Here is a 144179-nt window from a genome sequence, read left to right on the forward strand (position 1 = left end):
GCTTTCCCTTCTTTGCTTAGAACTAGGTTTCCATCTGAGCTCTTGATAGTCATACGAGTGGTTCACTTTTCTCCAAAGGTCTCTTTAATTTTCCTGTAGGCATTATCTATCTTACCCCTAGTGAGATATGTGTCTACATCCTTACATTTGTCCTCTAGCCATCCCTGCTTAGCCATTTTGCACTTCCTGTCGATCTCATTTTTGAGAAATTTGTATTCCTTTTTGCCTGTTACATTTACTGCATTTTTATATTTTCTCCTTTCATCAATTAAATTCAGTATTTGTTCTGTTACCCAAGGATTTCTACTAGCCCTCATCTTTTTACCTACTTGAACCTCTGCTGCCTTCACTATTTCATCCCTCAAAGCTACCCATTCTTCTTCTACTGTATTTCTTTCCCTCATTCCTGTCAATCATTCCCTTATGCTTTCCCTGTAACTCTCTACAACATCTGGTTCTGTCACTAGGGCCAGGTTCCATCTACTTAAATACCCACTTTTTGCAGTTTCTTCAGTTTTAATCTACAGTTCATAACCAATAGAGATTGTGGTCAGAGTCCACATCTGCCCCTGGAAATGTCTTATAATTTAAAACCTGGTTCCTAAATCTCTGTCTTACCATTATATAATCTATCTGAAACCTGTCAGTATCTCCAGGCTTCTTCCATGTATACAACCTTCTTTCATGATTCTTGAACCAAGTATTAGCTATGATTAAGTTATGCTCTGTGCAAAATTCTACCAGGTGGCTTCCTCTTTCATTTCTTACCCCCATTCCATATTCACCTACTACGTTTCCTTCTCTTTCTTTTCCTACTATCGAATTCCAATCACCCACAACTATTAAATTTTTGTCTCCCTTCACTATCTCAATAATTTATTTTATCTCATCATACATTTCATCAATCTCTTCATCATCTGCAGAGCTACTTGGCATATAAACTTGTACTACTGTGGTAGGCATGGGCTTCTTATCTATCTTGGCCACAATAATGTGTTTACTATGCTGTTTGTAGTAGATTACCTGCACTCTTTTTTTTTTTTTTTTTTTTTTTTTAAAAAAAACCTACTCCATCATTACCCCGTTTGGTTTTGTATTTATAACGCTGTATTCACCTGACCAGAAATGTTGTTCCTCCTGCCACCGGACTTCACTAATTCCCACTATATCTAAGTTTAACCTATCCATTTCCCTTTTTTAAATTTTCTAACCTACCTGCCCGATTAAGGGATCTGACATTCCACACTCCGATCCATAGAACGCCAGTTTTCTTTCTCCTGATAACCACATCCTCATGAGTAGTCCCCACCTGCAGATCTGAATGGGGGATTATTTTACCTCCAGAATATTTTACCCACGAGGATGCCATCATCATTTAACCATACCGTAAAGCTGCATGTCCTCGGGAAAAATTATGGCTGTAGTTTCCCCTTGCTTTTGCCGTTCACAGTAGCAGCACAGCAAGGCCATTTTGGTTAGTGCTACAAGGCCAGCTCAGTCCATCATCCAGACTGTTGCCCCTTCAACTACTGAAAAGGCTGTTGCCCCTCTTCAGGAACCACACATTTGTCTGGCCTCTCAACAGATACCCCTCCATTGTGGTTGCACCTATGGTATGGCTATCTGTATTGCTGAGGCACACAAGCCACCCCACCAACGGCAAGGTCCGTGGTTCATGGGGGGAAAATAAAAAATAAGTACAATAAATAGAAGAAGAGGCGTTAACACTGAACAGTGGGTGATAAAGAGTGGAACTTCCTAAGTCATTTACAGCACAGTAAGTGCTGTCATTGTGTGACTGTGAGGAACTGTTCGTCCTTTGCAAATCAACTGCTCTGATCAATATAAAAAGTGCCAAAAAACAAATTTACAACATAAAAAGAATTGCGGTATGGTATAAAGGAGCTAGTTTGTATGCAACATGAGGCTCCGTGTATGACTCGAGAATAGCCCGTGCATCAATCTTGTACATGGTGTGAGGACTACATTCAAGGGAATAAAATCAAGAATTCACTATTGAATACAATAAATTCTTAGAATAAGAATTCTAGTTTTAATAAATACATGACAGAACTTCTGTGCAGTACTTACCTCCCCCTTTATCTTTGTCTAACCATGTTATCACTAAAGGTGGGTTCCTCTCATCCCAAGATTTGAGTAATTTGTCTGTCTTCTAATCTTCACCACTCTATCTTCCTCTCCTCCTTGAGGAAGGAACTAACAGTTCCAAAAGACAGGCTAATGTCATCACTTTTACACTTATTTGTGTCTAACAGCAGTATCATACATTTCACCTTCTGAAAGTAATTTATGGTCAGTAATTATGTCAGATATTTATTAGTCTTCTCATTTGGAAAATTTAATTTTAGGATGATGACTTAAAACATAGATGTCAAATCCTGCTTAAAGATGTTTTGGTAAAACAAATGCCCAATTCAGTAAAATGTATGGCATATCCAGTTCTGAAACCCAAAATTACCCAAACTATTAATACAACATATAATTTAGTCAATACATTATGAAATTATCTTTCTCTTACAATTTTTCCAGGTCTGTAAATTTAGTTCAAAATATTAACAATTTTGATTTATTATGCCCACAGCACCACTTCACTCAACATACAGGGTGACAATTATTGAACTACATGAAAAAAACACAAATTAGTTACAAACTATAGCATGCTCACACTTTATTCAACATGTAAACATTACTACAGATATTTGGATTTTGATTATAACATGTTCAGTATGCCTGCCATCACTGGTGATGATGTGGTGCAGACAAATAGCCAAATTCTGCGTAACCCACTGAAGTTTCAGAACAACAATGCTGTCGATGACCTCCTGAATGGCTGTTTTCAGCCCAGCAATGGCTTTGGGGTTATTGCTGTACACCTTGTCTTTAATACAGCTCTACAAAAAGGAGTTGCATGTGTTCAGATCTGCAGAATATGGCGGCCACTTGAGGCCCATGCCAGTGGCCTCTGGATACCCCAGAGTCAGAATGAAGTCCCCAGAATGCTCCTCTAGGATATCAGACACTCTTGCTTCGATGGGGTCAAGCTGCATCTTGCATGAACCACATCCTGTTGAAATCAGGGTTACTTTGGATAATGGGGATGAAATCATCTTCCAAAACTTCACATCCCGTTTGGTAATCACAGTGCCATCAAAGAATATCACACTGATTATTCTGTGATTGGAACTGCACACCACACAGTCACCCATTGTGGGTGAAGAGACTCAGTCCCCCAAATGTGCCAATTTTGCTTATTGATGAACCCATCCAAATGTAAGTGGGCTTCATTGCTAAACCAAACAATACAGCACATACTAATTCTCATAATGTCCCGTGACCAACTATGCAGTTTGAAAGTCCTAACGCAAACTGTTCAGAAGCTGGCCACTGTGGCCAAGCAGTTCTAGGCACCTTCAGTCCGGAATCGCACTGCTGCTACAGTCGCAAGTTCGAATCCTGCCTCGGGTATGGCTGTGTGTGATGTCCTTGGGTTAATTAGGTTTAAGTAGTTCTAAGTCTAGGGGACTGATGACCTCAGATGTTAAGTCCCATATTGCTTAGCGCCATTTGAACCATTTTGAACTGTTCAGAAGTTATGAAGAGTTTATTTCATATACTACAATAACTGTCACCCTGTATCTTCAAGAGTTACAAAATTGTTGCCATGATGATTTCAGCTTACATTCCCAATACAATTTCTTCAGGCATGGAGATATAAAATCAAATGATAAACTGGGGTCTTCAGTGATAATCAGCATCAAATACATGAAAATAAACAAAAAGTCTGCAGCTTTTTGTATCTAATTCACTTTTTAGAGCCTCTGTGTTTGATCACAATAGAAAAAAATTGTCTGTCTGTGTGTTTCAGTAACTACCCATCAGCACAAATGCTAATGCATTATAAATAAATGATATTTCATTTACTTTACATTTATTAATTAATTAGTTGCATTATTTTGCTTTGATTGCCCTATCAGAGCATACAATGAAAGTACCAAGCTCAAAGATACAATGTTGAAGGGTAAAATTTTTTGGGATTATAAAATGTTTCTTTTTATTTGGAATATTATAGATTGCAACAACGATGTGGGACTATGCAATAATCACATAATTTATCAGACCAAGGTCCTAACAGAGTTACATTTGATCTACATTGAATATATGTGGATTCCTCATTTAACAATGGAAAATCCAGGATGAAATAATGGCAAGGATAGACCATTGCTCACCATATGGAATAGATGTTGAGTCACAAACAGGCACAACAAAAAGACTGCTAAGCATATGAGCTTTGTGGCTGAAAGCTCATGTGCTTAGCAGTCTTTCTGTTATGTCTGTCTGCAACTTGACAAGTACTCTATACGGTGACTAGCAATCTCTTCTTTTCATAATATTGTCAGGGATTCCTGATTTCCTGCATTATTCATTCATCCGACCATGATGTTCCACAGATCCCATCAACAAGCGTAAACTTAAGGAATGTGAGCAAGTCAAGGAAACATTAACAAAAATAGAAATAACTTTTAGAAAAATCAACATTGCACAATAAAATAATAATCTGTCACTACACTGCTTAATACTAATCATTCTTATGCCAACTAAATGAAATATAATAAATTAGCAGGATAGCTGTTCCTTCTCCAGTTACATTAAACAGTTGCTGCTTATATAGCTATTGGTAGCCTAATACTTATAGACATACTTTGCTTATTTCCAAAGAAAATAATTCTGTACAAATGTAACAGCAGAAACCTGTTTACAAAATACTATAAGTTGGCCTGAAGCTCTACAATGAACACTGCTACCTGCCATGCTCTTAGTAGAAATTTTCAGTCCTTAAATCTAGAAAAACAGACAATTTTTAGGAGTATGCTTCCACTTTCTCTTGTATTAGTTAGGATTCCTTATTTCTTACTTTACGCTTTATGTGAGCTCATCAAAGACCTGCTCACCAGAGTTTATAGCTGCGCAAAGAGAGAAAATATACAAGAAAATTATTTGTGTGGCATATTGTTACTGTGGAAATAATAGCTCAGCTGGAATTGATTTTTGTTATCATTACGGAGTAATCATGAAATGAGTGTAAGAATTTCAAAATCCTTAAAGAAACCTCTATCCTTTACATAACATTCTTACAGTTTGCTTCTCCTGGGTAAATATTTTACTTACATTAGGTGCAATGCTCCAGAATACGCGGTGTACATAAAGTCCGGGAACACTTTCAATTATTTATTGCATGAGAACCAAACATTGTACAGATATCATACATATGTCATTTTGAAGAGAAACCCTGAAAGTTTTTTTTCATGTCTACCACCACAGCATAGTTTGGTAATATGCCAATAGTCAGCGCTAGTCGCAAACGTGGTGAGTTCAGGTGCGGAGCTAGCTTTCTTGTGTGTTAGAGTTTGACAAAAACAAGTGGGCTACAGCTGCTCAATGGATGTTTAGAACCAAGTACAGTAAGAAGCCACCAACAAGGAAGGCCATTTACCACTGGCACAACAAATTCGTTACAACAGGTTGCTTGTGCCCAGCAAAGAGAAGCGGACATCCCAGTGTGAGAGAAGTGAATGTAGAGCGCGTATGAGAGACAATGATAAGGAGTCCAAAGATATCTGTGTGTCATGCATCCTGTGAACTTGAAATGGCTCCAATGACAGTGTGGAAAGTCCTGCGACAGAAGCCGTCTATGAAACCATTCAAATCGGAGTAGCTGCTTGGTTGGTTTATGTGTTGACTCCATTTCAGCTTTATATCCAGCATATGCCAAAGAGTTTTACACATTTAGTTAGTTAGTTACATGTTCTATAAATAATTTCAACAATTCTTTTATCAAAATGATCTGGAACAAGTCAGTTTACAGGATACATATACATGGTTACTGTTAACATTAATGAACCCATTATCATTTTATTCCTTCTCATGTCTACACTTAAAAACAAGGTGTTTTTCCTTTATATGTGTGGTCATTACCATTAAGTGTAGGTACTTTACTGTCAGCTCTGATGCTATCAAATAATTTTTTCCATATTTGGAATTGCATAATATGAGCATCTGTGAGATTAAGACAAACTGTTTGCAATGAACCAGCTGTAGTTTCATTCAACTGTTATCTGCGCAATATCTCATAAGGCAACAAAACATTAAAGACTTTTGCATGAGAATATACAGGGTGTCCCAAAAAGAATGACCCAATTTTAGCTTCTAATAATATTGAGACAAATGTCACTAGGTAACTGAAACAGTGCTAGATGTAAGCAGTATGGTCTAGAGTTTCTGAAAAAATCCTCTAGATGTCACTACGAGCGTTGACCTGGAGCGTGCAGCCAGTCTCGTGCAATATGGCATCCATGCAAAAAAAAGGCATATTGTGTTATTGAATTTAGTCATACTCAATCAGTGATTGCAGTTCAGTGGGTGTTTCATATTCAATTTTGTGCTAAACCACCATCACCAAAGAACTTTCAATAATGGTATAAATAGTTTGAAAAAACAGCGTGCCTCTATAAAGGCAAAAGTCATGGCCAGCCACACGTTCCTGAACAAACAGTGGAACAAATCTGATGAGTGTTTGAGCGGAGCCCCCACAAGTCTACGTGTCGCGCTAGCCGAGAACTTTCGTTACCGCACATGACAGTGTGGTGAGTGTTACAGTGCCGTTTAGTCCTTAAACCATACCGATTACAACTGGTACAAGCTCTTCGAGATACTGACAAACTGAAGTGAGTGGACTTTAGTGATGCTATTCTAGAGGACATGCAAGATAACACTTTTATGTCACGTTTTATATCCAGCGATGAGGCAACTTTCCATATTAGCGGTAAGGTTCACTGTTATAATATACATATATGGGGACTCGAAAATCCTCATGAAACAATTGAACATGAACGTGATTCACCAAAAGTGAATGTTTTTTGTGCTGCTTCGCAAAGCAAGGTTTATAGACCCTACTTTTTTGAGGAAGAAATCGTAACAGGACAATCATATCTTGCAATGCTACGTAACTGGTTAGTCCCACAACTTGACTCTGACAATTTCATCTATCAGCAAGATGGAGCACTACAGCACTGTCACAACAACATGCGCAATTTCATCAATGCCAACGTGCCTCGGCATTGGATAAGGTGTACAGGACCGTGAGATCAACCTTTACACTCTTGGCCTCCTAGGTCCCCTGACTTAACACCATGTGATTTCTTCCTGTGGGGATATGAGTATATGTTAAACAATGTGCTTATGTTCCTTCCTTACCACATGACATTGATGAACTAAAAACCAGAATATCAGCTGCTGTAGCTTCAGTGACAGAAGACACCTTACGCTCAGTTCGGGATGAATTCGGCTATTGGCTATATGTCATCTGTGTAGCCAATGGCGAACATATTGAACATTTATGATGGATTTTTATAAACTTCTGTCTTTTCTGAGCAATTTAGTATGCAATTTATTGTTGTTAAGCCCTTCTTCCTAAAAAATAATTCTTTTGGGACACCCTGTACATCATGTAACTACGAATTCTGGATAGCACCACACAATCAGTGTCAAAACATTTTATGTCATCTTTGTACTCCTGGGCATTAATTGCCATCGGACTGAATCAGCATATGCAATTAATGAACCCATATGTGGACACATCATTGTAAAAATTATCATTACATTTTTACATCTACTACTGCATACATGATAGACACTAAATAATGTTGGCAATCCTAGATAAAAATGAGGCAGCACAGAGTAACAAAATTATGTTTTGTACTTTGGACTCATGTCAAAATGAGTAGCCAAGAAATTGGTGAGACAGCTTTTTGTGAATGTTCACACATACAATGTGGGCCTACAGATACAGATAAACCTGGTTCACCATAAGATGTCAGAAGTATTCACACATGCTGCAATCTCAAAATTGATGATGGTGTGCTTTAGAGCTGTATAGTTATCAGCATCTCAGTTATTAAAGGAGAGTAGTGCTATAAATCAATGAACATTTTTAAAAAAGTGCATAAGTTTTGTTGCCATTCACTTTCCTAAAAGAGTGGGTTCCTCACAAAAAGAAGTCTAAACATAGGCCTCAATTTTAGGAAGAAATTTATGAGAATGCATATTTTGAGCACAGCACCATATGGAAGTTGATCACGGACTGGGAAAACTGGAAGAGAAGAAAACCAAAGCATCAGAGATGTGGTGTTATAGAAGTATGACAAAAATGAGTCGGACTGATGAGATAATAAATGAGGAAATTTACACAAAATGCCAGAAGGCCATTATGCTTTCAAAAGCATTACATCAGAACATTTATCTGTGCTTCTGTCTCAGCCAGTGACAAAAATAACACACAATTTTACACTGGAGGAGGTGTTGTTTTGAAAGAATAAAAGAAGAAAACAACTAATGTCAGGCAGTCATGAAGTTCAGCTGCCTCTCTTTCATAAACACACATGGATGTGGGATAGACAATTGTTTTGCTGTAAGCAAGTGAATGGCACAATCTGAAGCAAAAAAGCCTTTAGGTATGCCTTTCGGCCAGATAAAAGACATCTCACCCATGATAAGACTTGGCATGAATGTGGTACCCTTATTGGCAGTCTACTGCATGGAAATCTAAAATTTTCATGCACACTGCACTGGATATATTTGGGCAATGAACATCTTGGTAATGGTCATATCAGAAAATTTAAGAGAGGAGGAATTTTTAAAAAAGTAACAGAATCCCCCTCCTGTGGAAATGAGCATGCATACAAGTTACTAAGATATTAAATAAAATAAGCACATATATCTGGTAGCATGTCAAATTTGAATAGGGAAAGATACAAAAAAGGTTTAGGAACTGTTTGAAGAATGCTAAAGCTTATCCAGGACTGGACATAAATTCAGACCTCAACCTAGTAATGGGAGAAATACAAGTGAAGTTGAAAAAAGTCTGGAGAGGTAAAGCAAAGGAAAGACTAAACATAGAAAGACTCAAGGAGGTAGGAAAGGCATCAGATTTGGAGAACAGGTTTAGGGAAAATGGCAAAGAGGCAGTGTTGATGAAAGTGTTAATGACAAATGGATAAAAATGAGGGAAGGACTCATGGACTCTGCCAAAGAAGTACTACGAATTAGAGTATCCCAAAGCACCAGGAAAGAATGGACAACAGAAAACATTTTGAAAAAGATGGAAGAGCGGAGAAAGTGGAAAAATGTAGACACTGGAGAAGGCAAAAAGAGGTACAGAAAACTGAATAATAAGTTACGAAGAGAAACTGAAGTAGCAAGGGAAAAATTGATGAAACAGAAATGCGACGAAATAGAGAAAATGAAGAAATGGGAAAGTATGAAATGATGTATAGACTGGCTAGTGAGATAGTTTTTGAACATAAAAGAAAGAGGAATAATGTGGAAATAGAAAGAGTGGATGGTACTCTAGCAGAAGAACCACAGGAGGTTTTGAACAGATGGCAAGAATATATTGAATTGTAAGGTATTTGACTGGTCAGGATGATGGTGGGTGGGCGTGAGGGTCTTAGGGCGAGCCCGTGATCAGCATTTGAACATGGCCGAATAATTTACTTTAACTTTTGTTAAAAACTCATTACATACATACTCAGAAGCGGTCAGTGTCCTCGCAGCCTACCGACCCAAACACGATGCGGAAGCCCGGTGTCTGATGAGGCAGCAGGGTGTCTGATGACAACAGCCGCCCAGCCGACAGGAAGACCCACTTTTATTCTGCGTTGCTAGCTGACTCACGGTAATGGGTAAACAGTGGTGATGGAAATATGTGTACCACACTGGAGGGTGAACGATCGCTTGCCTACTTCACCTGTTCCCTTACACCAACCTCCCGATTAAAATTGAGCTACGTGGTGGCTCATTAACAATCCTCTACCAAATAACTTCTAATAACCTTAGGCTTCATTTACAGTAGGTGCCAAGGTGACTGCAATGTCACCGGCAGTAACGTGTTTGAGCTCAGCAGGTGCAGAGGGCCTTGACTGCTTTAATACATAAAAACCAAAGGTGATCAAACATAACAAAATTATTGCAAAAGTTGTAGTTAGTCCAATGGAAAGCTTTAAAGTAATGGTACTCTGAGTAGCTTGTTGATACTGGTTAATACTGTTAAAAGCATGAATCAAATTCAAATCATTGCCACTAGTACTTATGGATTGAACTAATTGGTTGTACAGTTCGACTGCCCCACTTAAATTAAAGTTGAATGGATTCATTGACTCAAATAAGTAAGTATTATTGCGAAATACGGTAGAAATGGGAGTTACAGATAACTTGCCTTTTACATACAAGGTGCCTTGGGATATTTGGGGTACATGGAAAAAGTCACTTGACAACTCACACTTTTCTGTGTCTACCACAAAACCACTATCTTGTAACTTTTGGGTAAAGGGGGAGAAGGACTTGTTACACATGAAGGTCAGATCAATTGTTGAGTTGAAAGAGTACATGATGCCTTCTGCAAACCGTTGTAGGAAGGGTTGAGTGAGTGTTTTCAGGTTCCTGGGACAGTAGTTCCAGGGTTGAACCTTCATGAAAAGATCTCTCTCACAGCTGCATATATGACTGTCAAAAAATATGATATTCAAAGGACAAACAAGTTTTTTTGTTTGCTCACATTCACACAAAGTGCCCTGAGATAAAGCTAAGAAATATCTTGGGTCCAGACTAATTAAAAAGTACTCCCGCAGATGTTACTGAACATAGGTATGGAGGGGCGCCAAAATACTGGATAGGTATACATGCGGTAAACTTCAAAGTGATGTCTGGAGTCTGCTAAGGGAATGGTTACAATTAGAGCCAATTCATTGTCCATCATGATTGCATCTACATCACTCAATTGGTAGTAGAAATACAAATTTTGCATATTGACAAGTAGGGTCACAGTCGCAGAATTAGTTAGTTTCCTTTCCATAGCTATTAGCAATGTTAAAAAGTCTTTAGGATGCAGAAAAACACTGCTCAAATGATTATCTGAGCTAGTTTCAATGGCCTGCATCTAGTTAAGCATCTAGTCGTGCATCTGACAAACTATCGGTAATGCTAAACAACGAAGTATTTAATTCTACATGGGCATTCAAGATATTGACTTTGTTCCATAATTCCCTTTGGACTCTTGTAGTCTCATTGTACAGATCACTAAAATGAGCTATGAACTGCTTAGCAACCTTACCAATGAACACGGTATTATTAGTAATTGTCTGCTGCATATCGTGTCGTATCACTAAATGTTCAGAGAGTTCTTTAGCATTGGAATGTACTTCTTCGCCTAGCTGCTCTAACTTGTTACTCACGTCAACCAAGTCCCTGTTAGTTAATGTTCTGAAGACAGTTCTGAGTATACTGCCACCAAACTCAAACCAAGCCCGCTTACATCTAACAAGACTATTGTGGGGTAAAAGATTTAAAAAGCAATCAATTTCCCTTCTATACGCGGTAAAGGCTGCCTTGACTTGGTTTTTAGCCATAACCCAACTATGATACCATGACAGTGCTGGATCCCATATTGTATGGTTGACTGGAATTGCCTCAATAAGGTTCATGAGTTCACTTATGTTCTGAAACTGCTCTTCTACCTCACTTAGGTTATACTTCAAAATAATCTTAAAATTATCACTAGCTACTACCATACTAGTTTGTGGTTCGAAAAGAACACCAGATTGATGCAAAAGGATTCTAAAAGACAAACAAAACCTAAAATAAAAGCAAGTGATCAAAGCAAAAACAATCATTATCCTTAAATTTAACATAATGAAGGCAAAAAGTTAGTCTTCTGCAATAAGAACAATGTTAACACTGACTCAGTTGGTTGTTACCGGAATAACACACTTCCACTTCTGCACATACACAATTAGACACTGCACAATGCTGTAAACGATGTATACGCACTTAGCACACGCTTAGCGTTGTCTCGGCCGTAGCAGATACCTTGACGAGGGGGAGCTCGGGGCCACACCGGGGCACGTTCAGCGGTGACCTGGCTCCTCAGCATCGAACTGTGGATCTCGACATCAACGGCACACCAGCTGGTTACCGTCGGGAGTGCTCTGCGGATGTCTCAGCTGCTTCCGGGGTCTGCCTCGGGGTCGTTCTTCCGGTTCATTAGCTGGTTCCAGTGCTGGATTGCTCAAATATGGCTTTACACAGTTCACGTGCACTATGATAGAGCGAAACGGCAATTGGACTTCTAATGTGATCAGGGAGATAATTTCAAGGAACTTATATGGCCCTTTCCAATGCAATTTAAATTTCTTATGTGACCCTTCTTCAACTTGTGCTTACTCAAATAGACTAAGTCTCCAACGCAATACTTAGGCACGACTGCTCTGCAATCGTGTTGCGCGGCCTGCTGCACGAAACCAAGATAATCCAACGAGTGTACAAGATCCAGTAATGGATGAATATCCAGTAACGTCACAGCATTCGGCTTCCAGTAATCAATACAGAATCGGTACTTCTGTTCTCCTGTAGGCGATTTCCTTTTTACGATCGTGATGGGGGAGGCCCAGGCTGGATCAGACGGCTCTCTATGTTCAATAAACCCGGCTTCCAGTTGTTCTTTAATCATCTTGTCGACTAAAGCTTGTTGGCTATAAGGAATTCTGTATGGTCGTTGAGCGATGGGTGCTGCTCCGCCAGCATGCATTCTATGTTGAACTAATGGAGTTGCTGGCAGATTATCCTGCTCACAGAAGAGAGGCGCTCACTTTCAGTCAAATGTACATTGACTCAGAATGGTATACTTGTGCCGCTACTCAGTTTGCACATTACCTCAGCGTCACTAACATTCTTTTGAGTCTGACTCTCAGAGTTCCCATTGCAGCCATAATCATTATCACCGAATCGGATTTCTCTCTTTGCTACATCGATCTGAGCGTGGTTAGCTGACAGGAAATCCAACCCTAGTATACCTTTGTAGTGTTTCTCTCTACTTCTTATCACTTGCATTCTGGCTTCATATTCATCTTGGCCTATCACGAAGTTAATCACAACTTCTCCGTAATTGTGCACCTGCTTGCCATTTAACCCTTTAATGGTACAGCTTGGCTGCCTCCAGCTTCTCTCTTTAACTACATGGCACCACATTAGAGAAATTTGAGCCCCTGTATCAACTATAAAATGGACATTCTTTCCACAGTAAATTGCGTTAACAAGCAGGCCTTCAGAACTGTCATTCATGGAGCTCGCAGTAACTATTGCTTCTTGGGGGCCGAAGTAGTGGTGGCCCTCCCATCCCCTCTGTCGTTTAACGTACTCCTTGCATTCCTTCCTCTACAGTTCTGCGCTATATGGCCTTCCCTTCCACAAACGAAACACCAAATCTTCTTCCCATGAGTATTGGCTGCATGTTTCCCATTCCCACGATAACTGTTTCTTGAATAAGCTTCGAACACACACAGATCCGGTTTGCGGTCCATTTGAGGTCTCCGCAGCTCTTCCACAAATCAAACTGCCATCTGTATAGCTTCTTCAAATGTCTCACAACGTGCTAATCTGACTGCAAGACTGACTTCACCCTGTAACCCATTCAAAAACGTATCTAATGTCCTTTGTCCTGCTTCAAACAATTTTTCCTCATTGTGCAAATCATTCTTGCTGAGCTCATACGTATTAGCATTAACTTTTCTAATGCGATCAGCAAAATTCTCAATAGATTCTTCGTCCAATATATGCATGTTGTGTAGTTGTTCCCTGTAAAATCTTGCTGTTTCTTCCCTTTGTACCGTTGCATCAGTGTCTGCTTAAAAATGTCATAGGTAGCTGCTCGAGTGCACATGGTATCACACGTAACAAAATCAAGTGCATCATCTCGAATTCGCAATTTCGCCACGGTTACTTTATCTGAATCGCTCCAGGATCCTAAACTTTCTGCATTTTCCAGTTTACTAAAAAACACCTGAATATCCTCATCAGACTTCTCATAAAAGAATAGAACTGTGGGGATCAAAGAAAAATTTTTAACTACTGCTGAATCTGTTGTGCTTTCATCGGCTACATTCCAAAGGCTACTATTCACTTGTCCCACATCCCTTCTACTTTCTGCATCTGTTTTCAATTGCTGAATTTCTTCTCGTAACTGTGCTATAACAGTCTGCAAATCTTGTTGTGCCTCTGCCATACTGAATAGCCCGGTCACTCTATTTATTTAAAAATTTGCCATCATTGCCGTTCACATGCACGCCAAGCAAAGCCAGTATCTGCTGCAGTCCTACCTTCAGTGCTGGGTCTCATTCCATTGCATCGTCTGCAGACATGTGCTCTGATGGAGGATGGTACCTGCCTTGTGCTGCTTCCATGTATGGATATGAAACACAAACTTCACAAACAATGCCAATCACCACTATACCCTATTGGAAGACTGTAGGTTTTCTTCTCTCCCCAGGAAAGGATTTCCAGAGGATCCCACTCCTGACACCATTTTATAAGGTATTTGACTGGTCAGGATGGGTGTGAGGGTCTTAGTGTGAGCTGGTGATCAGCATTTGAACACGGTCAAATAATTTACTTTAACTTTTATTAAAAACTCGTTACATACATACTCAGAAGCGGTCAGTGTCCTCTCAGCCTACCGACCCGAACGCGACACCGAAGCCTGTTGTCTGACGATGCAGTAGGGTGTCTGATGACAACAGCCACCCAGCCAACAGGAAGACCCACTTTTATTCTGCGTTGCTAGCTGACTCGTGCGGGCAGCAACCCGGCAATGCGGAATCAGTGGTGACGGAAATATGTGTACCGCGCTGGAGGGTGAACGATTGCTTGCCTACTTCACCCGTTCCCTTACAGAATGTCTGTATAAGGGGGATGAAATACAAAGCAAAATTAATGTTGAAGAGGAGCAATATGTGCCGGAAGATGGAAAGGCATTCACAATCTTGGAAGCAGAAGTAGAAAAGGTGCTGAAGGAGATGAAGAATAGGAAGACATGTGGAATTGATAATTTGCCAGCAGAACTGTTGAAGAGTCTGGGAAACAAAGCAAGAAAGGAAATAGTCTACCTCTGTAATGAGATATATGACAAAGGGGAATGGCCTGAAGACTTCCTTGCGACAGTTATGATAGCAATAGAGAAAAAGAGAAACACTAAAAAATGTGAAGAGCATAGGACCGTCAGTCTGATTTCTCATGCAGCTAAAGTCTTGCTGAGAGTGTTCAATAGAAAGCTATATAACAAGCTGGATAGAGGAATTGCAGAGGAGCAGTTCAGATTTAGACGAGGAAAAGGAACAAGAGATGCTATTGGCCTGTTAAGGACTATAGGGGAAAGATATATATAAATGGTACAGAAATCTTTGCTGTTTTTATAGATTTAGAAAAGGCTTTTGACAGAGTTCAGTGGAACAAGCTCATGGATATTTTGAAGGGGAAAGGAGTAGATTGGAAAGAGACGACAGATACAGAATCTATATTTACACCAGGAAGTAAGGATAAGGATTGGAAATGAAATGTCAGTATATTTACTAAGATGGTATCTGTTCTTTCGGACATGTCTGAAAGAACAGATACCATAGGTGACCTAGCAGCTCATTGGAATGAAATTACAATGAAAGGAACACCCTTAGCTGCTTACAGGCGTTGACATACATCAACAGGGACAGATGAAAATGTGTGCCCCGACCGAGACTCGAACTCAGGATCTCCTGCTTACATGGCAGATGCTCTATCCATCTGAGCCACTGAGGACACAGAGGATAGCGCGACTGCAGGGATTTATCTCTGGCACACCTCCTGCGAAACCCACATTCTCAACATATTGTCCCACACTACATTCGTAGTGCCCCCACCCATTATACTCATTACTCGCGGCGCATTGCCAATTCCTGTAAGAGTTCGGGCACTGTTTGTGCATTCGCACAGAAGAAGAAGATGGTCAAGTGGCCGGTGAGCCTTAACTATATATTTACTAACATGGTATCTGTTCTTTCACACATGTCTGAAAGAACAGATACCATCGGTGACCAAGCAGCTCATTAGAATGAAATTACAATGAAATGAACACCCTTAGCTGCTTACAGGCATTGACATACATCAACGGGGACAATACGTTGAGAATGTGGGTTTCGTGGGAGGCATGCCAGAGATAAATCCCTGCAGTCACGCTATCCTCTGTGTCCTCAGTGGCTCAGATGGATAGAGCATCTGCCATATAAGCACGAGATCCTAGGTTCGAGTCCCGGTCGGGGCACACATTTTCATTTGTCCCTGTTGACGTATGTCAATGTCTGTAAGCAGCTAAGGGTGTTTATTTCATTGTAATGAAATGTCAGAATGAAGCAGCATTGGACGAGGTGTTAGACAAGGTTATTGCCTTTCCCCACTGTTGTTTAATGCATACCTTGAAGAGATTATTGCAAAAGGCTTAGATGGGAAAAGAGGAGTATGTACTGGTGGGAAGAGAGTCGAATGTATAAGATTTGCTGATGACATGGTATTAGTGGCAGAAAGTGAGCGGACAATGAATAACATGCTAAAAGATCTGAATGAAGCTTGTGTGGAATATGGCATGCAACTGAACACAGCAAAAACAAAGAGTATGATCATCAGTACAAGGTACAGACTGTCCAATATTAAAATAGGACAATCTACCATTAGCCAAGTAAGTGCATTTAAATATCTTGGAAACACAGTAACTGAAGACTTGAGATGTCACCAGGAGGTGAAAACTCGAATTGCCATAGCAAAGGAGGCATTCAACAGAAAGAGGAGACTCTTATGTGGCAAATTAGATAAATGTCTAAGGAAAAGGCTTGGCAAATGTTTTATCTGGAGTGTGGCACTATATGGGGCAGAAACATGTACGCTGAGATGAGAGGATGAAAAAAGGTTAGAAGCATTTGAGATGTGTATGTGGAGGGGAATGGAGAGAATAAGCTGGATGGAAAGAGTGAGTAATGAAAGAGTATTTATTGGAAATGGTTGGTGAGAGAAGATGTCTGCTGAAGGTTGTAAGAGAAAGGAAAAAGAACTGGTTGGGACATTCATTGAGAAGGGAGTGCTTGCTAGCAGATGCTTTGTAAGGACTGGTTTGTGGGAGAAGACTGAGAGGAAGAAGGAGATACAAGATGATAGACAACATAAAGGGCAGATGAAATTATGCATACCTGAAGAGGATGGCAGAATACCGGACAGCCTAGAGAACTACCATGTGAAAACCTGCCTTTTGGCAGAACACTGATGATGATGATGATATAATTCTGTGTCTGTTTTTTACATGCTCTACCTTGTCAAAGGACTTCTTCCGAATGCTAACAAAGTTTCCATTCTCTTTTGTGTGTACCTCTCAACTACTCCAGGATTCTGCTATTCAGTGAGTGGTCTCCTTTACTCCTAAATGAGGTACAGATATTGACAGAGAAGAGAGTAAAATACTAAGTAAGATGTTTTTCGCTGTTTGATTACAAAACTAAAAATGAATGAACCAACCCCTAAAATCTCCAATATAAACAGTTAGTCTGGAATCTGCAATTTCACAAAATATAAGGCAGGTTCACACTCAAATTTAGTGCTGTCTTCTTGTTCATGCAAAACATACACTGTTAAATTTTGACATACTGCTACATGCAGCATAAACAGGAGAGTCTCTCATTGGAATGTATACCTTTAACTCAGAAAACAATGTCCTGCAAACAGACAGTTTACTGTCACTTCATCCAATCTTTATAACTGTAAAGAGGAACATCATAGACTGAGTGTTGGTTTTACCAATTGCAACTGATTTTCCACCACTTCCTGCCACTCCTTCTCCCTAATAATTATGATCTTCTGACTCCACAGTGAACAAACACATTCCAGTGTGACAGTATACATTTTTTGCAACCAGATTCCACATTTTCCTGGATTCCAACATGCCCTAGCACTCATGCTAGTTTGTTTCCGTCATTTTGTCACAGAACAGTAGGCATCTCCACCCCCACCCCCATAGAATCTGGACTATAGAGTAGGTATTCATTACAGAATTATCATACACTTCTAGAAGGATTTTACATGATTCTGATAAACCTCTCATTTAGCCAATTGTAGCATTATGTGGCTTGTGACATGACACTTCTTGAAACTGACCAACTCATTGCTGTCAAAAATATCAATTGTAGAGTCTTCTCCCTCCCCACCAGATAAACTTCTGTGAACATATATGAGCATAACAAGTATGTGTACAATTTTCTACATCACAGTCGGGTGCATTTGTGAAAATGCTAGGAGAGAACTGAGAAATTGAATCAGATGAGTAAACTCATCTGACATACCTCACATACTCAGCAACTACAGTTCTGTGCTGAAAGTGGTGAATGTGTTGGAAGGTAAATACCTGAGGGTGTATGTGGAAGGGAGTGGGTTTCATTTGCTTGTTGCACAATGAGGAATTTGCTAAACTGATGAAAAAGTGATGATATTCCAGTTTCAAGACAGAGGCTGTGCATGGGACTAAACATAAATTCCCCTGCAGCCAGCCCGATTCGCTCGCGGTGAACGGCATCAAGGATCTTCTACTACAATGCCTGAGCAGGTTGGTACATTGTGCAGCCACACGCTACATTTACACAATGTAGTTGGACAAAGGCACTTGAGCCATGCGTGGCTTGTGTTCATGCCATATCTCATTTGACATCCTGGTTTTACTGTACTACCACCTCGTTATGTTAATTTCAATTTCTGGTGTCGATGAGTTGCCACCTCGCCAGCCCGTCAGTGGCAGCAGCGGCATTTATCGATATAAGCCCTGCTGTATTATCTTTGCTGACTGCTATTACTTCCCGGTTGTCTTGTGTTGTGGGTTAGTTTGGCTCTACCAGTCAGTTGGAATGTGCTAGCAGTGGAGTTCGGACCTGGCAGTGTTTGAGTTAGGACATGGCAGAAGTTCAAGCAGGGCATGGCTGCCGTGAGGTCCAGACAGCCATGACTCGCCCGATGGTTGCTGATACATATCACATGAGTGCGAACCATGTTGGTTGGTGGTCGGTTGGTCATCTAGTCGGACGAGGTGTGTGTTGGCTGGTGATCACTTATGGGACGGCTACATGTGCTGACTCATGATTCATCCTTGTTATTACACTATCAAAAAAATGGTTCAAATGGTTCTGAGCACTATGGAACTTAACTGCTGAGGTCATTAGTCCCCAGAACTTAGAACTACTTAAACCTAACTAACCTAAGGACATCAGACACATCCATGCCCGAGGCAGGATTCGAACCTGGGACCGTAGCGGTCGCGCGGTTCCAGACTATAGCGCCTAGAACCGCTCGGCCACTCCGGCCAGCTATTGCACTATCACTGCCATTAGTATTGTCTAGTTCTTCATGCAAGTGTTCATGAAACTGTGTGTAGTTTGTGTAGTTTTGACTGACAAGTTATTTCAAATGCTGTCGGCATGCTGTTGTGTACCGAGACAGTCGGTTGGTGTGTATCAGTCAGGAAATCTCTGTGCGGTGCAGTGGGCCGGGCCCACTGGCGGTCTCTACGCAGTGTCAGAGTGTGTTGGAGCTGTTCTGATTGCTATGAGGTTCATGGCTCACCGACCCAGGACATCAAAGTTGAGTGGTGATTTAATTACCAAAGCCAGTCTGTTCACATTGTGTCACTGGGGGTGTGCCCGTGAGCAACAGCGAGTGTTCGAGTTGGCAAAAGTTTGGCCACCATCTGGTGGAGTTTAACTGTATTTTGGTTATTTGAAGTCCAAGTGCACCAGTGGAATTTTCTGCCTTGTGGCCATTAGTGTTCGGGTTACCTGCCCTAGCTGCTGACGTAAAATTCAAGCAGTGTCCTTTCCTCACCGTGTTGTCACTGTCCAACATGTCTCTGTAGTTTTGACAGCTTATGCCTACTTGGTTGTGGGTGGTTATGCCTTTTACATTTTGGCTTCAGAGTTCCTTGTGTACTGGTCGGGTGGAAAGCAAGTCGTCTTGCCGGTGGGTCCATTGACCCTCTCTTGGTTGGGTTGCCAGCAGATCGGGTATAGTTGGGATGACTACCTGTCTCCCCTAAGCAAACGTTAATATTTCAAATGTAGACCTTCCCCCTGGAAACTTCTGAGCCTGTACTGCCTTTTCTTACTGGTGTTTGATTGAGTATTGTAATGGCTCATAGCCAATGATTTGAATTTGTATGCTTTTAGTTCGGTTTTAAATAAAGGGCCTTCAACCATTTTAAAATTGAAAGTTTCTTATTTGTCAAGTCTTGCATTTTTTGGGCCTTCAGCCTCATTTAAACTTACTTTTTTTTTTTTTTTTTTTTTTTGTTAAAGCTTTGGTAGCTGTCTTAAAATTAAAATTCCTTACTTGCTAAGTCTTAGATTGTTTGGACCTTCGGCCTCATTTTAAATATTATTTAAGGATAAAACATTGCACTTTCTGCCTTTTGAAAATTTATTGTAGGTGTGTTTTAAATCATGGGCCTTCAGCCGTTTTAAAAATTAAAGAGGTTGTGCCCTTAAGCCATAAGATTGTGTGACATATTCAGTCGATAGTTAAGCTCGGAAATTTGCACTGTAATGCTTGGGCAACTAAATAAAATTAACTGTGTTCAAGTGCAACTGACAGCCGCTCATTTTTGGCCCCTTTCCACAATTCCAACTACCTGTTCTGTCCTGCAGATCTAACCAGGCATTTCAGCACTCTTAAATTGTAGCAGGTGGATTTTGTCTGCTCTCCAGTCTTGTGGCTCACACACTTTAAAATAGTGAGTGATTTGAGAGACCACGTTTTCAGATTATGTCAATCAACTAATTTTGTCATCAAATATGAGACCCAGCTCTATCAGTTTACATTCATAATGAAACTATTCAAGCCTTCCCAGTGATCTAATGACATTTTGGGTTTAGGGTGTTCCACCAGATATCTGTGTCATACTTGGACAATATTTCTGTAACTTAGCTTGTAACCTCCATCAGGTGCAACCTAAGACTGCTCCTTGAGTGGACCTGGTCCAGTATTTATGTCTGTGGTCTTCCCCCTCCACCAGCGGTTACAGGTGTTCCCTCCATAGTCAGCGCATGCTTGCTGCAATCTTCTGGATCATTGACATTCTGTTTCCCATCTGCTGCAGTTCTGGGTGTTCCCTCTCTGGTCCAAACCAACCAGACCCACTCCTGGGTGTTCTGCTGCAATCTTCTGGGACATTGACATTCCGTTTCCCATCTGCTGCAGTTCTCGGTGTTCCCTCTCTGGTCCGCACCCACCAGACCCGCTCCTGGGTATTCCATCTTTGTTCTGGTGCATTTGGAATTCTGTCTGAGGTACCAGGTGTTCCCCCTACAGTCTGCTCTGCCCACAGCAATCTGCTGTAGCGTTGCTGTTCCGTTTGCAGTTCACTGCGGTTCTGGATGTTTCCTTTGTGGTCCACACCCACCGGACCCATTCCTGAACATTCCATCTTCAGTCTGCTGTGCCTGGCACTCTGTCTGGTGATCATTTGCCATATAAGTGCCTTCCATCCTTCTATTCGTGGAGTGCTGCAGCTGCCCTGTTGCTCCTTTAACAATTCCACAGCAGGATCCCAGGTTCTACCTAGCTGGTACCCCATGTCACAGCTCATGAGATTGTCAGTCACTTTTATCTTAATCTATTCCATTATAACACTGTCCCAAAATCTCTGTGTCTGTGCTAGAATCTTGGTTTCATCATAATTCATGGCATGATCTACTTCTAGACAGTGTTCATCAATGGCTGATTTCATCATCTGTCTTAATCGGGTGTGCCTCTGATGTTCTTTGCACTTGATATCCACTGTTGTCATCTGGCCAATGAAGGACATGCCACATTGACAAGGTATATTATAAATCCCTAGTTTCCATAACCCCATGTTGTCCTCTGTAAACATAATATCAAGTGTGTTTTCTGTCCATCCAGCAAGATCGGGGGAATGGTGGGGAGCATTAAAGGTGACCTGGGGTCAGCCGCAGCAGACCGAAAATGGAATGGCATCATTCCAGAAGATTGCAACGAGTGGACGTGGACCACAGAGGGAATGCCTACAACTGCCGGCAGAGGGGGAATGCCACAGACAAATATACTGGACCAGTTCCCATTTTATAGTGGAACATACAAGGATTTGGGGCACTTGTAGACAGTGTCAGACATCTTAACATAGGTCGGGCAATTGTGTTAGAGTTTACTAGACACATTAAATTTTTTGACACACATATGTTATGAGATTATAGGGACTACGGAAAGGAAGTCATGGGGGAGGGAGGGGGAGGGGGGAGGGAGAGAGAGAGAGAGAGAGAGAGAGAGAGAGCTGGAGGGTTAAACCCATCTTTGTAAATTATGCATACCACTCCCTACCAACACCATCCTCTTAGCAGTTGCTCCTGTATCATAGGGTTACTATATGTTCCCTGAATCTGTCCCTCCTCTCCAAGCACCTATTGTTGCTGACAGAAAATCTACATCTTCTGAATGTGTGACAATGCATGTACTGCTCACACCACAAGCACATGTATATGTGGAGATGTTCGTGGTACCTCCAGTTGGTAAAGTTTGCAGTTAGCAATTTGTTTTGGTCACTGAAAGAAATGATTTGTTTGAGCCATACATATGGCTCAAAAAGCACTTAATTTTTGTAATGTCATTTCCTTTTGCAGCCAAATCACTTATAAAGAGTTCAATAAGCAATGCAATACATTTTTTCCTCGTCCAGTTTTGGTTCCCTGAAATTGTAATTTTGTTTGTGACATTCTTAATTATACTCATGTCATCTCATATGTTTTCCAGTAACTCCCAGTAGACAGCAGAGCTATAACCGGTCTTCTGAATGATGTCTGCAACTGAAAGGCATTCCAACAAAAGAAGAGAAACTGGTATTTTTTATTTATTTTTTTGGCAGAAAACGAGACCATCACAAATATTCACAGGCATTTACAGAATATTTATGGACACCTGGCAGTGGATTAATTCATTGTAAGTTGCTGGGTGAAGCATCTGTCATCAGCACAACAAGAGAAGAAAATCTGTCTGATCTCTCATGAGCACGCCAGCCACTCATAACCATGACCTCTGCAATGTAGCAATATGCAGACATACTTGTTTGAGGAGACTGATGAATAACAATCGAGCAACTCAGCACTTAACTTGACTTCTCTGTTGGTAGTGCTGGCTCACTTGTCCATTTGTTAGTGCATTCAAAGGCTTGTGCCTGCTTGGTTCTTTAAGCACAACTGAAGAGCATAATAAGTGAAGCAGGAACATTTGTGATGTGCTGCTTGGTCATTATGAGGCTGACAGAGGTAGTTTCTTGGGAAACACTGTCACAGGTGATGGAACATAGAGCCACCACTTTGAGCCGGAAACAAAACAGTAATCCATTGAGTGGCACCACACATCTCCTTCGAAGAAAAAGTTCGAAATAGTATCCTCAACTGGTAAAGTTGTGGCTACGGTGTTCCAAGACTCAATCAAACAACTACACAGTCTCCCGTAGACTCTCAGGAGATTGAAGAAATGATTAGAGCCTGTTTGTGACCACAAAAAAAATGAATGCACTTCTCCACAATAATGGAAGGTCACACACAAATCTGTGCACCCAAGAGATCACAAAACTTCGATGGACTGTTCTTCCTCAACCATCTTACAGCCCAGATCTCACTTCCACCTTGTTAAGGCCATTGAAGGAATGACTCTGCAGGCAGCACTGCAGCAATGATGGGGAAGTTACTGATGCAGCAAGAACTTGTCCAAGATGCAGACCAGTAGAGCTTCCAGATTATGGTGGTGTAAGGCCATAGAACTGAATGGAGATTATGCTGAAAAACAGGATTTCACAGCTAAAGAATTGAGAAACAATATGGTGTCTTTAAATCATGAATAAAACCATCCTTCACTGGGAAAAAAGTGTTGCATTACTTACTGAATGACCCTCATAGCTCAGTGCAGAATTTACCAACTGAAGGTGCAATGAACACCTGCACATTCCTGCGCACTTGCAATATGGTAAACCCCATATTCAGAAGACCTCTACATCTTCTAGCAGTGTGAAGCCCCATACTAATGGTGTTTGTGAAAGGGAAAGGGAGGGGGGGGGGGGGAGGGGATGCTTTTGAATACTGTATTCTCCTTCTAAATTTTATCTCCTGATTTTTTTTGTTTTTTCATTAATAAGTGGTTGATAGTAATGACTCCAGACAGTATGACTGCCTCAGCAATTAACATGAACTAGTGAAGATATGAGCAACATTTCACCCTTCATGTGCTTGGTGAAATTTTCTACATTCTGATGGTGTCTCCATAGTGCAGACAGTTACTGCAACAGTGCACTGAGTTAGGGATGGATCTAATCAATTTTTATCAGATGAACCCAGTTGTTACACACTCAGGAAACTTTAGAGTACTGAAGGTCAGTGTAAGTAGCAACTATCTTTTCTTTTGCTGTTCATTCATTTCACAACGTTTTGGACTTCCGTCATATCAACTCTGCCCCACTTTCTGGCATCTATATGCATTAGACTCTTGCATGACAACAGCTTTGCTACTGGTAGAATTAAAGATATGGTATCTCCATGGAAAATATAATATTCATCTGTGTAACTGCTACAATGTCAGTTGTAACACTTGTATGGCTCCTATCTAAAGGACAATGTACTCCTAATTAGGTGTAGCATAACACTGAAAAAAAAAAAACAAGATTTCTGCAGGCAGCATAAATAGGCTAACATCTGATGGTTGCTAAAGAATGAAACTTTCAAATGCTTGGAGAATTAACAATGAAATACAACTGCTCTTCTCATTTTGAATACTAAACAAGTAACATAAACACAGGGACAAAGGGTAGATATTTTACAACTGCATCCCTGGTTTCCTGTGGCTGTCTTCTTGCTTCTCTCACTGCCTACTAGAAGTGGAATCCTGTACTGTGTATCGTTTAACAATTTGGGGAGACACAATGAGATCAAAGTTTATCAGACAAGATCCAAATATATTCTGCTAATCAAACTCTAGGTTTAGGGCTGCACTGTGCACAGCTAATATCACAAAATGGCAGATGTGTGAGCAAGTTGCGTTTGCATATGTGTGTGTGTGTGTGTGTGTGTGTGTGTGTGTGTGTGTGTGTGTGTGGCGAAAGCTATAATTGTGTGAATCTTTTTGCTGTGCCTATCACAACTCAGCATCTCCACTATATGGTAAGTAGCAACTTTCCTTCTCTAATATTGTACATAATCAATGTAATCATTCATACACTTCTGCCACTTAATCCATTGGAATGTCTACAGTTAAAATGTACATCACTTGGTTCAAATGAAATCATGTGTGTGGAACAAACACACACACACTTTTAACGTTCACACAGATAATTGTTCAGTACTTGATATTTGTCCTGCAACCGTCCTGACGCAGTTGGATTGTTGTTCTCCCAACATGACAAATGCTCTCAGAATTATCATTCTCATATAAATAACAAATACTGAATGATCAACACTGATATGCAATACGCAACTTCTGTGGATAGAATTTTAACCACTTACTGAGAATACTCAGGATTTTAATTTTATAAAAACTTAAAAGCCCAAGAATACTCATGTATCTTGACAATCTTTCTCCCCTCATTTTTTCGTTATGGAGATTGGTGAGTTTGATACGGAATTTAGTGGTTCAGAAAGTAGCACTTACAACACTGGCAGTGTTAGCGAAGTGATAACAGAACAAAAAAATGATTCAAGTGATGTTAGTTTTTCCAGGCTCACAAAATGTATTAAATAGACATGACCACAGAATTGCATCCCACACTTTTGGCAATTCCCTTTACTGGAATTCAGATTTCACACAAAATGATTTTTTCAAATGTGATGGAAAATATAAATAAAATAATCGATGATGAGTTCGTGAATGTTGTAGTCACTGAGACTAATAGATATTCGTGACACAAGAACATTGCTGGTTGGAAGGACACAAACAGTGATGACATATGAATCTTCTTTAGCATAATATTGTTACAAAATATTATAAAGAAGGAAAGCTACCAAATGTATTGGTATAACATCCACTACTTGCAACTCCAATATTATGCCAGTTACTTAACTACAAATGATTTTTTATGCTAAAGAAATGCCTTTATTTTACGGACAACTCAGGATATGAGCCTGCTATCCATCCACAGCCAAAGCTGAACAAAATCTGGTCCATTTCAGAACATCTCAATAATAAATTAAAATTACTTTGTACTCCAGAGAGGGATGTTACCATAAATGAGAGTCTTACGTTGTATGAAGGGACATTAGGTCGGGTGCAGCATCTAATGCAAAAGGGAGCAAGAGCTGAAATGAAGACCAACATGTTGTGGAGTCCAAGTATAATTAGATATACAAGTAAGGTCCCAAAATTAGATAATGAATATAAAGATATGCCCCAGTCACTATTGAACCTAATGAAACCCCTTTTCTCAACACATTTTGTTGCCTCACAGTTGATAATTTCTACTCCTCTCCGCAAGTGACAGGTCTCCTCATTGCTAAGAAAACTGACATGTATGGCACTGTCCTTTTTTAAAAACTTTCACAGTAAGAACTTCAAGGGAGATATTGTTGCTTTTCAGGGGGTGAGGTTACAGCAATTAGATGCAAAGACGAGTGTGATGTGTCCATTTTGAGCAATATCCACAATGCAGATATGAAAAATGTAAATAAAAGGGGTAAACAAATAACAAAACCAACACAGCCATATCATATAACAACAAAAAGGGAGAAGTGGGTAATGTTGACCAGCAAATAGCAAACAATCCATTAACATGGAAAAAGAGAGGAAAAAATACTACAAAAAAAATTTCCATCCACTTAAACTGGCTCTCTGGAATTCATTCAGCTTGTACAAGAAACTGGGAGGAACAAAGAATGCTCTCAATTTTCCTGTGGCAGTGATTGAGAAGATGACAGCCAAATGTCACAGGAAGGAATTTTCTTTGAAAGTAGCATGTCATCTATCCATGAGCACCAATCGTATTTGTCTAACTGAGCGTCACTTCCCATCATTCGTCCCAGCTACTGCAAAGCAGAATCCTACCAAAATATGTGGGATGTGCAGCCAAGTTTGGGATGTAAATGGGAAGAAAAATAGGAGGGAGCTATGATATTTGTGTGAAGACTGTGATGTAGCTTTGTGGGCTACTGTACCACGCTTCAGAGCCTTTCACACAATCACAAACATATGAAGATGAATATTGTCCAAAAGTGTATTATTTAATGCTTACTGTTTATCAAAAACACTACAATCAGATTTGAAAGAGATTCAACTAAAATATTCAGTCCTAAGACATTTTGTTCTATGTGGAATTATTTTTTAGAAACAGTAACTATACTTAGGGTTTTAACATAACCTTTCTCAGTGTTCTCTAATTATCCTTGAAGTGAATAATATGTCAAACTACTGTTTGCAATAACCTATAATCATAATAAAGTTTAAAATTCAGCAATAAAAAATTGGAAATTTTTGGAAAAACATTTACAGAAAAATTGTTAGGTTAAGGGGTTAATTACTTTGACAAGTTCAGTGTAATTTGTGTTCTGCATCCGCAGCATCAGCGCTACATGATACACACACCATGTAAGCCATGATTCTGTACAATCCCACTCCATTTCACTGGAGATTTTCCAAAAACCTCTGCACCAATGATGGAAATAAAATGTCCCAAACATTGAATTTCATTGCTCATGACAGAAATGTAATGTGTAAACAATGGAGCATCATTGATTCTTGGTATATCTTGGGCAACATCATCACAGTGAGAAAAACTGGCCATGGCTGCATTGTCGGAGATTCTAGCCGGTAGGACAGCATCAGGCATGACTGGGGAAGGGTGGCAGCAGCAGTGCAGGAACAAAGCAGCTGACAAGTTCAGATGTCAAGGGAATGTACATTTTATCCCAGTCACCATTCTGGGGTGGTTCACGTTTGGAAGGCCGGCCATGGCCACATCATCCCACAGATGTTGCAGAGTGAACGGTACAGTGCTGAGCATAGCCAGAGGACGGCGGCAGCTGGGTTGAGGAAAGACTGGATGCTGCAAGGAAATAATTTGATTATCATAGTCATTCTGTTGTGATTGGTGTACAGTGCACGTAGAAAATGCTGGCTCCCAAGTAAACAAAGACTAATGTACTCTTTATTAGGTGTAGGGTAACGCAGAAAGCCATAAGACTTCTGCAGACAGCCTAATTGATCTACTGTCTGATGATTACCAAATGACAACACTTCACAGTTTATTATGAGCTAACCCTTGGCAAGTAATTGTCTGTTGAATCCACAATTCCTGGCTGGCATCAAGGTCAGTGCTATCAGATGGGCACTACAATGAGCCACTAGGAGCAGCTGGCATACAGCCCAGAGCGCAAGTGTAGCTTAGAAGGTGAGCACGTGCTCCAACTGATGAGCCACCAGGAATGGTCAGCATGAGCCGGGAGCAAACATTTGTGTACTGAAGGAGAGACTGCTGGGTGCGGCCACTGCAAAGCCCAGTGTGTAAGTGAAAGCTACCTGCTAGTCACTGAATGGTGTTTAAATAGTAAGGCAGACAAATACCTGTATGGCGCAAATGACTACATGACCTGCTTACAACACCATGGTCACTGGGATATGCTCTGCCAGCTACAAAGCCTCATGTGACAGCTGCTGAAGATGTTGTGGAGAAAAAGCCAGCATATTTCGATTGTTGTGCAGAACATTTACATACATGGAGCACATTTGCCAGCTGGAACTACCGATGCATGTGCTGATCCAGCATATAATTGGAGTATGGCAACCCACCGGTCACAGTTGTTATGTCTGGTAATGAAAGTAGTTGGCAAATGGCCATGGATATGGCATCCCATCTTCCTTAGGGAAAGGCTGGTAGAGCCATCTTGGTGATAGCTAAAGGTCTTGCAGCAATTATCAGAGAAACTGCAAACCACCTGGTACAAGGTCTGCAGCTGCCTATCACTTGAAGTGGGTGGTTGCCAGGGTCGATAAAAGGCCAATCTAGCCTCAGCCTGCCACTTCAGTCTTGCCTATGCGAATGTTCTGCATTGATCTCCTTATACCTTAAGTGGTGAACTGTGCAATTCCTTTATCTACAACAGGTTCTTTCACCTATTTCCAGGCTTATGATGCCACAGTTAATTCATGTTTTGTACTGACTTTTGTTGAAATAAATGTTGCGTACTATTTACAAAAGATTGTGATGAGAGATTTGTGAGAGCGGACTTCACACAGTATGCTACGATGTGTCGTGATGTACTCCTAGAATTGATTCAAATGAACTTTTCTTTGGTGAACACTGAAGCCATTCAACATTTACTTTAACAACAATAACATAATCATCATCATCATCACCATTATCAGTGTTCTGCCAAAAGGCAGGCTTTCACATGGTAGTTCTCTAGGCTGTCCAGTCTTCCGTCATCCTCTTCAGGTCTGCATAATTTCTCCTTCCCTTTATGTCGCCTGTCATCTTGTATCTCCTTCTTCCTCTCAGTCTTCTCCCACAAACTGATCCTTCCAAAGCATCTGCTAGCAAGCACTCCCTTCTCAATGAATGTCCCAACCAGTTCTTTTTCTTTTCTCTTACAACCTTCAGCAGACATCTCTCACCATCACTTTCTAATACACTTTCATTACTCACTCTTTCCATCCAGCTTATTCTCTCCATTCCCCTCCACATCCAAATCTCAAATGCTTCTAACCTTTTTCATCCTCTCGTCTCAGCGTCCATGTTTCTGCCCCATATAGTGCCACACTCCACACAAAAAATTTGCCAAGTTTTTTCCTTAGACCAGTAGTCGTCAAACTTTTTTGTATTAAGTGATACATAGTGAGTGACCTTAATGGACAAGAGTGTGACTGAGAAAAAAGCTGTAGAGGTTAAGATTTTAAGTGAACAGAAAGACCTAAGTGGGAATGGTTCTGTAGATGATTGCAGTTCTAAATCAGACATGAATGTAAGATTGAATGATGAAGACGAAAGTCCTATTATAGAGAGAAAAATGGATGAAAACAGTACTGAAGTGGATGAGGTCGTTAAGGTTAAAGAGGAGGAATCTAGTAGCAAAAGTCAGCAAGGGCAAAAGTTTATGGCAGACGGAAGTTTGGAAACGTTGTTAAGCTAAATTATGAGTAATAAATAAATAAATGTCGTGTGGCTAGGGCCACCGTCAGGTAGACCGTTTGCCGAGTGCAAGTCTTTTGATTTGACGCCACTTCGGCAACTTGAGTGTTGATGGGGATGAAATGGTGATGATTTGGACAACACAATACCCAGTCCCGGAGTGGAAAAAATCTCTGACCCAGCCGGGAATAGAACCTGGGCCTTTAGGATTGACATTCTGTCACACTGACCATTCAGCTACCAGGGACGAACATTATGAGTAGTATGTGTACAAAAGAAGACATTAGTAATATTAAAACTGGCATGACTAGCTTAAAAGATGAACTGATGAAAGAAATTAAAAAGGAAATTAAGGTAGTTAGCTCTAGTCTTTCAGAATTAAATAAGAAGTTTGATGCGGTAGTTAAAGATTGTGATAATACTAATGAGAAATTAACATTGAGCCATAAATGTGTGGAAGAGCGAAAGAAGCTTTGTGATGACAATAGTATGAAGGTGGGGGTTTCCGAGAAACAAAGTGCTGAAAATAGGGTTAAACTTGAGAACCAAATCGATCACATTAAAATTTATTTATAAACTGAGGTAGAAACCAAGTGTGTGGTAATGGAAGAAAAATAACTGGAAAAATTAAATGAAAAATGTAGATTCAAAACTGGCTGAAATTGAGAAAAAGGTGGAATAAGTACAAAATCTAAAGCATGGAGAAAGTGACAGTGGGTGGTCTGATACTCATTTTCATACGCAGGATGATAGTTTTTCTAGTGAAAAGATTAATGAGGATTTGTTGTATGAACAAGATCACGCGGTAAGTAAAAAGGGAATGGGGCACCCTGTAGTAACAGCAAGTGTACAAGATATACATGTTAAGTGCTCACTGGACAGTAGTAGTGATTTAAATGGCATTTTTTGAATCTATTAAGAACACAGGGGATATAGTAGTGATGCATGTTTCTGGAATAAAAATTATTGGTGCTACTGGTAATCATCACTGAGTGTGACACGAGAGGTACTATTAACAGTGGAATTCGTAGGATAGCTGTTGGAGTGCAATTTCCTGGTGATTCAAAATCTCAGGATTGATGTAATATTTGGAACTAATTTCTTGTGAAAATAGCAAGTAGGGGGTTTAACATTCTGTGCTGGATTTATTATGTGGCAATAATGCTTACCCCAGCTGTCTGTCTCATTTTTCATGTTTCCTGAGGCAATCAAACTCTTCTCCTATCCTATATGTAGTTTGTAAGTCAATCAGAGACATTCTATCTTCGACTTTCATGTGATTTTGAACAGTAGGATACTTACATATAGAAATATTTTAGAAAAGTTATATCCAGAGTTTTCTATGTATACAGTGTGTTACAAAAAGTTACGACCAAACTTTCAGGAAACATTCCTCACACAAAAAGAAAGAAAATATGTTATGTGGACATGTGTCCGGAAACGCTTACTTTCCATGTTACAGCTCATTTTATTACTTCAAATCACATTAATCATGGAATGGAAACACACAGCAACAGAACATACCTGCGTGACTTCAAACACTTTGTTACAGGAAATGTTCAATATGTCCTCCGTTAGCGAGGATACATGCATCCACCCTCCGTCGCATGGAATCCCTGATGCAGCCCTGGAGAATGGCGTATTGTATCACAGCCGTCCAAAATACGAGCACGAAGAGTCTCTACATTTGGTACTGGGGTTGCGTAGACAAGAGCTTTCAAATGCCCCCATAAATGAAAGTCAAGAGGGTTGAGGTCATGAGAGCATGGAGGCCACGGAATTGGTCCGCCTCTACCAATCCATTGGTCACCGAATCTGTCGTTGAGAAGCGTACGAACACTTCGACTGAAATGTGCAGGAACTCCATCGTGCATGAACCACATGTTGTGTCGTACTTGTAAAGGCACATGTTCTAGCAGCACAGGTAGAGTATCCCGTATGAAATCATGATGACATGCTCCATTGAGCGTAGGTGGAAGAACGTGGGCCCAATCAAGACATCAACAACAATGCCTGCCCAAACGCTCATAGAAAATCTGTGTTGATGACGTTATTACACAATTGCGTGCGGATTCTCGTCAGCCCACACGTTGATTGTGAAAATTTACAATTTGATGACGTTGGAATGAAGCCTCATCCGTAAAGAGAACATTTGCACTGAAATGAGGATTGACACATTGTTGGATGAACCATTCGCAGAAGTGTACCCGTGGAGGCCAATCAGCTGCTGATAGTGCCTGCACACGCTGTACATGGTACGGAAACAACTGGTTCCCCCGTAGCACTCTCCATACAGTGACGTGGTCAACGTTACCTTGTACAGAAGCAACTTCTCTGACTCAGGCATTAGGGTTATCGTCAACTGCACAAAGAATTGCCTCGTCCATTGCAGGTGTCCTCGTCGTTCTAGGTCTTCCCCAGTCGCAAGTCATATGCTGGAATGTTCCGTGCTCCCTAAGACGCCGATCAATTGCTTCAAACGTCTCGATACAAACGTACCGTGCCACGGCTCTTGCCCCGTGCTAATCCATACATCGAATGGGCATCTGCCAACTCCGCATTTGTAAACATTTCACTGACTGCAAAACCACGTTCGTGATGAACACTAACCTGTTGATGCTACGTACTGATGTGCTTTATGCTAGTACTGTAGAGCAATGAGTCGCATGTCAACACAAGCACCGAAGTCAACATTACCTTCCTTCAATTGGACCAACTGGCGGTGAATCGAGGAAGTACAGTACATACTGACGAAACTAAAATGAGCTCTAACATGGAAATTAAGCGTTTCCGAACACATGTCCACATAACATCTTTTCTTTATTTGTATGTGAGGAATGTTTCCTGAAAGTTTGGCCGTACCTTTTAGTAATACCCTGTATATTATGTTGTGTTAGTTATAAGTAATGGAGTCATAATCGGATGGAAGTAAGTAAATTGGTACCATGATTCCTAAGGAATTCCTGTCAAACAAAGAAGTATGGTAAACTGAAAATGAAAGGTGTCAGCATATGCAGTATAAACCATCTTAAATAGTAGATCTTAATATTAATTGTGGCATAATAGAAGTTTTTGTGTTCAGTGCAATCAGAAAAGGCTGCACAGTGACACAGAGAGATAGTTATCTCCATACACTAATATTAAGGAATTACAACATTAAACATAGTTACCTAGAGTAATGTGTGTGGAAAGAGTAAGCAAGATTTGCATGTATATCACCCTTCAGGCTAGGATCTTAAGCACTTTGATGGAATACAGGGAAATAATAGATTTTCTGAGTGATAATTTTGTGTGGTCAGTAAGGAGAGTTAAGTTTGCCTTAGCATAAGGATCAGTTACTGTGGAGTGTTTTTTTAGTAGAATAAATTTTGCATTAGATAAGCAGAGCAGGTGTTCAGTTATTAGACAGTGAAACAATCATGAAATAATAAAACAATGAATAATGTTAGGGTCTTAATGGTTAGGGAGCCTGCCTCTGCAGTAAGGATATTTTTTGAGAATGCACTCCAGTAACTAACAAGGTAAGATATGTGAGTGAAATAATGGCACTGACAGACATGATTAATGCAAATGATAACTGTATACAAACAAATGTGGTGTGACTATCTTAATAATCTATTTTTGAACTAAGCAACCTTGGGTATTGTGTATATTCTGTAGTTCATGACACTGCAGCTGGGAATGAGAGCTTAACTGAAAGAGCAATATTTTAGTGAGGTACAAGTCGTATAATGCTGCATCACTGGATCTATAGGTTATCTGAAAACTTCTATTTGTTTTCTGAGGAATTATGAGCTTAAAGTGGTATTACTGGAATGAAGAACAATAAGTTTGCTGATTAACAGATAACAGTGGTGCAAGAGTGGTGTGAATATTCGGACAGGTCAACCATTTGGTAACATTTTGTAATGATTTAATTTTTCTGGTTGAATGACAGTAGTGCTCAGAATGGAGTAGAGAAGTGGAGCAATAATTTGTTACAACTTCCATCCCCTTAATTTTGATTTGAATAGTAATTAAGTTATATGATGATGACTTCCTTTTTTTTTTTTTGTAATGATTAGTAAATCTATGCTACTGCACATCTTGAGTTTTTACGAGAGGTAATGTACACACTTTACACACTAACGTGATATTTTGCAAATAGCAAAGAAACAAATGTCTTTCAAGTTTAACCAGTTTCAGACAGTTATCACTTAAAAGGAATGTTTTGTAGTGTAATGTGCACTTCATTTTAAAAATTTTTCCTAGTCCACACCTTTGGCACTAGTCAAATTTAGTGTTAATTATTGTAATGGTATGAGCACTAAGTAATGTATTTATTTATGAAGCAATGACTATCAATTTTAGTGTGAAACATTTTTTCTTAGACTAAGTTAGAAGTAAAAGTAAGTGGTGTAAAGTAGGATATTTTGTCTGATATTTTCATGTAGTGTGGCAGAGGAGAACCACCTCCGAGGGAATTGATAGCAGTGCATTTCCTTACTAACTGACACTTGGACCTTTTGAAGGCGTGGAAAACTTGGTGAGGTGGTGTGTAAAAGCTTATTAAAAGTATGAAAGTGCTTGGAAAAATACTAAACATTGAGCAAGCGAAATTTTCTTTGTATTCCAACCCATGAGGATTTATTATTTGAAGCAAGACAGGACTTGTATCAAATGATATATATCTTTAAATGTAATCTTCGCTTATCCAGAAAGAACATCACTTATTATGAAGATGCCTAATTTTTTTTGTTGAAAATACAACTTGTTGATATTTTGTGCAAATATACAATACACTGTATGTAAATTTTTTGCATGGGGATTTTCATATGTCCATTTCATATAAATTTGTACTGTAGTTTTGATAAGATTTCTTATGTAATATTTCTTGTGTGTAGATTTTAAACCCAACTTCTGGGGTCACTTGTGGTCACTGAATTGCCCAAATAGCTATTTGCAATATCTATCTGGTCAATCCAATGAGGGGGTGATGTGGCGAAGCAAGCTGGGATATTTTTACTTCCCCTCTCATTTTGCCATCGCCTCCTTAAACTTCATTTTTGAACTAATTATCATTAACATACGTGAGTATAATCACCGTTTCATATAAGAGAAAGGTTGGCCATAAGGTTTAAAGAACATAACACCAGATCTAATTTCGTGCTTAATGTTACGTATGTAATTGATTTTCTAATTTATTTTGACTATTCCTAGTTAGTATCTTTCATTAAAGGGCTAAATCAGTAATTGTTTCATAACTTAAATTCTATTGTTGATGCGTAAACAAATATAAATTCTGTACTAATTATAAACATTTAGATGAACACCTAATTGTATTCTTAAAGGATCTATTTGGCTCTATTCAAAAATGTGTTAGCAAAGCCAGCCCTTAATCAATTCCAAAGTAATTAACAATTTTGTCAAAATTATTGTTTATGCAACAATACATGTTAATTTCATGATTTAAACAAATAATTCAGCTTAACCCTTGTAGTAGGAGAAACTGTCAAAAAGAAGGAAGTTTTCGATGTATACAGTTAATTTAGGTTTTAATTTTAATTTCTGTAAATTAAACTTCGAACATTGTGTAGTGTCAGCACCTATTATTGTGAGGATACATAAGGGCCCCGATTTTTTGTCCCGAGATAGTCAGTCCACAGCCGAGCTTCAGATGAGAAACCCGTGTTGGTTAGAACAACAACAATGCATCATCTTAACTGTGAAATAAGTGTAACACAATTAGGCCATATGTTAAAACAATGACTAGCTGTTTCCATACGTATCTTTTTTATTCTTCAAGAAATGTGAACTATGTGGTTAGGTTTTTACTGCTCGGTGCAGATGTTTGCCTGAAAACTATTAATGAGGCTTATTGAAACTTAAACAATAGTGTACCAGCCACATTAAATGTGTATATGGGGGTTTGTGAAAAGTGAAAGTAAACAACTGTGAAATGCAAATGTGCACCTGTCAGCTACATCATTTACAGTAGACAGTACTGCACTTCCACCCCCTATTTTTTCAGCCAGTATGTCGACATCAATGACAACAAACAAAGAAGGTGAACATCACCGAGTGAGAAAAAATCTGAAGTACTATCATCATCATCATCATCATCATCATCATCATCATCATCATCATCTGTAATTAACTGTATTTAGATGGAGAAAGCAAGCAAAATGGCATGTGTGTTTCATTAAAATCAGTCAGTATTTTATTTCAATTAAATGAAACACATTTGGCAATAAAAATACATATTCCCTTTGAATCGCAAGACAGATTTAACATACCTTCACTGATTTCAGATATAACCTCAGAGAAAAGTAAGCCTCTTGAAAGAAGTGTATAAAGCGGGCAAGAGTTGTGTAAACCAACACTATAACACCAATAAAATGTTCATTCCACTATGTTTGTTATTGCCAATTATTACCCACAGTGTAATATCTATTATTTTAGTGGTATTGTGTGTCTGCCTGCTTAGCTGGGTGGTAACGTGTTTGCCTACCATGCAGCAGGCCTGGGTTCTATTCCCAGGCCAAGTTGCAGATTTTCTCCACTCATGGACTGGATGTTGTGTTGCCCTCATCATCATTTCATGATCACAGACAAGCAAGTTAGCCAATGTGGTGTCACCAATATGAAGAGTTGCAATCTAGTGGCCAAATGCCCCCAGATGGGGCCTCCTGGCCATCAAAGCCACACGATCATTTCATTTCACAGGTATTGTGTGATTTTTATTTCAAGAGATATACGAGTATACAGCATACAAACTGCCAGCGACAGCCACAATTTTCTTCTTCTTATTGTTCATACTTTCAAAGTGGCAAAATGTGTTAGAATAAATAAAATGTCTATAAAATGGTGCACTGAGCGATGAATTTGTGATGAGACAGTTTTAATTACTGCCAAGGAGCACCTTAGTCTTGGGACCATGATGAAAATCCACCGCATTACACCACACACAAACAGGTCTGGCCTGCAGGCATATCGGTGAGACTAGATCCAACAGGCAGGGCCTGCACATTAGTGGGAAACAATGGGCTTCAGATCAGCAGGCCCAATCCATTAGAGATACCTGCAGAAATGGCCTGCTGTTTCGACCTGTTGTGGAAATCCACTTGTGTGGCCAGTCATTCATGAACCACAGACAACACGTTGATCAACTCATGCAACAGATACCGTATTTACTCGAATTAAGCCACACCTGGAAAATGAAACTCGAAATCAAGGGAAAAAAATTTTCCCGAATCTAAGCCGCACCTGAAATTTGAGACTCGAAATTCAAGGGGAGAGAAAAGTTTTAGGCCGCACCTCCAAATAGAAACAAAGTTGGTCCATGGTAATATGAGACACAATTTAGATTGAATAAATGACGATACAGCTACAGTAGTTTGGTTCGAGTCGTAAGCTTAGCAGTTAAGCTTTACCAGGTAGCCATTGCTATGCGTCAGGCGCTTTGTCCGTATTTCTACGGGTGCCCTGCCTTTTTCACATGCTTCGTCAGGTTTGAATCGATTGCTTATTTTTCTTTGATCTGATAAATGCCATTCTCTTTGTTATAGGTATTTACGTCACTATAAGCTGAAACTGCATTACTGTACTGTGTCATGAATTGTTTGTCACATTCTGATAATGAGTGTTTACTGCCTGTCACTGCTTGTGGCATGGCTTGCTTACAATAAAAAAAAAGAGGAATTGCCTAATTAGCGAAACAATGGCAAGAGACTGCTATTTGTTGTTACTTTCATTGATAATGATCAACAAGAACCAAATAATAGACTGCGTATGATAGAAGATGTTCTGAATGAGAGTTTAGCTAAAATTTTTCTCAGTTTGAAAATCTTTGCAGATGCCTCTTTAGTACGTTACATTTTGCACAGAAATTAGAGTCATCTTAGATTTAAAAAATCTAGTCAATTGCCGTGCTTCATTTCTGACTGCATCACTGTTAGGCATAAGAATAATACGAATATAAACATGACATGATGTGTATATTCTTCCGCATTTGCTGTTGTCTCACTCTAGTTTCGTAGTGTATTAGGCAGACAGAATTTAAATGAGATAGCAGTAAACACGAAAGAATATGTGGCAAAATGTGTATACTCGTATTATTCTTATGGTGAAGAGAATACTACATGTGATTCACAATTCATAAAATTTCCTATTAGCAACGATCTCTTCTCACAGGTAGGAAAAAATTCAGAACGTAGAGCTGGCCATATTGACAAACATCCCTAACAGTCTTGCCAGTCAGATTTTTGTAGTACATTGAAATGCTGCAACATTCGAAGATGAACAATACGGAATTTGTATTTACTTTGATGGATAATGTATGAAAATGCATTGGTCGAAACTCGGGGCGGAGGAAAAAATTTCGTCTTCCACCTTTTTTTTAAAAAAATTTATTTACCGACGCGGAGGTTTTGGCGCCAGTATTTATCTTTGTGCCTGCAAAGCCTGCCTGTGTAGCGCTACATATATTCGACGGCAGAAGTTAGTTGTGGCGGCACCTACCAACATTTTTCAGAATTTCTGCTACTTTGCACTCTATTCTAAGCTTCAGGTGGTTTTTTGGATTACAAAAACTGGAAAAAAAGTGCGGCTTAGATTCTAGTAAATACGGTAACTTGTATGAATACTCTGAGAATCAATAATGATGAAAACGTGTAGGAACTCACCATGAAGATTACTGTTGACTGCAGACAAGCATGTAGGAAAGACAATCACACTCTCACAACTAATTTTCAGCCACAGCCTTTGTCAGAAAATGAGAGCACTCACACTTCCTCACAATCACTTGGACACAACTCATGCAGGCAGGACCGCCATCTCCGGCCGCTGCATCTACAGTCTCGGAGAATCAGATCCAAACAAACCACTTCTCACAGCTCCCCGTCTCTCGTCAGCAGCTGCTAGGCTAGCAGCAAGAAGTGGTGGCAGCACAGACTGCAAGCTGAGGGGAATGGTAGGAAGAGCAGAAGCAGTAAGAATGAGGGGGTAGGGAAGCAGTGCACATACTCAGCTGTGCCCAGCCAGTGACGATGGATGACATCTCAGTATCAAAACCACTTCAACTATTGAGATGAAAAAAGATTTTTTTTCCAGTGTTTTTTTTCTTTTTTTCAAATTTCCCTGATTTTCCTGGCAGGTTTTAAACTCTCTGATTTACAGAATGCACCCTCGTATGAATCCATATGCTGAACTTGCTTCAAGGAAGGCCATATAGTATAAGTTGGCTGCAGCCAGCCTTATAGGCCTTCTGCCTGGAGCTGCAACATGATAGCACAAATGAAGATGCCTACATATTTACTGAATGACCGACTATGGACTCATGGCTGCATCACAGGAACATCTGCACACCGATTTTCCTGGACCTTTTTTAAGACCCATGTGCTCATTGTGATACATCAATTATCTCATTTTCTGTATGTGGTCAAGCTACAATATGCAACAAAAGCAGTCACCACTATGGTTCTATTGACTATGGTTCCTTGTGACTAATAAAGGACCACTATTTATGGCATCCTCCATTAAGTGCATTTACACTAATTATGGCATCAAATATCTAACTATGTCCATGTTTCATCCTGCGACCAAAGGCACCATGACGAGATCTGGCCATACTTTTAAAACTAAAGGTATATGGTATTGTGTGTTATCCCTTCTGAAAAAAAAAAAACTATTTTCTAGCAACATAAAGTTTAATACCCATCAAAGGCCAAGGTACAGCAAAGCAGCCTCGAAATCAACTTCATCGGGTGCTCCTCAACCTATGGTTCTCACTACTGTAGCAAGAGGACATCACCACATTTATATAAGTCATCAATCCAGGAGCACAAAAAGTCAAACTAAAGAAAGGGAACATGTCTGTAAGACTTCACTTTCTCAAAGTCAATCACACTGAAACTGTTGAGTAGCCTGATTTGTTGAGATACACAATCTGTCACCAGCCCATCACAAACACCACCAGGCTAGTGTTACTTCTGAGCCCTAGAAAAATCATACTGAGGACTTCAATAACTTTTGACTGGTTCTCCTGATGCTGATGCCTCATACCGAGAACATCTACTCTAGTTAAAGCAGATCAGCCAACACCTCCAATTTTTTCTCCAGCGACAGGGGATGATCTGGAGCAGAAGAGAGTCAGCCAGCAACTACCGGCAACCAGACTACATCAAACCGCAACATTAGGAGTGCTGATCACACACCATGTGTCGTCCTTAGTACTGGCCAAAGGCACTTTCTTGGCAAAGGGGAGGGGGAGGGGGGGGGGCCAATAGCCTCACAGGTCATTGACACAAAAGCAGCATATTGTACACGCCAGCTGCCTTGGCTGATAATAGGTTGGTCGCAGTCAGCCATTATGGCCTTCAGTGTTTGCCTGTGCTAGCATTCTACAGTGTTCTCCTCGTTTCTTATGTGACAATTGCTTAGGCTGTGTTTGGTTACTAGTTAGGACTTTCCCTGCATCTGCTTCCACTGGACTTTTGTTTCGGCTTTCAATGTAACAGGTTTTCTTCTCATGACTTGCCTGCATTAGTTGAACCTGTTTCCAGGTTTATGATTTCATATTTTTTCAAATGTTTTTATCTATTGAGTTTTATGTGGATATAAAGTTTAAGTAGTGTAAAAAATAGGGTGTTGTGTAACTCTGTCACAACTGGGTTTTCACAAAGTACTTTTGTTTTTATACCTGTTTACCATTGTATCACACAGTTGTTTCCACCACAAGTGTATTATACCTCTAGTACTTTTCCAAGTTTGTGAGTGTAAAAAGATGACACCTTTTCAATACTTTGCTCCTGCCCCGAAACAATAACTACCACATTCTTGGACACTTAAGTCTCCTCTTACCTATCATAATTGCATAAAAAATGTGTAACTACTCCATATTTAGCAGATGATCAGAACTTGTTACAACCATTTCACAGATGTTCTTATCATTTATGTTCAAAATTATTTTTTTTTACTACTGGACATTGGCAATCTGTGTGGCTTGTTTTGGAAAATAGTAATTACTATTTCATTACGTGGAATGACAAGTCGCAAGTAGTTCACACTTAACTGTTCAAAACATAAGAAATTTTTTAGCACACATTCTCAAATCTATTAAGTATGTGTCAGATCACATTAACAGGGATCAGATTTTCCAAAATACACTGTTCTCCTCATATCTTTGTGTATTTTGCAATATCTTTATGATATTCTATCATTGCAGTTAGTCTCAGCCCCTCCCCAAACATATGAAGTTAAATTAGATAATTTAAAGCATAAGAAATGAAAAAAATGAATTAATACATTAATTTATAAAACTTGGGATTGATATTTTATGCCAACAAATGAGAAATGTATTAAGATGTTTCAAAATGACAGAAGAGGGTACGTGGCAAGAAAGAAAAAATAAGAGAGATGAAAGTGCAAATATATATGGAGTGAGAGGAAGGCATAGGGCACAAAAATTTAACCAAGGGAAGTGAAAATTTTCAAGATATGTATATCTTTCCTTTAAGATCTCAATTTCTTGAAGTCATTCATATTGGTATTACTGAAATACACAATTTCTCACCAATCTTACATTTCCCACTAATCTTACATTCACTGTTCACATGGTTCTTCTAAGTGTTAAATGAAGCTTAAAATAGCTATTCTCAACATGCAGATGGAAATTACAATGTATTTTCTCATTAGTTTCCTATTGTTGTGAAAATTTATCTACTACATTTGGTGAAAGTTGGAAATAGAAGGATCAGAAGGACAAAGACAAAGTTGATGGCACAGCATTCTTACGTGCCACACGAACCTTTTTCAGTGAATAATTTACTTACATGGTGGAACTGGATGGGTGTACACATTTATCGTATCTACATTTTCTGTACATAGAATTACACAGAGATATAAATTACACAATAATTTACTTCAACTCATCAACATATGGAACACAATGCAGCTGACCAACAGCACCCATAGACAACTTGCCATTTGCAATTTTCTTCGCAACCTGGAAAGAAAAAAAATGTTGTGTAATTGTAGGAATAGAATACGGCTAACTACTTACCAACTACTTTCCAGTTGAAGCATGGACAGTGAGATATGTGATTAATAAACAGATTATTTTAGAACTAGAACATTGTGTGTCACTAAGCAGTTTGCGTACGAGCAGTTTCACTCAACACCACAAATCACAGCACTATCAGATACATGCATGTGCCATGAAACTGTAATAACACCACATACCTAACAATGTAAGTACAGTAAAACTGTACTTTCAAACTACAACAAATAAACAGAATAAAATTCTTTCAGGAATATAAAATAGAGAATAAGAAGTATACACAACAACTAACATACAATAGAAGACAACAGTTCCTCTAGTACTTTCTTATGGCATTACCCTCTAAAATTTAAAAGATAAAAAGTGATGAGACAGATGGTTCAGAAGTAACGATACCATGCAGTACACAGAAAATGGAGGATTCAATCATATTATTCACCTGCAGAACTGGTTGCTTCAAAAACTTTGTGTTCTGAAACACAGTAAAATAACTATTCAAACAGCCAAGCAAATACATGAAGGGAACATGTTGAAGCACAGTTTTTCTTTATTTTCTGAGTTGAAAGAGTGTCATATTCTATTGAATCAAGTAAAAGTCACTGTTACTATTTCATTTCTGTGCAGCTTTATCTTCAGTGTTTGTGGGAATGAGATGGGAGTCAACAATGTGAGAGACACTGCATAGTTAAACTGGACTTCTAGTTTCTGCATGGCAACTACAGTGATGTAATCGAAGAAATTACCCCGTGAGCATGCACTTCTGCTACTACGGCATGCAGGTGAGCATGCTCAATGCCAACGTTAAGTACTGTAAACATCTTGGAGGCATTCAAATTCTAGACACATTCATACTGAATATAACTAGAGGTGGGGAGGGAGGGGGAGGAGGGGGGGGGGGTGTGAGAGAGAGAGAGAGAGAGAGAGAGAGAGAGAGAGAGAGAGAGAGAGTTGGCACTCTAACACTGCTCAGTTACAGCCACACCACATGCTTTGACTGGCAATGCTGGAGGCAATCCTCTTGTGTGTTAAATTTCTGGTTCTGCCGCTTTCTTGAAAAATTTACTCAGAAACAAAGTACAGTGTTGATGTTCTATGTGTAACTCCAGGAGTGGTTCTATAATGTCACCCTTAATTACACTAACTAGAGATCTGCAATCATATGGGCACTGACACAAAACACACAACAAACTGATCAGCTACATCAGGAAATGCATGTAATAAGTGGAATCCTCAGAGCAGTTCTCCAGGCTGCCATTTCATTCCAGGCTGTTTATCTGCATCTCCCTTTGCATATGAACATTTCTATATTAGGTTGGTATTACACCATCATATTTCTTTGTCAAAGTTGATATGTCAAATATTTTCGTCAAAGAAATTTGATAGTGCAATACAGAACTTTGTCAAATCTCACCTTTTGCCACAGAAATATGATCAAATCTAGGATCTCACTTTAGATTTGATCACGAAAGTCATTCGTCTTCTGCTCAGTGTGAAATGTGATCGCTTGGAGTACTGGCATCGCTACAGCTATCTGATGCCTGTAGTGGGTTTGTAAACATGGCTGCAAAGTTTAGTTGATGTGATCCTTCGACTCTTTATAGTAACCCTGCTTCGACAAGGTGGAGGAGTGAGCAAGGGACACAATGTGTGCTATTAATCATGCGCTGGTGGGTTATGCTGCAGTTGACTTCAAAGCCACCACACAACTGCAGCCATCAACCTCTAAATTGGGAAACACCAAGGCAGCTTTTCAGCGAGCCGGAATAGAGAATGACACATATTAAAATAAAATAAAAAAAATTCTTAGTTCTCCATTCTAGTTAGTCTATGTTTGAACTCTGGATGCCACAAGTTAAAAAGTACTTCATCTCTTTCATACTTCTCATTAATTTTGAAGTAGTTCAAACACTAATTCTGTTAATTAAATTATTCAAAAATAAAAATTGTTCTTAATATCCACCTAGTGCACTAAACATTTATCTTCAGATATTCCTTCTTCAGTGCTTTATAAATCACTTCGCACATTTGTGAAATTATTTTGGTTAATGTGCACTGTGGTATTCAAGTTCCGCGTAGTAAATTAGAGTAGCTCTCTCCCATAGCAAGAAATCAGTGTTATAGTGAACCTGTCTTTTGCACACACAGCATTAATCAGGTGAGTATTCTGCTTTGTAATATTTTACTGAGAAAATACTGAAATGCACATTCTTCCATTTGTGAGTAATTTATACAAGACTTGACGTCCCACACTTGCAGCACTTGTAGCAAATCTTCATGACTGCGTTTATTATCTTGACGTTCACCCAAGTAAGTTCCCTTTCTTTCCGCCATTGCTCTTTCACATGCATACACAATGCAATCATGGTACACGCAACTGCGGCACATAATAACCAGTTATTGTTGTCCACCATCCTGAACTTTGACAAAAAATATGACGACAGTGTAATACCCCTTTTTAGTGTCACGTCAAATATCTTCATCAAAGAAATTTGATAAATATTTGATCATATTTCTTTGTCAAAGATAGTGTAATACTGCCTTTACTATGGTACAAAAATACACATTCCAGATGCCTGGCATACAACAATATGCACACTCTAAGAAGAATAGCAATGAGGTCACTGATGGGAACAAATGAAATAGAAGAAGAAGAAGAAATAATAATAATAACCATCATTATCATCATATGCATTACAACAAGAGAATGATTTTATGTATTTAACCAAAAAATACATAAGTTCTACTATTTACAGTATCTAAACATCGAATAGCCCACACAACACACGAATGTTGGGGAGCCAGACAAATGGAGTGCCTCGTCTGATTCTTCATGTAGGCTCTTCATACTGCCAGGGAAATGTCTGTTAGAACACTCATTTACAATGTGGCTCATTTTCTGAATATTACCACAGTTAAACATAGTGAATGTTGTATTTGCATATAACTTCTCCAGTCCATCATTTACCAAGTTGTACTCACACCTCCCTAGGATGACGTAAGCCTGGAACTGTAACAGTTGAGTTGTCAATAAATTCATGGTTCTGTGTTCTCACTGTTTGTCACTCATTCCATTCAGTGGCCAAGCTGAACCCAGCAGTAAGTATTTGGAATCATTCACACGCTGGTCTTCTGTATTTGAGGTGTTTCTCAGGAAGCGACAGTAAATCTTCAAGAAAAGGCACTGATTCATTTTTAGAAACTTACTGACAAAGATTTCAATCAAAGTGAGCTGGACAGATGTTCGATAGTACCGATGGCCAGCACATGATAATACTGATGGCCAGCACATAAATATCGATCTGATTGTGCCACTAATGGTCTCATCACTGCATTCAAGTGAATGTCAACTTTCTTCATGCGTGATGTGAAGCAAATTGGTGCACAATAGTTTGTTGTGAAGTACATCAACACAGCAGATGCTCTGCGGAGGGCATGGGAAGAGGGAGGGGGCGAGGGGGAACTAGAAGCTACTCATAAGTGGTGGGATAGACAAAATATCAGGCAAAATGGACCTCACTTCAGGTCATGGTTTTAGGAAGTCATAATCCTGTCTAAGTAGTTGATTAATACAAGGTGGTTATAATTGAACTTTCACCACCTGAGCCAGTGTAGACAGAAAACTATTTACCTTATGGGTTCCCAACTTCAGAGGAATAATGTTCTGACTGCGTGCAGCAGGATTTGAATTGTTGGTAGTGTTAGTTACATTACCTGCTGTCAGGTGCTGGTACTGAAAGGCAACTTACTCTTGAAACGCAAGAATCAGTGTGCATTACAGCTGCAGACAGTCAACATGGGTCTGGATAACATGAGGAGGGCTTTACTCGTAAAGTTGTTTTTATCACAACAACAGCAATAGTGCTCCTGCTCTTCAAGAGCAACGCCACATTAAAGGAAAAAGAAGAGACCCCCTTTCCTCACCAGGGTTGAGTAACATGATTTGGAAATTCAAATTAGCTGGAGATTTTGGAACTGCTCCTGCGAGAAGCCAATAGTCAATTGCGCCACAAACTGTTGGAGTTATTGTTTCCATAGCTAAGAATGCTGGATGCAATGTGCTATCTTTGAGCAGAGAAAGAGCTGTCACAACAGCTTAACATTACATGACCCACCATTCAAAAATTGCTGCGAACAATCTAGTACAGTTCCAGGCTGTCATGGATGCAGACAGCCATCACACTGAGCAACATTTGTGGCCTGGAATGTACACATGGTATGCAATTAGCACACGTTAACCTTTCATGTGGAAATTAAAATACATTTATTTCAATGGTTTATTCATTATTTCTCATCTACTTGTCCTTACAAATGTTTCCACCAAGTTTCCCTGTCCTACAATCCCTCTCAAGTAGTGCAAGTTTAGTTATAACCACGCTGTACATTCAAGACCATGACAGTATTGAGTGAAAACTCGACAATAGACTACTACTCTCCATACTACTAAACAGGAGAATTTTCCTCTTTCATAAACAACATACATTCTTTTTCTTAAAAAAATAAAGACTGATCACAGAGGAGTTACTTATGCAAATTCGTCACAAATTGGTATTCACACAGGGATCAACATAAATTGCAAAATTGTAAACTTTGGCAGCCTATGTATGAATGTGTGATGCTGCAACACAATTTCACCATGCAGATGGCAAGGCTAGTCAACAGTGGGCATGTTGATACCAGAGCATAAAGCCTTTGGGAATTTCATTCCATGTACTCAGTTGTATAGTAACTGTGTCTCACAGGCAGGCACGTGAATAACATATGCAAATATCAGCATTTGAGAGAGGACATGAAGTGGGGCTCCATGATGCTGGTTGGAGTAATTGGCGAATCATTTAACATTTGAATTGGAGCAATGCCACTATTTGACTATGTTGGCAGGAATGTGTGAACCATAGCCAAACAGAGCATCAAGATGGTGACAGCCGACCTAGAGATAGATGACAGAACATGAGGACCAAGCAATCTTCAGAGAGGCACTCAGAGCCCTGAATTATTCATCACCACCACCCCGACATGCAACTGGTTTTTCAGCGATCACACTTTAATAGGCAACTCACAGAAAGGGGTGTAACCTCACTGCGTCCCTTTTGCAAATTACCACTGACTGTACACCAACAAGCCCATTTTGTACAGGTGTCTGGCGCATTTGGCATAGAATCTCACTGACTGGAGAATCGTCTTCAGTGATGAGTCCTGCTGGGAACTGAGCCCCGCTGACCAGCAAATATGTATCTGGAGACACTATGGACAGTGGTGAGATACCAACCTGTCTGTCACTACCTTATGGCCCGACAATCAGGAGTGATTGTCTGAGGCTCCATTTCATTTCATAGCAGGACCCCTTTGGTTGTCATTTGCAAAACCCCTACATCACAGCAGTATGTCGATGACCTCATTTTGTTGACATGGCAAGCTATCCTGCTCTTACATTTCAGCAACATAATGCCCCACCCACACATGAGAGTTTCTACTGTTTGTCTTCATGCTTGCCAACCCCTACCTTCGTCAGCAAGGTTGCCAGATCTCTCAAAAATTCAACTAAGAATGTTTGGGGCATTATGAACAGTGGCCTCCAGCCAGCTCATGATTTTGATGAACCAGCATGTCAATTGGACAGAATTTGGCACAATATCCCTCAGAAGGGCATCCAACAACTCTTGTCAAACAATGTCAAGCTGAATAATTGCTTGCATTAGGGCCAGAGGTGGACCAACACATTACTGACTTGCTCAATTTGTGAAGCTTTTTCTCTTGAAAAAATCATCCAGTTTTTCTAAAGCTGTACTCATTTGTTTGCCTGTGCATTACATCACATCAACCAAATTCTGTCCCATTCAGGTAAGTTCTTCATGGTGTATTGCTTTTATCTCACAGTGTATATTAAAAAAACTTCAACACGCGGTAAACAACTTCAAACAATACACTGTCTACTTGACAAGTGTACCTCAAATACATTTGCAACAATCAGAGTCACATTTCACAGCAGATCCTACTAATTTCATTTGTTCTGCAACATTTTTATGCACTGTCACTGCAGTCTTCTTCCATGGAGGCTGGCCCAACTCCGAGGCAAGGGTCCACAGCTTTGATGGATCATTAAGAACAGCAAGTGTGGCCAAACAAGTTGCCACCACATCATCCTGTCTATTAGCAATTCTGTTTCCATTGCCTTTCAGTTGACATGCACATACGTGAAAACCTCACACTCAACAGACGTGTTCCACCTTCCGATCTAAGTTAAATGAATTTTCTTCATTTGTTGGTCCTAAATACATTGTGCAACTTTAACAAAGTGATTGTTATACTACACTGTCAAAATCTGAGTACTGCTGTTAGTAGATTTAATGTGAGCACAAGTGTGTGGCTGACCCTTAGCAAGGATGAGTTCAACATCGAGGAAAGTGGCATGAGATATGCACCATGTGAAATTTTATTATGACAATGCATTTAGAGATTCCAAAAATTTCAACCGGACCGTCTCACTTTGAGTCCACATGGAAAAGATATCATCACTGTATCTAAACCAAATCAGGAGCTGAAAGCTTATAGATCCCATGAAAGCCTCATGCCAGCAATCCATGAAGATGTTCACACAAGAAGGAGCCATCCTGGTATCCGGGCCACCCTATCCGTTTGTTTGTCTGACCCTCAAAGGTCTACTATTTATAACAAACTTAGCTTTCTGCTCGTACTATTTCATGACGTCTTTTCTGGCATCTCTGTGTTGCTTGTTATCATATCTTCCACATTTAAGTTCTCAGGTTTTCAAATCACATCCAGTGCACACATTAACAATCAGCCTTTCCTTCTCAGCCCGTCCAGTACATCTTCCCTGACCTGTGGTCCACAATTCTTCCCATTTCCTAAACTTCATCAGTCCTCTTCCTTCATGTCTCTCTCTCCCTTTCCCTTCAACCCTTCTGCCAGAAGGAGCTTGGGCATTTCCAGATGTTGTGTATGTTTTCCCCTGCCGCTAATTTGTGAGTAGATTTTTTTATCAATCCATATTATATTTTCGAACACACTCTCTTTGTTGATTTATTGAAATGTTAGACACACAAATGGTTTTATATGCTAGCTGAAGCTGGTAAAAACTGGGAATCAGTCAATGAAATACAACTACCAATTCAGTAGCTCCCATCAGCCACTTAACAGAGAGTCTCATTAAAGTGCATGCACAGTAATGAAATGTGTTATATTTGCAACTTGACTGTCGGTAAAAACTGTATCACAAGTTGGAGCATGAAGACAGGAAATGCTATGGGGGAAAGGGGGGGGGGGGGGGGTGCTGGGTGAAATGCAACTTCCAGATCAATTGCTGAAAATGTTTTTAGTGAAATCAACATGTCTTTTCCTTACATCCACTAACAAATCTCAGGATTGATCTCAAAATTGTACGATGGCAGATAGTACACTGCAGAAGAGTTTTCTTTCTTATCAACTAGCCTACTTACAGCTGTAACATCGGCAGGCGAGATGCTGTCTATGGTGGCAGCCAGCTGCTGGCCAGTGTGCACATCCCCCCTGAGTAGAGCCTGATAGCCAATGCTCTCCAGCAAGTTATCTCCGCTCTCTTCACTCATCAGGACAGCAGCTTTCAACTGCTTCTTCGCACGGTTCACGTCATCTGCAGAAACGTTTCCTCCTCGGAGTGTCTGCACAGCTGCTTTTACAACCTGGTCAGAAGAAAGATTTTGCAGAAAAATTGGAAAATCTTGATCTTAGATCAATTACTGTAACATAGTAAAACCATTAATAAAGACTGCTACGGTCGCAGGTTCGAATCCAGCCTCGGCCATGGATGTGTGTGATGTCCTTAGGTTAGTTAGGTTTAAGTAGTTCTAAGTTCTAGGGGACTAATGACCACAGATGTTGAGTCCCATAGTGCTCAGAGGCATTTGAACCATTAATAAAACTCTAAAAATATAACTAGTAACATTAACAAAGAAGAAATATAGCAAAACTTGTTCACTAAACTACCTAATGTGTATAGGAGCTGCATAATTTATCTGCAACTCATTCTGACATTTCAGTGATATTTCATTTATCTTACTTTGTTTAAATTCTACTGGACCTCTTTGACAGGGGCACAATAGTTTATGACATTCTAGAAGTTTTTAAGATGAAAAGAACCATAAAAATAAAATTCTGAAATACAAAATTTTAGAACCAAAGTAACTACAAAATCATTATGATAATGATTAATTAAAATAAGTTTTTCCATGAGATGCATTTACTCAATTGGTAAGGTATCAACAGTGCTAAATGAACTGTGCCTTTTAACCTTTTGATGACGGAAGCAATACACACCAATTATCAATAAAGCAAAACAGCATAATACATTATACAACAGTGGCTGTGAAAGACAGGCAACTAAATCAAACATGATGATGATGATTATTATTATTACTACTATTATTTCTATTTTTCTCAGACCTTAGGTCTGGTTAAAAATGGAAAGTGACGCGGACCTTCATCAAGCGTGACTTCCTTTTAACTGTACGGCATATGTTACATTGTATTTAGGAACTTTCGGGTTATTGAACATGTATCAATAATTACGGATTTCTGTAGTTGTATATATACGTTTGGATGTAGCTGTATTGCGTTGATGTACTGGTGGATATTGTGTGGTATGACACCTGTAGTTGATAGTATAATTGGTATAATGTCAACTTTATCCTGATGCACAATTCCTTGACTTCCTCAGCCAGTTGGATGTATTTTTCAATTTTTTCTCCTGTTTTCTTCTGTATATTTGTTGTATTGGGTATGGATATTTCGATTAGTTGTGTTAATTTCTTCTTTTTATTGGTGAGTAAGATGTCAGGTTTGTTATGTGGTGTTGTTTCATCTGTTATAATGGTTCTGTTCCAGTATAATTTGTATTCATCATTCTCCAGTATATTTTGTGGTGCATACTTGTATGTGGGAACGTGTTGTTTTATTAGTTTATGTTTTATGGCAAGTTGTTGATGTATTATTTTTGCTACATTGTCATGTCTTCTGGGGTATTCTGTATTTGCTAGTATCGTACATCCACTTGTGATGTGGTCTACAGTTTCTATTTGTTGTTTGCAAAGTCTGCATTTATCTGTTGTGGTATTGGGATCTTTAATAATATGCTTGCTGTAATATCTGGTGTTTATTGTTTGATCCTGTATTGCAATCATGAATCCTTCCGTCTCACTATATATATTGCCTTTTCTTAGCCATGTGTTGGATGCGTCTTGATCGATGTGTGGCTGTGTTAGATGATACGGGTGCTTGCCATGTACTGTTTTCTTTTTCCAATTTACTTTCTTCGTATCTGTTGATGTTATGTGATCTAAAGGGTCGTAGAAGCGGTTATGAAATTGCAGTGGTGTAGCCGATGTATTTATACACTCCTGGAAATTGAAATAAGAACACCGTGAATTCATTGTCCCAGGAAGGGGAAACTTTATTGACACATTCCTGGGGTCAGATACATCACATGATCACACTGACAGAACCACAGGCACATAGACACAGGCAACAGAGCATGCACAATGTCGGCACTAGTACAGTGTATATCCACCTTTCGCAGCAATGCAGGCTGCTATTCTCCCATGGAGACGATCGTAGAGATGCTGGATGTAGTCCTGTGGAACAGCTTGCCATGCCATTTCCACCTGGCGCCTCAGTTGGACCAGCGTTCGTGCTGGACGTGCAGACCGCGTGAGACGACGCTTCATCCAGTCCCAAACATGCTCAATGGGGGACAGATCCGGAGATCTTGCTGGCCAGGGTAGTTGACTTACACCTTCTAGAGCAACGTTGGGTGGCACGGGATACATGCGGACGTGCATTGTCCTGTTGGAACAGCAAGTTCCCTTGCCGGTCTAGGAATGGTAGAACGATGGGTTCGATGACAGTTTGGATGTACCGTGCACTATTCAGTGTCCCCTCGACGATCACCAGTGGTGTACGGCCAGTGTAGGAGATCGCTCCCCACACCATGATGCCGGGTGTTGGCCCTGTGTGCCTCGGTCGTATGCAGTCCTGATTGTGGCGCTCACCTGCACGGCGCCAAACACGCATACAACCATCATTGGCACCAAGGCAGAAGCGACTCTCATCGCTGAAGACGACACGTCTCCATTCGTCCCTCCATTAACGCCTGTCGCGACACCACTGGAGGCGGGCTGCACGATGTTGGGGCGTGAGCGGAAGACGGCCTAACGGTGTGCGGGACCGTAGCCCAGCTTCATGGAGACGGTTGAGAATGGTCCTCGCCGATACCCCAGGAGCAACAGTGTCCCTAATTTGCTGGGAAGTGGCGGTGCGGTCCCCTACGGCACTGCGTAGGATCCTACGGTCTTGGCGTACATCCGTGCGTCGCTGCGGTCCGGTCCCAGGTCGACGGGCACGTGCACCTTCCGCCGACCACTGGCGACAACATCGATGTACTGTGGACACCTCACGCCCCATGTGTTGAGCAATTCGGCGGTACGTCCACCCGGCCTCCCGCATGCCCACTATACGCCCTCGCTCAAAGTCCGTCAACTGCACATACGGTTCACGTCCACGCTGTCGCGGCATGTTACCAGTGTTAAAGACTGCGATGGAGCTCCGTATGCCACGGCAAACTGACTGATACTGACAGCGGCGGTGCACAAATGCTGCACAGCTAGCGCCATTCGACGGGCAACACCGCGGTTCCTGGTGTGTCCGCTGTGCCGTGCGTGTGATCATTGCTAGTACAGCCCTCTCGCAGTGTCCGGAGCAAGTATGGTGGGTCTGACACACTGGTGTCAATGTGTTCTTTTTTCTATTTCCAGGAGTGTATGAGTGATTGCTTTGTGTATTTTGCTATTTTCTGCTCGTTCTAGAAAGAATTTTCTTAAATTGTCTACCTGTCCATTATGTAGGTTTTTGATGTCTATGAATCCCCCCCCTCCTCCTTCCTTTCTGCTTAATGTGAATCTTTCTGTTGCTGAATGTATGTGATGTATTCTATATTTGTGGCATTGTGAACGTGTAAGTGTATTGAGTGCTTCTAGGTCTGTGTTACTCCATTTCACTACTCCAAATGAGTAGGTCAATATTGGTATAGCATAAGTATTTATAGCTTTTGTCTTGTTTCTTGCTGTCAATTCTGTTTTCAGTATTTTTGTTAGTCTTTGTCTATATTTTTCTTTTAGTTCTTCTTTAATATTTGTATTATCTATTCCTATTTTTTGTCTGTATCCTAGATATTTATAGGCATCTGTTTTTTCCATCGCTTCTATGGAGTCACTGTGGTTATTCAATATGTAATCTTGTTTAGTGTGTTTTCCCTTGACTATGCTATTTTTCTTACATTTGTCTGTTCCAAAAGCCATATTTATATCATTGCTGAATACTTCTGTTATCTTTAGTAATTGGTTGAGTTGTTGATTTGTTGCCGCCAGTAGTTTTAGATCATCCATGTATAGCAAATGTGTGATTTTGCATTGGTATGTTCCAGTAATATTGTATCCATAATTTGTATTATTTAGCATGTTGGATAGTGGGTTCAGAGCAAGGCAGAACCAGAAAGGACTTAATGAGTCTCCTTGGTATATTCCACGCTTAATCTGTATTGGCTGTGATGTGATATTATTTGAATTTGTTTGGATATTAAGTGTGGTTTTCCAGTTTTTCATTACTATGTTTAGGAACTGTACCAATTTAGGATCTACTTTGTATATTTCCAATATCTGTAGTAACCATGATTGGTGTACACTATCAAAAGCTTTTTGGTAATCAATGTAAGCGTAGTGTAGTGACCTTTGTTTAGTTTTAGCTTGATATGTCACCTCTGCATCTATTAGCAGTTGCTCTTTACATCCTCGTGCTCCTTTGCAACAGCCTTTTTGTTCTTCATTTATAATTTTGTTCTGTGTTGTATGTGTCATTAATTTCTGTGTGATGACTGAAGTTAATATTTTGTATATTGTTGGTAGGCACGTTATGGGGCAATATTTAGCTGGGTTTGCTGTGTCTGCTTGATTTTTAGGTCGCAGATAAGTTATTCCATGTGTAAGTGTATCAGGGAATGTGTATGGGTCTGCAATGTAACTGTTAAATAATTTAGTTTGATGTGAATGTGTTGAGGTGAACTTCTTTAGCCAGAAATTTGCTATTTTATCTTTTCCAGGGGCTTTCCAATTGTGAGTAGAATAAATTGTTTGGGTGACTTCATGTTGCAAAATTATCACTTCAGGCATCCACGGTATCATCTTGTATGTGTGTGTTTCTGCTTGTATCCACCGTGCATGCCTGTTATGTTGTACCGGGTTTGACCATATGTTGCTCCAGAAGTGTTCCATGTCTTTTATGCTTGGTGGATTGTCTAATGTGTGTGTTATCTATTGTCTGGTAAAATTTCTTTTGGTTTGTGTTGAATGTTTGGTTTTGTTTTCTTCTATTTTCATTTTTTTTTTGTATCTTCTAAGTCGTTTGGCCAATGTTTGTAATTTCTGCTTCTTTTCATGTAACCTGCTCTATCTCTTCTTGTTGTGAGATTTTACCCAAACGTTTTTTTTTTCTTTTTCTTTTTTTTTTTTTTTTTTTTTTTTTTTTCCCCCCCCCCCCCCTTCCTTCTGACATTTCATTTCTTATAAATTGTGTTAGCTGTCCGATGTCTTTTCTCAGTTTTTCTATTCTGATCTGTAGCCTGTGTTGCCATGCTGGTTTTCTGGGTTTCTTCTGTGTGTTGGTTGGTTCTGATCTCTGCCTAGTATGTATATTTAGTGTAGTGAATGCTCCTATATAAACCAGTAGTTGTAACTCTTCCACAGTTGTGTTTTCATTTATTTTGTTGTGTATGATTGTGTTGATAGTTTTTATTGTTGTTTCGACTTGTGGGTTATTTGGCAGTCTATGCAAGAATGGTCTAATGTCTGTATTTGTGTCTTTGTATTCTATATATGTCAGCTGAAATTTCTCTTCTATATCTAACATGTGTGTCACTTCGTGTTCTATTTGTGCTTGTTCTGGTGGCTGTCTTAAGATTTCGTTTTCCTCTGAGTGTTTAATTGATGCATGTTGGTCTTTGTTTGTTTGCTCTGGGATGTTTGAGTCCATTACTGTATTTTCTTCTTCTTCTGATTGCACATTATTCTGTTCCAGTATTTGTTGTACCTGTTGTTTGATGTCTTCTAATTCTGACTGGGGTATCCTGTTATTTTTGACTATTACACGGATCTGATCAGCTATTCGTTGTTCTGTTAAAAATTTTAATTCTGAGTATTTGGTAATAAATGTTGTGTATACTTGTGATCTGTATCCAGTTGTGTTGGTTCCTAGGTTTGTTGCTTGGTAATAACAGAACATGAGGTTTCGATTAACTTCATCTGACCCTCTCATCCTCTGTCTTTGTTTTCCTTCTAGGGTGGTTGCGGGAAACATATCCTGGAAAACACCTCTATTTGGATTTAAATCATTTTCCAGTTGACTAGCAGTGTCGTTACCATTGTGGGCGGGCATAGGGTTCAAGCGTCGTCCCCGACCATGACGGCGCTTGTCCGAGGCTTCTTTAGTTCTGTCCTGAACCATGTAATCACACTAAAAGGGGGGTTAGCCCTATTAGTGGTTTGTTCTTTTCGTCGCCTTTTACAACTGGCAGAACATACCGGAGGCCTATTCTTTTCCCGGGCCTCCACGGGGTTTATTATTATGATAATGATGGCAATAAAAATTGTATCCCTCAATTACATAATGGAGATTGGGCAAAAAGAAACTCTTCCTAAAATTGAAATTGGAAGAAAATCTTCATTAAGAACAAAATGCCTGGGGTTTGTGGGTAATTTAGCTCTTAACTTAGCAGAACTTTGTGCCCTCATCACCACCCTCCAAAAAATTACCTTAAAAATTGAATTACAAGGATTCTTCAAGTAAACTGAGATCATGCCCATGGAACCACGAGTACAAGTCTTCATAAACAATCAAAAAATTACCTTTGTTCCACAGTTTAAACATCTTTGAGAAATCATCACGTACAATTTAATTGAGAAAGGAACATGTATAAATAGAGCCAACAAAATGATAAATGCTCAATTTCTAACTTGGTCAAGTATAATAAGAAATACTTGTCAACAGACACTAAGGTCCAACATTACAGAAGTGTGACTCTCCCAGAAGCCACTTATGCTTGCAAAGTCCAGTCCCAATTCACTAATTAAAGAACTGATCAATTCCTCAAACCTGAACAACCCTCAGAGCTTGCATAAATCAAAAAATACCACATTGAAGGCACCTGGAAAAGCCCCCCCTCCCCAGAGAAACTATTGAGATATTGTGTCAACTACCCTCACAACGAAGAAGAATGTAACTCTTATTTCCCCCAAAACTGGATCAATTTAAACCAAATTTGGTACACGCAACACTTACTGCCTGGAAAGAAGTACTGTGGGGTAAGTTAACATCTAGCTCTCATAGGAGTGTGGGTGGTACAGGGCTGGTAGCACCTGAAATCTACACTGCCCTGCACAACTGGCATGTTGTGTGGGTAGTATTGGAATGTGTTTCAGGGCTTATATGTGCAGATGGGCACAGCTGGGCAGAAAGAGAGGGAAGCACGAGGGAGGAGATGGACAGTAAGAGTGGGGGGGGGGGGGGAGGAGGAGAATGAGATGGATAGTGTAAGGTGAGGAGAGATGGAGGGAGGGCAGATGCAGAGGTGGGGGGGGGGGAGAGGGAGAGGGAGAGGGAGAGAAAGAAAGAAAGAAAGAAAGAGAGAGAGAGAAGGAGGAGGGGGGGGGGGGCAGGAGGTGATGGACAGAGAGAGAGTGGGAGGAGGATATGGAAAACAGAAGGTATGGAGGAGACATGGTCAGATGCCTATGGAACTTCTTACATGTACACATTGGCATGTATGTAAATGTTAGAGAGTTTCAATTTTCTGTAACAGGTAAAAGGGTCACAGAGACATCTAGCATTGTTCCAGCCCCAATAGAGTATGGAAGGGGTGTGCTCAGTGTCAGATTTTGAGTGATCACTGAAGGACATGGAGCTGTCATGTACTCTTGAGAGGCAGCGTTATCAGCATCTGACAGCATTATCAGCCTCTGTCAGGGTTGAAAATGGGTCTCATGGTGCATTGCCACTTGGCCAGGTTGTCAAATTCTGCAGTACCTGGATCTATGAGGCTGTGCTCCAATGTTCAAATGCATGGGAATATGGAGGCAGGTACACTCATCAAGGTCTGACTGACCACATCCGAGCTCTGTGACTGCCATATGAGACAAGTAATGGACTACCCACATTATTCTGCATCAAACCGCACCACTAGTCAGAGACTAGCAGCAACCAGACTAAGGAATTACCGACACATAGTTATGCTGCTTTTAACCTCATAAAAGAAACAACAGCATTTCGAGTAGTGCTGTGATTGGGAAGCATGGACTGCTGATGAATGGTGTTACATTGTGTTTTGCATGTGTGCATTACGATGGATGAACGTCATCGGCAAGTATGAGGTGAGCAGAAGAAAGGCCCCATTCCTACATTATTTTGGACAGGCACAGTGGTGTTACAACAAGGAGCATGGTGTGGGGAACAATTGGCTACATTTTCAGATCGCAGCTGATACTGATTCAGAGAACTCTCATGGCACAACAGTGCATCACATACATCCTCATGGGTTACCCCTCATGTGACTGTATTGGGGTGGCATTCTTCAACCGGACAATGTTCCCCCACATGACATGTTCCTCTCTGAACAGTCTATGTGATGTTGAAGTACTCCCACAGTCAATAAGACCCAAGATCTGTCCGTGATAGAATGTGTGGGACCAGGTCACATGGCAACTCTGTCCCAGGGACGTATTGAAGATATCAAAGACCAATTACAACAATTGTGGGCAACATTGCTTCAGGAGAGTGTACAACAGCTTTATGGCAAGCTTAGTTCATCCACTGTCTATGGGTAGCACCGTTAACTAGTAATAAAATCCTGGCCCACCAGGTTGGCTGTGCGGTCTAACGCACGGCTTTCCGGGTGGGAAGGAGCGCCTGGTCCCCGGCACAAATCCGCCCGGCAGTGAACCGGCCAGTCTGTGGATGGTTTTTAGGCGGTTTTCCATCTGTCTCGGCAAATGCGGGCTAGTTCCCCTTATTCCGCCTCAGTTACACTATGTCGGCAATTGCTGTGCAAACAAGTTCCCCATGTACGCGTACACCACCATTACTCTACCACGCAAACATAGCGGGTTACACTCGTCTGGTGTGAGACGTTCCCTGGGGGGTCCACCGGGGGCCGAACCACACAATAACCCTGGGTTCGGTGTGGGGCGGTGGAGGGGTGAATTGGACTGCAGTAGTCGTCGTGGGGTTGTGGACCACTGCGGCTGTGGCGGAGACGGAGCCTCTCCATCGTTTCTAGGTCCACGGTTAAAATACAATACAATAAAATCCTGTGTCCCGTGTTAGTACCTACCCACTGCTTAAATTTTCAATTAACAAATCATCAGCACTGGTGGCCAAGGACTTGTGAATAAGAAGTCACCCCGCTCTGCCAATGGCCTTGTCACAGAGGGTAGAGGAGTTGATGCAGGTCCAGGGCACTCTCTCGCCCTTGGCATGAGAAACTGCCCCTAAAAGGTGTAATCATCTACAATGATCAACAGCATGAGGATGCAGAAGGCAATGGAAACCACTGCATTAAAGAAACAGTTCATCCACAGGACATGTCGTCTGTAATTGAAAAAGTATCATGTTGATATCTCCATTGGCAAAAGGTTCCAGATAAGTCCCCCATTCAGATCTCTGGGAGGGAACTGCCAAAGGGGCAATGACGATGAGTAAAAGACTGAATAGCCCACAACGGGATAACATTCTACAAGTTGGAACTTGGACTGCCAGATGTTTGAAAGAAATAGGAAAGGTAGGAAATCTGAAGAAATGCAAGACTCAATCTAGATCAGAAAATTGTATACCGTATTTACTTGAATCTAAGCCGCACTTTTTTTCCGGTTTTTGTAATCCAAAAAACTGCCTGTGGCTTAGAATCGAGTGCAAAGTAAGTGGAAGTTCTGAAAAATGTTGGTAGGTGCCACCACAACTAACTTCTGCTGTGTAATATATGTAGCGCTACACAGGCATGCTTTGCAGGCACAAAGATAAATACTGGCGCCAAAACCTCTGCGTCAGTAAATAAATTTAAAAAAAGGTGGAAGACGAGCTTTTATTTCTCCACCCCGAGTTTCGACCACTGCATTTTCATACATTGTCCAACGAAGTAAATACAAATTCCGTACTGTTCACCTTCGAATGTAGCAGCATTTCAATTTACTACTAAAATTCGACTGGCAGGACTGTTAGGGACGTTTGTCAATATGGCCAACTCTACGTTCTGAATTTTTTCCTACATGTCAGAAGAAATGATTGCTATTAGGAACTTTTATGAATTGTGAATCACATGCAGTATTCTCTTCACCATAAGAATAATACGAATATAAACATTTTGCCACGTATTCTTTCATGTTTGCTGCTATCTCACTTATATCTTGTCTGCTTAATAAACTATGAAACTAGTGTGAGACAACAGCAAATGCGGAAGAATATACATATCATGTCATGTTTATACTCGGATTATTCTTATGCGTAACAGTGATGCAGTCAGAAATGAAGCGAGGCAATTTACTAGATTTTTAAATCTGAGATGACTAATTTCTGTGCAGACTGTAACGTACTAAAGAGGCATCTGCAAAGATTTTCAAACGGAGAAAAATTTTAGCTAAATTCTCATTCAGAACATCATCTATCATATGCAGTCTATTATTTGGTTCTTGTTGATCATTATCAAAGAAAGCAGCAGTGTAAGTAACAACAAATGGCAGTCTCTTGCCATTGTTTCGCTAATGAGGGAATTCCTCTTTTTTTTTATTGTAAGCGGCGGTAGTGCGCACAAAAGCAAGCCATGCCGCAAGTGGCGACAGGCAGTAAACACTCATTATCAGAATGCGACAAATAATGCATGACACAGTACAATAATGCAGTTTCAGCTTATAGTGATGTAAACACCTATAACAAAGAGAATGGCACTTATCAGATCAAAGAAAAATAAGCAATCGATTCAAACCTGATGAAGCATGTGAAAAAGGAAGGGTACCCGTATAAATACGGATGAAGCGCCTGACGCATAGCAATGGCTACCTGGTAAAGCTTAACTGCTAAGCTTACAACTCGAGCCAAACTACTGTAGCTGTATCGTCATTTATTCGACCTAAATTGTGTCTCATATTACAATGGACCAACTTTGTTTCTATTTGGAGGTGTGGGCTAAAACTTTTCTCTCCCCTTGAATTTCGAGTCTCAAATTTCAGGTGCAGCTTAGATTCGGGAAATTTATTTTTTTTTCCCCCTTGATTTCGAGTATCATTTTTCAGGTGCGGCTTAGATTCGAGTAAATACAGTAACCAGAACAGGAAAGTATGGCAGAGTGTGTGCTTCTGTGAACAGTTCACTGATATGGTTGTCATCAGATTCAACTGCCAACCAAACCAGTACCAACAACGGAAGTTCAGGTATAAATGCCAACATTGAAAGCAGAAGATGAAGAGGTGGAGATAGATAGAACATTTGAGGATACTGAACAGGTAATTCAGCATGTAAAGGAAGATGAAAATCTAGTCATTGTGGGCACTGGGATGCGGTTGTTATTAGAAAAAAAGAGTACAGGTTAATATGGGATTGACTGTAGGAATGGGAGAGGAGAAAGTCTAACTGAGTTCTGAACTAAATTTTAGATGGTAATAGTGAATACTATGCTCAAGAATCAGAAGAGGATGAAGTATACTTGGAAAAGACCAGGCAACATGGGGGCAATCCAACTGTATTACATCATGTCAGACAGAGATTCTGGAATCAGGTATTAGATTGTAAGGGTAGACAAGATTCCGTCAAAATTTCAAAAATCGTTGGGGAAGTGGCAACCACATGACTATTCAAGTTTGTGTGTAGAATCTGAGACTGCCAACGTGCCATCAGACTTCTGGAAAAACTTAGAATATTATACAGAAGAATGTAAAAGAAAACTGAGGATCTGTTAGATCATGATCAGTTTAGCTTTAGAAGAGGAAAAGGCACCAGAGAGGCAGTTCTGATGTGATGTCATGCTTAATATTGGAAGCAATATAGATCATCATAATCATAATCATAATCATCATCATCATTTAAGACTGATTATGCCTTTCAGCATTCAGTCTGGAGCATAGCCCCCCTTATAAAATTCCTCCATGACCCCCTATTCAGTGCTAACATTGGTGCCTCTTCTGATGTTAAACCTATTACTTCAAAATCACTCTTAACCGAATCCAGGTACCTTCACCTTGGTCTGCCCAGACTCCTCCTACCCTCTACTGCTGAACCCATGAGTCTCTTGGGTAACCTTGCTTCTCCCATGTGTGTAACATGACCCCACCATCTAAGCCTGTTCGCCCTGACTGCTACATCTATAGAGTTCATTCCCAGTTTTTCTTTGATTTCCTCATTGTGGACACCCTCCTGCCATTGTTCCCATCTACTAGTACCTGCAATCATCCTAGCTACTTTCATATCCGTAACCCCAACCTTGTTGATAAGGTAACCTGAATCCACCCAGCTTTCGCTCCCACACAACAAAGTTGTGTTGAAAGATTGAACGGTGCACAGATAACTTAGTCTTGGTACTGACTTCCTTCTTGCAGAAGAGAGTAGATCGTAGCTGAGCGCTCACTGCATTAGCTTTGCTACACCTCGCTTCCAGTTCTTTCACTATGTTGCCATCCTGTGAGAATATGCATCCTAAGTACTTGAAACCGTCCACCTGTTCTAACTTTGTTCCTCCTATTTGGCACTCAATCCGTTTATATTTCTTTCCCACTGACATTACTTTCGTTTTGGAGATGCTAATCTTCATACCATAGTCCTTACATTTCTGATCTAGCTCTGAAATATTACTTTGCAAACTTTCAATCGAATCTGCCATCACAACTAAGTCATCTGCATATGCAAGACTGCTTATTTTGTGTTCACATATCGTAATCTCACCCAGCCAGTCTATTGTTTTCAACATATGATCCATAAATAATATGAACAACAGTGGAGACAGGTTGCAGCCTTATCTTACCCCAGAAACTACTCTGAACCATGAACTCAATTTACCGTCAACTCTAACTGCTGCCTGCCTATCCATGTAAAGACCTTTAATTGCTTGCAAAAGTTTGCCTCCTATTCCATAATCTCGTAGAACAGACAGTAACTTCCTCCTAGGAACCCGGTCATATGCCTTTTCTAGATCTATAAAGCATAGATACAATTCCCTGTTCCACTCATAACACTTCCCCATTATTTGCCGTAAGCTAAAGATCTGGTCCTGACAACCTCTAAGAGGCCTAAACCCACACTGATTTTCATCCAATTGGTCCTCAACTAATACTCGCACTTTCCTTTCAAGAATACCTGAGAAGATTTTACCCACAACGCTGATTAAAGAGATACCTCTGTAGTTGCTACAATCTTTTCTGTTTCCATGTTTAAAGATTGGTGTGATTACTGCTTTTGTCCAGTCTGATGGAACCTGTGCCGACTCCCAGGCCAATTCAATTATCCTGTGTAGCCATTTAAGACCTGACATTCCACTGTATTTGATGAGTTCTGACTTAATTTCATCCACCCCAGCTGCTTTATTGCACTGCTATCTATTGACCATTTTCTCCACTTCCTCAAATGTGATCCTATTTCCATCACCATTCCTATCCCATTTTACCTCGAAATCTGAAACATTACTGATCATATTTTCACCTACATTGAGCAACTCTTCAAAATATTCCCTCCATCTGCCCAAGGCATCCACAGGATTCACCAGCAGTTTTCCTGATCTGTCCAAAATACTTGTCATTTCCTTCTTACCTCCCTTTCGGAGACTGCTAATTACACTCCAGAATGGTTTTCCAGCAGCTTGACCCATAGTCTCCAACCTGTTTCCAAAGTCTTCCCAAGATTTCTTCTTGGATGCTGCAATTATTTGTTTGACTTTGTTTCTTTCTTCAACATAACTTTCTCTGTCTACCTGAGTTCTAGTATGTAGCCATTTTTGATACGCCTTCTTTTTCCTTTTACAGGCTGCCTTGACTGTGTCATTCCACCAAGCTGTTTGCTTCACCCTACTTTTAGACACTACTGTTCCAAGACATTCTTTAGCCACTTCTAGTACTGCGTCCCTGTACCTTGTCCATTCCTTTTCCAATGACTGTAATTGACTATATTCAACTAACTGGTACCTTTCTGAGATCGCTGTTATGTACTTGTGCCTGATTTCCTTATCCTGAAGTTTCTCCACTCTTATCCTCCTACATATGGACCTGACCTCCTGTGCTTTCGGCCTCACAATCCCAATTTCACTGCAGATTAAATAATGATCAGTGTCATCAAAAAATCCCCTGAATACACGTGTGTCCCTCACAGCCTTCCTGAATCCCTGATGTGTTATTATATAGTCAATGACAGATCTGGTTCCCCCACCTTCCCAAGTATACCGGTGAATGATCTTATGTTTAAAAAAGGAGTTTGTGATTACTAAGCCCATACTGGCACAGAAATCCAAGAGTTGTTTCCCGTTCCTGTTGGCCTCCATATCCTCTCCAAATTTACCCATACCCTTTTCATACCCTTCTGTTCGATTTCCAATCCTGGCGTTAAAATCACCCATGAGCTGAACACTGTCCTTGTCCTTTACTGTAACAACTACATCACTGAGTGCCTCATAAAAACTATCCATCTTATCTTGATCTGTCCCTTCACAATGCGAATATACTGACACAATCCTAATTTTCTCGCTAGACACTGTCAGATCTATCCACATCAGTCGTTCGTTTACATACCTTATTGCAACTACGCTGGGTTCCATTTCTTTCCTGATGTAAAGCCCTACACCCCATTGTGCTATTCCTGCTTTGACTCCTGACAGGTAGACCTCGTATTCTCCCACTTCCTCTTCTTTCTCACCCCTTACCCGGATGTCACTAACAGCTAAAACGTCCAGCCCCATCTTACTTGCAGCCTCTGCCAGCTCTACCTTCTTCCCAGAGTAGCCCCCATTGATATTAATAGCTCCCCATCTCATTACCATTTGTTTGCCAAGTCATATCTTAGGAGTCCCTGGTTTGTCAGTTAGAGGTGGGACTCCGTCACCTCCAAAGGTCCGAGGCATTTTGCTCTGATTGTTGCGAGCATCATATTTAAAGTACCAGGGAAGCAGGTTGCTAGCCTTACTTGCCCCGAGTCCCATTGGGTTTTACCCCTAACGGCTGAGGGACTAACCGGCGGATTTGGTAGTCTTTGCCATATGAGCACAAAGGTGACCACGACTCAGAATATGTCCGAGATGCCCAGCCTTATTCCAAAGTAACTGGTATCCCGACTGTCGGGACCACTTACTTGGCCACTCATACGTTGCCCGTGGTTCATGAACTAGGACATGACTACAGGAACCCACACCATGAACCACAATATAGAAGAACGAAAGAAAGAAAGAAAATCATGGTATGTTCATTGGATATGTCAACCTGGAAAAGGTGTTCAATAATGTAAAATGGTGCAGGGTGTCTGAAATTTTGATAAACATACCGGTAAGCTATAGGGAAAGACATGCAATATACAACATGTATGAAAAACAAGAAGGAACAATAAGATTGAAAGGCCAAGAATGAAGTGCCCACTTATTTCCAAGATTGTTTATACTAAGCTGCAGAAATTTCACTGGGAATCCCTTACATATCCTCTTTACACTTCCAATCACTTCCCAAGCTATATCCATATTTTTGATGCCCTGAAGAAAGACATTTTTGGCCGTCAATTTGCTTCGCAGTAAGAGGTGCGTGACTGGATACAGTCTTGGTTCTGTAGTCGACCGCAAATGTTTTTTCATGAAGGAATTGACTGTCTTTCCTCTCAGTGGGATAAATGCATTAACAGCTACAGCAATTACTTTTGAAATAATGAACAGTTTACTAACTATTGTCTCATTTTCATTTGACTCCCTTTTTAGCATCACATGCCCTCCCAACGTGTGAAATCTCATTTTCTTTCCTCCTTCCCTTTTGGGTACTTCTTTGTCAGGCAGTGTAGTTGGCATATTAGTAACTTTTCAAGCAGTTATCACTGTGAAAAGGGTGTATAAAGTAGTGATCCAATAAACAAATCTATTTTATAAATCACAATAATGGTCAAGCAAGTGAGAATTCTACGCATACTTAAACTGCTGAAAAAAATCTTGTCACATTTCTATAATGATTGCAATGATAAAATCTCCTGGAGTAGACGTTACTTTTCAGACTAAGCACACAGGATTGTCAAAAAGCTTGGAGTTAAGATAAAAAAAACTGAAATGTTGCACCGTTTCCAAGTTAATTAGCATTGAGGTTAGCCTTCAGGTCATTACATGTGCAAATTCAAGCAGTCTACCAGATATATTTAATGCCAGCTGCTCTCATACCAAAGATGATAGCGTACGACATTGCTCAGCTTTTGGCTCAGGTTCAATCCTTACTACCATCCCATATCCAATTTTTATATCAGACTCTTGACTGGTTTTAGGAAACCAAACCAAGGTCATGTTTAGCGATGGTGCCTCTAGCACGCCACTTCAGTTTGCGAACACAACTTGAGTAACTTCAACGCCAATTAAACCACTGGCTTATACAGCTGGCTCACAGCCAGTCACAAGTTACAAGTCCATTATTACATTGTCAGCTACGTTTAACCCCCCCCCCCCCCCAAATCCCATCTAGGAAAAACCCTCCAGAAATTCTGTTGTGTGCAAAGCAAGGAAGAAGAAAAGTGATACATGGTTTGAGTGTTCAAAATGTCTAGTGGCATTGCACATGTGTATTTTTTAGGGTATACCACACCAACCTCTAAAACAGTATTACCTTCACTTCTCATCCTTCCAATAAATGGTAAGGATAGATCTATGAAGAAATCCTATCAAAAAAACTATATAATTCTGATTGAAATAGTAAATGTATGGTCAACTATGGAGAAAAATATTAGTAAGTCATTGGGTTAATTCTGAAAAGGGGCAATGTACCTTATTCTTTTTCTTAACAGTTATTTCCCTGCAACACCCTTGCAAGCCTTTACGACAGTTTCTGACCACCAAGTACAGTATTGCAATGTGCGCCTCTTTTGTATCACTATGAACATACAGTAGTTACTTAGCAGATTTTTCCACCCTAAGATAAATGTCTCCTTTTTTTCTGTTGATAAATCTAAAGGTAACCACTGGTTGGTCATAACAGGTCACATTGATACAAAATGCTACTGCGACTGTGTAAAATGAACATATACCACCACTTAATCTTCATGGACAGTACATAATTTTTTTTCCAACATATGTGTCATCTAAGCATTCTGAACAACATTTTGTTTATATCTACATCCTCCATAGCTTCACTGTAGCCTTCTCTCAAAGTTTGAAACTTGTCACTCTTACAGTCCCAATTCATTGTATGTCCACAATTGACACTTTCCCACTGCCAAAATTTTCTGTCACTTAGATGACTTTAACCTGGTAGCCATGGACCATACGACTGTTGTGGAGGTTTCATTCACTGACAATATTTTAACTGCATATACCAGGGGTGTCCGACCCACAACCCGCATGCGGGTGAAACAAAGTATCAATGCGGCCCAAGAAAAGAGCATCTATCACACGATCGGTAAAAATACAAGTAAACGAATGAATTTCAATGACATTTCTTTTAAATAAAAGATTGATAAATTGATACAGTCAGGAAAACATCTTTTATTTTATGTCCAAACTTGATGTTATTTTTTGTTGAACTCTGTATTATTTTTTCCAAATTTGATTTAATTTTTGCCAAATTCACTGTTATTTTAGGCAAATTCATTGTTATTTTGGCAAATTCAGTGCTATTTTTCACCAAAGTCAGTGCTATTTATCTTAGCCTTGAGAAGATTAGAATTCCAAATGTAATTTTAACACTTGATGTCATTTTAACATTTGATAACCATCAGTTATGAATATGGAAAAATTAAAAATTTTGCTATATTTCGTAAAAAGTGCGATTTCATGCTATTTCAATAAAAATTGCTAATTTTGAATTACCCCCTCAGCGGTTATTGTTAACGTTATGTAAATTATGTGCAACCTAAAAACACTTGTCTTCTTCCCAATGTGACGCAGATAAGCTAAAATATTGGATACACCTGGTAAAGACCCATAACGAAAGTAAACCTCCAAAGTTCTGACACCAAACACACAGCCTTTTTCTAAAGCTCAAGCCACCATCACTTATGATGATATTGGATTCACCCATGGCCAACTGCACATGCTAAACAAGAGTACTTACATTTAGACAGCAGCCACACTTCCCACATGGTACGTTCCCTGCCTTGCAGCCTTAACATCCAGACTAGCCTATCTGTTTGGATGCTGGTACTTATATAAATACATCACATCTCATCTCTGGTAACATTGCTAGCAATTATCCTGCCAGCAAAGATAACCAACACATTACTCACCAAAAACAACTACGGATTGTTTTCTCATTACCCCCTATTGTCCTGGCTAGAATATATTACACAACTTCTTCTCCAGGGCTACCTTTTCTGAATATGTTTCCTTAGTTTATACTTCCCTATCTTTGTGACTTCCCCAGCTGTGACTTGGCTACACTTTCTTGCACAACTACCTGCATCAGACTTATTCTGTCAAAGGGAGGGCAATCTATGGAAAAAAGTAGTCATGTAAGTCAACTTTATTGAAACTACTGTCCAGCATTTACATTGGCGTAACAACCATCACATTATCAGTCTGGATGAATGGATACAAACCGAGAGCTTACACTCAGAATGCACACTATCCTGTAGTGAAGTACTCCTTGAAACAATATCTGTACCCTTGATCTTGTTTTATCATGTCTCATCCCTATACACCCCCCCCCCCCACCACCACCACCACCACCACCACCACAGTTGCTCCTCAGAATATCACAAACAGGAAATTTCTCAACACCACGTATTTGGTTCTTGCCACTATCCTGCCCTCAACTTACAATATTATTTCTAGTCTCATTTTCCTTTCGTTTCTTTCATTTTACTACCTTTTTTCTGCTCTGTAGTATTTTTCCTATTTCCTCCATTTTTTGATCATTCAGGACATATATCCACTTGCATAGTGCCATCTCCATATTTTCTATGTTCTCTGCTGTATAGATCTCATCTGCTGCAATAAACAATTTTCCCACTTTCAAACTGTCCCATAAGCTTATCTTGATCCAAGTTTTGAATGATCCCTACACTTTACCAGTATCTTTACCCCTTCAACCTTTTCTCTCTTCTTCCAACAGAAGCTCACAGTACAGAAAGTAAACAAGTACATATAAGTTTTCATCTATTATTGCTTACTCAGTAGATGTTATCTACCTTATGTAGAAAGATCTTCCAGTTCACTAGTCACTTTCATATACTTTAGTCTTATCATAATGTAGCATTTCAAACCTGAAGAACAAAGACAGAATCTTTCACTACATAGCTGTATGCTGTTTTGAAAATACCTGACAGATTAAAATTGTTTGCCAGACCAAGATTTGAAGCCAGTTTCTCGTGGGCAATGAATATTCTTACTGACTGAGCTAAGCATGCATGAATATTTCTCCACAATGTCCTTTCTTTGAGGAATGCTAGTAAAGTAGGGTATGCAGGAGAGCTTCTATGAAGTCTGAGGAGTAGAGAGCCACTGGCAACATCAAAGTTGTGAGGGCAGATCCCAAATCATGTCTGGATAGCCTAGTCAGAGAGAGTATTACCCATCAAAGTTTTAATAGAAATTAATGTAGGATGACTAATCTATGAAAGTGCAAAAGTGATCAGTATCACAAGTAAATAAAATAATCACCAGACACTAAAACAGAAACTTACCACACCAATGACATTTGCTGGAGCAGATGCTATGAATCCAAAGAGTCCAGAATCAGTGAATGAAACATTCAGTGCGTTGACAGCAAATGGATCACTACCTGCTGCAGAGGCAGCAGCTTTCTGCAGTAGAGATCCTGCAGGATTTCCCCACTTTACAGAGGGGCCCACTCCTAATGCATACTGTAGCACAGAAGCTGCCAGCACCTGCTTTGAGTCTTTTAAACTGGAAAAGTAATCCAAGAGAGACACAATATAGCAATTTATTCCATTTCTAACAAAAAATGCTGAAATTAATAATAATATTAATAATTTTCCTGCCTCTTAACTCTACAAACTGACAATCCCTGGTTTCAAGTAAACAAGGGAAATACTGGACAATCACACGCTATCATTAATTGGGAGAGAAAGGGCGGCATTATCCCAGTTGGTAACCAATCCACCTGTCAAGAGACAGCAACCAGGCACTCAAATTTTGGGGGACCCAGGCAAACAAAAATGCTGAGACAGTCAGAGTTCTCTGGTAAACTTCCATCTAGAATTCACAAATATATTGTGCACCTTCAGTATCAACACACTAACTCAATCCTGAAAATTGCACACCCTAGCTAAACTGACAAGAACTCCACACACTAGCCCTCCAAGAAACATGACTCACCGATGACATTATAGACTAGTGGCTCCCAACAGGTGGTCCGCGGACCCCCAGAGGACCACGAGCTATGCCAGAAGGGTCCCCAAGATGCTATTAGAATAAAAAATATATTAAATATATTACATATGATAACAAATTTTTTGTTTTGGCCACTTCCTGCATTAGCGAACGCTAACTTCTGCATCTAGCATCTTCCTAAAGCCAACTGACACTACCACACTCTAGTGTAAAACTACAATTAGATAGAGGCAAATAGTTCTGCTGTATGCCGTTAGACTGCGCGCGCTGTCTCTTTGCAGCTGACAACTGACAGTCACTTTACACAGAAACTCACATTTCAGACGACAATCGACCATTGTTAATTTACTGCCAGTGCTTTCACAGACCGTACTGTTTACATATTCAATATTCTGTATTAACCTTCTGTCGGGCGCGGTGTTTGTCGCAGCGAGATCGGGCGCGGTGTATCAAATTGATCACACCGTTTATTCACGTGATCATTTATTAAATTCTGTTCACAAAACGTATTATGAGTGACAAATATATTTAAAGAAAGACGAAGATGACATACGAGCCCAACTGCAGTAGAAATATTCATCATTCAGATTTCTTATCGTCAATGTTGGGCTTTAGTAACAAATAATAAAAACGTCGCTTTTTCATTTGCTTCTTTATCATATTTCACTAATAAAACAGATTACAAATGACAATTATCTTTACAGAAAGGCTATTACAACACTGGAGCAGAACAACAATGATATTACAACTCATTCATTTGTTTCATCGTCACTTTTTGACTGTGGTAACAAATGCGGAATTTTTCCGCATTCAGAGCAAAAAGGTTCAATGTGTATCAAACAGATAGGCTTCTGACATTTTGCAACAATATTTGTCAGTCTTTTTTTTCTGTGCAGGTATTACACCTTTTCCTCTTGATCCCAGTCCCTTGTTCTTCGTTTCTGCTTGTGTCTACTGCTTCTTCTTCACACGTTCGCCTATATTGTTGTAGCCGCAGTTGAAGATCTCTGAATTCCTGAGGTGTCCAAGCTTCTACGAACCAAGTGAGGTAGAACTAATGCATGCGAGAGTTGCTTCAGGAATGCTTTTCTTCGGATAAAATTCTCGTTGTTGCCATAGTAAATTACTTGTGAATTGATTCCACTCATATTGAACATTGCAAAAAATATGACCATGGGCCAACGGCACACATTTCTTGTTACATTGTATGAAGCGGTCAACTTATCTGTAGTGTCGACTCCACCTTTGGTGCTATTGTAAAATGTTACAATGGATGGCTTCTGTTTATCTCCAGTGTCAGCATCTACTGAATTATCTCCATGCGAACTTGATGCAAAGATAACACACTTCCCCTTTTTAGGAACGTAGGAAGCTAGAGTACAGCCTTTCTTGAAGCCAAAAAGTGAACTATGGACAGCCCTGCCTTTACTGGTAGCAAACTCCAGAGGAATCTCTTGCTTGTTTTTCTTCATCATCCCAACAAAAGAAAGATTTTTTTCTTCTTAGTTCTTCTATCAAACCAATACTAGTAAACCAATTGTCTGCTGTCACATTCCGACCTGACTGATAAATTGGTTCACATAGTCGCAGAACAACATCTGAAGGTTTATTGCTAACGTGGTACAATCCTTCTGGCTGCAGACCAGCGTATATTTCCAGATTATAGAGATAAAATACTTGGGAATCCACAAGAGCATATATCTTAATTCTATATTTGTTTGGTTTGCTAGGTATGTATTGGCAAAAACTGCACCTTCCACGGAATCCTTCAAGTTTCTCATCTACTGTAACGTTTTCTCCGAGGGTGTAGGATTTCTGGCAATTCTGTACACACAGAGAAAATATTTACCGAATCGCTGTTACCTTGTCTAATTTTCTCCTTTCATCACGAGTCACACGATTGTCAAATCTAAGGCACCGCATGATGAATTTGAAACGTTTTATGTTCATAACGAGACGAAATTTTTCAATTCCATCCCCGTCACTTCCCCACAAATCTTCTAAGCTTTGTCTGTTACTTTTGTCAACACCAGCCAAAAACAGAAGACCAATGAAAGCTTTTAATTCAATAATATCTGTAGGTTTTACGTCTCTCTCTAGCTGAAAAGAAGCTTTGATGCTCTCAATATACTGATTGGTATATAGAACTATAATCGACAAAATGTCGTCATCTGTGAGGGAATTCCAACATTCCAAAGGCGTTCTCAATGCTTTCGCCGCACCTATAGGACCAGGTAACTTTCGAATAATATTGTGCGCCCCGAAACTTACTCTCTGCGATGGTGGAACTTTATTCCATTTTGTCTCTTTGTCCCTTCCAATATAATAATGCTGGCTTTCTTCAAGTACTTCCTCGTCGTTTTCACTGTCATTTTCCTCTGTTTCTGAATCTTCCTGCCAAACTTCAACTGCGTCATCACAATCTGTGTCTACTTCATCTTCAAAATCCTCTTGAACTTCATCATTATCCTCTTCGAACAACATTTTTTGTATTTCTGCAACATGATTTGGGTCAAGGAGGTTGTACGTCTTACTGTAGCCTGCCATGATCAAGTGTCTCACACTTAAAATGATAAAATTCCTATAAAATAACGCAGTCAGGCGCAGTGTATCAATTTGATACCTGATACTCAAACATTCTTAACTGACGATTAAACGGTCCAAAAAGAAAATAAGTGCATTACACATTGTATATTAACATTGTACTACTTACTAAGTTATGCTGATAACCAAAGAAATGAATTGTTGAAATGCAACACGAACGGGCGCAGTGTAGCAAACTGATCAATCAGCACATATATCGACAACAGAGCAGTCGTATCGACACTGAAGCACACAACAATGACAAGCGTTCGGAAAAGGCTAGCTACTAGCGAGTAGGCGTCAGTGCTGCCACTCGTTGGCAAATAATTTACTGTAAACTTCGAGGTGTATCAATTTGAACAGCCGCGCCCGACGGAAGGTTAAAACAGTAGTGTTTGTGAAGCGTTGTTTTTTGCAGAAGCTACAGTTTGTGTAGTTAAAAATGGACTGATGGTTAAAAAGTGGTTCGTTAAAACAAGAAAGGTCTACAGATGAAGAGGAAGATAATGCATTTGATGTTCCAGCAAAACTCCGGCGCATCTTGAAACAAAGCACTCAAGAGTTCAAAAGCAAGTCTAGATTTTTTCAAAAATAAATTAGGAGAGCTGAAAATATCTCGTAAAACAGTTACCAAACACTGTGGTGCAAATGTAAATGAAAATGCAACCCTTGCGGCTTACGATGTGGCTCAGCTTGTTGCTAAATGTGGGAGAAACCACACAACTGCTGAGGAACTTATACTGCCATCAGCAAAAATACTTTGCAAGAGAATGTTAGGTGATGCAGCTGCTAAGGTATTACAGGAACTGTCTCGCTCTCAAATAATACTGTTCAAAGGCGAATTACTGATATGGCAGTTAACATCGAAGAAACATTGCTAGCTAGACTTTACATGAGTGACATGTACACTCTACAATTGGATGAAAGCACAGACATATCAAAAAAAGCTACAATGTTGGTTTTCGCACAATTCTTATGGGAGGACCAAGTGTTTGAAGATTTTCTTTTTCATGTGAACTACTGCATACAACAGCAGACGATATTTTTACTGCATTAAATAATAATCTCAATGAACAAAATGTCACTAGGAAAAAATGTGTAGGCATGTCGACGGATGGAGCAAAGTCAATGGCTGGCTAAAAAAACAGGACTTCTAGCTCTTGTCAAAGCAGTAGTCACTGAGGTGAAATGGACTCACTGCTGTATCCATCGTGAAGCCTTACTAGCCAAAAAATTGCCTGAACCTTTGAAAAAGATACTTAGCGAAGTAGTTCAAATCATCAAATACATTAAAACTCAACATCTGCAATCCAGATTATTTTCTTCATTGTGTAAAGAGATCGGCAGTGAGCATGAGCAACTTCTTATTCACAGAGAAGTAAGATGACTTTCTCGGGGTAGGATCTTGTCAAGATTTTTCGAACTTAGAGACAAAGTTCGTGTCTTCCTTCTTGACACAAAGTATGCGGATTTTCTCACTAACTTCTCTTGGCTTTGCTCAGCTGCATACTTAGCTGATGTGTTTGAATACCTGAATGTGTTAAACTTGAGTTTACAAGGAAAAAAATGTAGACATGTTCAAAGTTGAGGATAAGATCAGTGTTATGGTCAAAAAGTGTCAGATCTGGGCGTCAAGGACAGAAAACGAGTCACTAACTAACTTTTCTACTTTAAAACAATTCTTGGAGTCATCAGAGATCACTGCCTGACCAGATCAAGATCAATGTAGCCAAGCATCCACGCAGCCTAGCCACCACTTTTAGAGAGTATTTCCCTGAACCTGATCCTGACGACAGATGGAGTCGAAATCCCTTTAGCTGTGAAAAAACAGACAAAATCCCAGGCCTCACAGAAGAAGAGCAAGATCAACTTGTGGATCTGTCCAGCTGTGGTACAATGATAAACATTTTCATCGGTGATAAAATTATACACTTCTGGGCATCAGCACGCAAGGACTACAAGAAACTTGGAGATACAGCAATGAAAAAGATCCTTCCATTTGCAACCACATATCGGTGTGAGCAAGCATTTTCACCCAAGTGTTTCATTTCATCCAAGTGTTTCATGAAAGACAAATATAGGAAGCAGCTCGACATGCAGTCGGATTTCAGAGTGACAGCTCGACATGCAGTCGGATTTCAGAGTGAAAGTTTCAAGTTTGGAACCTAATATTTAAGAAATAATGGACTGAGAGGTCAGATTGAAGTCACCTCACTGTATTTTTTCAAATAAATAATACCTTGTATGAAATTAGTGTTTTCTTATTTTTCACATGTCTACTCAATGCAATCTCAAGTGTAGTACACTTAAGACCAATACAATCAGTTTTAATGTTTTCCTGTCATTTTCAGTTCATACTCAATTTTTATTTTTTAAGGAGTTTGTTATACTAAGCACCCAGATTTGAAGACAAAGATTTTGAGCAATAATCAGAAATTTAACAATAACAATGATGGCTAAATTGAAAAATTTTTAATCTCAATATTTTTTCAGTAATGAATATGTCAATGTTTTTTCTAAGCACCAGAAATAGAAAACGTATAAAAAGACTCTTAATTTGGCATTTTTAGGTAAATGATACTGTGATATGACAAGGTACCTATCATGCTCAATGAGGGGGTCCTCGAGAAAATTTTGTTCGGAACCCCTGCTATAGACTACAGTAACTATTGTATTTTAAAACAGAAACTGAGTTACCAATGGCACTCCACTTCTGGGCATGGTCTTTGTGATACATAGAAGCCTCCCCATAAACAATCACCTCATGACTATGTGCATACAATCTGCCAATAAGAAATTAACACTCATCAATGTTCATATGCCCACTAACAATAACAACAGAAAAGACCCACAAAACACTGAAAACTCTGGGCCAAAGTCACGAGTGTCATGGCACAAATCCCTGCAGAAGAAGTGAAGATTCTGCTGGGTGACTTCAATGTGTAAATCGGCAAAGAAAGAAAATAACAGAAAACACACATTCACAAACAAAACTGGCCCAAAGACTTGCCAAAAGTACAACTTAGAAATCATATCAAAATCATTGAGAAAAGTTCCACGAAAACAAAAGACTTGGAGCATCCACATACAAGAAATTGGTGAGTATCACATTGATCATATACATGTTTCCTACCCAGTACAGAAAAAAATCTACAATGTTCCAGTCAGTGGAGGGGCAAACATCTGTTACGACCACAATTTAACAAGAATAAAAGTCAATTTACTCCGAAGGAAATGAGTCAGAAAATAATCATACCCACCAAAAAACCTGACAAGCAAAAGAAGAGAAACCAACTGTAAACAAGAAGAACAAGTTTACACCTGAGAAAAATTCCACAGAAATGGCCAAAGAATTAACTACACTGGAAAAGAACTTCAGACATGCCTGACGGGATTCAAAATATGTAAAAGAGCTGAAAGAATGCAAAGAAGTTTTCCTCAACTATAAGAATAACAAAATGCTAGAAAATATGCAACACCTCTATGAAATCAGGAAACAAGTGATGAAAATCATTAGCCAAACCACGAGGAAATACATGAAAGAACAACTGGATTCCAGCAAAGAAAATTTTTACACCTACTAGACACAAGATTTCTATAAGATTTTTACAAGAATAATTTGAGAACATACCCCTAAAAATTAGGGTTCAGAAAATTAGAGGTACGGCTAACCCTGACCAATCAGGTAAACTGTCAGGAAATGGCAGAGTATTTTTCTGAACTCCTCAGCTGCTTCTATGAAGTTTGAGAAGCATTAGAGATACTGGCAGATTCCCGAAGGATATCCCCACTAACTTCAACGCCTAATCCATACCACCCTCATGAGAAGAGAGCAATTACGATAATAGCGAATATTAGTAAACGTCAATCCTGTAGAGAATACTTAATTAAGTATAATATAATAACAGTGTATTCATTATATGTTCTAAGAACTATACTGTTAGTAAAAGAAAATATGGAGCACAGTATAATAAAAAGTGATATCCATAGTTATAATACAAGGAAGAAAGAGGATTACCACATAAAATTCAGAAATAAAAAAGCAACCGATCATAATCCATTTTCTACTGGAAGATTTTTTTACAACAGACTACCAAACACCATAAAAATGTTAAAAGGAAACATATTTAAAATAAAATTAAAGCAGCTGTTAATTGCTAAATGTTTGTACTCCATCAAGGATTTTTAATGTTATATGTACTTTATTTCTACTACTAAACTATTATTATTGTTCATGTATGTACTGACTGACTATGTCCATGACTGTAATAGTTATTATGGACAAATAAACCATTATTATTATTACTATTACTATTATTATTATTATTATTATTATTATTGACTTTTTTTTCTCAGACTTAAGTCTGGTTAAAAATGGAACGTGACGCGGACCTCGGTCAAGCGTGACTTCCTTGTAACTGTATGGTATATGTTATATTGCATTTAGGAACTTTCGGGTAATTGAACATGTATCAATAATTACAGATTTTTGTAGTTGTATATATATGTTTGGATGTAGCTGTATTGCATTGATGTACTGGTGAATATTGTGAGGTATGACTCCTGTAGTTGATAGTATAATTGGGATAATGTCGACTTTATCCTGATGCCACATGTCCTTGACTTCCTCAGCCAGTTGGATGTATTTTTCAATTTTTTCTCCTGTTTTCTTCTGTATATTTGTTGTGTTGGGTATGGATATTTCAATTAGTTGTGTTAATTTATTCTTTTTATTGGTGAGTATTATGTCAGGTTTGTTATGTGGTGGTGTTTTATCTGTTATAATGGTTCTGTTCCAGTATAATTTGTATTCATCATTCTCCAGTACATTTTGTGGTGTGTACTTGTATGTGGGAACGTGTTGTTTTATTAGTTTATGTTTTATGGCAAGTTGTTGATGTATTATTTTTGCTACATTGTCATGTCTTCTGGGGTATTCTGTATTTGCTAGTATTGTACATCCGCTTGTGATGTGATCTACTGTTTCTATTTGTTGTTTGCAAAGTCTGCATTTATCTGTTGTGGTATTGGGATCTTTAATAATATGCTTGCTGTAATATCTGGTGTTTATTGTTTGATCCTGTATTGCGATCATGAATCCTTCCGTCTCACTGTATATATTGCCGTTTCTTAGCCATGTGTTGGATGCGTCTTGATCTATGTGTGGCTGTGTTAGACGATACGGGTGCTTGCCGTGTAGTGTTTTCTTTTTCCAATTTACTTTCTTTGTATCTGTTGATGTTATGTGATCTAAAGGGTTGTAGAAGTGGTTATGAAATTGCAATGGTGTAGCTGATGTATTTATATGAGTGATTGCTTTGTGTATTTTGCTAGTTTCTGCTCGTTCTAGAAAGAATTTTCTTAAATTGTCTACCTGTCCATAATGTAGGTTTTTTATATCTATAAATCCCCTTCCACCTTCCTTTCTGCTTAATGTGAATCTTTCTGTTGCTGAATGTATGTGATGTATTCTATATTTGTGGCATTGTGATCGTGTAAGTGTATTGAGTGCTTCTAGGTCTGTGTCACTCCATTTCACTACTCCAAATGAGTAGGTCAATACTGGTATAGCATAAGTATTTATAGCTTTTGTCTTGTTTCTTGCTGTCAATTCTGTTTTCAGTATTTTTGTTAGTCTTTGTCTATATTTTTCTTTTAGTTCTTCTTTAATATTTGTATTATCTATTCCTATTTTTTGTCTGTATCCTAGGTATTTATAGGCATCTGTTTTTTCCATCGCTTCTATGCAGTCGCTGTGGTTATCCAATATGTAATCTTCTTGTTTAGTGTGTTTTCCCTTGACTATGCTATTTTTCTTACATTTGTCTGTTCCAAAAGCCATATTTATATCATTGCTGAATACTTCTGTTATCTTTAGTAATTGGTTGAGTTGTTGATTTGTTGCTGCCAGTAGTTTTAGATCATCCATGTATAGCAAATGTGTGATTTTGTGTGGGTATGTTCCAGTAATATTGTATCCATAATTTGTATTATTTAGCATGTTGGATAGTGGGTTCAGAGCAAGACAGAACCAGAAAGGACTTAATGAGTCTCCTTGGTATGGAGGAGGAGGAGATTAGTGTTTAACGTCCCGTCGACAACGAGGTCATTAGAGACGGAGCGCAAGCTCGGGTGAGGGAAGGATGGGGAAGGAAATCGGCCGTGCCCTTTCAAAGGAACCATCCCGGCATTTGCCTGAAGAGATTTAGGGAAATCACGGAAAACCTAAATCAGGATGGCCGGAGACGGGATTGAACCGTCGTCCTCCCGAATGCGAGTCCAGTGTGCTAACCACTGCGCCACCTCGCTCGGTGTCTCCTTGGTATATTCCACGCTTGATCTGTATTGGCTGTGATGTGATGTTATCTGAATTTGTTTGGATATTAAGTGTGGTTTTCCAGTTTTTCATTACTGTGTTTAGAAACTGTATCAATTTAGGATCTACTTTGTATATTTCCAAAATCTGCAGTAACCATGAGTGGGGTACACTATCAAAGGCTTTTTGGTAATCAATATATGCGTAGTGTAGGGACCTTTGTTTAGTTTTAGCTTGATATGTCACCTCTGTATCTATTATCAGTTGCTCTTTACATCCTCGTGCTCCTTTGCAGCAGCCTTTTTGTTCTTCATTTATAATTTTGTTCTGTGTTGTATGTGTCATTAATTTCTGTGTGATGACTGAAGTTAATATTTTGTATATTGTTGGTAGGCATGTTATGGGGCGATATTTAGCTGGGTTTGCTGTGTCTGCTTGATCTTTAGGTTTCAGATAGGTTATTCCATGTGCAAGTGTATCAGGGAATGTGTATGGGTCTGCAATGTAACTGTTAAATAATTTAGTTAGATGTGAATGTGTTGAGGTGAACTTCTTTAGCCAGTAATTTGCTATTTTATCTTTTCCAGGGGCTTTCCAATTGCGTGTAGAATTAATTGCTCGGGTGACTTCATGTTGCAAAATTATCACTTCAGGCATTTGTGGTATCATCTTGTATGTGTCTGTTTCTGCTTGTATCCACCGTGCATGCCTGTTATGTTCTACCGGGTTTGACCATATGCTGCTCCAGAAGTGTTCCATGTCAGTTATGTTTGGTGGATTGTCTATTTTAATGTGTGTGTTATCCATTGTTTGGTAAAATCTCTTTTGGTTTGTGTTGAATGTTTGGTTTTGTTTCCTTCTATTTTCACTTTTTTTGTATCTTCTAAGTCGTTTGGCCAATGCTTGCAATTTCTGCTTTTTTTCATCTAATTGCTCTATTGCTTCTTGTTGTGAGATTTTACCTAACCTTTTTCGTTTTTTGTCTGATATTTCATTTCTTATAAATTGTGTTAGCTGTCCGATGTCTTTTCTCAGTTTTTCTATTCTGATCTGTAACCTGTGTTGCCATGCTGGTTTTGTGCATTTCTTCTGTGTGTTGGTTTGTTCTGATCTCTGCCTAGTGTGTATATTTAGTGTAGTGAGTGCTCCTATATAAACCAGTAGTTGTAACTCTTCCATAGTTGTGTTTTCATTTATTTTGTTGTGTATGATTGTGTTGATAGTTTTTATTGTTGTTTCGACTTGTGGGTTATTTGGCAGTCTATGCAAGAATGGTCTAATGTCTGTATTTGTGTCTTTGTATTCTATATATGTCAGCTGAAATTTCTCTTCTATATCTAACACGTGTCTCTGTTCGTGTTCTATTTGTGCTTGTTCTGGTGGCTGTCTTAAGATTTCGTTTTCCTCTGATTGTTTAATTGATGCGTGTTGGTCTTTGTTTGTTTGCTCTGGGATGTTTGAGTCCATTACTGTGTTTTCTTCCTCTTCTGATTGCACATTATTTTGTTCCAGTATTTGTTGTACTTGTTGTTTGATGTTTTCTAATTCTGACTGGGGTATCCTGTTATTTTTTATTATTACACGGATCTGATCAGCTAGTCGTTGTTCTGTTAAAAATTTTAATTCCGGGTATCTGGTAATAAATGTTGTGTATACTTGTGATCTGTATCCAGTTGTGTTGGTTCCTAGGTTTGTTGCTTGGTAATAACAGAACATGAGGTGTCGATTAACTTCATCTGACCATCTCATCCTCTGTCTTTGTTTTCCTTCTAGGGTGGTTGCAGGAAGCATATCCTGCAAAACACCTCTATTCGGATTTAAGTCCTTTTCCAGTTGGCTAGCAGTGTTGTTACCATTGTGGGCGGGCATAGGGTTCAAGCGTCGTCCCCGACCATGACGGCACTTGTCCGAGGCTTCTTTAGTTCTGTCCTGAACCAAGTAATCACACTAAAAGGGGGGTTAGCCCTATTAGTGGTTTGTTCTTTTCGTCGCCTTTTACGACTGGCAGAACATACCGGAGGCCTATTCGTTTCCCGGGCCTCCACGGGGTTTATTATTATTATTATTATTATTATTATTACTATTACTATTATTATTATTATTATTATTATTATTATTATTATTATTATTATAAGAGATTCACAGGCATATCCTTAAATTCAAAAATAGGAGAGGAAACGGATTTACATTTCTGTAAATTACTACAAAATTCTATCAGCATTGCTCCTCAAAATATTTCAGAAGCAACTTTATTACAAAATTTACGCCGGCTTCCACACTGGTTGAAATTGTGTCGAACAAATATTTAATTTAAAAACAATGTTAAAATACAAAGCCCTCAGGGACACCCCAATCATAAGCGTCTTTGTGAACTTCCAAGAAAAAAATAAGATTCAGTCGATTGGCAATGCCTTTCTATCATCCTTGAAGGACATGGACTTCACCTGAAAATTCTAAACCTCATCAAACAAGCAGTCACCAACACAATCTTCATGGTAAAATTCATGGGTGAGGTGTCAGAACCATTTCTGGTACAAATCAGTCTTTGACAGGCTGATGGTCTGTCTCCTCTCCTCTTTAATCTGGTTTGGACTGTCATCTGAGAGTGGGAAAAAGAACTTAAAAACCAAAACTACTGGAAGACCTAAGAATTACATCCATATTTCTTGCCTAGCTTTCACAGATGTCCAGCAATACTGGGGGACGATAAGGCAACAGCAATTAAATAAGTATAAACTCTTAAGGGATGCTCTGAAAGCTATGTCCTTGAAATATCCTTCCAGAAACCCAAGTACATCCACTCAAAACAATCTACTGAAAAAGAAATCAGTCCTTTATGAAGAGAAGATATCGGACTCTAAGGTGTGCTTAACTCAAATTGTTTCAGCTAACCGTCTTCTTAAAAATGGATGATAAATATTTCATAGTCGCTCGCGAGCCTGAATAGGTGGGTCACACCTGAGCATCCGCCTGATATAAAACCCTACATGAACAAAATGAAATATTGTTCTGCTCTCAATTTTAAATAAAATTTCAATATCTTGTCTACATTTGATTCACTGCTATATATGAGCTAAAATCAATCACATGCAAAGTTACATGATCCATTTTTACCTCTGCTACTCTTTACCAGTTCATGCACTGTTTTACTTAATTTGTTACAGGGCAGTAAGTATGATGGATAAAAAAAAGAAATTCAGTTTTTATCAAATAAAGATATCAGACTGTAAGATGTGCCAAAACCAAATTTTTTCACCGAATAGTTTTCAAAAAAATCAGCTGATAAGTATTTCATTTCACCTGGAATGCCATCTCTCAGCAAAGGCACTAGCATTTGTCAAACAACACGACATAAGAAAGGCGCCTCAGCACGGAATGCTAGAGCACATCTGTAGCAGTGAAAGGGTTAAAAAAATGTTGATGTCCCTTCCATAGATAAGAAGTGCACTGGTCCTCATGGGTGCAGAACAAGTCAAAAAACCTTAAACATTTTCATTTAAGAGTTAATAACTGATCTGTCACTGTAACCACACATCATCACAGAGAATGTGTTTACAATGCTTATTTACTGATCACATTACAGCACTGAAGATGGAGTAAAAGGGGTTGGCCACCAATAATTCCTTTAAGCTCCTCTTAAACTGAACTTCAGAGAAACTATTTTATGACAGAAACTTCCTGGTAAATTATATCTGTGTGCCAGTCCAGGGCTAGAACCTGGGACCTTTGCCTTTTGTGGGCAAGTGCTCTACCAAATGAGTTACCCAAGCACAATTCATGACTCATCCTAGCAGCTTTACTTCCTCCAGTACCTCATCTCCTACCAAAAGGAACTTCAATTAAGTTCTCCTGTTAAATTTTCAGCACTAGCACTCTTGCAAACAAGGATACATGAAAGACATGGCTTAGCAACAGCCTGGAGGATGTTTCCAGAATGACTTTTTCACTTTACAGTGGAGTGTGCTTTCTTCCAGAGTGCTGGTCATGTAACTTTCCTAGAACTGTAAAATTTGGAAGATAGGAGATGAGTTACCGGTGGAAGTAAAGCTGTGACGAGAGGACGTGAGACATGCTTGGGTAGTTCTGTTAGTAGAGCACTTGCACATGAAAGGCAAAGATACCGGGTTCAAGTCCAAATCCCCCACACAGTTTTAATCTACCAGTAAGTTTAATGTCAGCACACACTCTGCAGCAGAGTGAGAAATTCATTCTGTATTTTACAGCTGCTGCCAAGTTATTGAAAATGTGTTGCTGAATATCAAAGTCTGTCAAAAGCACAACTGTCAAAGACAAAGGTAGTATTTACAAAATCTTTTGGTGTGACAATAAAATACGTTGCACTTTTCTATTATTCTCACTCTCTCATTTTAATGGCTAAGTGTACATAATGTAAACCATTGCAGCAGCCTTCATAAAACAAAATTACACTGTTAAAATAGATTACAATAATTATTTACCTAACTCCTTCCGCTGCAACAGCAACATGTGCCAAACCAGATGTGTTGTTATGCCTAAGTTCTCCACCACGGTAAGTCCCTGATGACTGGGGACCTTCACCACTTTCCAAACCAAGCGACTGGGCAAATGGGAGGACTGTGTCATGGCTAACACCAACTCCAACCACAGCAGTTCGATTTGTAGTAAAGTAACACTTTACATAGTGCTGCAACTGTGAGAAAAGAAAGGTAGCATATCAGTTCTGGTACAAAGTAATAGTAACTCACCATATACAGGAGACAGTAAGTCACAGACAGGCACAATGAAATGAGTGCTATATGTTTTAGCTTTCAGCCAAAAGTCATTCTTCTAAGGGGTAGGGAAAAAAAGAAAACACACACAAATCCATTGTCTCTGGCCACTGTGGTGGTCCCAATGGTGGCACTTGCATGCGCATGAGCATTTTTACTTCAGAAGATGGCCTTTTGGCTGAAAGCTAAAATATATCTAAAATGTATATATTACTAGGTGTGATAAAAAAGTAACAGGAATTTAATTTAACATGCTTTATAGATTCATTTTTAAAACTTTTTTATACATGAAATTACAATGAAATACAGACCTTTAGCTGCTTACAAGCATTGATAAATATCAACAGAGAGAGTTGAAAATGTGTGCCCCCAACTGGGACTCGAACCTGGGATCTCCTGCTTACATGGCAGATGCTCTATCCATCTGAACCATTGAGGACACAAAGGGTAGTTCAACTGCAGGGACTTATCTCTGGCATGCTCCTCGTAAGACCCACATTCCCATCTTACTGTCCACACACTACATTTGTAGTGCCCCTGCCCACTATAATCATTATTCACAGCAATCAATCTACTGATTCCCATAAGAGTTCAGGCAATGTGAGTGCATCCGCACTGAAGAAGATCATTGGCCGATAAGACTTATCTATATGTCCGAAGAACAGATACCATCTTCATATAGATAAGGCTTACTGGCCAACAATCTTCTTCAGTGTGGATGCACTCACATTGCCCGAACTCTTACGGGAATCGGCAGATTGACTGCCGTGAGTAATGACTATAGAGGGCAGGGGCACTACAAATGTAGAGTGCGGACAGTAAGTTGAGAATGTGCCAGAGCGTGCCAGAGATAAGTCCCTGCAGTCACACTATCCTCTGCATCCTCAATGGCTCAGACAGAAAGAGCATCTGCCATGTAAGCAGGAGATCCCGGGTTTGAGCCCCAGTCAGGGTACACATTTTCAACTGTCCCCATTGATATTTATCAATACCTGCAAGCAGCTAAAGGCCTGGATTTCATTGTAATTTCATTCTTCGAGAGCTGCAAGATCACCAATGGTGTCTGTTCTTTCGGACATGTCCAAAAGAACAGATACAGTCTTCATATATTTTTTATATATTGTTGGTGTACATGTTTCTAATGTATGTCTGCATTTTCAACCATTGTGAATATTTGGTTTATTGTTTACAGGTTATCCATGTTTTCAATTGCTTGGCGAATTTTCACTTGTGAAAAACATGGATCAAAGAATTTGCACTAAATTTTGCTTGAAAAACGGAGTGAACTGCAGCACTACATTCAAAATGTTGATTGTGGGTTTCGGTGAATCTACGACAAGTAAACCAAGAGTTTACAAGTGGCATGAATGTTTCAAAGAGTTGAGAAGATGTTGAAGATGACGACTGCCCTAGTACATCAATTAATGAAAATAATGTGGAAGAAGTAAAGAATATGGTTCTGAAAAATCACCGTATCACCATCAGGGAAGTTGCTGATGATGCCTGCATATACTCTGGCTCATGCCAAGCAATTAACTGAATGTTTTTGGCATGAAGCAGCAAAGTTTGTCTGAAATTGTTGGATTTTGTCATAAAACAATATTGCATAGACATCGCTCAGGAATTTCTGTATGAAGTTGGTGACAATCCAGAACTTCTTTAAGGTTATAACAGATGACGAATGGGTATACCATACGACACTGAAACCAAAGACTAATCATCGTAATGGAAACTACCTGAAAAGCAAGATCACAACAAATTTGATAAGTTCCATCACATGTGTAGGTTATTCTAACTGTTTTCTTCAATTAGAATGATATAGTGAATCATGAGTTCTTACCTTATTGTTGTAAGGTCAATAAGGAATACTACCTGGAAGTTATGCACCATTTGCAAGAAGCAACCCCAAGACAACAACCAGAACTGTGGCAAAATCACTTATAGGAAACTGCATCATGATAATACTCCCACTCACACCACAAAGCTGGTTCATGATATTTTAGCAAAAAACAAAACTGTCATGTTCCCTCAGCCACTTTATTTGCTGGACATGCCCGCTGACACTCCTCAAAGGAAGAAAGAATCCAATAATGGATGGCTAAGAGACTGGCAACTAGATGATTGATGAGTTGGAGGTGTTGAAACCATAGAGGCAGGTAGAAGCCCAACTTCCACCACAAGAGTGCCAATTAAGGTTGGAAAGATCGGTCCTTGGAGTTTACACCCAACCAAGACCACAGACAGGGAGCTGTATAAAATGCAAAAGTCATCAACGTGAAGGACAGGAGTAACCATCAAGCCCACGGAGTCCACAAATCCAATGTTGGCTGTAAATTGTAGTTCACACCAGAGCGAATGGAAGAAACAAGCATTCGTAGAAAATTCACCAGTGTTCACTACAATTCACTTGTACCTATGAACAAGTCTTTACAATGGCGGAAACTGAAGAGATCACTAGAGAACAATTTTGCCAACTGTACCAACAGAGTTGTTGTTTTATGTTGCCAATAATCTTCGTTCAGGCTTCACCAGATGCAACACTAGTTAGAGCCACAATGGAAAGCTTTGGTATTCAGAGAGAATTATTTTGCATGGTGAGCACACAGTTTTCAATGAAGCAAGCAAAATGAGATAGAAAATTAACTTAGGTGTCTTAATTTGTTTGTGGGCATTAAATGCCTGCACTGTAAATGCACTTAAAACTGAACCATGACTTCAGCTTTCCTTAGCATTATTCCAAAACTTTGCCCATGTGTCAGCTGACACCTTTCACTGGATTCTGGTTACAACTGAGGGGGAAATATAAAAGCAGAACACTAGTTACCAATGATCAACATAGCCTGCCGACAGACTAGCACTTACGTTCTGGTTGTTAGCAAATAGTGATATTTACACTAATACTTGTTACACATTTCAATACCTGCTATAGCTCAGATAGCTCCTAATGTCTGCAGTGACATACGTGAAGCACTCCAAGTTTGCGTAAGACAGAGAATATCAGTAAAATATAATTAACATAATGTGAAATTACATAAACCTGTCCACACATGCTGCTCAATAAAATCTGCTACATATTTAGTTACAGGGCAGTTACTGTGTTCATGGAAAAATTGCTTTTATTAATCTGCTTATTGCATACAAAATCTGTAACATAACAGTGATACACTGAAAAGCCAACGAGACTGGCACACCTGCCTAATATGTTGTACGGCCTGTGCATGCTTGCAGAAGTGCCACAACATGACAGAACATGTCTGAAGAAGTGCTGGAGGGAACTGACACCATGAATCCTGCAGGGCTGTTCATAAATCCATAAGAGTACAAGGGGGTGGAGATCTCATCTGAACAGCAGGTTGCAAGACATATGCTCAATAATGTTCATGTCTGGGGAATCTGGTGGCCAGTGGAAGTGGCTGAACTCAGAAGAGTGTTCCTGGAGCCATTCTGTAGCAATTCTAGATATGTGGGGTGTCACATGTCCTACATGTAACTGCCCAAGTCCATCGGAATGCACAATGGTCATGAATGGATGCAAGTGATCAGACAGGACACTTACATATGTGTCACCTGTCTGGGACGTATCTAGATGTATCAGGGGTCCCATATCACTCCAAGTGCACATGCCCCACATCATTCCAGAGCCTCCACCAGCTTGGAAGGTCCCATATTGACATGCAGGGTCCATGGATTCACGAGTTTGTCTCCATACCTGTACACGTCCATCTGCTCGATACAATTTGAAACAAGGCTCGCCTGACCAGGCAACATGTTTGCAGTCATCGACAGTCCAATGTCGATGTTGATGTGCCCAGGAGAGGTGTAAAGCTGTGTCGTACAGTCATCAAGGGTACACGAGTGGACATATAGATGATGTTTTGTTGAGTGGTTCGCAGCTGACACTTGTTGATGGCCCAGCATTAAAATCTGCACAATTTGGGGGGGGGGGGGGGTTGCACTTCTGTCACATTGAATGATTCTCTTCAGTTGTCATTGGTCCCGTTCTTGCAGGATCTTTGTCTGGCCGCAGCGACATCGGAGATTTGATGTTTTACCAGAATCCTGAAAATCACGGTACCTCAGAAAATCCAGTTATAATGCGTGGTTCAGATGTAGTATTGCCAGTCAGTATTGTTCACATAGTGTAACTTTGGGGGAAAAAAAAGTGACAAGATGATGCTTGATGCAGGCCTGCCTCATGTCTGTTTCCCACTGCAGCAAGTGGATGGCAAGTCATCAGAGATAGAATCGCAAACTTGTGGGAAAACGTAGCTGCAGAGCTACCGAACAAAGCTTGGAATACCTTTCAAAGAATTCCCTGTGTGGAAATGCACAGAATTCCCCAAAATTTTGCAGACACCACAGCGTGAGAACTCAAATGGGTACAGCCGGTGGATGTCTAATTGCGGTCAATGCCCGAGTACTGCACTTCTATATATTTTTATTTTGAATGTACCTGTTGTTCTGCTATATGAATAAAAAAGTTTTGCATACACCACATCCGTTTTATTTGTCCATTTTTCAAACTGCTCAATCTTCACTTATCTATAGTGTTCAAATTACCAATGAAACTCAACTGTTGTGTAATGGTCTGTTGTAAGGTTTTCAAAAGGTAATACAAATTTCCACTTTTCCAAAAAGTGCTCCTCCACATCTCCTCTTTCAAGCTGTGTGTGATGGTGCATCATCTCAAACCATTTATTGGTGGTTCAATGGAATCTCTCTAAAGAAAGGTATTCGAGAATATTTTGTAAGTAGAGACTGCTACTTCTGAGGATTCAAAACAATGCCCACACAGTTCCTTCACTTTATGGAAAAGAAAAAAATCATCTTGGGCTAATTCTAAGCTGTAACTTGAAACCAAAAGCATCAGAAAATACTCTCATAATTCTAAGTATCAGCAGTTGCTTATTACCTGGGCAAATTTACATCTTCATGATAATTTTTTCCAGGCAAGGTGAATAATGCCCAACTGCCAAACGCAGACACTCAAAGCGTTAACAAGGAATCATCAGACTTTACACGTTGACACTAGCTAAGATTTTTTTGCTACTCTTGGCGAACAACATTTTAAAAACAAAAGTCAAATTTCATAAATATACAACATAAAAATGCTGATTGACAATTTCTGCCTCAGAGTGGACACAAAACATGGAACTGTTTAAGGTTTCCTTCACAAAAATTGCAACTTCAACAAATGCTGTTGCAGCTCAGGAGTTATCCCAGCACAACGGTACGAAAGTACAAAGTAATAACTTACTGTCTCAGAGCTAAGTTTTCCCACCAAATGCGGTGGACAGAATATGGAATTTCCAAGACCCGTTCTGTAGGCAGCTGTATGCAGAAGGTCAAGTGCTCGGACAGGATCTGGAATACTGGCCAGCTCATATTTCAGGCGAGGTAAATTGTCTGACAGTTCCCACGGTTTGAATGCTTGTTTGGTAGCAACATCTTCCAAGTATTTTAAAGTGTCTTCCCTGAAACAAATAGGAAATATTAACATTGCAAGGTAAGATCAGAAATTTAATTTCTTCAATTACATAAAGATCCTAAACAACACTAATTTCAAAATTAATTACAATTATAAGCAGCAGTCCTTTGGCATATTTAAATGTTTTAATGAAATTAAAACAACATAGGCAATACTGCCTTCACAGAAAGAATTTATTGTCAGCATTTAGTTTTTGCATTGATATGAACTTCATAATTCCTGTTAATTCATCCATAATTATCGACAAATATCATATATTATTTGTGTGTTCAGTCTTTCATTCCTTCCTTCCAAGTTTCCACAAGATAATCTCAGCCAACGTTACTCTCACTAATGTAACCAGTGACTGTGTGTTCAGTTTAGATGAATAAATCATCTCAGTGAAGTATAAAAAATTTTTGTTGTTACAATGTGTAGACTACATCATTTCTTTATGCAAGGTGACCATTTTCAACCACACTTCACTTCACAGCTGTTGTCAGACCCAATGATAACACACAAAGAAAAATAGTCAGAAAATGCCAATGGGTTAAAATACTACATGCAATAAAGTACCCACAACACAACACAGCTGTTACTGCAGTAACTCATCCCTTTATTTAACTACAGCCTGCCATACTGAATGGTGTACAGACAAGTTGTGATTTGCAGTAAAGGCTATTGAGGTACGTTTCATTTATTTTATGTAGTATTTTAACCCATAGATCTTTATTTCTCTTTGACTGTTATCATTATGCTTGCAGATGACCAGAATGTGCGATCGAAAACAGTCACTTTATATAAATAGTAGTGATCCAAATAATATTGAAGCTTTTTATGTATATACTTCAAATAATGCTGATTAAATAAGCAAAATTTGAAAGCAATATATTTGGCATCGTGTGTGCATGTTTTTAGAACAAGAAACTTTTAACTGGAACAAAATGTAATGTTGCAACAAACATCTTCAACTTAGAATTGAAATTCTTAAAGTTTTCTATTAACATTTTTCATTTCTGCTTACAGACCATTAAAAGTATATATAATGCCCACTTTCCAGTAAAATGGGTTTTATAAATCTTTTCTCTGTTTAGTGATTAATGAGTCACTCTGTTCCAATCATCAAACATTACATTAGTCCAATGAAGGAGTATAACTATGTGCCAACACGGCATAGTTAAACAAGGTGTAGTTAGAACTCCTGAGGAGCTCAAACAGTAAGCTGCAAGACAACACATTGCATTCTGGTTAAGACCTTCCTCTGTGCTCAGGTAAGGTCATCCAAAAATATGATAGCTTAGGATATAAGTAAACAAGCTTTTACATTTCAGTGTCAATGACTGGAGATTATTATTGTGGTGAAGATAATAGCAGTCATTTATTGCCCATGATCCTGAACGTAATACTCACAAGAAATGTTTCAATGTGTCTACAATCCCACAAAATTTAAAATTTTCCAACTTCACTACTGTATCATCAAAAATAATAAAAAGTCACCTTCAACATGGTTGTATTTATCTATTATAGTTTAATACTACAATGTACAATACATTTCATGACAAACTTACAGTGCATCTCTATTTGCTTCAAGAGTGTACATCACAACTTCTCTGTCAGCCTGGACACTCAGGCTACCCCCAACTTGTTGAATATTACGTACAATTCCAAAGTGGGTGGAATTCTTTGTTGATAGACCTGTTGCTATCCGTAGAACATGGGTGCTGCCATAATTATCCCACGTCTCATTCCGGGAGCCAGCCCTGTCAAAACATAAATAAATAATGATAACTACAATAAAATAGAAATCAGTTAACAAACTTGTAATCAGAAGCACACTACGTCCAGTTTCCATCATAATGCTAAAGAATCTGCTGCTCAAATGCAGCAATGACAGTGCTTGAGAAACAAAACAATAGCTTTCACCTTCAATGTCAATTAACAATAATACAGCATCCAGTCCAAGCTGCAGGAGATGGCAGTCGTGTGTGAGGTGTGCTTGCTTGTGAACGAATACATATACGTGTGTGTGTGTGTGTGTGTGTGTGTGTGTGTGTGTGTGTGTGAGAGAGAGAGAGAGAGAGAGAGATAGAGAGAGAGAGAGAGTGCTTAGTGTATAACAGTCTTATCGTTGTGACTGTCTGCAATTTAACATGTCATCTTTATGGTCAGTAGCAATATATATTTTTCTTACATCATTAAAATACACTATGAGCTACAGATCGCAGCAATAAATCTATGGAAAACTACATTTTTTGTAAACACTGCTTACAGTATCCAAGGGCGGTAAACAATTGGGGAATATGAGCCACAGCACAAGCCACTGAGGCTTCAACAAAGGAATTCATGGACAAACAGTTCAATAGTTATTAAACTGGTGCCACATATAGCATAGCTCTCACAAATGTTGTGCCAATAGTCCAAATGACTGTCCACCACTACCAGCACCCACTGTGAAGTGACCGTAATACAGCACATTCATTTTAACCGATGGCTAGAACTACCATCAATTTATCATAGTCTTCTTGGTAGAACAGGGATCTACCTTGATTCCAGCACCTCAAAGACTGCTTCAGCCAATATAAACTTTTATTAAGGTCCCACAACCAATCAGTCCCAAGAGCATATCCCTCATGCTGCTGCACAAGGGCAGTGCGAAAGTCACTACACACTTATGTTAATTTCTAATACTACCTGTCATTTCCTGTCTCCTACCAACCATATCAATGTACAACATACCAACCTATATACAAACATTCTTTAAGGGGACTGGTTCATGAACATAAGAGGAAATCTTGAAATAATTGTCGGTCTTCAAAATAGTGTGGCTCAAAGAATAAGAGCTGTAAGCCCATGTAATGATTACCATCTCTGAACAGAACTTTTGCGGACATTTTGATGTACAAACCACAGCTTTTGGTCTCATACTTTATTTCTGAATTGTATTTTGCATTGCAAGTACAATAAACCGTGAAAATTATTTATTCACAGATTAGGTAAATGTATCTCAGAAAAACAACAAACTACAAGACTGATCTTTTTTCCTGGAAGTTCTTTACACTATTTTCTTTAAGGCAGATCTTTAAAAAGGTGTTGCTGCCATAAATTATGGCTCACAAAATTTATTAATAATGATCATCAAAAATTTCAATAATTACCTTCTAGTTTTTTTCTTTAAAAAGAGCTTAATTTTGAAATTTAAGTCATAAGGAAAGTCTACTTTTCAGTTAACTATTCTTCACGACAACATAAAAAATTTCATCTTTAACAGCTTTTAACCAATGCGTATCAGAACATCACAAAAGTGAACTTTTGTGGAATTCAAATTAAAGTCAAAACTTTTTTATCTACGTAATCTGCATAATACAAATACATCCCAGGTCCATATTAATCTTGTTTCTGATTTTGTTCTTCCTCCCTTTTCTTTTACAGACTACTTATTAATATTCTTGCTTCTCTGGTGACTTCTAAAACTGATCTGTCTGTTTTAAAAGTCTCCTGCTGTCAATGGTGTTTAAAGCTTTTTGCACATCTAGTTCGCCTGGCACTTCCATCAATTTCATAATATTTAAGATTAACCAGGTTTGATTTGAGATGAGGGGCACTCAACATCATGGTAAGCAGCGAATCTTGACACCGCACTATCACTGAAATATAGCAGATCATCCAGCAGGGCTTTTTTAAAATTATTTAGTCCTATCACAACAGTTTTTGGTGTCCGTACCCATATACAGTTGTTAAAACTCTCATTTGGGTCTTTATCCTACCATTCAAACACTTCTCTAATTATCTTCAGTCAAATGGCAAAGATGCTTTTGGTGATAACAAAATTCTGTTTTTAACAGTGCTGTCAGCATGACATGGGGCCATTGTCATGTGCTACTTTTAAAATTCCTTTTATTTTGGGGCTTTCTTCAACATGACCTCTTCAAAGCAAACTACTAATTGTTCAGAAAACCACACAGAATTTTTTAAGACAAAAATTTTAAAAAAAATCAATATTTTTGAGAATTATTCATATACTAGCCACCGTAAGTGTGCAGTGACTTCTGTGCCGACCTGTATACCTCTTATTTTAGGAATTATTCTAAGAATCAATTTCACATCTAACTGCAACACTCAAAATTGCTCCAACTGTTTCACAGGTAGCAATAGGAATAAAGGTTTCAATACAGTCAATCCATTGTTGTTGACTAAATACAGGAAAAACTAGTATTCTTTATAGTGATCACTTTTACCAACAACTTTATGCTTAATTAAAAAATAATAATAATAATAATAATAATAATAATAATAATGGTTTGTAATGGGCTTACAATCTTGTGACAGAGGTTCCACAGCTCATGTAGTATTTTTCTCCAATGAAGCCATTTCTTCCTCCATTGCTTTTCTGCAGCACTCATGGCCTAGAGACTTAATAGCCTCTGTATAATTCTAAGTTCTTATTTCAACTGGTATTATTTCAGTAAAATGATCTGATTTCTTCAGTTGTTGCTTATTTAATTCTCTCTCACTAGAACTTCCTTGTACACGATTTTTCATCATTCATTTTGCTTGCCATTGTCCTTCCAGTTTCCTCGGACTCACAGCCAGCATCCTTGCTCTAAATAACCTGTTTTTTCCTATTCAATCCAGACTCAAAAGCCACCAGTTCCACTGAAGCAAGCACTAAAGATTCCTTCTGGATCCCATATATTTCACCTTCACTTTGGAATATGAATTAATCACTTCGTTCCAAAAATATAACTTTTTTGTGGATAGCTTGCAAAGTATATTGCCACTCACATGACTTTTACTAGTTCTATTTAACACATAAACAGCCACGTTTATGTTTCTGCGGTTAAAAGCTTAGGCCAATCCTGAGCTAGCAAAATGGTTCAAGCTAGTTCCACAATAGTTCCGCTGGTACGCTCAGCGCATCTGTTCAGCTCTGCAGTGTGAAGATTTACGTCAATATTGTTAAATTCCTAATCGCCATCAAATTAAATGCTTTTGGTGATTGTCCACAAAAATTCCTCACACTGTTCAGCATTTCCGTAGTCTTCTCTGCAAGACTTCTGATTGAGAAAATGTACAATTTGCTATTTTGAAAAATCACAGGTAAAAAACAAAAAATATTCAGCTCCTCTTAGCAATTTACATTCCTTAGCTACATACATGTCAGCATGAATCACTTCTCCAGGTTGTGTAATACACTGCCTTCATGACCAAACACTGCTCTGATGCTGCTTTTCCGTAACACATGCCTCACAAAATTCTTCACCAAAGTGTTCCAAATTATACACTTCATTGCTTCAATAATTGTTGAACAAGGCATTTGTTCTGATGACACAGGCGTTCATACCAAATCTGCAGAGATTCCTTCGACTACAAGGATTAACTGGTATTGTCATTCATATCCTTATCACCTTCAACAAATCCCCAATGCATATGCCACATGCCTTAACAAAATCATTGTGTTGGATGTCAAGCTCGTCTTTTGATGAATACAAACCTAGCCCCTTGTCCATAGCAAATAATACAAAGAGATTTTTTTTTCACCCTTCTGGAATATACACAACATTGTCCATACGGTTTAGCCACTCAAAAAAAGTTTCAAAATAAATAGTCCCTTTTCATAGTCCATTCATTGTCAAATTGTTGCCCATATGTATCTTGTAACCCCCCCACTCCTTCCCAAATCCAGTTATTGTCCACAATAAGCAAAGTCTTTAATGAAAAATGTGAGAGGAGTGAAGATTACAATAAACTTTCTAGTTAACTTAGCTTTTCATGCAGAGTTGGCTCCAGCTCTTCTTGTCTAGGGGTCTGATTCTTCAAGCTGAAATTCTAACATTTTAGGTCCTCATGGTTGTATTGATCTACATAAATTTGAAGATTCTTGTTGCAGAATTTTTGTTGTTATATTAATATATTTTGTCATATATTAATATATTATAAAGTCTTTTGAATTTTCACGTTAACATAACCTGAAATTACATTGTTCGCCCAGATACAAAAATACATCCAATCACATCAGAGGCATGCTTACTACTACTACATTATGCGGTAATAACAATATTTCAAAGGGTTCACAATTTTTCTTGACAAATGAATTTCTATTAATTTCGATTATTATTTCATAAATCAATGCAGAAGTAAATACAATAAACAGTCCCAAATTGTGTAATTAATAATAGAAATTTTAAGTGTGCCAAATAATTCATAATTTTAACTGTCATTCAGAGCTAGTACTTATTGATTGTAATGCTGAAAATAAAGTAATTCCTTCTCAAAAATATTAGCTTGAAATACAACACACTGTGGATAAAATTATATGAAAATTTTCAGAAAAGCAGCTGTGATGATACTGACCTGTCCAAAATTCAAAAAATAATACTGGTATCAACAACCACAGTTGAGGAAAAGTAATGCTAGAGGGGGATGTCCTGTTACAACCTGTAGTGGTTTTGTGAACTTAACCAACAATGTGACCACTCAGTTTTCTTAGTCATGTGATTCATCACCTCACAATTAGTGGCCCACAAGTCCTCATCCTATTCTGCTCTTATTACTTCACTAATGAAAACCTGGCCAGGTAGTTCATTTTTATTTTATTTAGTGACACTTCTTTGTTTTTGTTTAGCACTGACTCTTTTATATGGCAAATACACCAAAAACAAAACAATTAACCTTATTTTTGTTTGTAGACTTATATATTTGATGATTTAACTTTCCTACCAGTGGCATCATCTGCATTTCTCATTTCTTTAGCATTTTCTTTGGTAGCCAATAGAGCTACTAACTTGGCCCATTTACCCCTCCAATAAGCACCATGATTTTCATCACATGCTAACATGTTCATTACATATTTTAGTGTCTTATCTTCAGATCTGGCCACAACAACTGTCATAGGCTCTCTCCACCATCTGGCAATGTGTCAAGCAGTCACAACATCAAGGATATTCATCAGATTTCACACTGAGCCACTGCACGCAAAGTACCAAGTCTTCAAGATTAGTAAGATCTGTAACGATGTCATCACCTAGATCCATATGAAAACTGAAAAATTCTGACTCTAAAGAACATGCAATTTGTTTTGTTTTCTGTTCAAACACAAAATGTAGCTTGCTCGACATACCTTTCGTACCCACACACATAACCAACACCACCATTACTTTTGCTTCAGCAGTTCTATCATCTGACTTTCCATGTTTTTAGCACTGCATTAAACATGTTTAGTTGAGCTTTTGTTGCATACACTGTCAAAGGCTCAGATCTTTTGTACATTGCCAATAAACACATCGTTTGCATCTTCTGATATACGTAATAATTTTCTTACTGCTAACTTCTGTATCATCCAGTTTTCACCCTCTCGCTGTTTCTCAGTACCATGGAAATCCACTGTAGCCCCATAAAACAAGTCAGATTTACAGCTGCAAAAAATTCACACTAGAATGTGCCAGACAATTTACTGTGTAACAATATGAACCATGCAAATAAAGCAACACATGCCAACATATTTCTGGTATCACGAGATGCAAAATGATAGTCCCAAATTTCTTTCTTCGAAGGAGCCACGGACTGGGTCCCATAACATACTGTAAAAATCCAACAAAAAAGGCATAACATATATTGTTATTGTTAAATTACAAATGTTGGCAATAGAAGCACACTGCGAACACTTGTGTTCCAAAGTTTTATGAGGCATTTTGAGAACCATTCCTGCAATGAACACACACACACACACACACACACACACACACACACACACACACACACACCAAAAGCTTTCAATTTTGTCAAGCAGGAGACAAAAAACATGATTGCTAGTATTCCCCAGTTCTTAATGTAGGCCCAGTTTTGTATAATTATTTTGCTAATTGTAAGGTGCTCAGCCCAATGCCAGAAGTTGTAAAACCAAATTATTTCTAGGCATTATTGCTCCTATGGCCTTACTCCAGCCTCAAAGTTTTGTAGGCTTAGTAACTACAGCGTTTCCCTCGAGTTAATTTTGAACAGTCATATGTCAGCTTAAAATAAAGTTCAAATGGCTCTGAGCACAATGCGGTTTAACTTCTGAGGTCATCAGTCGCCTAGAACTTAGAACTAATTAAACCTAACTAACCTAAGGGCATCACACACATCCATGCCCGAGGCAGGAATCGAACCTGCGACCGTAGCAGTTGCTCGGCTCCACACTGCAGCTCCTAGAACCGCACAGCCACTCCAGCCGCCTTAAAATAAAGTGTTCAATCTTTTCTGGATATCGAGTCATATCATATTGAAAATTAGAAATCACTAATGGATAAAACCAACATTTCATAGTCTCTGCTGTGCACAGTATCACAATTTCAAAAGCTGTTCGTTTGTTTCACATATTGAGTGGAGGGGGGAAACTCAATTTGTTGCTGATGGGAGGAGTAGCAACCTGCTGTTGCCCATTGGCAAACACTGAGAAAACTTTTATGGTATCTCATTCAAGCTGCAGAAGCCTACACACTCAGCATCGAAATTTTTAAAACATTGTGTAGATTGCTGAATCTAACATAATGCTTGCACCTTAATAAAACAATTATTATGTCCTCATTTATTTGGCTGAAGTAATCGGTCCAAAACATTGGACAGTCAAACCTGATTCTTTAAATATACTTACCGAAATAGAACAGAAACTCTGGAAATTGGAGAATAGTTCTCCAATGATGCCACAACCAGTTTATTCGGCAAAACTGTTGTCTTCACACCTTCCTTTGGTGAACCTGGGCTAGGGTGGGTTGCGGCTTGTGCAGCAAAAGTTCGAACCTACAACAAACATTTTCAAAATTAGGTGTGCGACAGAGGCTTCACACAGAAGACAATGCTTAATATATCTGAGATCAGTGAGACAGAATGGGATACGACTGTGGCACTGGTTTGGACTGAAAAGTTTACTGATGTGAGCTAAGGTAACTAACAGGTGCAACTTCTAAGTTGTGAAGTCAGAATAATTACAGTCATTCCCAACTTCTACAGCATGAGACCAAAAGCCAACATCCATTCATTAGTGACAGCAACCAATATTGTCATAATTTTCAGCTCTCCTACCATGCTATTGCATTTCAACATTGCATGGTGTCAAGTGGCAGATTCAGTGTGATGGTACCACCTTCTTCCCCATCCCCTAACACGTTTTGTACTTATGTGCAATAAATGTTCATATATGCATCAAAATACTCCAAGAGATTTGTTAATTCTCTGTGTTCTCTGGACTTACCTCACCATTTTACTTTTTGTGGCAAGAAGTATGTAAATACGACAAAAGGTATTAAGTATGCCGTGAATGTACAAGCAGTACTGTCAATATTCAGCAAATTATGGCTGCCAGACTACAATCATTTCCCAGAAATAACAAGTCTTTCCTCTGCTCAGTATGGTTTCTAGGAAAATAAAAACACAAATCATAAAGCCTTTTGAGATTCGTAAATCACAATATACTTTTGCAAAAGTTGGATTCTTATGGGACAAGAAAAACTGCCCATGGCTGGCTCAGCAATTAAGTCAAAGACCAAGCACAGTACGTTCATATAAGTAAAGTCAATCAATTAGGAATCCTAAATAGGGTGCATTCATCTACACAAGTCATAAAACATGGTGTGCCTATGCCTCAGTTCTAGATCCTTTGTTATTTCTACTTTATATAAATGACCTTCACTCCTCCCTACCCATTAGTAAGGAGTTTCAGTTTGCTGGTGACACTATTTCCATATCTCAAATACTAAGTCCTTACCTCAAATACAGACAGATCTACCCTGTCAGTAATTAATAGAAATACACCCCAAAGAGACTCATGGCTTGTGCCAAACAGACTCCTCCTCAACGCAAAAGGAGACATTATGCCCAACATTCCACACCGTTCAGATCAGAACTCCCCACTTCCAACAGTAAGAGGCAACAATGTTGAATTTGTCAATGGGACTAAATCCTTAGGGATTTACATCACTGACATATTCACATAGAAAAAGCACATCGACATTATTAGGTGCAAGCTTAGCTAAGTCTGTTTTACACTCCACTCAGTGAGGAATGTGCTGACTGCCAGCACATTGCAACACATGTATTATGAACTTTTCCACTCAGTACTACACTGTGGAATTATTTTTGGGGGTCATAGTACTGAATCAGTTAAATTATTTATGGAAAAAAAATAATCGTGTACAAACAGAAACCTGTAAACCACTCTTTAAAAAATTAAAACATTCTACCTGTCTCTAGTCAATATATCTTTCAACTGCTCTGTTATATGAAATAAAATATCAGCAGATTGCACAGGATTCTGGACAGTGCTCCCTGTGACAGGTCAAAAAAGTAATCAAGACTCGTTCCTCATTCTACTAAACTGGATAGTAATGGTGATAAATAAATGTGAATCAAACAATACAAAATCTCTTGAAAGAAGTAGAAAACATTCAAGAACTAGCAAAATTTTTAAAATAACTTAAGACCCTTCCTAACAAAGCATTGCATGTGCAGCATTAAAGACTTTCTTCAATGTGACCCATCATAAATTATATCGTATATATTTTGATTATCTTTCAAAACTAAACTCTTTTATTAGGGACAGTATTTTTATTACCATTTATTAAAATTATTTTCAACACATATTTAATATTTTCAGTGTGATGTACACTGTAAGAAACAACGTTATGTCTGTAGATGTTCTCATATCATCTGTTTGACTATGTCCGTAACGTGTTGTACACTTTAGTACATCAAATGACGGAGTGGATCAATAAAGATACAATACAAAACGACGGATCAGTCTGTTACCCCAACCTATTTTCTGCTGCTTCTATGCTGAAATTGGAACTTTTTTAAAAATTGCAGTTTTGCTCAAAATTTTATTTTTCTTTCTTTTGTGTGTATTATATACCAGAATCCTCAACAACTGAAAGTGGTAAATCACAGCTGCCTGCTTCCTCAAGACTATGAATGGATGAACACTAACTGAAACTAGAAATCTGTATCGTTGTGCAGAAATAGCCTGAAGCAGCTGCTTCCACTTGTTAATGTGTAATTTCATTCGTTAGACTCCTGTTGACATTCCTTTCTTATGGTGTTTACAGAACAAGTGTTAGTGAATAGATGACCAGTCATCTCTGAACACGAAACATATTACTGTCAATTGTAGAGGTACTACTCGGCTAGCAAGAATTAATTGTATTGCTATTCTGTGAACATATTTACAATTTCCGTCCATTCGGTGCACTGACAACAATATCTTCAAGCATACAGTTATTTAACCTTCGAGGTCGTGAGGTTAATAACTTCGGTTTTGACCTGGTATACTTCTAGTTTCCTACAACGAAATTAGCACTGGCAAAGCTTCCACAGGAAACAAAAAAAAAAGTCTTAGTTTGGTGAGGGGCAAATATGAAACACTACAGTAACTTTTTCTCTTGCTGCATCGTCTGCAACCTCTCCACTGTATTCTAAGTCACAGGTTAAAAATGATTCAGAAGGAACAGATTCCGTTCTTCTTAACCGAGAGCACATACACAATAGCCTATTTAATAAACTGATATAAAACTTACTGAAGCTACTCGTAAAATCGGTTTTTTCAAAGCGTTGCTAGCCATTCTTTACTATTTTACTACCCCAGCCGCTAATGATAGAGCTAGAGCAGCGTTATTATAGTATGGAAGAACACCTTACAGATGCTCTTGCGCAAAGCTCTTGCTAATCCACCATACGCTTTCGAAAACCTGCAATTTTTTCAATGAATATTCTTCAAAGTATTTGTAGCGTACCACTGAATTTTCTTTAACCATTCATTGGTAGCGCTTTCGTAGGAAACTACGGGTTTTTGAACAATACAATCTCTACCGAAAATACTCGAGCATCACACCGATGGAATCAAAACTTAAATCGCTTTCAGTAACAAAGGAACCAAATTTAAAATTTGTCAATTTATAAATGTATAGGGGAATTGGTTCCAGTAGTTAAGAAGAAAATGCGAAACAAGAAATTGGAGAAGCAATACGTAGAGAATTTAATGAAATTATAATCTTTGTCAGTGTCCCATGTTAAATAGGAAATGTGATCATGACTCTCAAAAGTAAAACAGGATATGGGCTTAGTAACATTTTCAATAAGACCAAAATTTGTTGATCCTATGATCTGTAACGTCCGTAATCAGTACATTTGCACCCACAGTCTCCAAGCTAGTGTTCGGAATGTAGGAGATAAGGAACTGGCGGAAATGAAGCTATGAGGTCTGCTCGTGAGTCTGGTCGGTAGATCACTTACCCGCCAAAGGAAAAGATCCCAGTTTGAGTTCCGGTTCGGCACACAGTTTTAAGCTGCCACGAAGTTTCAAGTCATTCTGGTACGAAATTTATCACAAGGATACTTCCACAGCCAACTATACACAAACTAGACTCATGTAAAGTGGCAATTCTGTAAAGACGGCCTACTAAGATGCAGTACCCATCGTGAATACCATATGAGCTGTAACACTTTTGATTTCAACTGTTGTGAGAAATGCAACGTTTGGTAAACTGTTTCCTTAGACGTCGAAAGACCACGGATCTGTCTGTCAAGGCGACTTTCCTTGCTGACTCACTATCATAGAAACGATATTTACAGATAATGCGAAGCGAAAATTTTGCTGATATCGAGCCAATTTGTAACTGGGAAAAATGGAAATGAAGATGTGATGTAATTAAATCAGTAGAAAAATTAAGTGGCTCCAAATCAGAAAATTCTGTGATTAAAAAATAATGGACTTAATATCACCCCCTGTCTACACACTTATGAAGTGAATGTTTGTTAGTATTAGTTTTCAAGAATGTCTAAAAAAAGACAGTAGTCATTCCATTACACAAAAGGTTGATAAATCCTGCACTAATTACTATTGTCAAATTTCTCTGGTACCTATTTCCTCAAAAATAATTGAATATTGCATAGAAGAGAAAAAATTAGTATGCATTTGTCAAAAACCATATATTGACTAAAACCCAACATGGTCTTAGGTTCCATTTGTCAACAGTTCAAGCTGTTGAAAATGTTATTACCATTGTGCAGTCTCTTTTAATGTGCAGCAGCTAAAGCCACATAAGTAGACCTGAGCAACACATTTGGTTCTGTAAACCACAGAATATTTTTCTGGGGAAACTATCATGTTACAGCATTTGGGACTTGGTATTCTCCCTCATTAAATTCTATCTTAGTAACAGGAATCAAATTGTAAGCTACAATCATAATAAGTCAAAGTCACCGAATGTTACTAAGGTATTCCCCAAGGATCACTACTTGGTCCACTACCTTTTATAACATCAATGACCTACCCAGCAATACGCCATGCAAAACTCTGCTTTATACAGATGATACGATTTTCTTCAATTCTGAGAAGATGTTAAAAAACTGAAGAAGCAAACTAAAGATTTCCTCGGATTATGTAATATATGGTCTGAAGCCAATACCTACAACTTGACTTAAAAAACACAGTTCAGTTATGAATAGATAAAGCTTTTCAATACTTTACCTGTCCAGATTCATGCTTCCTCACTTAATATCCTTAAAAATAAGAGCCAAAAATGACTGACAGAGAAAGCTCTTTACACACTTAAACAAAGGGAAAACGCTTCAAAAGCAGACGTGTTGTACTAAATAACTCATAATACTATCAATTTTTATCTTATTTCTATGCTTTTGTCGCTTCTAGTATCCTGTCTTATGTTCCAATATATAATGAGTATGCAAGAACTAAATAATGTTCAGCTGATATTTTAACATTAAACACTCTGAGAAATTTCTGTGTATGTTTCGTATTATTTTACTGTCTATAGCTTAGTCTATAACTCAACAATGTTTAATTACATATTTACCTATTTACCTTGTGGAGAAATCTTTATGTATCAGCTTCATTGTTTTGTTATGTATGTTTTAACAATTTTATTACTTTGATTATTGATGATACTATAGCATACATAAGTATAATTCTTAATGTGCCATTCATAAGTTATAACACCTCTTGTGCATTACTTATGATGACATCAATCGTATGCAAATGCAATGTGAGATGGATGAATAAATAAATAAGTAAATGAGGCACATTATTAACTGCATACACAACACATGTATTCTTCTAGATAAATAGAAGTTTTATAGAATTGATGGTATAGCCAACGAATGGATAGTACCATATCTAACCAAAAGAATACAGAAAGTTGTACTTAATAATTCAATCAGTATAGTCTGGGGACATGATTTTGACTGGGAGGAAATCACATATGTGGTTGCCCAAGGTTCAACCTTAGGTCCACCATTGTTCCTAATATATATAAATAATCGTCTGCATAATACATAAAAAGCAGAATTACTTCTTTTTGCTAATGACACCTGTATTGTAATAGTCTAAGTGAACCTACAGAAACATAAAAAATGGTAAACAAAGTTCTAAAAAGTGGCATTGACTGGTTTTCTGCGAATGGTCTCACCCTAAATTTTAAAAAGAAGTAGCATATTCACCTCTGCACACCTAGGGATACAAAACCAATGGTAAGTGGAACACATGGCGGGGAAATAATAAATAAGGTGGAAAATTCAAAAGTCTTAGGAGCCCATATTGATGAAAATTAAAATTGGAAAAAGGAGATTTAGAACTCCTATAACAATTTGGTTTAGCCACATTTGCACTTAGAATCATTTATTATCTTGAGGAGAGAAAAATCAAGAAGCTGACATATTTTAATTCTAAAACATCATACAGAATAATGTTCTGGGGTATCTTACCTATAAGAAAGAAAGTCCTTAATGTACAAAATCGTGCTGTAAGAATAGTATGTGGTGCTGACTATCATCTTATAGACATCTGTTTAAAGAGTTGGGCATTTCACAGCATATTTTTTTCTCTCATGACGTTTATTGTAAATAATCCATAATAATTCAAAAGGAACAATGATGAACTGTACTTAATTGCAATACCAGGAGGAAAATTGAGATTCATTACTCCATGTTAAGGTTGTCTTTACCACAGAGAGGGCTGTACAAAGTGCTGCAATAAAAATTTTTTATCACTTACAATAAAATGTTTGAGAGATAACAAAGTAATATTTTAAAAAACTGAGAAAGTTCCATAGAAGAATTTGTATTATTTTAATTTGTACAGGGTGGTGGGTAGGACTTAGTAACTCATATATATATATATATATATATATATATATATGTGTGTGTGTGTGTGTGTGTGTGTGTGTGTGTGTGTGTGTGTGTGTGTGTGTGTGTGAGTGGCTGTAAAATGACTTGTTCTACACCAATACGATCTATCATGCCTAATGACCCACTGAACATGAAACCAACTTACTAACTAGTAAAAAGTGGTCTGTTATACTACTTATAATAAATGTGTGTTGTTATTCATCAAACAATATTTCTCAGATTACAGGCAAATACTGCTTCTCAGGTTGAGTAAACAGTTATCATTACAGTATTAATAAGAGCTGCAGCATAGCATATCAGATCCCAACAGATATGTGCAAGTATAGAATAATTCTGAGAAAAGACTGGATAATTACCAAAAGAACCATGGTCTACACAAAGCTTCTTGAGGAAGAGGACATAGTAACATTTGATACTTTTAAAGATATGCATTGACATTGGAAGAAGTAACTATGAGCTTGGACAAAATTACATGTATGAGTGAGGCTTAGCATATGCATCTACATACATACTCTGTAAACCACTGTGAAGTTTTTTCTGATTCAAGTTTTTACACATTGGTTCTGCTGATTAAGAAAAAGGGTCATGAAAGAGCACAAAGTAAAAATTATATCACTTTCAGACAACACCATACAAAACCATATCCCAACACAAAACTCATAAAACATTTATTTAAAGAGATATTGTGTTCACATTGCGCAATTTTTCCAGTATTCCCTTTCTCTCAAGATTTTTCTTTCAGTAACTGCCCCCAGAAATACAGTCACACATAATGAATCTATCAAAATAAGCCATTAGATATATGTTGTTTCTCAAATGAGACATCTCACAAGATCTTAAGGCTCTTATAAATGATTAAACGTGATGGTCACATTCTGCCTTAGCTGGCCACAGATTTGTCAAATAAGCTGGTACCTGTATCAACAAAGTTTGTCAATTTAACTTTACTTCTGAAGCAGTCGATTTTCGTGTATATTGTATTTTGACACTAGTTAAAATATACACATGAAAACCTTTTAAAGGAAACATTCAACTTTCTCTGAATGGACAGCGAAACGTTTAGTAACTTGTGTAGAGTTATGTCGTTCTCAGACTGAAAAAGAAGATACAAGTACGCGAAAATTTATTCTCTTCCTCTTGGTTCTCTTATGACAGTGCATTAAAATACCCATTTTGGCAACATATTGCTTATGTCGTTCGTTTCAGGATGGTAGAACTTCGACTGTTTTACTCTATTGCGCCCCCACTTGTATCTTGTGAGTAGAACATTGATTTTCTTCTTAATCTCTTTCTATGTAATAAAAGTCTGCGAAAGAAGCGACACTTAAACCATACTAGTAATTCAGGAATTGTCTATAGTCTATGTTGCCAGTGCTACTATGTTTATATATTTGATCATGTTATCCATAGTTGTGGAAACCCACGATGCAGTGAGGTAAATTGTTTAGTTCACTCATTTTGAGAAGCAAGGGGCGATCAACGATAATACGTTAGAGAAGACAAACTTCTCTGCCAAGATCTAATGGTACCATTCATTCTCAGCAACTAGTTTCAGTAATCAGTGCTACAACCTGAAGATGGTAACACTGATTGCTGAAACTGGTTATGGAGAATAAAGGCTATTATTGGTGATCTTGACAAAGAAGTTTATTTTCTCTAATGAGGTAAATTCTAATGAAACTCCTTTTCATTGAACATAAGAGGCAAACCATTAACACAAACAATGTCTGACATCTTGTCAAGTTGTCCATTAGTAGAAATTTCTCTCAAACACGTCAAAACACACTCTATGGTGACAAAAATGTCAAACAGCACCACACACAGTCAAATAATTGGCAAACATAATAAAATTTGACAAATATTTCGATGATTTATAGGCCTTTACTGTTTTCACTGGGGTAATTGATAATGAAATTTCTTTAAATTAATGACTGTATAACAATGTTGCAAAGTACTTGCCTCATTTTACATTTAATACATGGCAGAGAGTAATCGTTTTTACTTCTACTGGCGTTGTGTAGCACACAGTCCTGATGTCCTATAATTGATTGCAGCATCCTGTTTTTCTTTAGTTTATCAGAATTTTAATCATTTTTTAAAAATCCACAGTGACCATGTAAATTAGAATGTTCACACAAATTCGTACTTGTGCCTATGTGTTAATCGTTACATTGCTCTTACATACATGCATACAACAAGTCCTGTATTATATTTGACTTTTGCACAACATTACATTTTCATGTTTCACAATTTTAAACACTTGTTAAGATTCCATTTCTGGCTGTCTAGATGTGAAGATATAAGAGATACATTATTGTGTGCATGGGTTCAATATACAACAGCACATAGTAAAGAGTAAAACAACTTTCTCTTAGACATGTTACAAGCTGTCCACTCTGGGAGGCCCACTGTCTTTTTGACAACTGTGTAGCCTCACACTGAAGAGTCTGGCTTGAGTAGAGTAGGCTATGGCCTGTTTCTTATATATAACAATTTCTTTGCAGGATCAGATTATGGAAGCTCTCTGCCACAAAATGCATGCTAGCGGAACTCATATAGGAACTTCCAGTAATATGATGATGGTTTCCTGCCAGGCTACTCGATTTGATTTATCAATCCTAGAGACCCTACATAGGCTCTTAATCACTCCATCATCTCGAGTTCTTATTGGGTGATTAAAAAGTCTTCCATATTCGTAGTAAACAGAACTTGGTTGCATTGCATTATGTTCCTGATTACAACTTCTAGAACTGCACTGTAAATTTATTGCTTGTATTGCGCTAGGTTTTGGCTCATATCTGTAATATTTGAGCAGTAAATGACGCCATATTTTTTTCATATAAAACAGAAGTTGTTCAGTCGCTCAATGTTCTAAACTCTCATGCACATTTGTTCCTGCCTACAAATACGTTTATGAAATTCTCAGTTTAAATGCATTGTAAACATATTGCTCATATTCTACTTTGTTTTTGGTCTCATCCATCTTTTGTACTTTCTTGCATTTAATAGAGAATTCCATCTTAGCAGCTTTTGACTGTATTACATCTTGTCATGGAATGAATACGTAATTCTGCTTTGCATGGTGTTGCTTCTTGGCAATTAATAGCCTATACTTTCTAGTATTAGTGACAAATTCTGCAAAAGACATTAACATTTTGGAAAACCCCTGGAATGCTTTTCATTATTGGCAGCACAATAGGTCGAATCACTAGGCTGATGTACAAATTTGCAGTCAGGGTCATGGGATAACCACGAGAGTGCTCCTGCTGTTACACAAAATCATAACCCACACCATACCCGCAGGTGTAAGTGCAATGTATCTAGCACATAGATTGGTTGGTTGTAGGCTCTCAACTGGCCTCCTCCTAGCCAACATGCAACCATCACTGGCACAGAGGCAGAACCAGCTTTCATTAAAAAACACAACAGACCTCCACTCTGCCCTCCAGTCTGCTCTCACTTAACACCACTGAAATCGCAAATATCGTCAGTTCAGGGTCAATAGAATGCACATTAGAGGGCATCCGTTTTGGAGCTGTCCTTGAAGTAACCAATTAGAAACAGTTTGTTGTATTACTGTGGTATCCACAGTAGTAGGGGGGACTGATGACCTCAGATGTTAAGTCCCATAGTGCTCAGAGCCATTTGAACCATTTGAACAGTAGTAGGGTAAAGAGAGCTCTATGCCACTTTGCTTGTGCAAGTTTCATACATTCAGCAGCAAGCATATATTCAGGGGCAAATTAACCTCTTTCCTTAACCTATTGTTATGCTAATTGATTTGTGACCTCCTGAGGGTTGATTTATGACCCCCTGGGGATAATTCCTTCCCCTACTAAAATTGAATATTTTCGAACGACTTTTATCTTCTGTCATACGTTTTGTGTTCTCATATAAGCCACATATTAAGTAGTGTTTGTGTGAACAATTCATGACAAAAATTGTATGCTTAACTGAAATATTTCTCTAGGATGTTCAAATACTGTCTGAGAGTTATTTAAAACCTCTTCACAAGTATCAACCAGTCACAGAAGAAGAGAAAGCACAATTAAATTTCTGATCAACATCCATTAGGATTACACCGCTCTCCCTACCCTCCACCTCCCCATTCATCTGGGAAATCCCCAATCCCCTCCACCTCATCGATACAAGCATACTTTTGATATCAAATTAATGGACTAAATAATTAAATTGATCAATAATTAATCCCTTCCCCTCTGGGAAATCTGCCAGCCATTCCCACTTGTCCCCCATTCCCCCTTCCCATATGTAAATTGGTGGGAAAAAGACTCAGTCTGTACTGGAGAGGCAAGAAATTCAAATCAATGTCAATAATAATATACTGTTTCATATTCTTTATTTAATCACTTTGCTGGAGATAAAGCTCTCCCATTTGGGCAAGGCTCACATTCGTACCCTCTTCCCATGGTGTAATTACTCCAAACACCGAGGAATAGAATGAAGTGCAGTATATCAGCTGCTGTTTGAGTTCGCCCAAACCTGTGTCTGTCATCCAGGCACAGGGGACCTCATCTGCATACCACAGTAGTCAGGCCCCTACTGGGACCCTAGTTCCCTGTGCCACTGCCAAGTTTCAATGGTGTTCCAATTGGCTGCCATCCCTAAATTCCTGTCTGTTTTGAGCTGTCAGACAGGAAGAACTCACCATGGAGCACTCATCTGATAACTCAAAAACAGAGAGATGTTGTGCTATAGTATGCATTTTGCTGAATACTTTTGCTCAGTTCAGAACTATGTCATTGCAGTGTCTTAGTAAGTAGTGTCCTCCTGGAAAGTGTTGTCACAATATGCTCAACTGAGGACATGTTGGTGTTGGAAAGAGAGAAGTTTAATAAGTGTGTTACCTGTAAGTATACAGCTGAGACTGTGTCCATAGTGTCCTACACAGGAAATGGAAGACGGTGATAGTGGACGAGCTTGGACTGAATACTTCCCAGAAAATAATAGTGATAAAGTGCAGTGGGCTGAGATGCGTTTTGCAACTCTAAGAGAGGACTGCCTCTACTAGAGCTGTTTGTGATTCTTTGAAAAAACCTGTCAATCCAAGTGCAGGAGACAACTTTCTCCTATTCCACTACCCTGGAGTGAATGAATTGGAGGTGTTGACCTTTGTGTTTGGGCCTTGACTGATCTAGTTTATAAAACTGACACAGAGTGTGTTTGAAACAGGTCCCCCCCCCCCCCACTCCTCTCAGGAAGAGAATGCTGGAGGATATCCCAGAGGGGGAGTGTTTAATTAATTAGTCAATTAATTTGATATCGAAAATGTGTGTTTATTGGGGAGTGCGAGGGGGATTTAGGAATTTTCCAGAGTGGTGGGGGAGGAGGAGAGTAAAAGGAGGAGTGGGTTTTCTCAGAGGGTGGTATTATCCCCTGGGGGTATAAATCAACCCTCAGAGGGTCATAAATCAATTAGAATAACAATAGGTTAAGGAGAGGTGAGGAGGTTAATTTGCCATTGAATGTATGATTGCCCCTGAATGTAAGCAACCTGCACAAAGTGATTCTCTTCACGCTACTTCATATTGTACAGCATTATTTCATTTATCTATGTAATCAAAATATGTAAAAAATCAGGATGTCAACAAGGAGAGTGGTAAGTGACAGGAATAATTCACAGTTTCTTCACTTACCATTATTCATCAAGCATAAACAATTTTTGGAAATCCCACAATTGTGTCATTCATTATTTAAATAATGAATCACTGAATCAGTTATAAATTTTTCCACACATATCACAAATTGGATAGAGAAGTTATTCCCACTGTCAAGTGCAAATATTTATATAAGTATTTTTTACATTTCCATGTTCTTGCTTTGCCTCGTTAGGACTGTAGTCTTTTTTCTGAGGGTGGGGGTTGTTATGCAGAAAACTACACATGTGGGAATCATTACTCATGCTGTTCGTTTGTGAAACATCACCCAAAAAATTTATGTAAGTACAGGGCTATTACAAATGATTGAAGCGATTTCATAAATTCACTGTAGCTCCATTCATTGACATATGGTCACGACACACTTCAGATACGTAGAAAAACTCATAAAGTTTTGTTCGGCTGAAGCCGCACTTCAGGTTTCTGCCACCAGAGCGCTCGAGAGCGCAGTAAGACAAAATGGCGACAGGAGCCGAGAAAGCGTATGTCGTGCTTGAAATCAGTCAGTCATAACAGTGCAACGACACTTCAGGAAGAAGTTCAACAAAGATCCACCAACTGCTAACTCCATTCGGCGATGGTATGCGCAGTTTAAAGCTTCTGGACGCCTCTGTAAGGGGAAATCAACGGGTCGGCCTGCAGTGAGCGAAGAAACGGTTGAACGCGTGCGGGCAAGTTTCACGCGTAGCCCGCGGAAGTCGACGAATAAAGCAAGCAGGGAGCTAAACGTACCACAGCCGACGGTTTGGAAAATCTTACGGAAAAGGCTAAAGCAGAAGCCTTACCGTTTACAATTGCTACAAACCCTGACATCCGATGACAAAGTCAAACGCTTTGAATTTTCGGCGCGGTTGCAACAGCTCATGGAAGAGGACGCGTTCAGTGCGAAACTTGTTTTCAGTGATGAAGCAACATTTTTTCTTAATGGTGAAGTGAACAGACACAATGTGCGAATCTGGGCGGTAGAGAATCCTCACGCATTCGTGCAACAAATTCGCAATTCACCAAAAGTTAACGTGTTTTGTGCAATCTCACGGTTTAAAGTTTACGGCCCGTTTTTCTTCTGCGAAAAAAACGTTACAGGACACGTGTATCTGGACATGCTGGAAAATTGGCTCATGCCACAACTGGAGACCGACAGCGCCGACTTCATCTTTCAACAGGATGGTGCTCCACCGCACTTCCATCATGGTGTTCGGCATTTCTTAAACAGGAGATTGGAAAACCGATGGATCGGTCGTGGTGGAGATCATGATCAGCAATTCATGTCATGGCCTCCACGCTCTCCCGACTTAACACCATGCGATTTCTTTCTGTGGGGTTATGTGAAAGATTCAGTGTTTAAACCTCCTCTACCAAGAAACGTGCCAGAACTGCGAGCTCGCATCAACGATGCTTTTGAACTCATTGATGGAGACATGCTGCACCGAGTGTGGGAGGAACTTGATTATCGGCTTTATGTCTGCTGAATCACTAAAGGGGCACATATCGAACATTTGTGAATGCCTAAAAAAACTTTTTGAGTTTTTGTATGTGTGTGCAAAGCATTGTGAAAATATCTCAAATAATAAAGTTATTGTAGAGCTGTGAAATCGCTTCAATCATTTGTAATAACCCTGTATTTGCTCTTTATAATATTAAATTAGTAGTTTGCTCTTTTCTACCTGTTTTAATAGAACTGTTTTGTTAGGACAAATATAACAAAATGGCTATATGTGTTATCTGGATTGGAGAAAAGACTCATGTATGTGAAATGCATACTCATAATACATAAAATCTGAAGTAATCAGTTTAGTAAATAAGTTATATTTGTAAAGCAATATCCGTCTTTTGTCTGACATACTTCACCTGTTAATTCCATCTTCGTATTTTCCTCCTCCTAGCCACAAGCTGTTAATATGTATGTAAGTTTCTTTAAGTGAGAGTAATCGCTCTTTTTTGTTCAAACATTATGTGACGTTCTTAGATTGTGTACCATTAGTAACCTTGGTATGTCATCGACAGGTTTTACATTGAAAGTTCAGATGAGTCTGCTTGTCTGATGGTGAATAATCAGCTTGGGCAAAATCTGTTTAGCCATCATTATTGCTATCTTACTGAGATCGCTGCAAATTGTAGTTATTTGTTGCTCTTTAATTTTACAAAGTCTGATTTGCTAATGCAATATATATTTTGGTGCACTTGAGATATTCAAAGCTGATATGGTAGTGAAAATAAGAAACCAAGCAAGTTATTCCCGAAACATATAATACACTCCTGGAAATTGAAATAAGAACACCGTGAATTCATTGTCCCAGGAAGGGGCAACTTTATTGACACATTCCTGGGGTCAGATACATCACATGATCACACTGACAGAACCACAGGCACATAGACACAGGCAACAGAGCATGCACAATGTCGGCACTAGTACAGTGTATATCCACCTTTCGCAGCAATGCAGGCTGCTATTCTCCCATGGAGACGATCGTAGAGATGCTGGATGTAGTCCTGTGGAACGGCTTGCCATGCCATTTCCACCTGGCGCCTCAGTTGGACCAGCGTTCGTGCTGGACATGCAGACCGCGTGAGACGACGCTTCATCCAGTCCCAAACATGCTCAATGGGGGACAGATCCGGAGATCTTGCTGGCCAGGGTAGTAGACTTACACCTTCTAGAGCACGTTGGGTGGCACGGGATACATGCGGACGTGCATTGTCCTGTTGGAACAGCAAGTTCCCTTGACGGTCTAGGAATGGTAGAACGATGGGTTCGATGACGGTTTGGATGTACCGTGCACTATTCAGTGTCCCCTCGACGATCACCAGTGGTGTACGGCCAGTGTAGGAGATCGCTCCCCACACCATGATGCCGGGTGTTGGCCCCGTGTGCCTCGGTCGTATGCAGTCCTGATTGTGGCGCTCACCTGCACGGCGCCAAACACGCATACGACCGTCATTGGCACCAAGGCAGAAGCGACTCTCATCGCTGAAGACGACACGTCTCCATTCGTCCCTCCATTCACGAGTGTCGCGACACCACTGGAGGCGGGCTGCACGATGTTGGGGCGTGAGCGGAAGACGGCGTAACGGTGTGCGGGACCGTAGCCCAGCTTCATGGAGACGGTTGCGAATGGTCCTCGCCGATACCCCAGGAGCAACAGTGTCCCTAATTTGCTGGGAAGTGGCGGTGCGGTCCCCTACGGCACTGCGTATGATCCTACGGTCTTGGCGTACATCCATGCGTCGCTGCGGACCGGTCCCAGGTCGACGGGCATGTGCAGCTTCCGCCGACCACTGGCGACAACATCGATGTACTGTGGAGACCTCACGCCCCACGTGTTGAGCAATTCGGCGGTACGTCCACCCGGCCTCCCGCATGCCCACTATACGCCCTCGCTCAAAGTCCGTCAACTGCACATACGGTTCACGTCCACGCTATCGCGGCATGCTACCAGTGTTAAAGACTGCGATGGAGCTCCGTATGCCACAGCAAACTGGCTGACACTGACGGCGGTGGTGCACAAATGCTGCGCAGCTAGCGCCATTCGACGGCCAACACCGCGGTTCCTGGTGTGTCCACTGTGCCGTGCGTGTGATCATTGCTTGTGCAGCCCTCTCGCAGTGTCCGGAGCAAGTATGGTGGGTCTGACACACCGGTGTCAATGTGTTCTTTTTTCCATTTCCAGGAGTGTATTTCAAGCAAACTCAGTGTTTTCTAGTCATTGTTAATTTAGATCTCTCCAGTCACTGATTGTAGGGCAGTCAAAACAGATCATTAATATATGTATATGTAATTTTGTTTTAAAATATGTACATTTCGTGATTTTTGTTCCTTTTTCATGAAACCCAATGAGATGTAAATATTATTATTGAAATGCTCATAAGATTTAAGAGACCACAAAATTAAAGGAAGGAATATAAAATAAGAAAATTCTTGTGAAGACTTCATTGTTGTTGGCTACGACATAAGGTAAGGCAATACACATTGCTCATTCAGCTGCAGTAGTAGTCCCAGCTTCAGCAGCAGCAAAATCTCCTTATTTGACACAGAAATCTTGAAAAATTAACTGTGTGTAAAAATTTGTGTCACATATGTAGTTAAAACACACTTTTTGTAAAAGAACCAGAAGGTGGTGATTACATGCAGCTAAGTGCTTGCAGTTTGCAGTAGCGTTTTGAATTTGTTTCACAAACAGTATTTTGTAGTGCAGAGCTGTGCCCAAATACTATCTGTGAATTTTTACAAGTTAGGTCTATTACAATAAGTAAAAGACTTGTCAAACTGTGTTGTGTAGTACTATAATGATAACCCATTAGAAGTTTAGAATGCGGGGTTCTTCACATACAGAAACTGAGTCTAATCAGGCACCAGAACGTGTATTCGCCACAATAGGTGAGACAAGTGATATAATGTCACCAGCTACAGATGAGAATGTTACTTAACCTATTAGTATAACAACAAATACAATTACGCATGTACTCTTGGAACTAAAACTTGAAATGACTACTATGAATCAAGGGTTTAGAAACTATGGCCAATGGTTTTACGAAAACAAAGCAACTACAAAACAATTTGTCTAGCCATGTCACATGAATTAAAACCGATGTTGCAAGTCATGTGATCAACTGTGTTGCAGTTGATGCACTAAGTGAGGTTGTGTAGTGATTAGCACCACATGCCATTATTATTATTAGCTCACTGACCTCACATTCAGGAGGATGACAGTTCAAACCCGCGTCCAGCCATCCAGATTTAGGTTTTCCATGATTTCCTAAATTGCTTGAGGCAAATGCTGGGATGGTTCCTTTGAAAGAGCATGGCCAACTTCTTTACACAGCCTTCCCCAATCCGATGGGGCTAATGGCATCGCTGTTTGGTCCCGTCACCATTAATCAATCAGTCAATCACTCTACCTGATGCAGAAACTACAACGACCAAGAGTAGAGGGCTGAAAATCACCGTTACAGGTATTCCTGAATTTGTACAGAAACTGACTGAAAACTATAGTACTTTACGACTAGAGGAAGAAACCTTGAAATCCATCTGTTAACTTGTAGTACCCATCAGCAGAGAATCTCTTCACTGGTCACCAAAAGAAATTAGATGAATTTTTAAAGGAAAGGGACGAACAAATTACAAAGATTAAATCAGAATTAAAGAAAACCATGCAGCAAACTATGACCAAAGTGTATTCCAAACAGAGCACTTCAGCACAAGCAGTTAGAGGTGAATTAAGACACATACAGCCAGTTTTAACACGAAATATGCCAAAATATCAAGAAAAGCCCCAAAATTACCTTAATGAAGAGGTATGTAACATAGAAAAAGAATTAAACACAGTAAAAACAGGTTAGAAATGACGATTGCCCAGTAGCTCAGATAGCTGGGACTTATGATGTTTATCATAGCCCAGTACGCAATGAAAATACTTATGTTGATGAAGGGCATTGTAGTAATCTGTTGCCACAAAACGATACAAGTAGGAGTATGGCTGCAGAGCCATCTTTTTCTGTTATCTTGCTAGCCAAATGTCTCCTCAGACACAAACAGCTTCAAAAATCCATCTTCAAGACAAGCAGTAATGATGCCAATAACAAAAACTACAAAAACAGTTGCAGTGTGAGTTATTTCTCTCCGCTGCATTCAAAATTTTGTTGCAATGCTGCATCACAAGATGGAGGTGTCAGGTGAGTGATGCAGTGATAACTACATTATACACTGCATGCTGAGTGCGTCCTGTATTGTATCAGTAAAATGAAACTGATGGAAAGCCAAATGGTTACCATCTTCCTGATTATGACACAATTATGATACATGATATATGCCATGACTCATTACACACATAACTAGAAGGGATGGGAGCAGTTTAATTCCAAATCATTTACTTGTCAATGTATCCCAGTACTAAAAATATTAAAGGACTTTATTCACATGAAAATACTTTCACCCAGTACAGGAGTAGAAAGTGAACAATGAGGTCTGAAATTACAATTCTTTATATTACTTACTTAGCTAGGTGCCGCTGAAAACTTTCCAGTTAAGGCTGAAAAGGCAAAATAAAAGTTAACAGGTATTACCCTAATCTTGTGAAGTGAATAATCTCCTAGGTTGTCTCTGGGATGCTTTACCTATATTTTGCTAAATGAATCTTAGTACTATTTTTTAACTAACTAGAATAGATTGGTGGCCAGTTGCTGCTATTCCATAGGTACACACTTGGTGAGTAAGTCCAGGTATACAACCATTGTTATTCTTGGAATTAGTTTGTAGAATGGAATTGGAGTCAAATGACATGGCCTAAATAATTATTTATGTGCAGGTTTGTAGAGAATACGGAACACTGGGAAGGGACAAATGGACCTACCTTTCATGAAGAATGCAGTTTAACTAATGGACACATAAAAAGGTGAGAAAAGATTTTTATGAAATGAGTATATAATCAAACAGATACTGTCTCATGTAGAACAGGTAAGGTAATCTGTCTATGTTAGCTAAAATATAAATACAAACTGTCTCAGAGGCCTCAATGAAGAAGAGATTTAATAACGCCTATATGGATCTAGGTTTAACTACATCAACTGATAAAATAAATATGAATACTATAGTCTGAAGTCTTGATCACAAAACTTCGTGTATTTTCATTTTCAGCCTTTTTTCGAAAATATTCCATGTATATATTACAAAACCAAGGAAGCTTCTCACCAGATAATTACAAAAATATAGAACAAAGTACAACTGGGGTAATTTAATTATTGCGATACAATCTTGTTATGCTGAGGATCTCTTTCTCTAATATACATAACTACTTTATGTTAAGGCTTTAGGCTTTATAATTACCAAGAGCAAACTCTGCTGTAACTAGAAGATATAGCTACAGTATTATAAAGTATGGACTTAACAGAAATACACTGACTGAGTAACCTATTCTTCAGTCCTATAAGTCGAATAAATAATAAAGGATTTGTCATTTGGTGTTAATAATAAAGAAAATTCAATATAATGCATTGTATACCAAGAAGAAATCTCTCATTGAGATGTTATGATAAATTCAGAGTTTTGTTGAGTGATCTGTCTCTTACTTCCATGAGTTATTTATTTATTTACACATCAAGTACTGTAGGGCCAAATTCAGGAGCAAATCTCCAAGGTCACAGAACGTGTCAATACATGAAATTACAGATAAAAATAAAATGTTTATAAAACCAAAAATGTAAAGCCATAAGTTTCAGTAAATGCAGTCAACAACATAATATAAGAAACAGCTTCAGTTTTCAAGGAACTCCTCAGCAGAATAGAAGGAGTGATTCATGAGGAAACTCTGCAGTTTCGATCTGAAAGCGCATGAATTACTTCTAAGATTTTTGAATTCTTGTGGTAGCTTATTGAAAAAGGACGCAGCAGTGTACTGTACATCTTTCTGCACAAGAGTTAAGGAAGTCTGATCCAAAGGCAGGTTGGATTTCTTCCGAGTATTAACTGAGTGAAAGCTGCTTTTTCTTGTGAATAAACTGATATTGTTAACAAGAAACGACAGTAAAGAATATATATATATATATATATATATATATATATATATATATATATATATATATATATATATATATATATATATATATCGAAACTAGTGAACAGGGGTCGACAAGAGGTTCACAGACTTACACCACTTATTGCCTGAACCACCCATTTCTGAGCCAAAAATATCCTTATAGAATGGGAAGAGATATCCTAAAATATAATACCATATGACATGTAAAGTCATGCAAACGTAAGCGAATGTAAATAAGCGAAGTAGACTAATTTTCGAGTTGAATGATCACTTACTTCAGATACCATTCAGGCACCATTCAGATTTTGAACAAGATCCTGAATGTGGACTTCCATGACAGTTTACCATCTATTTGAACACCTAGAAATTCCAACTGTTCAGTTTCACTGATCATATGCCCATTCTGTGAAATTAAAACGTCAGGTTTTGTTGAACTCTGTGTTCGAAACTGAATCTTACTGTGATTTAACGTTAGTTTATTTCCTACAACCCATGCACTTATGTCATGAACTGCACTATTTGAAATCGAGCCGATGTTGGAAACAATATCCATTACTACCAAGTTAGTGTCATCAGCAAACAGAAATATTTTAGAGTTACCCATAATGCTATAGGGCATATCATTTATATAAGTAAGGAACAGGAGTGGCCCCATCACTGATCCCTGGGGCACCCCCCCCACCTTTGACTGTACCCCACATCACACTCATTCTCGAACACTGTGCATAATGACCTTTTGTAGTCTGTTATTAAAGTAACAGGTGAAGCAATTGTAAGCTTTACTTTTACTTTTCTGTGTCCAGATCAAATTTTATTTTTCCAATAGTTAGCCACCGCTATGGCTTTGTCGTTGGCGTGTAGCAGGTCACTAAAACTGCAGGGCTCCAGCAGTAGTCGGCACATGAGCAAATGTGCCTCGACTTGTACCTCTCCGCATCCGCAAAGAACGTCGTCATCGTTAGTCAGCAGTCCCCACTTGCACAGATTAGTTTTGCATCTGGGTACACCAGCCCTCAGCCTATTTAGTAATCTCCACACTGTATAAGGAAGTTTGTTTCCAGGGGCCATTTGCTCTTTTGGTATTATCTGCAGTGCAGTTTGTTCATTCTCCCATTTACGGACTCTATTATCTTTCTGTGAACCGTCAAGGATCTTGGTTCTTGCAATAAAGCTATTTCTATACTTAAGCCTCCAAGCCTGAGTGACGTGCCCATTCAGTGGGAGTCGAGAATCTGTTTCTTTCTTTGTTCTCTCAGCGCCTGTTGCCACCTGCCTTCTGATCTTGGATGGGGCAATTCCAGCAAGTAGGTACAAATTACCTGTTGGTGTTGGTCTGAGACAGCCTGTAACAATTCGCATTGTCTCATTTACACTTACATCAACCTGTTTAGCATATGCAGATGCTTCCCATACTGGCGCTGCATAGTCTGCTGCAGAAACACACAGAGCAAGTGCTGATGTTCTCAGTACTGATGGTTGAGCTCCCCATTCATAGTTTGTCAGCCTGCGGATGATGTTATTCCTGGAGCACACTTTAGCCTTGGTGTTTTGGCAATGCTGCTTGAAGGAAAGCGTTCTGTCAAGTACAACCCCGAGGTATTTAGGTGTTGTACAGTGCTTTAGCTTCTTACCTTGCCATGTAACGTCCAGCATCTCTATTGCGCAGATGGAAAGCACATACTTGGGTTTTGTCAGGGTTTCGCTTGAGGTGATTGGCGTCGTAGTATTGAGCCAGTTCTTCAATCACTCTAGAAAGATTTCCAGGTGTTGCATCAAAATTGGACCCCTGGACCACCACAGCTGTGTCATCAGCATATACGAATAGTCTTGCATCTTAAGGTATAGGTTGGTCATTAGTGTACACATTATAAAGGATGGGAGAAAGTACACTTCCTTGTGGTAAGCCATTCTTCTGCAGTCACCATCTACTGTTCTTACCGTTTAGGGAGACATAAAATCTTCGATTCTGCGGAAGACTACCAATCACCATCGTCAACCTACAGTCCCCTGTGAGGTGATATAATTTGCGCAATTGCTTTCTGTGGTTTACCATGTCGTATGCAGCAGTAAGATCTATGAAAGCTGCTCCAGTTATTAATTTTTTTTTTTCAAACTCATCTTCTATATGTTGCGTCAGATTAAGTATTTGCCCACAACAAGATCTTCCTGGTCTGAAACCGGCTTGTTCCTTTATGAGGTTTCCATCTATAGTTTCTGCCACCCGGTTGAGAATCATCCGCTCCAGTATCTTATAGAGATGGCATAGAAGTGACACTGGTCTGTAACTTTTGGGGTCCTTTATCTCCTTGCCAGGTTTTAGTAAAGCCACCACTCTCACCTGCCGCCATAATTTTGGAATATTCAGCTCTTTAATAAAGGTGTTCATCATTTGTAGAAACCAGTTTCGAGCTTTGGTCCCAAACTGTTTTATCTGCTCCGTTCTAAGGTCATCAGTTCCAGCGGCCTTATTCAGTTTCATACTGTGAATGGCGTGTTCAGTTCGGTTCCTGTGAATGAAGCATTGAGGAGTCCGTAATCTTTTTGTTCTTGGAGTATAACTCTTTCCCTTTCTCTTTTCCCTTTGGTTTTCCCATTCTTCAAGTTAAAGTCCAAAACCAAATTGTGAGCTACACCTCGTATTCTGTAATGGTCCAAATTCTGGAGCAATATTTGTTAAATATGTACATATACACTCCTGGAAATGGAAAAAAGAACACATTGACACCGGTGTGTCAGACCCACTATACTTGCTCCGGACACTGCGAGAGGGCTGTACAAGCAATGATCACACGCACGGCACAGCGGACACACCAGGAACCGCGGTGTTGGCCGTCGAATGGCGCTAGCTGCGCAGCATTTGTGCACCGCTGCCGTCAGTGTCAGCCAGTTTGCCGTGGCATACGGAGCTCCATCGCAGTCTTTAACACTGGTAGCATGCCGCGACAGCGTGGACGTGAACCGTATGTGCAGTTGACGGACTTTGAGCGAGGGCGTATAGTGGGCATGCGGGAGGCCGGGTGGACGTACCGCCGAATTGCTCAACACGTGGGGCGTGAGGTCTCCACAGTACATCGATGTTGTCGCGAGTGGTCGGCGGAAGGTGCACGTGCCTGTCGACCTGGGACCGGACCGCAGTGACGCACGGATGCACGCCAAGACCGTAGGATCCTACGCAGTGCCCTAGGGGACCGCACCGCCACTTCCCAGCAAATTAGGGACACTGTTGCTCCTGGGGTATCGGCGAGGACCATTCGCAACCGTCTCCATGAAGCTGGGCTACGGTCCCGCACACCGTTAGGCCGTCTTCCGCTCACGCCCCAACATCGTGCAGCCTGCCTCCAGTGGTGTCGCGACACTCATGAATGGAGGGACGAATGGAGACGTGTCGTCTTCAGCGATGAGAGTCGCTTCTGCCTTGGTGCCAATGACGGTCGTATGCGTGTTTGGCGCCGTGCAGGTGAGCGCCACAATCAGGACTGCATACGACCGAGGCACACGGGGCCAACACCCGGCATCATGGTGTGGGGAGCGATCTCCTACACTGGCCGTACACCACTGGTGATCGTCGAGGGGACACTGAATAGTGCACGGTACATCCAAACCGTCATCGAACCCATCGTTCTACCATTCCTAGACCGTCAAGGGAACTTGCTGTTCCAACAGGACAATGCACGTCCGCATGTATCCCGTGCCACCCAACGTGCTCTAGAAGGTGTAAGTCTACTACCCTGGCCAGCAAGATCTCCGGATCTGTCCCCCATTGAGCATGTTTGGGACTGGATGAAGCGTCGTCTCACGCGGTCTGCACGTCCAGCACGAACGCTGGTCCAACTGAGGCGCCAGGTGGAAATGGCATGGCAAGCCGTTCCACAGGACTACATCCAGCATCTCTACGATCGTCTCCATGGGAGAATAGCAGCCTGCATTGCTGCGAAAGGTGGATATACACTGTACTAGTGCCGACATTGTGCATGCTCTGTTGCCTGTGTCTATGTGCCTGTGGTTCTGTCAGTGTGATCATGTGATGTATCTGACCCCAGGAATGTGTCAATAAAGTTTCCCCTTCCTGGGACAATGAATTCACGGTGTTCTTATTTCAATTTCCAGGAGTGTACATTTGTAATTGTTGTTGTTGTTGTTGTGGTCTTCAGTCCTGAGACTGGTTTGATGCAGCTCTCCATGCTACTCTATCCTGTGCAAGCTTCTTCATCTCCCAGTACCTACTGCAACCTACATCCTTCTGAATCTGCTTAGTGTATTAATCTCTTGGTCTCCCCCTACGATTTTTACCCTCCACGCTACCCTCCAATACTAAATTGGTGATCCCTTGATGCCTCAGAACATGTCCTACCAACCGATCCCTTCTTCTGGTCAAGTTGTGCCACAAACTTCTCTTCTCCCCAATCCTATTCAATACTTCCTCATTAGTTATGTGATCTACCCGTCTAATCTTCAGCATTCTTCTGTAGCACCACATTTCAAAAGCTTCTATTCTCTGCTTGTCCAAACTATTTACCGTCCATGTTTCACTTCCATACATGGCTACACTCCATACAAATACTTTCAGAAATGACTTCCTGACACTTAAATCTATACTCGATGTTAACAAATTTCTCTTCTTCAGAAACGCTTTCCTTGCCATTGCCAGTCTACATTTTATATCCTCTCTACTTCGACCATCATCAGTTATTTTGCTCCCCAAATAGCAAAACTCCTTTACTACTTTAAGTGTCTCATTTCCTAATCTAATACCCTCAACATCACCCGACTTAATTCGACTACATTCGATTATCCTCGTTTTGCTTTTGTTGATGTTCATCTTATATCCTCCTTTCAAGACACAATCCATTCCATTCAACTGCTCTTCCAAGTCCTTTGCTGTCTCTGACAGAATTACAATGTCATCGGCGAACCTCAACGTTTTTATTTCTTCTCCATGGATTTTAATACCTACTCCGAATTTTTCTTTTTTTTCCTTTACTGCTTGCTCAATATACAGATTGAATAGCATCTTACTCCCTTCCCAACCATTGCTTCTCTTTCATGCCCCTCGACTCTTATAACTGCCATCTGGTTTCTATACAAATTGTAAATAGCCTTTCGCTCCCTGTATTTTACCCCTGCCACCTTTAGAATTTGAAAGAGAGTATTCCAGTCAACATTGTCAAAAGCTTTCTCTAAGTCTACAAATGCTAGGAACGTAGGTTTGCCTTTGCTTAATCTTTCTTCTAAGATAAGTCTTAAGGTCAGTATTGCCTCACGTGTTTCAGTATTTCTACGGAATCCAAACTGATCTTCCCCAAGGTCGGCTTCTATTAGTTTTTCCATTTGTCTGTAAAGAATTCGTGTTAGTATTTTGCAGCTGTGGCTTATTAAACTGATTGTTCGGTAATTTTCACATCTGTCAGCACCTGCTTTCTTTGGGATTGGAATTATTATATTCTTCTTGAAGTCTGAGGGTATTTCGCCTGTTTCATACATTTTGCTCACCAGATGGTAGAGTTTTGTCAGGACTGGCTCTCCCAAGGCCGTCAGTAGTTCCAATGGAATGTTGTCTACTCCAGGGGCCTTGTTTCGACTCAGGTCTTTCAGTGCTCTGTCAAACTCTTCACGCAGTATCGTATCTCCCATTTCATCTTCATCTACATCCTCTTCCATTTCCATAATATTGTCCTCAAGTGCATCGCCCTTGTATAGACCCTCTATATACTCCTTCCACCTTTCTGCTTTCCCTTCTTTGCTTAGAACTGGGTTTCCATCTGAGCTCTTGATGTTCATACAAGTGGTTCTCTTATCTCCAAGGGTCTCTTTAATTTTCCTGTAGGCAGTATCTATCTTACCCCTAGTGAGATAAGCCTCCACATCCTTACATTTGTCCTCTAGCCATGCCTGCTTAGCCATTTTGCACTTCCTGTCGATCTCATTTTTGAGACGTTTGTATTCCTTTTTGCCTGCTTCACTTACTGCATTTTTATATTTTCTCCTTTCATTAATTAAATTCAATATTTCTTCTGTTACCCAAGGATTTCTACTAGCCCTCTTCTTTTTACCTACTTGATCCTCTGCTGCCTTCACTACTTCATCCCTCAAAGCTACCCATTCTTCTTCTACTGTATTTCTTTCCTCCATTCCTGTCAATTGTTCCCTTATGCTCTCCCTGAAACTCTCTACAACCTCTGGTTCTTTCAGTTTATCCAGGTCCCATCTCATTAAATTCCCACCTTTTTGCAGTTTATTCAGTTTTAATCTACAGGTCATAACCAATAAATTGTGGTCAGTGTCTACATCTGCCCCTGGAAATGTCTTACAATTTAAAACCTGGTTCCTAAATCTCTGTCTTACCATTATATAATCTATCTGATACCTTTTAGTATCTCCAGGGTTCTTCCATGTATACAACCTTCTATCATGATTATTAAACCAAGTGTTAGCTACGATTAAGTTGTGCTCTGTGCAAAATTCTACCAGGCGGCTTCCTCTTTCATTTCTTAGCCCCAATCCATACTCACCTACTACGTTTCCTTCTCTCCCTTTTCCTACACTCGAATTCCAGTCACCCATGACTATTAAATTTTCGTCTCTCTTCACTATCTGAATAATTTCTTTTATTTCATCATACATTTCTTCAATTTCTTCGTCATCTGCAGAGCTAGTTGGTATATAAACTTGTACTACTGTAGTAGGTGTGGGCTTCGTATCTATCTTGGCCACAATAATGCGTTCACTATGCTGTTTGTAGTAGCTTAGCCGCATTCCTATTTTCCTATTCATTATTAAACCTACTCCTGCATTACCCCTATTTGACTTTGTGTTTATAACCCTGTAGTCACCTGACCAGAAGTCTTGTTCCTCCTGCCACCGAACTTCACTAATTCCCACTATATCTAACTTTAACCTATCCATTTCCCTTTTTAAATTTTCTAACCTACCTGCCCGATTAAGGGATCTGACATTCCACGCTCCGATCCGTAGAACGCCAGTTTTCTTTCTCCTGATAACGACATCCTCTTGAGTAGTCCCCGCCCGGAGATCCGAATGGGGGACTATTTTACCTCCGGAATATTTTACCCAAGAGGACGCCATCATCATTTAATCATACAGTAAAGCTGCATGCCCTCGGGAAAAATTACGGCCGTAGTTTCCCCTTGCTTTCAGCCGTTCGCAGTACCAGCACAGCAAGGCCGTTTTGGTTATTGCTACAAGGCCAGATCAGTCAATCATCCAGACTGTTGCCCTTGCAACTACTGAAAAGGCTGCTGCCCCTCTTCAGGAACCACACGTTTGTCTGGCCTCTCAACAGATACCCCTCCGTTGTGGTTGTACCTACGGTACAGCTATCTGTATCGCTGAGGCACACAAGCCTCCCCACCAACGGCAAGGTCCATGGTTCATGTAATTAGTAAGTAAATAATGACACCTAGTAGAGGTATTAGATTATCACATGTAATTTGTAAGCGAAGGACTAAACTTTGATTTTAAAACGCAGACTGGACATAACCAGACGAAATAAATTTATACTAGTTTTTCCTACTTCACTTGATAAACAGTTGAGTACATGAGAGGTACTACAAAATTCCACGTACAAGTCTCAAATAACAAGATTTTATTTCTTCTTTTTCTTTTGGTAAGCTCCATGGCTCGAATTAACTGTCTTTGTCTCCTTTGACGACACCAGTTTGCTTGTGATGATTTCGTTCACATACTAGCAATTTATTGCCTTTAGTTTTCAGTGCATGAATAAAAGATGTACTTTTTTACTAAGTACGGTTGATGAGGGCATCATGTGTACTAAACTGTGTTCCCATCTGAGTGGAATTAAAGCATGAAATATTAATACTCTGGTCACTCTCGTGATCTCCCTGCACAGAAAGAGAGAGCTGTAAATGTATAAAGTTTTGCAACATAATGAAAAACATCTTTTGAACTCTTGGCTAAATAGTAGTAAACTACTTGTGAGCGAGGCCTAAATATGTATCAAGTGTTTTATAAGTACACTATGTGATCAAAAGTATCCAGACACCTGGCTCAAAATTTCTTACAAGTTCGTGGCGCCCTCCATAGGTAATGCTGTAATTCAGTGTGGTTTTGGCCCACCCTTAGCTTCAATGAAGCTTCAGATCTCGCAGGCATACGTTCAGTCAGGTGCTGGAAGGTTTTTTGGAGAATGGCAACCCATTCTTCATGGAGTATTGCACTGAGGAGAGGTATCGACGTCGGTTGGTGAGGGCTGGCATGAAGTCGGCGTTCAAATCATTGCAAATGTATTCTATAGGATTCAAGTCAGGAGTGTGCGGGCCAGTCCATTACAGGGAAGTTATTGTCATGTAACCACTCTCCCCCAGGTCATACATTATGAAAAGATGCTCGATTGTGTTGAAAGATGCAATCGCCATCCCCGAAGTGCTCTTCGACAGTGGGAATCTAGAAAGCGCTTAAAACATCAATGTAGACCTGGGCTGTGATAGTGTCACGCAAAACAACAAGGGGTGCAAACGCTCTCCATGAAAAACACGACCACACTATAACACCACCGCCTCCAAATTTTACTGGTGGCACTGCACACTCTGGCAGATGACATTCACCAGGCATTTGCGATACCCACATCCTGCCATCGGATCGCTACATTGTGTACCATGATTCGTCACTCCATAAAACATTTTTCCAATGTTCACTCGTCCAATGTTTACGCTCCTTACACCAAGCGAGGCTTCGTTCAGTATTTACTGGCGCGATGTGTAGCTTATGACAGCCGCTCGACCATGAAATCCGAGGTTTCTCACCTCCCACCTTACTGTCATACTACTTGCAGTGCATCCTGATGCAGTTTGGAATTCCTGTGTGATGGTTTGGATAGATGTCTTCCTATTACACATTATGACCCTCTTCAAATGTCGGCCATCGCTGTCAGTCAAGAGACGAGGTCGGCCTGTACGTTTTTTTGCTCTACGTGTCCCTTCAGGTTTCCATTTGACTATCACATCGGAAACATTGGACCTAGGGATATTTATAAGTGTGGAAATCTCGCTTAAAGGCGTATGACACAAGTGACACCCAATCACCTGACAACGTTCGAAGTCCGTGAGTACCACGGAGTGCCCCATTCTGCTCTCTGAAAATGTCTAGTAACTACTGAGGTCGCTGATATGGCGTACCTGTTAGTAGGTGGCAGCACAATGCACCTGATATGAAAAACGTATTTTTTTGGGGATGTCCAGATACTTTTTATCACATAGTATAAATCGAGGAGGAGAGGATAAATTTGTTTGATTCAGTTTTGATGACTAGTCGTGTTAGGTGCATCTAATACTGTTTGTGATGGATAAAAAGTGAAACGGTGATAGGTGGTGGTGCTGAGTAACTGTATCACACTCTGAATAAACTATGTGAGTGTGAAAGTACTTTTCACTTATCTCTGGGGGGACATTGCAGAAGGGAGCGGAAATTGCAGTAAAAAGAGGAGTCTTCACTTCATCCAGTGAATAATGCCAAATACCGTGAATTTCTAGTGATACACACACTGTGAACGTTCACTAAATCGATGGTATGTGTGTAAGTGCCAGTCACTGTGGCTGCATGTCGCAATTCAAAGTCATTGTGGAGATTTAAGTCTCAACAGCTGTTGGTGTTCTGATTCAGACTCCTATGTTCTTAAAGCTTAATGGACAAACAAAAGAAGTTTTAAAATGACAAAATATCCATAAATGCACTGTATGCTATTTCTATTTTTAGTTATTTCTAGACAAAACATTCACTAATGAAAATGAGCTCAGATCTACAGTATATCATTAATGAATTGCATTAAAGCAAGACTGGCATAGTCAAGCTAGTATATAGTGGCCACAAACTTACAATCATGAGAACTCCTTATAAATAGACACCGATGGGACTAATAACAAAAAAATTAACTGTACCCTAAAAGATACTTTTCTTGTCATACACACAGGTATCCTTTGTGTACAAATGTTTTAATATGCATATATGTATTTTTTCATGTAATTCACCGAACGTGGACGCCATTGTAATCTCCGTAGAAACTTGTCCTGAACGGCCTCAAGGTATCCTGTTCATTAATTCTAAATAGTATTCCTGTATGGTCCTGGCTTCTCATGGTGAGTCCTGAAACACCACTTCATCATGTCTACTGTCCTACGCACCAGCTCCATTGTCTGCAGTGCACACATCACTGGTCCTAACCCACTGAATCACCCATTTAAAATTCACTTGGATGTTATGACTAATCAATTCTTATTCTAACCTTTTAAAGAAAAGTCAAAAACAGTAACCAAGCCCTTTTTGTTTTGGTGTTACACCTAGAACAAACCTAAGAACTAAGTGCGGTATAGAACTATTACTTGCGATAATTTTGTAACTGATATGACTCTTAAAAATTTAAAAACTGTTGAATGCATAATGAAAACAATATTATCCTTTATCTACACATATCAAGAAAAATTATGTATCACCCCAGTTCCCAAAACTCCTGAAAATAGATGTTGACTGTGGATATTGTATCACAGATACAGTCCTTTTGACAGTTCAGAGATGTCACTAAACCAGTCCAAGGATGTAAACAACCATTGCACGAGCAGTGCCTATTAGACAGAGGGGGTCCGACGCCAATCAGTTCCAGTCATTCCACCAGGAAGGAGGTACACGGATCGTGTTGTCTGTAGTTCCACCATGCCTAAACGGTCAATACCGCTTTTCTATCGCTTCCGCATTGTTACTTTGTGCCAGGAAGAGGGCTCAACAAGGGAAGTGTCCAGGCGTCTCGGAGTGAACCAAAGCGATGTTGTTTGGACATGGAGGAGATACAGAGACACAGGAAGTGTCGATGACATGCCTCGCTCAGGCCGCCCAAGGGCAACTACTGCAGTGGATGACCGTTACCTACGGATTATGGCTAGGAGGAACGCTGACAGTAAAGCCACCATGTTGAATAATGATTTTCGTTCGTGCAGCCACAGGACGTCGTGTTACGACTCAAACTGTGCGCAATAGTCTGCATCATGCATAGCTTCACTCCCGACGGCCATGGCGAGGTCCATCTTTGCAACCATGACACCATGCAGCATGGTACAGATGGGCCCAACAACATAATGAATGGACCACTCAGAATTGGCATCTCTTCTCTTCACCAGTGAGTGTCACATATGCTTTCAACCAGATAATCGCCGGAGATGCGTTTGGAGGCAACCTGATCAGGCTGGATGCCTTAGACAGACTGTCCAGTGAGTGCAGGAAGGTGGAAGTTCCTTGCTGACTTGGGGTGGAATTATAAGGGGCCGACGGACGCCACTGGTAGTCATGGAAGGTGCACATCTTGTGAATGAATACCTTCAGGATAATGACATCACTCGACTAGAGTGGCCAGCATGTTCTCCAGACATGAACACTACCTAACATGCCTGGGATAGATTAAGAAGGGCTGTTTATGAATGTCGTGACCCACCAACCACTCTAAGGGATCTACGCCGAATCGTCGTTGAGGAGTGGAACAAAATGGTTGAAATGGCTCTGAGCACTATGGGACTTAACATCTATGGTCATCAGTCCCCTAGAACTTAGAACTACTTAAACCTAACTAACCCAAGGACATCACACAACACCCAGTCATCACGAGGCAGAGAAAATCCCTGACCCCGCCGGGAATGAGGAGTGGAACAATCTGGACCAACAGTGCCTTGTTGAACTTGTGGATAGTATGCCACGACGGATACAGGCATGCATCAGTGCGTGAGGACGTGCTACTGGGTATTAGAGGTACCGGTTTGTACATCAATCTGGACCACCACTTCTGAAGGTCACGCTGTATGGTGATACAACATGCAATGTGTGCTTTCATGAGCATTAAAAAGGGCAGAAATGATGTTTATGATGATCTCTATTCCAATTTTATGTACAGGTTCCGGAACTCTCAGAACCGAAGTGATGCAAGACTTTTTTTGATGTATGTATATATTTTAGAACGAAGTGTGGATTTGATAAAGAAAATAGTGAAAAACTTTATTTCTGCCAACAGATAAACACTTATTTATACTTATGGTCCATTTGGGATACTAAATGTGTATCATTCCTGAACATTAGGAACTAGTGAAAGATTATTGGGTTTGATCTCGTCAAGTAAATAGGATCATTTCCTTGCCTCAATCAAAGGGTGCTATATAACAACATATTATCAACTTTCTCTTTTTTTCTTGTTTTAATAAAACGATTTTTAGAGCAAATATATTAGTCTGTCTATGACTGTAATGACGAAAGAACTCATGTATGTGGAACATACTGTCATAATGCCTAAAGCCTGGAGTAATCAGTTCAGTAAATGAGTTGTCATTGTAAGGCAACATCTGTATTTTGTCTGACATACTTGAATTGTTACTTTCTCCTTCACCTTTTCCTCCTCTAAGCCATGACCTGTTAAGACGCATGTGTCAATCTACACTCTTTTAACTAATGATGACAATGAAGTCCCATACTCCTTGACAGAGTATAGGGCAACGATGCGGCATACCCGCGCCGCCGCACTAGGCAAGGTCCTTGTGGAGGTTTGCCATTGCCTTCCTCCGACTAATGGGGATGAATGATGGTGATGAAGACGACACAACGACACCCAGTCATCACGAGGCAGATGAAAATCCATGACCCCGTCGGAAATCGAACCCAGGACCCCTGCTTGGGAACCGAGAACGCTACTGTGAGACCAAGCCAGTTATTCCCAAAACACATAATACTTCGTGCTAACTGGAGATTTTTTTATTCATACTGATCTTGTTTGTGAAACATCACACAAAATACTTATGTAAGTACTTGCATTTAAGAATAAGTTATCGAAATGAGTCGTATTAATCATGAAAAAATACTTAATTGATGGAGTGTTTCAATGTTTCAGTCAGAAAATTTTGAACAATGGAGGAGAAAAAAGATGTCAACTAGCGCCAAACAACAAATGCGAATCATGCTTTCAGATTTGTTTCCACAGGCATTAATTACTTGCACATGTGTTTTCCCACTATCACTGACATAAGTCAGCTTACATGTGGAAGCACCAAACTTGTACACTGTTGTGCCAACTTACCTATAAACTACAAAAGTTAAAATGTGTTTAACTGTCTTGCACAATGTCACCTACAGTTTCCGCAACTCTCAATAGGTGTAACTGCTCTAATTGTCCTCTGATGTGACTAACATCAGAGAACTAAAACGTTTGTTAATGTACGTGAAAAGTTAGTGTCATGATAAACTAATGGGCTTAGTCTTGATCTAGGTAAATAACTGCTTCTTAAAGCGACAAAATGATATTAAACAGTGCAACTAGAATATCTTTCTAGCATTTAGCAACTCCTTATAATCACTTATATGTAACAGAATAACACACAATCAACAGACAAAACAGATAAAAAAGTATTGTAACTGAGAGTGAGAACTGAGTAAGCTGTTATAACTGTGCTGCAGAGCAGTCAGTATTGTAAAGGTATTTTCATTTATTAAAAAACTAAAAACCCACTTCGATTGCGAAAAAAGCACCTAGTGTTAACCTAGGTTTCGGCGAAGATAACTACACCTTCTTCAGAACAACAATAACACCCACAAGTGCCTAAGAAGACCTTTGTCAATGATTAAAAGAACACCATAGCTATACATTTATAAACGAAAAAAGGAAAACACAGACAGTACATATGTACAAAGTCAAAACCACTACTTAACTTGATGGTGTACGCTCCACCTCACACCAGCCTCAACCAAACCGAACTCATTTCGAACGAAACGTCGTCCTCGCCAGATAACTACCTCACTAGTGTATTTAATGTTCCCAAGCGATTCCTATCAGATACCCATTGACATAACCAACATTTGTCTGACCATTCTTGCTTTGTCAACGTCACTTTGAAGTCATCAGATAAAACCTGTACAACGCGTTAACGCGCCACAGCAATGCCTCTGCGACGTGCATGGCGTCGTCGCCGGCGGCGCAGTGTACCTGTGTATCGCAGTTTGAAGGCGATTGATATTGACTTGGCTGGGCAGTTTAACAGTTTAATAAACAGCAATTGATTGGAGGTCCAAATGTTTTTCGTGGACTCCATCTCAACTTCACTTGTGTTGTTCAGGCTGCGTTTGGAGGTAGTACATGGCTGACACTTGCTGTTGTATGGGGCAACCAAGCAGATTATGGTGGCCTTGAAGCATTTCCAGATTCTAACATTTTGGCTTGGAAGACATGGAGTATTGCTGAGACTACAGGACTGTTGGCTAAACAGCCTTATGGTACTCTTGTTCCAAGCATGCCATTTGTTTTGACTACGAGAAGGAAGAAGAAATTAAATGCTGATGAGTACCTCTTTTTATAGGCGAAAGTTGGCAATGGCAATTGTAAAATAAAGATCAACGGCGATTGTATGATTTATTATAGACAATAAAGTGTGTTCTCTCTTTTCTTTATCTCTCTTCCTTAACTCCCTCCTAGCGCGAGTTTTGGTGTTCTCGTAAAGATAAGTCATTTTAGATTATAAAACATATAGATTACTACTGATTACGTGGTAAATAGGTGTATTAGTGTGCCTTTTAAGTGTACCATGAAAAGTTTAATTTTTCTTTACGTAATAAAGCAGAAAACGCAAAAGACCATACAGTCGTATTTTCTGTATACGTTCTGCTGCAGCACTTCATTATTTAACTAGTATTTCCGGAAAGTAACGTAAAGTTTAAGTTGTTCAAAAATGGCTCTGAGCACTATGGGACTTAACATCTTAGGTCATCAGTCCCCTAGAACTTAGAACTACTTAAACCTAACTAACCTAAGGACATCACACAACACCCAGCCATCACGAGGCAGAGAAAATCCCTGACCCCGCCGGGAATCGAACCCGGGAACCCGGGCGTGGGAAGCGAGAACGCTACCGCACGACCACGAGATGCGGGCCGATTTAAGTTGTTGTTTCAGAAACTTTGCACTTTTTTTGTTTACACACAGTTGCGTATAGGCCAAATTTGTGTAACCGAATTTTCGTGTTTATCTGTAATTTAAGTGACTTATTCTTAATAAACCATTACATTTATCATGAGTGAAAAGTGCTTGACTCGCCGTAGAATTGTTAGGTCGGGGCTTTGGTGTGATGGGTGCTGTAGTTTTTTCCATGTGGGTGACTGTAGTGACGTGGGAATAGGGTAAGTAAATGAGACTCATCAGTGGTTTTGTAGGATTTGTAGTAGAGATAGGAAGATACTAGAACAGGAGGGGAAAATTGCCGCCCTTCAGGCTGAGTTAGACAAGGCCAGTGGAGATCTTGACAGGTTAAGGAAGGAGAAGGGTAAAGAGAGGTGGGAAGTGGAAACAGGCAACAGGAGGAACAGGCCTAGAACTTTGTCTGACAGCTTCATGGTGAATGTGGAAAATAGATTTGACCTGTTGCTTCAGTTAGAAGCTGGTGAGCCTCAAGCAGTTGCAGGTGTAGACAGGGCACAACAAACTTTCAGCAGCAAATTGAAAAGTAAGAAGGTAAGGAAATCAGTAAAGAGAAAGAAAGTATTGTTGTTAGCTAGTTCCCATGGAAGAGGTGTTGGCCAACTTTTGCAGGATGAACTAGGATCAGAATACCAGGTCACCAATTTTTTTTAAACCTAGTGCTGGTCTGGAGCAGGTGACAGTGGATTTAGGATCACTTTGCAAAGATTTCACTAAGGAAGACACTGTGGTTATAGTGGGTGGGGCAGGTAACAGTATTGAATGAGATCCTGGGTACATTATAGAGTGTGACATGGTGAAGATTGCATCAGCAGCGAAGCATACTAGTGTTGAGTTTGTATCTGTTCTTGGGCGCCATGACCGACCTCATTTGAACTCTTCTGTCAAGAGAGTTAATTTGGAGCTGGAACGGCTGCTTATGTCGGGTGCAGGGTCACACATTGGTGTGGTTCCTGTTGATTCTCTCAGTAGGAGGGATTATACTAGGCATGGCCTTCACCTCCACAGGAAAGGGAAGGGTAAATTGGCTGACGAAATAGCAGGAAAGTTAAAGGGGGGACGCACTGTCATGAGTGGTAAAATACCAGTGGTTATAGGGTTCAGAAAAGACCCTTTTTTAGGGTAGGGAGGACAGAAAGAAAGCAAATTTTAAGAAAGGTTGGAACTGAGACAAACCTTAAGTTTGGGAAAGAAATCAAAAAACATAATTCCAGCTTATTACATCAGCATAAACAGCTATTGGTTAAGAATTTTCAACAAGTCAGCAGATATTATAACTCTACCAAATTTTAACTCAGTCAATGTGAAATGTCAGCTATCTTTATTGCATCAAAATATTCGAAGACTGAGAAATAAAATTAATGAATTAACTATCTGCATAGATGAATTAGAGACTTCAAACCCAGCTGACATAATCTGCCTCTCTGAACATCATGTGACTACTGGTTAGAACTTTTAAGTGTTACAGGGTTTAGGTTAGCATCTCACTTTTGTAGATCATAAATGGAGAAAGGAGGAGTAGCCACATTCATTAGGAACTGTCATGAATTTAAGAACATAGACATTCATAAATTTTGCCTAGAACAGCATATGGAAGCATGTGCAACAGAATTAGAATTTCTCAAAAAATCCTTCATAGTATTAAGTGTATATCGAGCACCTGCAGGTAACTTTAATCTGTTTGTAAACCACCTTGAAGCTGTACTGGCCCATTTAAGAACCAAAAACAAAGAAATAGTGGATGTTGGTGATTTCAATGTAGATTTCCTTAAAGACTCTCCCAATAAGAACTTATTTCAGTTAGTAACACTATCATTCAACTTAATTCCCACTGTAAAGTTCCCCACTAGGGTAGCCACTTGCTCCCAAACAGCCATTGATAGTATCTTTATAGAAAAGTCCAATGAACAAAATTATATTACAAAAACCATAGTCAATAGCCTCTCAGACCATGACATGCATTTCCTTCTGTTAAATGTTAATACTGAACAGGATATAAAATCTGTTAAATCTGAGCTCAAGAGGGTAATCAATAAGCCAAAAATTGATTATTTTAGGACACTCCTCAGAGACATTCACTGGACTGATGTTTACAGTGCTCATGGCATAAATGAAAAATATAACACTTTTGCTTACCTTATTTGAACACTGTTTTTGCTTACCTTATTTGAACACTGTTTTTCCCCAAAACTGACCAAGGTTAGAGCAAAGTCTACAAAGAAGCTATGGATTACTCAAGGAATAGAGGTATCTGGTAAAACAAAAAGAAAACTGTATCTGTCAATCTGAAACGGTTCCAATGTTGATGCTATAGCACATTACAAGAAATACTGCAAAATATTAAAGACTGTAATACGGATGTCAAAGCAAATACATTACAAGGAAAAGATAGTCATATCAGATAACAAAATAAAGACAATATGGGATATAGTGAAGGAGGAGACCGGTAGAACCGGACATGAAGAGGGACAAATAGCATTAAGAGTAAATGATACATTGGTGACAGATGTGAATAGTGTTGCAGAACATTTTAATACATATTTTATAACTGTTACCGAATTTCAAGCAACTTCCATGATATGAATTTGAACCTCACTACCCCAACAGAAATTATGTCCATCATAAAATCTTTAAAATCAAAAACGTCTAGTGAGTATGATGAAATATCAACAAAGTTAATTAAAGAATGTGATTCTGAGCTAAGTAACATATTAAGCTATCTGTGTAACCAGTCATTTATCAGTGTAATATTTCCTGAATGACTGAAATATGCTGAAATTAAGCCACTGTTTAAGAAGGGAGATAAAGAAATAGCATCAATGTTCCATCCAATTTCACTGTTGCCAGCATTCTCAAAAATTTTCGAAAAAGTAATGTACAGTCGGCTTTATAACCATCTTATCTCAAATAACATACTGTCAAAATCACAGTTTAGATTTCTAAAAGGTTCTGATATTGAGAAGGCTATCTACACTTACAGTGAAAATGTGCTTAATTCATTAGACAAAAAATTGCAGGCAACTGGTATATTTTGTGATCTGTCAAAGGCATTTGACTGTGTAAATCACAATATCCTTTTAAGTAAATTAGAGTATTATAGTGTAACAGGAAATGCTGCAAAATGGTTCAAATCTTATATCACTGGCAGGAAACAAAGGGTGTTATTAGGAAAGAGACATGTATCAAGCTATCAGGCATCATCCAACTGGGAACTAATTACATGTGGGGTCCCACAAGGTTCCATTTTGGGGCCCTTACTTTTCCTTGTGTATATCAATGACCTTTCATCAGTAACATTACCAGATGCCAAGTTCGTTTTGTTTGCCGATGATACAAACATTGCAATAAATACCAAATCACTGGTTCCTAGCCAATTCTTTGTCACTAAACTTTGAAAAAACACACTACATGCAGTTCAGAACTTGTAAGGGGTGTCCCACGAGTATATGTTTAACATACGATGACAAGAAGACAGAAGAAGTGGACAGTGTTAAATTCTTGGGATTACAGCTTGATAATAAATTCAACTGGGAGGAGTACACCACAGAACTGCTGAAGCGTCTTAACAAATCTCTGTTTGCAATGCGAATTTTGTCAGACATAGGGGATATAAAAATGAAAAAGCTGGCATACTATGCTTACTTTCATTCCATAATGTCATATGGGATTATTTTTTGGGGTAATTCATCAAGCCAAGCAAAGGTTTTCCGGGAACAAAAATGTGCAGTAAGAGTTATATGTGGTGTGAACTCAAGAACATCCTGCAGAAGCCTGTTTAGTGAACTAGGAATACTAACTACTGCTTCCCAATATATTTATTCCTTAATGAAATTTGTCATTAAAAATACATCAGTTTTTCAAACCAACAGCTCAATTAATGGAATCAATACTAGAAATAAGAATAATCTCCACAAGGATTTAAAGTCACTTAGTCTTGTACAAAAAGGTGTGCATTATTCAGGAACACACATTTTCAATAATTTGCCAGCAGCCATAAAAAGCTTAACAACCAATGAAATTCAGTTTAAGAGAAGCCTAAAGGATTTATTGGTGGCCAACTCCTTCTACTCCACTGATGAATTTCTCAGTAAAATCAACTGATTCGTATATATATATATATATATATATATATATATATATATATATATATATATATATATATATATATATATATATATATAAGTACAATATAATTTCTGCGCAATTTCAGGGCAGTAATGTGTTCATTGTAAATGTGTGTGTGTGTGAGTGTGTGTGTGTGTGTGTGTGTGTGTGTGTGTGTGTGTGTGTGTGTGTGTGTGTGTGTAAGTACAATCTAACTTCTGCACCATTTCAGTGCAGTAATGTGTTCATTGTAAATAAGTATTATAGTAGTTGTGTTACATGTTTATTACCTTATAAATAAATAAAAAACTTTTTTATTTTAAATTTGGTGCATTAGTATTTGTAAAATGACTTTCATATAGTGTTCATTAAAAAATGATGATCATTCCACTTGGGACCTGTGGAATGGTACATTAGCTTATTTGTTTTAGTTGTAAATATTTGTCATGTATTGATGTTTTTCTGACATATTCCACATCCTGGAGGACTGCCTCACTACGTATCAATTGGAATGAAAATAAATAAAAAAAAATAAACACAAAGTGACCTAATACACTGATTGCCTGAGGTCTCATATTGAAGTATTGTCACTACTAGAAATATTGAAAAGAAGTATTGATGGTCCCCAAATATATTCTCCATATTTTCGATACAAATTCAGTGTGTGAGTTAAGTATTGACAGTTTGTGGTACTCACCTCTCAGATGTCAGTCTAATTTCATGAGTCAGCCTCATGGGGTAGCGTACTCTATTTACGTATGCAGTGTGCGTGACACCTAATTCCACAGTTATGTTCAAATTACCACCGAAATCAGCAAAGAAATGATGATTGAATTTAATATGTGATACCAAAGAAATTAATCGTTCTGGAAGTTATCCTCAAAGGGATAAATGGACGAAAATAAAAAAAGTGCCTCCTACGAAGAACTGCTAAAAGTGTACCATATGTGCTTCGCTTATCTGAAAGATATAAAGAAAAAAATTCAATTGACTAATTACCAACTTCAGAAAAGAATATGAGAAACCTTAGGATAGTAAGCGCCCCACAGCTGTAGCCTCAGATGCGTATTTTCCAAAATGGTGGACATTGCAGGTGCTATATTTACATATTGCCACTGACAGTGGTATGACCATGTCAGTTTCGTCAGAATTGGCACGCTATGTTACAATAAAGTTGTGCCTTAAAATATTAGTTTATTTCACTTCAGATAATTTTATTACAATACTTTGAGCAAGCTTTAGATTACTTAATTATCTACTGCAAAATGACATTACTTTACCAGGGAACTTTACCCTCATTATAGCTAAAATATGTTTCTCTAATAACCTTTCCTGGAATACTCACAATCTGAAACTCTCTTTTGCAAGTGCTAAAGATCTCTCCTCGCTCAGTCGGTACCTCTTGCGATATTGCCATTTGTATGGTCTTCAATGGCTACCAATCAAAGCAGATGGCTTTCAGGAATTTGCTGTATAATGTGGCTGTGCAGAAGACAACATGTTATTGTACTTTGCTTGTGCTACAAAAGCGTCATCAGTTACTAATACAAATGGGAACTTATCAACATTTTTGGGAGAAAATTGGGACCACACTCAAATACACTCCTGGAAATTGAAATAAGAACACCGTGAATTCATTGTCCCAGGAAGGGGAAACTTTATTGACACATTCCTGGGGTCAGATACATCACATGATCACACTGACAGAACCACAGGCACATAGACACAGGCAACAGAGCATGCACAATGTCGGCACTAGTACAGTGTATATCCACCTTTCGCAGCAATGCAGGCTGCTATTCTCCCATGGAGACGATCGTAGAGATGCTGGATGTAGTCCTGTGGAACGGCTTGCCATGCCATTTCCACCTGGCGCCTCAGTTGGACCAGCATTCGTGCTGGACGTGCAGACCGCGTGAGACGACGCTTCATCCAGTCCCAAACATGCTCAATGGGGGACAGATCCGGAGATCTTGCTGGCCAGGGTAGTTGACTTACACCTTCTAGAGCACGTTGGGTGGCACGGGATACATGCGGACGTGCATTGTCCTGTTGGAACAGCAAGTTCCCTTGACGGTCTAGGAATGGTAGAACGATGGGTTCGATGACGGTTTGGATGTACCGTGCACTATTCAGTGTCCCCTCGACGATCACCAGTGGAGTACGGCCAGTGTAGGAGATCGCTCCCCACACCATGATGCCGGGTGTTGGCCCTGTGTGCCTCGGTCGTATGCAGTCCTGATTGTGGCGCTCACCTGCACGGCGCCAAACACGCATACGACCATCATTGGCACCAAGGCAGAAGCGACTCTCATCGCTGAAGACGACACGTCTCCATTCGTCCCTCCATTCACGCCTGTCGCGACACCACTGGAGGCGGGCTGCACGATGTTGGGGCGTGAGCGGAAGACGGCCTAACGGTGTGCGGGACCGTAGCGCAGCTTCATGGAGACGGTTGCGAAATGGTCCTCGCCGATACCCCAGGAGCAACAGTGTCCCTAATTTGCTGGGAAGTGGCGGTGCGGTCCCCTACGGCACTGCGTAGGATCCTACGGTCTTGGCGTGCATCCGTGCGTCGCTGCGGTCCGGTCCCAGGTCGACGGGCACGTGCACCTTTCATCGACCACTGGCGACAACATCGATGTACTGTGGAGACCTCACGCCCCACGTGTTGAGCAATTCGGCGGTACGTCCACCCGGCCTCCCGCATGCCCACTATACGCCCTCGCTCAAAGTCCGTCAACTGCACATACGGTTCACGTCCACGGTGTCGCGGCATGCTACCGGTGTTAAAGACTGCGATGGAGCTCCGTATGCCACGGCAAACTGGCTGACACTGACGGCGGCGGTGCACAAATGCTGCGCAGCTAGCGCAATTCGACAGCCAACACCGTGGTTCCTTGTGTGTCCGCTGTGCCGTGCGTGTGATCATTGCTTGTACAGCCCTCTCGCAGTGTCCGGAGCAAGTATGGTGGGTCTGACACACCGGTGTCAATGTGTTCTTTTTTCCATTTCCAGAAGTGTAGTTCCAAAAATTTTGTGTGGTGAGTGACAGCACCATCAGAAATTTTGCCATTCACCCCAAAGTAAACAGACAGAGACCTATACTGAGTGCCCACTGCTGCCATTAACACTACATTTAAATAGCCCTTGTAATTGTGGTAATGAGAACGAGAGTTCATCGAGTGTTTAAGTCTTATGGGTTTATTATCAAGAGAATCCAGGTAGTTATAAAAATTTCACCTGATGTCAAAATCGTAATCAGGATCTCTCCTTTGTTCTTCCATTTTCGGTACCTTAAGTAAAATTATTGCTTTATATAGCAACATTAATTAATGACATCCATTTATTCTTTCTAGTCGACAGGTCTCTGAATTAAATAAAGTTGACAATTGAGAAGGAACTAATGACGAAGGGCGTGGCGCACATTGCAGTGGTGCCAGTTGAGTCTCGCGCCAGGCAAATGCCGGGATGGTTCCTCTGAAAGGGTACGGCCAACTTTCTTCCTGTCCTTGCCTAATCCGATGAGACTGATGACCTCGCTGTCTGGTCTCTTCCCTGAAACAACCCAACCCCAACCCAGTTCAGTCTACCAATAGATTGAGTTTCATTACGCATGGACTGCACCTCAATAGGTATTGGAAGGAGAGGCTGGCGAAGCTTATAGGTAACAATGTAGTGGGTGGTGGTGGGATCACTCATGAAAAAATTCCTGTAGTTGTTGGTGTTAGAGCTGCACCTTTTTTAGACTGAAGGTAGGTATACTTGCTTGAAGGAAGTCCCTCTAACAAAGGAATAAAGGAATCACCTTCAGGGAAAGTAAGGAATCCAAACAGAGAAATGATTAGAATATTTCATCAAAATATAAGGGGTATTAGAGATAAAGTGAGTGAATTGCTTATAGATGTTGGCTCTGACATTATTGGTGCGAAGGGAGTTCAAAAGGTTTTGCACAGTCGTCTCTAATTTCTTTATTTTTTGCAGGAAGAGAACGAAATTTTTTGTGAACATACTTGGAACATTTAACTATAAGTTGGTATATAAAAGTATTTTGTTTTATTTACAGGTGAGCCATAATGGACCGTGGAGTAAATGTCAGGTTCCGACAACGGTCGGTGATGGAGTTCCTCTTCAAGACTGGCGATGACTCTTCCACATCGATTCACATAAAGTTGCTCCCTGTTTATGGGGAGGACACCGTGGATCGCAGCAGTATCCAGGCATGGTTGCAGACGTTTAAAGAAAGTGATTTCTCTCTACTGGACAATTCACGATGCGGTAGACCATTGGCGGCAGTGAGTGATGTGAATAAGGAGACCATTGATCAAATAATCCAAAATGACAGATGTGTGACGACATGACAGGTTGCTGAAATGACTCGTTTGTCATTGGGTAGTGTGGTATCACTGGTACAGTCACTAGGGTGCAGATAAACGTGTGCAGGTTGGGTGCCTAGATTACTGGCGAGAGAAATGAAGACGATGAGGAAGAATGTGTGCGAGGGTCCCATTAAGATCTTTACTGAAGAGTGGAAACACTGTTCTGATGGCGTCATTACCCAGGATGAAACATGGTTCTTTTTGTCTGAACCTGAGAGAAAAATCCAATCCATGGAGTGGTGTCATCTGGGTTCCCCTCGGAATAAGAAACCAAGACTTTCACGAACAGCAGGCCGAAAGGTGATGGCCTCTTTGTTCTGGGATCAGTGTGGCGTCATTGTCATTGACTTTTTGAAACCTGGCTCCACAATTAACCAGGACCATTACTGTTTGTTATTGGACAAGCTGCTACGTGCCATGAAGACCCACAGACCACAGCTTCAAGGTCAGCTCATCAGACTACGCAATGACAGTGCCAAACCCCATACAGCCCATACAGCACAGGAGAAAATCAGGAAAATGGGTTGGAAAACCATTCCTCATCCTCCCTACAGTCCAGACTTAGCTCCATCTGATTTTTACCTCTTTGGTCATCTGAAGGCCCAGTAAAACATTTGATAGTGAGAAAGGCCTTATTTCCTGTGTCAAGCGATGCTGTAAATGTCAATCCCCAGAATTTTACCAAAGTGAATTTACATCATAGAAAGAACGTTAGGCCAGATTTGTCACAGCCTATGGAGGCTACATTGAGTAGGCTCAATGTATAGCTAAAGGTTCCAAGTATGTTCACCAAAAATTTCATTCTCCTCCTGCAAAAAATAAATAAATTAGAGACGACTGCGCTAAAACGGTTTGAACGCCCTTTGCAAATTTGAGCACAACATAATAATTTGACAATTCAGATGTTTCCCATACCAGGATTCAGATTAGCTGGCTGCTTTTCAAGGTGTTCTTTGCATAGTCAGGGAGTGGCCATATACTTAAAAAAACGGTATTCCATTTGAGTCTGTAGACATTTCACGGCACTGCACTGAACAGGTATTTAAACCCAGATAGCACAGTAAGCCGGTTTCAAACTTGTTTCCAGATGTAAAGTTCAAGTATATAAGCTTGATCAAAGCTGGAATATTCAGGCCTGTTAGTTGGATTCAAGCTTGAAACAAACATCAAAGTTGGCAGAGTTCAAGCTATATTTCAAGCTTGACTTATCAAGTTTGGCTCCAGCTGTATCTACACACGTGGAATACAGCCTGGTATGTACAGCTTGTTTTAAGCTATATAATTATTAATCTGAATTTATTGAACCTAATTAATTAAATAAATATCAGAATGGAAATGGTGTGAAAAAATTATCAAGACATTTATGTTTAAAATTTTTTATTTTCAAAGTGTTTAAAATTGTTTTATTTCAAAATTTAATTATTCTGACGCCCCTCCGGCCCAAGCACACAGACCAGAGCAGGATCAAATTTCGCTGACTTCCGCTGGTGTAATGATCCTGTAACAGGTAAAAGAAAATGTTAGCCACACCTAAACATAACAAATGTAAAAAATTGAAACTGATCAACCTAAATATGAAAAGTAATGTTACGCTTATTATGAATATGCTTAACTTTTGCCAAGCATGAGTCACAAGAAATTTTGTGTCCATTACCACAGAAAGAATTAACAGCTTCAACAAAATCTCTGAAGGCTGATGGCGTAATAACAGACTGCAACTCTGATTTTACTGGTGCTTTAAGACTTCTTTGACTTGAATTTTTTGAGCAGGTTACTTTGTGTAAGAGTGTCATACTAACGGGAAGAAATTTCATATTACTGCAATTGAAGAGCAGTCAAAGCTACGTAAATATAGAAGACTGACACCTATGTAGTGACTGGTTCTTGATGTATTTTTTCCCGTTTACCATGTCATTACTATTTGTATTTACAAAGAAACTTTTTGCACTTAACGATTGTTGATTCATGGTGTGACACATGCGAGTACTTACAAGTATACAAATGTAATAGAGCGATATTTATAAAAAGGCGAGATTTTTAAAATAACATTAAGTTTTAATTTATTTGTGCCATGTACTAGAGAGCTACTTTAAAATGATCTCTTTTTGCTGAACAACTTGTAATATGTATTCTTAGCTGGTAATTCATTTCACTTTCACCCAGGCTCAGTTTTTCTATGTAAAAGAATATGATATTTCCTTATGTTACGTAATAGTATTTAACATTTGTAATATTAACGTACCACTAGAGAAAAATGCACCAACATACCTGTAATACACTATATATCCCCTTCAGACCCGGTGTAGCAGTAAGGCCCGAGACGCCACACACTTACCGAACTATTTTCCAGTATAAAACAAACTTCACAACAGTCAACAATCATTAACGCGTGTCACAAAGGTAAAATGGCCGTAAACCTAGCAGAGTCAGTGCAAGGCTTATAAACACTTGTGGCGCTTCCCGTGGACATCTATGGAAGCTATGCTGCACGTGCATCTGCTGTACAGCCTTCCAGGGAAATTACAGTTTATTTCAAGCTTGGGAAAATTATTTTAATTCAAGCTAAATTTTTACAGCTTGATGCAAACTGTGTAACAGGTTGATTTTTCAATCTTGAATTTTCAACTGAACCTAAACTCAATATCCACCCTGAAATAAGCTGTGTAACAGGTTGATTTTTCAATCTTGAATTTTCAACTGAACCTAAACTCAATATCCACCTTGAAATAAGCTTGAGTGCTAGCTGGGAATGTTGTGCAGGGGCAGTTGAATTTAGTGAAACTAAACTTCTAACTGTTGTTTTTTATAAGTTGCCTATGTCTGACTTCCGAGCACTTCTGCTCAAGCTAGAAAGCGTTCTTGGTTCACTTCATAGGAAGTACCAAAAATTAGTTATATGTACTGGCTCCAATATTAATTTTGTATTTGATTGCACAAGAAAAAGGAAGTGGTAGATCTCGTAAACTCATACAATCTGATGCAGACCGTTTTTTTCCAACAAGGCTGCAGGGGAACTGTAGCACAGCCATAGACAATATTTTTATTAGTTTTCCTTACTAGATGGGCATTCTGTTAACAAAAGAGTGAATGGCCTTTCAGATCATGATGCACAAATTTTGACATTAAAATGCTTTTGTACTCAAACAAATGTTATACACAAACTATGCAGGAAAGCTAATCCAAAGGCAAAATAGAGTTTTTTAAACCTCATTAAGGAACAAGATTGGCAGGATGTTTATAGTATCAATAACATAGATGACAGATATAATGCTTTCCTGAACACATTTCTCTCACTCTTTGAGAATTGCTTTCCATTAGAACGTTCTTAATGGGGTACTAGCAGTAAAAGGCAGCCTGGGTGGCTGACTAGTTGGATAATGATATCATGTAGAGCGAAGTGCGAACTATATCAGAATGTTAGAAGAAGCCACAACAAAGCTACAGGAGCCTATTACAAACAGTGTTGTATGGTGCTTAAAAATGTTATTAGGAAGGCTAAGAATATGTGTTATGCAAACAGAATAGCTAATTCACAGGATAAAATTAAAACTGTAT

General features: G+C 39.5%; 1 protein-coding gene across 1 annotated transcript; it reads right to left on the reverse strand.

Moving 5' to 3' along the window:
* Nucleotides 1-41838: 41838 nt before the first annotated feature.
* LOC126176825 (cytochrome b-c1 complex subunit 2, mitochondrial) lies at nt 41839-100501 on the reverse strand. Its single transcript, XM_049924009.1, has 8 exons — nt 100351-100501; nt 97437-97582; nt 90373-90564; nt 88595-88811; nt 83047-83258; nt 69021-69243; nt 49565-49786; nt 41839-42056 (listed from the first exon to the last, which is right to left on the reverse strand). The coding sequence occupies exons 1-8, from the start codon at nt 100393-100395 to the stop codon at nt 41970-41972; spliced, it is 1344 nt and encodes a 447-aa protein (XP_049779966.1). The 5' UTR covers nt 100396-100501; the 3' UTR covers nt 41839-41969.
* Between the last annotated feature and the right edge of the window lie 43678 nt (nt 100502-144179).

This window comes from Schistocerca cancellata, chromosome 3 (genome assembly GCF_023864275.1).
Source record: "Schistocerca cancellata isolate TAMUIC-IGC-003103 chromosome 3, iqSchCanc2.1, whole genome shotgun sequence".
Taxonomy (NCBI): domain Eukaryota; kingdom Metazoa; phylum Arthropoda; class Insecta; order Orthoptera; family Acrididae; genus Schistocerca; species Schistocerca cancellata.

What these genes read in the sequence shown, in the direction of transcription:
- LOC126176825 (XM_049924009.1), bottom strand. Translation starts at nt 100,395, where the DNA reads ATGGCTAGCAACGCTTTGAAAAAACCGATTTTACGAGTAGCTTCA. An exon ending in GTTGCAGCGGAAGGAGTTAG is followed by an intron (nt 69,244 to 83,046) that starts GTAAATAATTAT and finishes TTACTTTTCCAG; the next exon opens with TTTAAAAGACTCAAAGCAGG. An exon ending in CGCCTGCCGATGTTACAGCT is followed by an intron (nt 42,057 to 49,564) that starts GTAAGTAGGCTA and finishes TTTTCTTTCCAG; the next exon opens with GTTGCGAAGAAAATTGCAAA.